Source organism: Acomys russatus, chromosome 13 (genome assembly GCF_903995435.1).
Source record: "Acomys russatus chromosome 13, mAcoRus1.1, whole genome shotgun sequence".
Lineage (NCBI taxonomy): Eukaryota > Metazoa > Chordata > Mammalia > Rodentia > Muridae > Acomys > Acomys russatus.
In genome coordinates, this window is record NC_067149.1 from 59,325,748 (window position 1) to 59,467,671 (window position 141,924).

Consider the following 141,924-nt stretch of genomic DNA (forward strand, 5'->3'; position numbering starts at 1 on the left):
TAAACTGTAATATACACAAGAAATGCTGTGTGTCACTTAGTGAAGGGACTACACTCTTAGAAACATTTGGAGACACTGGCTACTTCCTAGATAGAACAGGGCATAGTAAGATCTGCCAGCCTGCTTTGTAAGTCTCTGCCAGGACAGGTGTTGCACATTCACTTTGCTAAGTGGATAGGCCAAGGCTAACCCATGGCTTAAATCAACAGTCTCCCTGTGCACAGAGGGTGCTACCGACCCTCAAGAATCCTGTCCTGAGCAGCGACGTTACCCTTGCCTTATTTCCCTGTGGGACACTTAGTCTTTTGGCAAGCAGGAGGTGATGCCTGGTGGCCCCAGGAAGAGGATCTGGCAGTAGAAACATATACCAGACTCTAAAAACTTTTATTTTTTATTTTTTACCTAATATCCAGCATGGTTTCTGAAAACAAAATCACAAGTTAAGCACACTTTCATGGAGATAAGCTACTTAGCATAGAGTTGAGACAATTAAAAAAAAAATCCTCTCATGTGTACAGAAGAGCCAGCAAACAAAACAAAACCAGAAATGAAATGAAATAAAAACAAGCCCCCAAGTTCCATATAGCATATTGCTTCCTCCTCTTTGCCAGGTTGACAGTTCACATGACAACTGTGGGACACGGCTCCAGAACAGAGTCATCACAGTGCCAAGAACACTCATGAAGATCTTAGAAGTCCAAGGTCACCATCCACTGCTACACAGTGAGTTTGAGGCCAGTTTGGCATACGTGAGACTCTGTCTTAATTTAAAAAAACAAAACAAAACAAAGCAAGACAAACAAACAAAAACTAAGACCAGAACAAAACCAGAACAGGCATGTCATTTGTGGAGGGACTCTTCGTCCCAAGCAGGGCCGGGACACTTGTTGAGGAGTCTGGACAATGCACAGTCAGGACGTTGGAGGTTGCTACTGTCAGTTCTTAGAGCTCACCCAGGTCTAAAAATAGGTGCTGTCGTGGTCTGAGTTGTTCAGCTGCAGGTACTCCAAAGCTCCTCTCTTGTAGCTGGCCACCCGCGTGGGCCTCCGGCTCTTCATGCCCAAGGCCTTTCTCTTCTGTAAGGAGCTGGCAATCATGTCTGAAAACTCTGCTTGCAGGCGCTCTTGGCTCTCCCTGGAAAGTGGATGAGAGAGAAGGGCAGAACTCCAGCCTGCTGCATGCAATGCCCCTTAGCCCTGTCAGTTCAAGTGCACCACTACCCAGTGGGTGCCTATTCTGCACTACACACAGGAGTACAAAACCACCACTGCCTTCAATGAGTCCAAAGCATTGCCTTCCCTGCCATATGTGTTAAAAAAACAAAACAAAACAAAACAAAACAAAACAAAACAAAACAAAACAAAAAAAACCGGAGTACATCACAGACAGGAAATGGATCTTTCTCTTTCAAACTGAAACATGTTGCTATAACTGGGGAATATGGGAGAAGATCCATTGAGACCCAGGAAGAGACTGGGTACGGAGAGGAGGTCAGGAATCTACCACACAGCCCTGAAAATACACCAGTTCCCCCACACAGCTGTGCACTGAACATTGCTGGGAGAGAGCTCAGGATGGCTGGAGGTTCCCAAATCTCAGAACGGATCTAGGCCGTCCCGGTTTGAAGCCAGGCTTCCCCAAGTTGACTAAGCATCTTAGTAGTTTGTCTTCTGTCTGTCTGGCCTCTAGGCCTCTGAATGATAGTCTCTTCTCCAGCAAAAGCCACTGCAAGAGCCACAGGGCTGAGGCCAGGAGGCCTGCTAACGGAGCAGGACAATTTGAGTCACCTTCAGTACAGAAACCCTCTATGTCGATAGAAAAAGGAAACCTTCCTTCTATTGCAGAGAGGGCAGAGTCCATGCTCAGACCTGCAACTGTGCTTTTAGGCAAGGCGGGTGCCGGCCTCTCCCCAGCAGACAGAAAGAGGCAGGATCAGAAATGTCCAGAGCCTCTGCTTCCAGTATCTTCTATCCTTTTTGTTGTTTGTTTGTTTGTTGTATATGTATGCTTTGCCTGCATGTGTCTTGCACCGTACTTGTGCCTGGGGCTCAGGTAGCCAGAAAAGGGCATCAGATCTCCTGGAACTAGAGATTCAGGTGGTTGTGAACTGCTTTGTGGGTGCTGGGAATCAAACTCGGGTCCTTTGGGCTCAAATCCTCTGAAAGAGCAGCTAGTGCTCTTAACCTCTGAGCCATCTCTCGAGCTCCTTGCTCTATCTTTATAAGACCCCAAAAGGCACCACACTAGCTCCAAGCTGCCTTCTGCCCTGAAAAAGGCAGAAGCACAGCCTCAGCTGTCCTGTGCTTTGTGAGCAGCACCTAACCAGCCCTTCAGTCGATGCAGGATGACTGCTGGGGCATTCTAGGAAGATGGACAGAAGAGGGATTTTCATTATTTTTATATGATGCAGTACCCATTGTGTCCAGAAGAGGGTGGCATATCCCTTGGAACTAGAGTCACAGAACCGATAAAGTGATGGGAACTAAATTTAGGTCCTCTCATCACTGAGCCACCCCTCCAGGCCCTCCCCCTACCTTTGTTTTTGAGACAGTGTCTATGCAGATTAGGTTGGCCTCACACTCACAGAGATCTGCTTGCCTGAGTGCTGGGATCAAAAGTATGTGCCAGCATACCTGGTGAGTCAAGCATATTTAGTTTAAAATATAATTCGGAGAGGCAGGGTGGCATAACCTGGCATTTGGGAGACCAGCTGAGACAGGAAGGTTGTGAGGTGGAGGCCAGTCTGTATCTCTCCACAAGCAGTGTGTGTGTGTGTGTGTGTGTGTGTGTGTGTGTGTGTGTGTGTGTGTGTGTGTGTGTGTGTGTGTGTGTACATATTCATTTATGGGTGTACTCTATTTAACCAGTCTTTCACCTTGCAACTACATCATAGGGGAAATTTAAAAATAACCCCTGGGAGGGTAGAAGGAAAAGGAGCCAGTAGAACAAAATAAAGCCAACACTGATTAAATAAGAACAAAAGTCTCCTCTGGTTCTACAGGATTCCCTTTTCTCTTCCCCTAACGAGCCTCCTGGGACAACGGGACAAGAGCACCCAGTGTGACTTCACTGAGAACACAGGCCTGACTGAGCAAACACCCAGCGCTCTGGAGCAGCAGCGACTGCATGTTTTCTATATCACTGCATCTGAGGAAGACGCAGGCAGTCTGGACCCTCCAGCTCAGCAGCTGGACAAGGGAACATTCTACATGGTTTTCACATGTTTAGTTCTCACCTCATCCAAAGTGTCATTGCCACTCGCCGGGCACAGGTCGAGTTGAATGCCCTAAGTAACAGAGTGTGCCAGCCCACCCAGGACTTCCAGCTCCCCTCCCTCCCGGACACCCAGAAGCTTACATGGTCGGTGGGGTAGGCAGGCTGTACTCTTGGTCCTTCATCCCAGTCAGCCAGTATGTTGTCTCTGTTCCTCTTCCCTAGTGACACAAAAGAGGAAGGTCTCATGTGACGGCAGCGCTGTTCCAAGAGGCACACCACCTGCATTCCCCGTCATGCTTAAGCATTTAGACAAAAATTTAAGATGTGTCTCATCAGGCTGATTTCTTTGTGCTTTTTCTTCCCCCTCCAATTCTGCTTTTTAAATTTTACTATTAAGTTATGTATTTATTTGTTCTGAAGACAGGGTCCCACACTATGGTGCAGGAAGGTCTGGAGCTCACCATGGGACACACGGTACCTCAAACTCACAGCAGGTCTCCTGGTCCAGACACCGAATACCAGGATTTCTGGTATGAGCCACCATGCCCAGCCAGACTAGATGCTTTCAAAATAGAGCTTTCTTTTTCTCAGAAGATATTTCAGATTACAGTATAGCAACATTTTAGGAACCCTAACGTATAAAGAAAGAAATTCAGCCCTGATGAGATGGCTCATTTGGAAAGCACTGGTTTGTGAGCACATGGGGACCTGAATTCAGGTCACCAGCACCCCAGTACAAAGCTGGGTGCAAGAGCACATGACTGTAATCCCCATGCTGGGGGGCGCCAGGGACAGGTAGACCCCTAGAGCTCACAGCCCAACCAGTCCAGTCAAATCAGAGTTCCAGGTCTAGTGTTCCAGGTCTAGTGGGAGACCCCACCTCAAAAAATAAGATGAGGGCATCAAGACAGCTCACGGGTTAAAGGCACTGGCACGAAAGCCTGACGGGAGTTCAATCCCTAGGTACACACAGAGGTGGGAAGAGAGACAACAGACTCCACAAGGGTGTGAACACACACACACACACACACACACACACACACACACACACCAAATAAACTTAAAACAAAGTAAATAAGATTTACATAAACTGAAGAAAACAGCCAGTGTTAATGTCTGGTTTGTATACAAATTCAACACACACAAATGAGTAAGTTAATTTTAAAGAAACGATGAAGTCCACCTGCAGTTTTATCACACCAACAAGTTTCTTTTTTCTTTCTTTCTTTCTTTCTTTCTTTCTTTCTTTCTTTCTTTCTTTCTTTCTTTTGTGTGTGTGTGTGTATGCACGTGCACACGTGCGCGTTTCCAGACAGGGTTTCTCTTTGTAGCCTTGGCTGTCCTGGACTCTCTTTGTAGATCAGGCTGACGTGGAACTCACAGAGATCCACCTGGCTCTGCCTCCCCGCAGTGCTGGGATTACAGGTGGCACCCAGTTGTTGTTTTATTTTTTTAATTATTTTTAGATTTATTTATTTTACTTTATGTGTATGAGTGCTTTTTGCCTATATGTACATATGTACATATGTATGTATGCATGAATGTATGTGTGTGTGTGTGTGTGTGTGTGTGTGTGTGTGTGTGTATACCATGTGCATGCAGTGCCTGTGGAGACCAGGAGAGAGTGTCAGATCACTTAGAATTGGTGATATAGATGGCTGTGGCCCACCACGTGGGTGTTGGGAACTGGACCTGCGTCCTCTGCAAGAGCAAGTGCTTTTAACCTCTGAGCTGTCTCTCTAGCCTGCTAGCAGTGCTTTATAGTATACTGGCCACAGCACAGACTACAGAAGGGGCTTGTTGGAGCACAGACTGGTTCCAAGTTCACACACTCGGGCAGAGGTTCTTTCTCTAGGGATGGTGGAGGTCACTGAAGGGTGGACAGAAAACGGGTCTTCAGCTTCATCTTTTCTGACTTTCTTGGTGCAGGCTCACATGCGGCCCACATGCATCTGAGCGCTCGCTCACACATGTTTGCATAGCCTTCTTACCTTTAAGTATGTCTCTCCTCTCACTTCATACAGGAACTGGCAGTCCGTCCTCTTCAGGATGGCTATGGTGGAGCTGCTCATATGGATCCTCAAGGCTGGAAACACAAACCAGATCAATGGAGATCTCCCGTGTTGAGATCTAAGATGGCCACGCTTGTTTCTCTCTGATTCGACATGTCAACAGCACCCTAAGCTGCTATTCTCCGCCATGGAGAAGTACATACAGCTATTTTAGTGAGTAGCCCTTTAAAAACAGTGTCAGTAGGATGAGAAAAATATTACCCAAGCAGAGAAGAGGGTCTGGCACTGTTTGTTTTTTCTTTTGTGTGTATGTGTGTGGGGGGCAGAATGTTGGCACTCCCCAGGTCTTGTCCTTTGACCTGACTTTGGATGGAGCTTCTTGTTCTGAGCCTGGGCAGGGGCTTTGGCTCAGTGTCCCCAGAATAAAGTTCCAGGAAATAGCTAAGGTGCTGTGGGCAAGGTGAAGATCTGGGCGCTGAGTTTTCCCAGGCAGCACCAGGTCCTTCTGTAGCACTAGTTGCTTCTGAAAGCCAAGTGGTGAGGGATTCCCACCCAACGCTCACTGCTGGATGCCCAACAGCCACACCACAAGCCATAACAGTGGCCTAAAATAGTGGACACCCTCCATGGACCAGAGGACTGCTGAGTGCATAATAACTCTGCCGCATCCCAGTCCTGTCCAGAGACCCTCCCAAGAAGGTCGGTGTCTCGTCCTCAGCTTATGTATTCACCTTTCTGAGGCTGTGAAAGGTGAGTGACTTCCCCCCAACATATGCAGGTAATGGTTAATACAGTGTGTATTTTAATCTTTTTGTTTTACCCCTACTTTGTTCTTTTTGTGATGCTACTGTGTGCTTTGTGGTGCATAATTCTAAGGTCAGATTGTCAGCTTAACTATCAAATCTTGTCCTGGGTCCTGTGTTTTTGTCAGCTTTTTTTTTTTTTTGAGGGGAAGTGGTTTTTGGTTTTTGGAGACAGGGTTTCTCTGTGTAGCCTTGGCTGTTCTGGACTCACTTTGTAGACTAGGCTGGCTTCAAGCTCACAGAGATCCATCTGCCTTCGCCTCCCGAGCGCAGGATTACAGGGATGCGCCACTGCACCCAGCATTTTTGTCAGCATTTAAAACTTCATCTACCAATGCTTTTACTTACTATATATTTTTGATACCATCACTATCATCAATATTAATCTATCATCTACTGCATGTAGTACATGGTGCCCCAATTTTGCCAGGTACGTGCCTTTGTAAAACATCAAAGATCGAGTCAGTCTGAAGAGGGACATGAAACCTTTGTGCATGAACAAATTCCTAGATATGCTCTTTCTACTGAAATCACCTTCTAGGAAGCCCAAATAAATGGGAAAGATGAATCTGAGCCAGGGCGCCTGGTCTGTGTCTTTCCCACTGGATAACACACAGTTTACACAGATCTACGCTAAAGTTCATGCCTATTCCAGCCAGCACATGCCTGCACTCACTGCACAGGAACAGTCTGAAACTGAAGGAAAAAGACTAAAACAACTGGCAATACACACAACAACATTAACTGTGGCAACGGTAACACAGGCGCAGGCCTAGCCCACGGGAGGGGCCCTTCTTACGGAGGCCGGTGGATTCCATCCTAGAGGCGGTGTTGACAGTATCTCCAAACAGGCAGTAACGAGGCATCTTGATCCCCACGACACCAGCAGCACAGGGGCCTGGAGTGAAGGAAGGGAAAGGAGGCATCGTTGCGCACTGAGGATGGAGTTGAGACCCGTGAGCCTTTCTCATGGTCAAGACATGGCGACATGGCTGAAGAGGTGATGTCACCCCTTTAACAAATGAATACAAGCCCTTGGGGTTTTGCTATAACAAAGAACACTTACTTGAATTTTCACTGAACAAGTAGGCATTTAGTGGTCCACGTCACAAAAATGCCAACATTTAAAACCTAAAGACACTCAGGAAAGGTTCAGGTGACCCCACAGTTTGCCTGTTGCACCAAGGCACACCACCCTGAACTCTAGGTTGCCAGGAGAAACCACAGACACAACTGCCCGTGTTTGCTTTGTGTTTGTTTTATGGTGTGATTTCTAGGATTGGTGGCATCTAATGGAACACCCCAGAAGACAAGGACTTGGCAGAGTCTTCCCTAAGTATCACGGGCCACACAGATGCTTCTGGATTAAGTCGGTGGCACAAGGATGTTTTAACATGCAGAACAGAAACCAAGACAGAGTGCACATCACAGCCTCACGGGTAGGTGATGTGGACCTCTGTTCCTTAATCATGAACAGGCATCATCTTGATCAAAGCAGCTGCTGTCCCTTCATAGGGAGGTCATCAGAGCCCCCCTCGCCCCTGCCCCCAATGTGAGAGAGATTCCAGCCCCTCACTCCCTCCTGCATCCTCCTGAAAGCTGTGATTCTGACCCGGTTGCATGTGGTCTAGGGAGATGCTACAGTTCATGAGAAGAGAGACCAGCTGAAGCAGGGGGACACCATCTGTGCAGCTGTGAGGAGTCATCATCCTTGGGATTTTTGAGTCAGGTCATTATTTGGGGTCACCCAAACTCTTGTAAGTAAACCCAGCAAACTGCTCACTGGCCACTTAGCTAGATGTGGTGAAAGTGTTACTCTGGTCTCTCACTGGTGTCCTCTCTGGGAGGTGTCCCCAGAAGATGTTGATCACATCTCCCCAGGAAAAGTTAATGCACCCATTGGAAAGAACGGCCGTTGTACCAGGGTTTGCAGGGACAACTGCACACAGGGCTAATTATTAATACTGAAACTGAAGACTGGCTTCTGCCTGGAAGGAGCTACTAGGTTTCTGATTGGCATTGTTTCCATACATGGATTTCTACTTTTGGTTGTTTTTGAGACAAGCTCTCACTATGTGGCTCTGACTGTCTTGGAGCTCACTATATAGACCAGGGTGGCTCACACTTATGGAGATCTACTTTCCTCTGCTTCCTGAGTGCTGAGATTATGACTCAGTGTGCATTGCTTTCACAGCAGACCTGAGTGGGGTTCCAAGCCCCAAGTACAGCAGCTCATAACTGCCTGTGAGCCTAGCTCCAGGGGCTCTGACACCGGCTTCTAGCATCTACAGTTACTTGCACTTGTATGTATACACACACACACACACACACACACACACACACACACACACACACGTAATAATTAAAAAAAGAACCCAAAGCATGAGAGCTTCTTTATACCTTTATCCTACCAGTGAAGATCAAAATAAACCAAAACTAGCTCAAAATACTGAATTTTACCTGAGTCTTTGGCTCTTCATTATCAGATTTGATAGAAAATAAAACAAAAACAAACAGTCCCCTAACAAAATCACAGAAGAGATGAAATAGGGAAGACGTGTGTGTGTGTGATTGTGTGTTTGCGTGTGTGTGTGAAAGGTAAGACAATGTCTCATGCAAAGTATTAGGGATGATGACTTAACAGTTTCATCTTATGTATTCATTGTACATTATACTGTGTTACATAAACACGTTTTCCCACAGGTATCTGGTCATTGCTCATGTATATTTCCTCTCTTGTTCCCTAGCTTTCCTTTCTTCTTTTTTATCCTGCCAGTCCTCTTCCCCTACACAGTTTTCCGCCCTTCATTTTATATATATGTACACAGTTTTACATGTGTATGTAAAATCTAGGGACCACATACAAGGAAAAAAAATCCCATGATCTTTGGTTTTTGAGACTGGCTTAATTTGCTTAGTTAACATGATTATGTCCAGTTGTTTCCATTTTCCTGCAAACAACATAACTTCTTTTTCCTCTATGCTGATAAATGGTCCCTTGTGTTTATGCGCCAAAGTTTCTTTTTCTGTTCCTCTGTTGTTGGACACCTAGGTTGGTTATGAGTTTCCCTCCAGCTACATGCTTCTATAAGGCCTATAATTTATCTTCTCACGTCTCTATGATCAAGGCCGTTAACTAACCTGGCGGCCTGACAGTGCTCTCTGCCTCGCATCTCCACGTAACAAATGACACCCTAACTTGCTACCTAAATTAGCCGCCTCGTTTACAAATATACAGTCACAGCCCTCAGGCTCCTGTGAGTCACTGATCACGTCACGCAGCAGATTCGAACCTTAGCCAATCAGATGCTTGGATATTGGTGAGTTTTAGCCAATGAGCTGCTTTCTGTCTCTCACCCCCCCCTCTCTCTTTTCCACCTCATTCTTACAGATGGCCTCAAACTTGTGATACCTCTGACTTGCGGGTGTAGGAGTACAAGCAGGTACCCCACCCCCACCCCCACCAGCCTCGCGGCTGTTTCCTGTCTGCAGATGCCGCTGTCCGCACTTTGGTTCCGAGGCCACAATTTGTGAATTGTTCTTTCTTAGATAACTCTCATTGATTTTGATTGGAGTTTCCTTTCAACGGGGCTGTGAAACTCCCACAGTCTTCCATGTGACCCACGTACTTTTTCTAGCACTGCAGTGGACTGAGTATAACTATTAGAGGGGATTTGCCCAGTTGTTTTCCCTTTGAATCACATAATTTTAGATATTATTTTTCTTTTTAAGAAAGAGTGTAGTTTTCATTATGTGTACCCGTCCGTCTGTGTATGGGTAGGAGGATATGATGCTGGAGGAGGGAGGAAAAAGGTGTCATGTCGCCTGCAGCTGGAGTTACAGGTAGTTGTGAGCTCCAGTATGTATAATGGACTCCACGTTTGGCACACAGAATTTAATAAGTCTCACAGGAAAACCTGACCGCCGATGTGATGGCGCACGCCTTTAATCCCAGCACTCGGGAGGCAGAGGCAGGCAGATCACTGAGAGTTCGAGGCCAGCCTGGTGTACAAAGTGAGTCCAGGACAGCCAGGACTACACAGAGAAACCCTGTCTCGAAAAACCAAAAAAAAAAAAAAAAAAAAAAAAAGATGTTCTTGTGTGTTCAGCTTCGCGTGACCCCCCTCTCAGTAGGAAGCCCAACTCCTTACCAGAATGAACTCCAATGCGAATCCACACTGGGAGGCCAGGGAGATGCTCTAGCTCAAACGTCCCTATGAAGCTGAGGATGTCCAAAGCCATCTTGGAAATGTCTACTGCGTGTCGGTTGCCGTTTCGCATAGGCAAACCGCTGGCCACCACATAGGCATCACCGATGGTTTCTACCTGTGGAAACATGTTCTTATCAGCGACTGTACCCTGATGGGTCACCAGCATTGACCCGAACCCTTCACAGAATGCACAAATAAATAGGGCGGTTGGGAGCTCAGTATAAGCACAGTTCTGCCCCCCTCCTTCAGGGCCAACTCTATGCCGTCCAGGTTTGTTCATTTGTTTGTTTGTTTGTTTGTTTTTCGATAGTCTAGTTAACTGGATGACAAAATAGATATGGAAGCTTTTAACCATTAAAAATGTATTTCATAATCAGATTGTACAGATGTAATGTCTATAGATTGTAGGCAATTGTGTAAAATGTTCAAATAATCTGGTGGTGGGGCTGGGGCATGGCTTGGTGATTGAGAACACCTCTGTTCTTACAGAAAACCAGGTTGCACTCCCAGGCCCCATATGGTGGCTTGCAACTGCGGTTCCAGGGGATCAGATGTCTCTGTGGGCACATACATGTAAGCGGTACAGACAAGAAGGTATACACATGCTCATACGTTTAACAACTAAAATAAAAACTAATTAACTAAATACTCTGACAGATCCTGTATAATTTTAGTAATATACTAAATTGCCGGAGTAATCTTTAGTGACTATCGCTTTTCTACATAGTATTTTACCAACAGTAATTGTAGCTTTCTTCAAGATAAATTAAGCTTGCAGTCTTGTGCTGTGTTTACCATAACTCCACTGTCTCCACTTTGTTTACAGTCAGCTTAAATGCTGTCCATTGCTCGGGAGATGGTTTGAAGTGCTGACATTTCTTTTGTATTTGTCACCCCAAATTCATTTGTGCTCCTTCTGTTCTACTTCTAAAGGTAATTTGGACTTTAGTTCCCTCCCCCCATTTAATTCTTCCACATTGCTTCCATTTCAGCTTGGATTCAACCGGCACGTCAATGAGTATTAAGGATTTATTCTTTATTTTTATGTGCATGTTTGTATGGGCCTGTGTGTTGGTTTGTGTGCATAAATGCAGATGCCTGTGGGGGTAACTAGAAGAGGTGACAGATCCCTTGTACTAGAGGGGCAGGTGGTTCTGAGCCCCCTACCCAAACCCCAACCCCAACTTAGCTGCTGAAACTAAACGTAGGACCTCTAGAAGAACAAAGTATTCTTAACCAGTTGCTTATTATATGTTGACTAGGGGATGACAGGAGCTATAACAAGAGCAACTGTGTTGCCGGGTGTGGTGGCACACATCTTTAATCCCAGCACTTGGGAGGCAGAGGCAGGCAGATTGCTGTGAGTTCGAGGCCAGCCTGGTCTACAAAGCAAAAGAGCAACTGTGCCAGGCTCTGGTGGCCTTGGGCTGCCCCGCTGTCTCAGCCTGAGGGTAGAAGCAGTTACCTTGTAGACGTCATGATGATCCACAATCTGGTCAAAACTCCTGTAGATGTCATTTAGCATGTCCACCACCTCCATGGGCGTGCTGTACTTGCAGATGGTTGTGAAGCCGACAATGTCACTGAAGTAGATTGTGACTTCTTCGTATAGCTCTGGCTCCACAATCCCTTTCTCCTTCAGGGACTTCACCACCAGCCTAAGTGAGGGAGATGTGGGGAGGGGGCACTTTTAACCTCTGCAGAGCTTTCCTGCCTTACAGTTCAGATTTTAGCAACTGTCAACGGGATTGAAAAATTTGAGATTTCGGAAGAATTCCCATGTCCGGGAAGCAAAAGCAACATTATCTATCATACATTATGTGTCTGACTACATTGCTCCTATATGTGTGCATGTTTTTGAATTTGGGTGAATATAAGAACTTTCAACATTAACTTAGATTAGTAATAATATTCATAAACTCACAATGATAATTCTTATGTAACTATAATGCCGGTTGTGTCCACTCTTTGCCTTTCCATTGATAACCCACTCAAACAAGCATCGCACCATATTCAGAAGCCTAGTTGATGAGTGTGTCACTGATGTAAGAAACTGACCCCAAAGCTATGAGTGCTGCTTTTCTCACCAAATCCAGCAGTTTTATTCCTCTCACATACTTCATGGGATTAGTTAGTACATGCCAAAGGAGGAGTGCTTTCAACACTCACCTTAATATCTTTAAATCTGAGTTTATTGGACATTTTGGGTCCTTTAAAAAACAAAGACAAACACACCATATATAGGTAGCAATTCTGGCAAAACATGCCAAAGAGAAGTCGCTTAGAAAGGCCTCCCTGGGGGCCTGGAGAGATGGCTCAATAGTTAAGAGCACTATCTGCTCTTCCAGAGGTCCTGAGTTCAATTCCCAGCAACCATGTGGTGTCTCACAACCATCTATAAAGGGATCTGATGCCCTCTTCTGGTATGCAGGTGTGCATGCTGAAAGAGCACTCATATAGATAAAATAAATAAATAACAACAAACAAGAAAGCCTCATTGAAGAGATGGAAGGTGTAGTTTCTCAGAGCACGGATTGGACTTCCTTTAGGGGCCAAGTTGCCTTCCCCATCAAGGAAGGGACCTGGGGGCTGACTGGGGTTAAGCACTCTCTGCTGCTGTTGGGGTCATTTTGAAGAGAGCCCAAGTACCTGGGTAGAAATATGGAACCCTTAGAATCAGAACCTAGAAGCTGGGAGGCGCTACAGCAGTGTAGGAGAACAAATCCCTCATTTTACTTTATTTCGTACAAGTGTCTGCTTGCATGTGTGTATATGCACTACATGTGTACCTGCAGAGGCCAGACGAGGGCACAAGATCCCTCGAGACAGGAGTTACGGATGGTTGTGAGGCACCATGTGGGTGCTGGGAATCTGGGTTCTTTGTAAGAGCAGCAAATGCTCCTAACCATTGAGGAATGTCTCCAGTCCCTAAATCCTTCATTTTTATATAGATAAGACAACAAAGGGATGAAAGAGAAGTGGGGATTCTCTGTGACCTCATAGCTTGCTGTGGACAGAGCTGTTATTAGAACCGAGCAACACCTGTGCTGTGCGCCATGCGCCTTCTGCAATCCAGGCCTTGAGTGTTCAGAAGGCTTGGAGTCTAGACTAACAATCACAGAATGCCAAGGGATTGTCTAGGAACGCCATGGCCTCTCAGCCGTGGGGGTCTGGAGCCCACTAGACTGTCCTGTGCTTGAAGAAAAGTCTTTTCAGCTGGAGCAACTTAACTTAGGAACCTTTGCAAAATAACCACTGATATGGCTCAGCAGGTTGTGATGGCACATTGTGCATAAAGTGCGGAGTGTTGTGGGGGTGACAAATAATGATTACACTGAGATTCCTGCCATTTTGTGCTTTTTATACTGCAATGTATGTTTATATTGAAGAAGGCAAAGAAACTTGAAAACAGTGTACTCCTCAGAAAAACTAGTGTTTATAGAAAAGGAAAGTGAATTTTAGGTGGTCAGCAAGTTGCTGTTCTTACAGAATTTGAATACAAATTAGACATTGTTTATTGCTCAGAAGAAGAAAACCTATTTATGCTTTCCTAATCTCATGGGTATCATTCATATAAATGTTGACATGATGATAGTTCATAATATATATATATATACACACATATATATTCTTCAGTGTTGTAATAAATAATACTTTTTGATTTCTCTAGGAAGTATTCACTTAATGCTATTTTGCAAACAGGAAGTTTTCACAAGGATAAACATATTTTACCAGAATTATGGTGAAGTCTGGCTACAACCACCTAGCAAAATTATCTGCTACTGGGGCAGGAGAGATGGCTCAGCCATTAAGAGTGCCTGTTGCTTTTCCAGAGGACACAAATTTTGTTCCCAGATTCCATATCAGGTAGGTCACAACCACTTATAACTCTAGCTCCTGGAGATCTGACATTGTCCTCTAGCCTGCATGGGCAACCACATTTGAGCTTATATACACGTAGGCACAGCACACACACACACACTTTTTAAAAATTGCCATCTAGTGGTCAAAGTGGCATGTTGAACCAAGCCTGTGAAAACTGTTAAGGTATGGAGCCAACTGTTCCAACCCATTGGAATGATATTGTTGCCTAAAATATCTGACGGTCAAACCCTGGGAAGGTGGCCAGGTAATCAAGGTGTTATTTTTGTCAACAAGGTATTACTGTTCAGGCAAGGAATCCTGCAAGATTATAATGAGGTTATGTGGCTCAGGTAACATATGCCTCTTTGACACCGAGGTGGAGGGGTCTAGTGTATTTCCAGAATGCTCTTCCAGCTGTGTGTAGGGTCTCCTGGTTCCTCTTGATGGGCTTTTTCTCGTACCAGGGACTGAACGGGGCATATGTATCTCCCTACCTCTTTGCACAAGCTTATAGAGAAGAGACTTGCTTTTTTATTTGGGAAATAGTCATTAGTGTAGAAGGGGATGGATCTGGGAGGCGTTGAGGGGGCAGTAGCCTGGAAAAGCCCCAGTTACTGTGCATACTCTTGCATGACACCACAGGCAAGTTCTGGCTTCTTATCATCTACAGAAGATCCTGACGAGAGCTAGGCTGGACCATGGAGGCCTCTTGTCCCATCTGCTCATTGATAGTTGGTGGGAGCAAGCTTTGAAGTCAGAGCTCACTGACCTCAGTTGCCATAATTTTTGGTTTAGTTTTTTGTTTTTTGAGAAAAGATTTCTCTGCGTAGCTTTGGCTGTCCTTGACTAGCTTTGTAGGCCAGTCTGGCCTCCAACTCAACAATCTGCTTGCCTCTGCCTCTGCCTCTGCCTCTGCCTCTGCTGGGATTAAAGGTGTGTGCCACCATGACCAGCTAGTTTTCATGATTTTAATAGAGTTGGGGCACCTAGTAGTAACAGCTTGCCACATCTTAAAGGGAAGCCGGCGTTACTTCTTGCTTGTTCAAAGCCATGGGCCAAATCATCACATTGTAATTCCTTGTTTATCTTAACATTCCTCAGGAACTTATTCGAAGGACAGTGTTCAGGAACCATTAAGCTATTTTGGGATTTCAGTATAGATGTCCTTTCTCTTCTGTCTTGACTGTGTGTCACAAAGTTGGCTCATAGATGCCCAGGTGGCGAGGCCTACCTCCTCTCCCACCCACAGCTTCTAGTTTTTATGACTTAGCCTTTCCTTGTGTGGTCACTAATACCTAATGCCTCAAAGTCTCACAGCTTACACAGCACAGGCAGGCTTGAGATTCCTTTTTGAGACTGAGGACAGACAGACAGCGACTTGCCTGAAGGCTATAAGCTTAATGAGGTTAGAACTCTCACAATTTAGCCCTTGAGTCTCACAGTGTCATCTTTGTCTTTGGAATTCAGAGGGAAATCAAAAGAAGGCTTAGCAAGGCAGAAGAAGCATTTTAACCCCAGTAATATCTGCTGAAGGGCCAATAAAAAGAAACTATCCTATAGAATCCCAAAACAAACAAAATCCCAGATGAAATCCAGAAAAGAACCAGAAACGGCGAGAGGTAACGATGCCAAGGGCCTCAGCACGGAGCCAAGAAGCCTGGCTGTGGGATCATGGGAAGCCTCAACTGCAGGAGACTGCCTTACCGTGGGAGCAGCATAAAGTTGAGGTGGTCAGCCCTGTCCCTCTCTGCCTTGTACAGCTGGGTCCTTTCCTCCACCAGGTGCTCCAGGTTTCGAGAGTACAGCTGTAGACGTCGAATCAAGGTGTCCATGTAGGATTCATTTTTTTGGTCATGAAAAAGGCTGCAGGTGGTAACAGACAAAAAACTCTTATACATCACAGTGAAGGGGCACGTGGGCTCTCACGGTGCTGTGTGTACGAAAGACAACGCTTATAGCACGCAAAGCCACGGAGGACAGCTCTGCCATGCCACAGCCATTCTGTCATCGTGATCACAGTGACAAGTTCCCACTTGCTCTCAGGAGAGGGCTTGTGTGTGTGTGCCACTGTATGGGTTTGGATGAGGTCAGTGTGTGTGTGTGTGTGTGAGTGAATGCCACTGTATGGGTTTGGGTGAGGTCAGTGTGTATGTGTGTGTGTCTGTATGTGTGTGTGTGTGTGTGTGCCACTGTATGGGTTTGGATGAAGTCACTGTGTGTGTGTATGTGTGTGTGTGTGTGTGTGTGTGTGTGTGTGCCACTGTATGGGTTTGGATGAAGTCACTGTGTGTGTATGTGTGTGTGTGTGTGTGTGTGTGCCACTGTATGGGTTTGGATGAGGTCACTGTGTGTGTGTGTGTGTGTGTGTGTGTGTGTGTGTGTGTGTGTGTGTGTGCCACTGTATGGGTTTGGATGAAGTCACTGTGTGTGTATGTGTGTGTGTGTGCGCCACTGTATGGGTTTGGATGAGGTCACTGTGTGTGTGTGTGTGTGTGTGTGTGTGTGTGTGTGTGTGTGTGTGTGCCACTGTATGGGTTTGGATGAGGTCAGAGAACAATTTTGTTGTTCTGAGGATTGAACACACGGTGACTAGTCTTATGCGACAAGAGCCTCTCAATAGTCCCAAGAGACAGAAGTTTTATTTATTTATTTTTTAACAAGCTCCCGAGGGATTCTTACTTGACCCCACTAGTCGAGGTTGGCTGTGCAAAATGGGGTGAGGAGAAGGCACAGGGATGATGATAGATTGCTTTGTTCCAAATGAATGGATTAATTTAAAAGTCTCCTAGCCTTGACTTCGAATCCTCATCTCCTAGGGAACTATTAGGGTCTCCTGTGCCGAGTTACACCTCAGACCAGTTCATTTAAATGCTCTAGGGTGCGATTTAGGTGTCAGTGCTTCTTAAGGCTCCTCTGGGGATTTCAAATGTGCAGCCATGTTTGAAAACCTCAACAGTCAAGGCTAAAGACCAGGGCCCATGATCTCCATGAGGGTCCATGTCATTGATACCGCACAGTCCTCAGTGACAGGCCAGGAAAGGAGTGAAAGGGCACGAATTTAATCCATTGTTATTTCCCGCTCCATTCAAACACTGCACAGTTCTGCCAGTCAGACCACAGTCTCGTTAACCTCAGCTCCCATCTCAACCTTGGCTTTTCACCTCAGCAGGTATCTGAAGTTTTGGACCTAGTGACACCTCCAGAAAGTCAGGGATGGAAGGACTGCTAGAACCATCCAGCACATTTCAGCTTTATGAATGAGGAGGTTGGTGTGTTGCCCTCTGTCCTCCCGCAGGACATTTTCATGTTCTCTTGGGCACACTTGCTCTCCTAGATCTACTATCTACCCCCTCGCCCATCTGTAGTGTGCTAACTAAAAGCACACAGCATAGAGAATTAAGTATCGCTGTGTTGCTGTGGTTTTTCCTCCCGACCTTAACCTTCAGGAATAAAGACTCATGAGATATAAAATGTATGTACAAATACCTAGGTCATAGAGCTAGGCATGTTCCCTGACTTGGCTCAAAACTTATACACCATTTATTCTAATGTACATTCTGTCATGTGGCTGGTTACCTCTGCTTAGGTACCATGCATCTGTCCTCATGTCTTTCCTGGAAAATCTCCCACACCTGGCTCTATCGCAGAATCCATTCTGCCTGCCAGATTTCCCACCTTCTATTTCTTGCCCCGCTTATAGGCCATTAGCTTTTTATTGATAGCTGATGTTTCCATACAGACACAAGAGATTTCTTCTGCATCACTGGATAATGGGTGCAACCACCCACTTTGACTTTAAATGCTATTTTGATCCAGAAGACAAATCTAAAATGTCTAGAGCCACAGCTGGTGGCTTTGGAGATGGTTCATAAGAGCATGTTCTGCTTTTCCAGAGAACCGCATTTCCTATGTCATATGACTCACAGCCTCCTGCAAACTCGATTCAGTTCTATCTGGTGCCTCTGTTTTCCTTGGGCACCTGCACACGTGTACAAACCCACACAGACACAAATAATTAAAAATAAAAACTAGATACTGAAAAAATTAAGAACTTGTAAATCTTAAGGATTATTGGTACATCTGGGCCTGGAGGGATGGGTAAGTGGTTAAGAACATTGGCTGCTCTTCCAGAGGACCTGAGTTTGATTCCCAGCACCCTTGTGGCAGCTCACACCTGTCTGTTCTTCTATTCCAGGGTCAGATTCCTTTTCTGGCCTCTATGAGTGCTGCGTGCACATGGCACACAGACATACATGCAAGCAAAACACCAATACATATAAGATAAACACATTTTAAAAAGAATTACCCAGGAGTTTTATAGACTCTGAGGACCCAGGTCAGACTTTCAGAAGAGTCTGGGAATTATGTGTCAGTAAACTTTGTTTCATGCAATATATTTTGACTGTTTTTTCCCTCCACTAATTCTTCTGAAATCCTTCCCACCTCTTCATGCATGTCAACTTTTATGTTTTCTTAGAAACTGTGTTTTTTAAAGATTTATTTTTAACTTATGTATGTATATGTGGTGGAGGAGATGTGCTCCTGATAGAGCTGCCCAGGGAAGCCAGAAGCATCCTATCCCTTGGAGCTGCGGCTACAGGTGTGAGCCTCCTGATGCAGGCTATAGAAACCATACTTGGGTCCTCTGTAAGAGCAGCAAGTGTCTCAACTGCTGAACCACCTTCCTAGCTCCCAGAAACTAATTTTAAAATTTTTTTTGGCTTTTCAAGACAGGGTTTCTCTGTGTAGCCTTGACTATTGTGGACTCACTTTGTAAACCAAGCTGGCTTTGAGAGATCTGCCTGACACTGCCTCCCCAGTGCTGGAATTACAGGCATGTACGACCATGCCTGACTCTGGAAACCATTTTTAATAATAAAAAGGTATGATTGATTATGATGCATTTTGTCCTTTAGTGTTTAACTTTATAAATGAGTATGTCTCTGAGAAGTGGTCATTTTAACTCTGAATCATTTGAACTTTGTGTGACAGGTGTTGGTTGTAGCCTACGGATTTTATTGGCATAAGTGTTTTCATTCCTTGGTAGCACTAAATATCAACTATCATTAAGGAGTCCAAAATTGGGGAAGCAAAGAAAAAATGCCAGCAATACCCAAAAATCTTGGCTAGAGTGCTCTCGATTTTCTTGAAGTCTGGCCTCTTTTCTGGATCTTCCTCCCAACAGCTTTTGACGAGCAGATAGACCTGCAAGGAAGAAGCCCGTGGCTTAGCTCGAGGGGTGTTAAACTCCAGGACAGATTCCCACCTGTTCTCCCCTTGATAGGCATAATCAAGGCGGGGCATATTCACATGGTGAGACATCTCTGTTTACCCAGAGAACCAGCCTCCAGGTCTCTCTCTTTCAGGTGTGGACTCCGCCCCCTCCATTACCACAGCCAGCCAGTCTCTCAGGTGCAATTCATTACAGTGTGGGAACAGCTGGGATGAGGCTGGGCTCATGGGAGAGATTAAACGCTGTATAGGAACATGTGGTGTGTATGTGTCAGGGAAAAATAATGAGTCTCAGGCTGGTGAGATGCCTTAGCAGGTTAAGGTCACACACACACACACACACACACACACACACACACACACACACACGGAGTCATAAACAAAAACAAATGTGTCTCAATGGAAATGAGGCAAGTGTGTCTACATAAGAACAGAATTTGATGGGCTGTTAATCTCAACTTCAGCTAGAAATCACTTTCCTGAGGGTGACTCATGAAATGTCTTGCATTCAGACCGCACCCTAAGGCATTAGCTGAATACACATATATATGTGCTCTGAATTTCATATGAGTAAAAGGCAATTGTAATTATGTTTTAGGGTTCCCCTATGACAGCGGTGCACAGCTGTGGTGGAGACGTGGCACAGAGAAAAGGGAGGTGGAGAGGAAGAGGAGACAGAGGGCTATCCTCTTACTTGCCACCACATTTGCGACTTGATCCAAAAGAGAAGTTATAGCCATTTATTTAAATAAAGTTTGCTCTCCACTCTGGTTGACAACAGGCTGATAAATAGTTCAGTACATAATTTCCCTTTCTTGGGTTTTATTTGGATGATTCCCGGGAGGGAACTAAGGCCACCGCTATCTCTGTCTGTTTATCTAGCCGCTGGGTGATGTCCCTGCCTCAACAGGGCCATGCCCCTCTGAGGAGCAGAAGGCAGAGTGAGGGGGTGGCTGCTAAGGAATCAGTTTTGGGATTACTTCCTACTGGGATCAGTTACTGGACAGAGCTCTTTGCCTGGTTTCCAGTGGCAGAACCATTCAGCAACAGAGATGAACTGTGGATGTTGCTTTGGTGAAGGAGGCTTTAATCATCTGTAAGTCATCAGCCCTCTCCACTCCTGCATTTGAGACCGCACTAACTACAGGTTGAAAATATTCAGGGAAAAACTAAGTCCGTACTGGGCACATACAATATCATACAACATAACAGTGATTTTCCATGGGGTTGGTTTATTGCATGTTGTTTTAAGATCATATGTAATGCAGAGGTGATTTAAGGCATCCCAGGTTGCGTGTAGTTTATATGCAAATGCTCCAGGACCCAAGGATTTGGGAGATTGCAGGATCCTGGAGAATTTTTCTCTTCTTAATGGGGGTGACTGAAAGGATCTGCTGGTGTGTGTGTGTGTATGTGTGTGTGTGTGTGTGTGTGTGTGTGTGTATGTGTGTGAAATAGTGGTAGGGACACATTTCAGCTCAAATTCTGGGCTATAATGTCCTCTCCTCTTACTCCCCCTCTCATCTTTTTTTCTCTTCTCTTCTTTCTTTAATTGTGTAACGAGGCTCACTATATAACCCACACTAGCCTCAAAGTCCTTCTGCCCCTGCCTCCTCAGTGCTGGGATTATAGGTATGAGCCACCATGCCCATACTTTCAAAGGTCCTCCCCCCCCCCTTCGAGACAGAGTTTCTCTGTGTAACAGCTCTGACTGCTCTGGAACTCGCTTTGTAGGCCAGGCTGGCCTTGACCTCATGGCCATCTGCCTGCCTCTGCCTCTCAAGTGCTGGGATTAAAGGCAGGCGCCACCACCATCTGGCCAGCATACAACTTTCTTGTTTTTTGTCTGTTTGTTTGTTTTTTGAGACAAGGTCTCACGTGGCCCAGGCTGGCCTCTAACTTACTGTGTAGCTGAGGATGACCTTGAACTCCTCCTGGTTGTCCTGAATCTAACCCTTGAGTGTAAGGATTACAGGCATGTGCGAGCTCATCCAGCTTAGTAAATTTTGAAGTAGAATTTTAAAACAAAACATACTCAAATTCTTTTAGCTTATAAAATACTAGTCTCAGCTATTGAATCAGTTGTGTTGTAATATTACCTCTAGCTCCTTATCTACACAGGTGAGGCACTGTTGTTTTTATTTGACACAAAGTCTCATGTACCCCAGGCTGGACCCCAATACCTGATACTCCTCCCTCTACCTTCCAAATGCTGGGGGGCTATAGACATATACATCCATAGCTGGCTCATATTTCCTTTTAAATCCATAGAAGTATTTATAATTCTGACACGTACATCACATATACCTCGCTTTCAAAAAATGTACGCTGTGATGTACACTTTAACCTGAGGTATAAGCCACCATGCTCATACTTTCAAAGCTCTCTCTCTCTCTCTCTCTCTCTCTCTCTCTCTCTCTCTCTCTCTCTCTCTCTCTCTCTCGCTCTTTCTCTCGCTCTCTCTCCTTTGAGACAGAGTTTCTCTGTGTAACAGCTCTGGCTGTCCTGGAACTCGCTCTGTAGTCCAGGCTGGCCTCGAACTCACAGCGAACCTGAGCTCTTCCCTGAGCTAGGAGAGGCTTTGGGGAGGAGTAGGAACAAGGGGTCCCAGATCCCTGTGTCCTCATCCCTTTGTCCTATGGATGTCACCAAAGACCATTCCTTCCTTGTCTCAGAGAGATGATCCCAAGGTTCCCAGTAAATAGCTTCAAGTGAGGATCGTACAGTGCCCTACGCATGCTTAGCTGTAGGTGGACCCTGTAAGTTATAATAACAACTAATGATAAAGTAAAAAAACAATCACAATATGATCCTGAATTTGCCAGCATCCCTTTGTATGCACTGGAGGGTCATTGTTAAGTAACAGGGTTACCTGAACTCCTCATTCAATGCCCCAACAGTAAGTCTTCCAGCCTGGGTGCCTGCTGAGTGGCTGGTGGGCGGGGAGTGGACACGGCAGACAGAGGAACGGCTTCTGTCTCAATAGACTAGGGCAGCGTGGCATGAAGCTCTACCGTGAAGAACAGCTTAACGTTTATATAAATTGTTTATTCTGCTATTTCCCATTTAGCTATTTTGAACCTCAGTAGTTTCTGGTAACTGAAGCCAGAAATAGAAAAACTACCAATTAAAGGAGACTGTCGTATTTGGCCTTCGCAGATGTGACCAACTGTAAAATCTCGAGATGAGGCAATGGTGCTGTGTATCCTGGGTGAGTCCACACGGGGCCAGTCATGTTCCAACTAGAAGAAGGGATAAGAGCAAGCAAGACAGAAGAGGCAAAAGGATATGTCAAAGAGGCAGTGCTTAGATGTGTGGCTACAACCCAACGAAAGCTACCAGGAACTGGTGAGGGAGGAACTGGTCACCTCTGTAGAACATGGAGGCTGCGTACTTTCCAGAACTCTGTGTGAATACATTTTTGTTGTTTCACCCACTGAGTTTGCATGCTGGAACACTCCAGCAGACAGACCACTGAATGCTGGGACGGTCCACTCACCTCTAGCTCCCTTTCATCTGCAGTTTCCAGGAACAGATCTGGGCGGAACGGTTTCATCCCGTACGAATTTTCCACTCTGAAAATCTTCTCTAATTGTGTAAGGAAAAAGTACATTACAAGAAGAACCCAAGTGAGGACTGTTTAGTATAGTCTGAATCGGTTCACCCCTTGATGACCCTTCAGTCAAGTAAGAGTGGGACAGAGCCTCCCACAGCATGAACAAAGTGGGAGGGGTCGTCTCCCACTTAAGCCAGGTGTGGCCTCACAGGTAGACTCTTAACACTGGAACATCTCAGCTCTCTCTATTCCCGCACTCCATCCAGACTCCCAGATCCCCGAGTCTCACCTCCAAGACAGTCATGAGTTAGTAAACGCTCAGGAAGTGAAGACCGGGCGAACGGAACCAAGTATTTTCCTTCATGCTGAAAAACTAAGTTCTGTTTCTGATGAAAGCGAAAGGCCTGTGTGGTCTCGCTAGTGTGTGCTAGTTCAGATAGTAGGCAGATTCCATGGTAGGCTAGGAAGCTGAGGCTAGCCTTAAACTCCTGACCCTGCCTCCACCTCCCAAGTGTTAGGATCACAAGCACAAACCACCACAGCCAGTAAGTGAAGGGAGATCCTTTAACACGGATAATTATGACACCTGGCTGAGCTCGCTAACATTGAGCCTTTGCAATCCTCATAGAATGTGCAACTCAGTCCTTGCTTAAGCAGATGAGAGGCCTGGGATGTGGGTCCTGGTGAGTCCTGAATGCAGATCATCTGGCTCCGTGCTAGGCTGTGAAAGAGGCCTGACTCACCGTTCTGGTCCCGGCAGCTCAGCGTGTAGAAAGTTTCCTTACGAAGGATGATCTCCTGGGCGACAATCCCGAAGCTGTACACATCTCCTTTCTGAGAGATGCTGGCTTGGCGCAGGTGCTCGGGGGCGGTCCACAGATCTGTGTGGGAGACATCCAAAGTTGGAGGGAGGTGGCTCTACTTATGCTGAAAGTTCAGGTAACAGACACCTGTGATTGGTAGACCCAGCTGAGCAATGCTAAGGCAAGTGCGGTGTATGTCATCTGATCAAAAATCTTTGTTTCTTTGCTTTATGAACCAACTTGGCACCCAGCAGGTCTTCTGTAAGAACTCACTGGGGCATGGAAGGATGGCTCAGTGGGGAAAGCACTTGTGTATATGTGAGGTCTTGAGTTCAGGTACCCCAGAACCCACACAGTGAGTGGGCCCAGTGCCTGTCTGCCATTCCAGTACTTGGGGTGGAGGGAGACAGGGTTCCCCAGAGCAAGCTGGCTAGTCAGAATGGCCTTATCCACAAGCTCAGGGTTTAGTTATAAGATTCCCTCAATGGGGCTAGAGAGATGGCTCAGAGGTTAAGAGCACTGGATGTTTTTCCAGAGGTCCTGAGTTCAAGTCCCAGCAACCTCATGGTGGCTCACAACCATCTACAGTGAGATCTGGTGTCCTCTTCTGGCCTGCTGGCTCACATACAGGCCAAATACTATATAAATAATAAGTAAATCTTTTAAAAAAAAATTCTCTCAATGAATAAAGTGAAGTATGATTGAAGAAGGCTCCTGATATAGCCTCAGGCTACTACACAAATGAACACACACATGTATGTGTGCCCATACATGTGTAACTACTGCCCCCCCCACCATGCACACACACAAGCACACCGCATACACATATACATGCTAAAAAGAATACAAAAGAACTCTTTGTATTTAGTCCGATCTCATATTGAACTTCACAGAGTTGGGGAACAGAGGCAGAATTATGATTTTTCTTCTATTTAGGAGAATAAAGCCCTAAAGAATTGGGGATAAGATTTCTTTTTTTTTCTTTCTTTCTTTCTTTTTCTTTTTCTTTTTTTTTTTTTTTTGAGCTAGGAAGTATGTTAATACAACCTGAGTTCTAGATTTCTGATACCACTTAGCTGTGACTTATAATCAATAGTGGAGGAGAAGTGCATGCATGTCTGCCCTCCATATGACCTGCGTGGGTTTGTATTTCTTTTCTGGACCTTCCCCCCCAATCCTGAGGATGACCAATAGGGCTGCATTTCACAGAGTATATATCTGTGTATCTATCTTGTCACCACAGATTAGTGAGTGGTAATGTTTATATGGGAACTGGGTCTCCTGCTCTGTACTCCATCTTCTTGCACAGCCTGTGATCTCATGCTCATCCTCTACAAAGGAAAGAGTTCAATTAGACGCTTCTCCAGGCTCTTCCCGTCCCAGCTTCCATGGTCCGTAAGTTCCTTGAGCTTTTTTACTCATCTCAGGAGACAGAGCTGACCACTGAGGAAACCGTCCACGTAGGACATCTGTTTAACTCTAAAATCATTCACTGAGGGGCTGGAGAGAGAGCTCCGTGGTTAGAAGCATTTCCTGTTCTTGCAAGGAACCTGACTTCAATCCCCAGTGTCCACATGGCAGCTCACAGCCATCGATAACCCCAGGACCAGGGGGTCTGATGTCTTCTTCTGGCCTCAGTGGGCACTGTGTACGTGAAACACCCATACCCATAAAATAAAGTACATTTTTTAAAAAGCACTCACTGACTGACAGAGAGGGGGTCCTGGAGAAAGAGTCAGAATGTTGCCTGCCTCATCACTGTTTCCTGAACATTCTATGCGAGTTAGATAGAAAAATTTTAAAATGCAAGCAAAAGAGGTACAGACCTTTTTTGGGAGGTAGGATGGAATTGCACCCAAAATCTGTGATCTTTACCACCATGCGACTGTCCACCACGCAGTTGGTGGATTTCAGACGCCCGTGGACTTCAATCTTACTGGAGTGCAGATATGACATCCCCTGTAGTTTTTAGATGGTGGGAAAACAAAGAGACGTCACACGCTTTGGCTGAATGGCCATTTGAAAGAAAGAAGTGACATTTGAGTATATTTCTCCTTACCGTTGCTGTAGTAGCCAATTTTTAATTCGGTGCTGTGAGCCTAGTGCTTGCCTCTATGCTCTGAGGTGTAGTTCCACAGCGACAGAAGAGGATGAAGCTGAGTGCGAACTCTAGTTGAGCAGCTGTGTACTACCCAAGACATTGGGCTTTGTGATTTTGCACACGTGTGTGTGTGTGTGTGTGTGTGTGTGTGTGTGTGTGTTGGGGCATGGGAAGGATAAAGGTCACCCCTGTCTGTATTGTTACTCAGGTTCCATCCACCTTGTTTGTTTGTTTGTTTTCCATTAAATCTGTGCTTTATTATTGTTCTTGTGTGTGGATACATGCATGCCACAGCACACCTGAGGAGGCCAGAGGCCAGCTTTCGGGGGTTGGTTCTCTCTTTTCGCTGTGGGATCTGGGGATTGTCAGGCTGTGTGACAAGTGATTTCAGGCACTAAGCTGTCTGGAAAGCCTCGATCTTGTGCTTTGAGACAGGCGTCTTTCACTGGAACTAGAGCTTGCCAAATAGGCTGGACTGATTGGCCATTGAGCCTAGAGTATATGTCTGTTTTTCCCTCCACAGTTCTGGAATTATGTGTGCCACAACACCTGACATTTTTTATGTGGGTTGTAGGACTTGAACTTAGGCCTTTGTGTTTGAGTGGCAAGTACTTTACCTACGCCAGCCCTGCTTGTATGTTTACAAGTTTCATTTACTGCTTATTTGGACCATGAACACATGCATGTCTCCAGCTCTCTGCTGCCTTGATCTAAAACACTGATAATCCTACTTTACATTTATGAAGGAAATGTCTGGACTGAATTATTTCCTAAAACCTAGCAGATTTGGAAGTTATTTCGCATGGTATTTTCCTTCTAGCAACTCTATGAAAATGTGTGAATACACACATTATTTTCTCAAGGCTTCCATATGGCATAGCTACCATTGTTGTCATCTTACAGATGACCCCAGCACGGATGATGCCCAGTAGCTTGTTATGCTATTTCAGTTTTACAAATGTTTCTATGTTCACATGTCTCTTACCTTAGCAACATCATTTAAGACAGAGATCTTAAACTCCCAGTCCATGAATGTGCCGTCAGGGTAGGAAATCGTGTCATTTAAAACTTCCTGAACAGGAGAGAAAAAACACACACACGCACATAAGGAAAAAGATGAAACGCTGCAGGGAGATCACGAGCCAAACAATCCAGTCAACGAGGCCGTTGAACCAGGAAGCAAGTGAGATGCTGCCGCCCTCATTTTATGATCGCATCCCGTCATGGGTTGTCTGACAAAGCTACGGTCCAAGAAGTGTGTTAGGTGATTTTGTTGTGTGGTTATCATATGGTGATCTCACAAAAACCTAGTGCCTAGGACCTCAGAGTCTAGGCCACCGGGCAAAAAGCCTACAAACCACTGACACGCTTTAGTGCAGAATGGTATTCCCCCTCTCTACCACTCTGACATAGACACAGACACACACGCGTGCACACACACACCAACACAGACACACAACAGGTCTTGCTCCCAGGGCCATAAGATGAACCATGAAAAGCAGGAGGACAAATCAAGTGCAATCAAAATGATTCAAGGAGTCTTAAACGGGAGAATTTCTACCAGCTGGAGGCCAGCCTGGGCTATGTAGTGAGACTCTGAAGAAAGAAAAAAACAAAACAAAACAACAACAACAAAAACAAAAGGAAAGAGATGAAGGAAGGAACAGACAGGCGAGATGTGTTGTGCTGCTGGCTAACACAGCGTGCTGCTCTTCATGAACTTTTTGTCGTTGTTTTTAATAAATGGAAGTATGTTCTAAGATAACAGTACAGAATAGTAGCCCGAGTTAACCGCAAAGAATATCATACCATAAACACATAAAGCAGAAACATAACCATTGGTTGTCATTGTCACACAAGTGCTGTGCTTAGGAGGTGGAGACAGGAGGAGCAGAACTTCGAGGGCAGCCTGGGCTACGTGGTTAGTATGAGGTCAACCTGGGCTATGTGAGACCTTGTCTCAAAACCTCCAAACAAACACACCAGGATTCCACTACCAGGTAGGGGAGAAGGGCAGGCAGAGTCCGCCTGGAGACTGGCCTTGGGGAAGCCTGCTCCATCTCATGAATACTGGATGAAAGCGTTTGCTTTAAAACAACTTGGTTTTGAGGCAGCGTCTCCCTTGGTAGGCCACAAGACCTGAAGCTCCCGGTGTCACCTGTGCACCGCACATAGACAGAACTCCCTATGCTACCTTGGAGATGTGGCTCTCCTGCGTCTGCCTCCTGAGAGCTGGGGTTACGGGTGTGTGCCGCCACGCCCGTCTGGGTTTTAAGCATCTGGAGACTCCTTCATTAGGCTTATGTCTCCACCTCAATGTTAATAACCTCAGTTGGCTAAGTTGCTCTCTGTTTTCTAAGTCTGGTAAGATCTCTGCCCTTTAGAGAGCTCCTGACTTTCCTGGGAGCTGAAGGTGGTGTGCCTTGAACTAATGCAATCTCTGGGTGCTCTTATAAAGCAGACTTTAGTTAAAACAGTACCCAGCTGTTTTCAGTGTGACCCAGAGGGGAACATTAATTGATACAATATAACAATTCTTTCTTATTTTAGGGAAAAAAAAAACTAATTGGAGTCTTGTCTTAATTTGGGTGTGGCACCAATGATTTCTCAGGAGATTCTAGAGTTACAGCCATTTTAGACCAGGCTGCCTGGGTTTTGGGGTAAGGAGGGCGTTTGTGAGCAGGCTGTGTCTGCAGTAATACCTTTCTCTCTCTCCTAGGCTCCCCACCGGTCCATCCTAGCCAGCTCTCATCTGCCAGCAGGCACACCTCGGTGCACTTCTGTTTTGCATACAAACAAGCATTATAAAATGCGAACAAAATTGACAAAATACCAAAAATCAGAAAAGGGGACCCATGCTGGGTGCACCCCTTGACCTATTCTTATTTGGGTATTTCCTTTTTTACTCTTGAATGTATATTCATACGAAGCACATGGCCTTATCCTATAAAGTCATACTTGCAGGCTTATGTGCGATTTCCTGAGCTATTGTAATATTTCTAGCGTTCAAAGTCTGGGAACAGTTATTATTAGGGTCGTATGTTCATTTTATCAGTGTCAATTAAAGTGATCACTTTAAGGACCATTAACATGATCACATAGGGGATGGGGGATGGTAGAGTAGGTAACCACTTCCCTGTGAGCAGTTGGGGACCCAGAGGCCTGGCACCAACACAAATGTCAGGCAGCCACAGGGGCCTCTTGTAATCCCAGAGTAGTCTGGCTACCTAGCCTATTGAAACCTCCAAGCTCTGCTTCAAGTGAGAGACCCTCCCTCAAAATATAAGGTGGGAATGAGCAAAGAAGACGCCTGACATCATGCTCTGACCTCCATGTTTGTACACGTGTGCACACTTGTGCTCACGCACTGCCCCAAACACACCAATCATATGGTTGTCCTGTGGTCTTTGGTGTTATGCATTGTCATGTTTTTAATCCACCCAGAATTAACCAAATTCTATTGTTCGTGTCTTGGTTTGGTATACAACGAGTTTAACACTGCAGCATTTGATCGATATTCCCTGTGTACATTCATAATTGTAGGTTGTGGTCAGTTTTACTGTCAGTCTTATGTCAGCCTTGTTACGTGAGCCTGGAGGATGGTAGCTGTTTAACTTTCAAACACTGTTTATACGGACAACGGGAATTAGTCATTGGAGTTTAGAAGAACCAAGCTGGTAGTCTTTGTGTGGGAATTGCAACTTAGTCCCTTGCTGTTGGTGTGATGATGTAAGAAAACACGAAATATGTTTGGTCTTTGGGTCCCTTGTTCCTGGCACCCAGCTTCTAAAACATGTTATTTCCTGACACAGAAAAAGGGAGGAAGAAAGAAAGGAGGGCACTGTTGCTCCTTGTGGTGAGCCTCTTTTAACACAGCACAGCCTGCGCTAATAATTCTCCATGGACCTCTACAGCGCTTACATCCCGGCAGGCACCTGAGCCAGCCTCCTGAGTGCCGCCATCACCTGCAACCCCCCATTGCCCCCCCAGCCTCCTGAGTGCCGCCATCACCTGCAACCCTCCGTTGCCCCCCCAGCCTCCTGAGTGCCGCCATCACCTGCAACCCCCCGTTGCCCCCCCAGCCTCCTGAGTGCCGCCATCACCTGCAACCCCCCATTGCCCCCCAGCCTCCTGAGTGCCGCCATCACCTGCAACCCCCCATTGCCCCCCAGCCTCCTGAGTGCCACCATCACCTGCACCTCCTCGCTGCCCTCCTACTCAGCCCCCCAGCCCCCTGTGCGCTGCCATCACTTGCACCTCCTACTACCCCCCCCCAACTTCCTGGTGCTGCCATCACTTGCACCCCGCCCCCACTGCCCCCTACTCACCCCCAGCCTCCTGTATGCTGCCATCACCTGCAACCCCCCCTGCTGCCCACCCCCACCCTGCCTCCTGTGTGCTGCCATCACCTGCTGCCGCCACACCCTATCTGTGTGCTGAGAAGAAGGCTCAGTGGATAAAGCTGCTGCCTCCAAGCTGTTATGAGGCAGTGAGTTATTAAAAGGCACCGATTTATTTATTTTGTATATGTTTGGCGGGGGTGCATTGCTAAAGAGCTCTTATGGAACTCGGACAACATGCCTCGGACGATTCACCCCTTCTACCACAGGGCTCTAGGGATGGAACTCAGGTCCTCAGGCTTGGTGGCAGTTCATGTCTGGTAGCCATCAGTATAGTCCCCTTTGCTCCCAAAGCATTCTGATAAATTACATGGCTGCCTTGACGAAAGGCGTCAGAAGGCCCAGAGCCTCTGAGCATGTGGCCAGCCGCTCGGCAGAGTCAGGAGCAAGTACTTCAGCCCTCTTTGTAGCCCTTGTTCTGAATTCCAGCATGTTCTTGCCTTTTTCTAGTCCTGTTTCCGACACCTGCCCCATTGTCTGCATGTCAGTGCTCAGTGGCGTGAGAGGCCTGGTTTGATGCCTGGTTCTGCTGTGATCGTGACTCAGTCTGTCCGTGTTCAACTTTGGAGCTGCATATCCAGAATGCCTGAGGCCACCTGGCGCCTGCTGAGTCATCGTCTACTCATCCTTGGGTTGGGGGAGTGAGGGGATGGGGTGGGAGAGCGGGGATCAGATGGGGGCGTCAGATGGAGCAGGAGCAGGACAGGTCACCTGATGCTATCTAAACACTATCCCTTGTGTTTTCAACGCAAAAGCAAGTGAAGTAATCTAAAACAAGTCTCAAAGCACTTGCTCACCGCCCGCCCCCATTTTCCCTTCTACTTCTGTTCTACGTCTGTTCTGCCTTTCTGAATACTTCTGGCTTGCTTGTGATGTCATCATAGGACCGAGCGATGCAATCTGATGACTCTGATCACGTTTCCTGATGACTCTCTGATGTCATTTCTTCGAGAAAAGCTTTTAGTTGGCTTTATTCGCGGTGTATGAGCATCCTGCCTGTATGTGTCTATGTGTACCCCATGTGTGTGATGCGCAGAGAGACAGGACAGAGTATTAGATGCCCTGGAACTGGAGTTACAGGCGGTCCACTGAGCCATCTCTGGAGCACTTTTTTTTTTTCTTTTTCATGCTGTGACCACTTAGGCAACCAGAAATGACCCTGGCTCCTTACCCGGAGGGAACCCCTCTCACAGTACTCTATCACGCCGAAGATCCTGGTGTCCAGCTTCACGGTGCCATAAAACTTGGTCAGGTTGTAGTAGTCGGACTGCAGCAACTAGGGGAACAGGAGATCAGGCTGATTAAAGAGCAGTGAGCAGATTCAAGTACCAATGAAATGCACATTTTGGGGGGGGTCCCCGATTCGTCCCACCCAACCACATTGAATAAAAGTTCTAACTATTTTCAAATAAAACCAGGGCTGTTCCTAGGCCACATCAGGGCCTCACTGTCCAGCGTTTCTTGGTAGACTGTCAACAAGAAGCCAAGTGGCCCTTTCCTTCGCCAGGGGATTTTCTGTGGGCGGCGGCGCCACTGGGAACCTCAGGGTTAATGGATGGAGCTGCTCCTGAGGAGCTTGGCACACGGGGGCTCATACCTTGTTCAATTCTATCTTCTGCTTCTCTGTGAAGTTCCCATCACTGTGTTTGAGGTCTTTCAGAATCACTTTCTGCCAAGATCGGTTGAAAAAGGGGGGGGGGGGGGAAATTGCTGTAGCATGAGGAAAGCCGAGTGTGGTGCAGTTCATCACATGCACCTCGCAGAAGTCTGCTTTGTGGGGGTGCATTACATCGTAAACTTTTTGGAGCACTCACAGTGCATGGTGTCTAGTAACTGGGACGTAGTAGGCTGGAGGTTGAACATTTCTTGTAGAATGACCAGGGGGAGTGGAAGCACGGAAGAAAAGAGGGAGGAGTGGGAAGAGGGAGGGGAGGAGGGAGGAGATGAGGAAAAATGGGAAGGAAAAACAAGGAAGGAAGGGCTCCTCCCTGATATGACATTTTGGGGTATGGACTAAAGTCTAAGGAAGGGCAGCCCTGAACAATCTGAGTCTCATAGTTCCTTTTCCTTCCTGTTCTCTACGCCTCATAGGCATGTTGCTCTTCCATGTCCCCAGCCTGTGGCTTCTGTAAAGCTGAAGCAGAGTCTGCCTTCCGGGTATAACTCTGAGTGGTCTCTTGAGCACCTTTATTATTGTATTGCCAAGGTCAGGGGTCAGGACAACTGTGTGTCAGAACACCCAGTATACACTGGGACAGGGCTCAGGCCAGTGGGGGACTAAATTAACCAAGAGGTTGCATGGCACTGAGGGGACTATACCAACTGATAGAGTTCAGAGCATGGGGGTGGGGTGGGGGGTTGTGTGTGTGTGTGTGTGTGTGTGTGTGTGTGTGTGTGTGTGTGTGTGTAAGGCGGGGCTATACTAACACCTAGGAGGGCAAGGGCAGTGTCCAGGACAGTGTGGGGGAGGGCTCCACCAACCTTCTTGTCGTATTTGCACTGTCGCAGTCTCTGGATTGTATCTCGTCTTCTGTCATCGTCAATCTGGAGGAGAAAAAAACAATTGCTTCAGAGATTCAGATCTATGCCTTCCACTGCCAAAGGCTAAGAGGCTCTCCGTGGGAGTGTCTGATGAGTGCTCAACCACATGCTGGCCAGGCCCCTGATGCTCTCCATGGGTGTGGCCTTTGCTCCTCTGATCAGCTTCTCTTCTCTCCAGGCGTCCACCACCTCATGCTCTGGCTTGTCCTCCCTCCCTCTCATGGTCTTACTAGTATCAAGAGTTCTTTTTGCTTCCTGATCGGCTGACTCGCTTCCTGTTGGGAACCTTGACCTAGGCCATCTCCTGGCAGGTGCTCTTGGAGAAGGGTGCTACAAAAGCTCACTGCGTTTGTGTTGCAATTTTATGCTTAAGCAGACATGCAAATGAGATACCAGGACCACGTGCCCAGCAATCCTGGGTCTGGCTTAGAATTGCCAGAGCAGCTGATTTCTCAAAAGGAAGCCTGAAATGTGAATTTCTCTATGCCACTCCATGATTTTATATGCTAGCAATTGAGCTAAAAATGTCAACACAGAACAACACACAAATGTGTGTGCATACACACACGTGAGCACATGCACCCATACATGTACATTACTGCAGGCTATATATGGCTCCTGGCTTTCCTGCCACTGACTTCTGGTCTAAACACAGAAAAAGGTTAAGACTGGTATATCTTTCAACTTGCATCTCGTAGAACTTGGGGTGTTGTGCTGGCTAGTTTTATATCAGCTTGACACTGGAGAGGAGGAAACCCCAGTTGACAAAATGCCCCCATCAGGTCTGGCTGTAGGCAGGCCTGTAGTGCATTTTCTTGTTAGTGATTGATAGAGGAGAGCCCAACTCACTGTGGGTGAGGTCACCGCTAGGCTGTGGTCCTGGGTTCTATAAGAAAACCAGCCGAGTAAGCCATAACAAGCAAGCCAGTAAGCATCCTCTGCCGCCATGGCCTCTGCATCAGCTCCTGCCTCCAGGAGCTGGGAGTTGATCTCCTGCCTTGACTCCCTTCAATGATGAATAGTGTTGTAGAAGTGTATCCAACTAAATCCTTTTTTTCACCAAATTGCCTGTGGCCATGGTGTTTCATCACAGCAGTAGTAACCCTAACTAGGACAGGTGTGTTATTATCCTTGATAAATTTATGAGGCTAGCCTAAATGTAACAAAACAGCTTGACCAAGTCCCAAGAGTGATGGCTGGTACACTGCCCATTAATAAATGCTGAAATGGGCCAAGGTCTGCATAGAAAGCCCTCACTCAAATACGTTTTTAGGTTGACGTTTGAGAAAAGACTCCAGAATCCATGCAGGGACTTTGGAGTGAGCTTTTTAGCATGCATGCACAGAGAAAGAGGTAGCCTCTCCTGGAGGTGACTTTTAACCTCATGGGCTCAAACTGTCTTCACAGCATAAAACAGCTGCTCACCTCCAAAGGAAACATAGGGCCTGTAAAGAGGCCTGGTTTCCAGGACTCCTGCTCAGAAGAATCTGAAAGGTTGCTTTCTTATCATCCAACTAGCAAACAACCTCTTTCCTCTGTTTGTTCTCCTGATAAACCCACAGGCAGTCAGATTTAATTATGTCCTGGACTCCTTACCTGTCAGCTGGTATGTAATAAAGTCTTTCCTTTAAAAAAAAAAGCTTGGTGCTACAATGGTAACACTTGCTTATTATCAGCAGTTGTGGCCTCCTCCTCCTCCTCCTTCTCCTCCTCATCCTCCTCCTTCTCCTTCTCCTCCTCCTTCTCTTCCTCATCCTCCTCCTCCTTCTCCTCCTCATCCTCCTTCTCCTCCTCCTTTTCCTTCTCTTCCTCCTCCTTCTCCTCCTCCTCCTTCTCCTCCTTCTCTTCCCTCTCATCTCCTGCTCCCTGACTCTTTCTCTCCTCCACCCCCCCTTATTTCCCTCTTCTTTATCTTTTTCCTCCTTCTCTCTTCTACCTTTTTTTTTTCATTTTATATATGCATTATAGGAGGGGTAACTGATTGTAAATGTCACCTAAGAATTTAACATGTCCAAAGTTTTTCTTATGACACTGTGTAAATCATTTCAGTAATTTAAGCCAGCAAGTTTTGCCTTTGGAAACCCAGTTGTCTTATGGTCATTTACTCTCTACTGTGAAATACTGGTGACGGATTTCATTCTGACGCTTGTCTGAAATAGGCCAGTCTTCGTGAGTAGAATTTTTATGTGTGAAGTTCATAAAACTGAAGGAGGGCTCTGGAGCATGAAGCCAGTCTGGGACAAAGGAACATGTCACCCCTGTACCGCTGTGAGCTGGTCCAAAGCACCAGAAGGCAGCATATAGGATAAGGAGGTAGAAACCCATGAAACTTGGTACCACTTCCTGCTCGCTCTGTCTCTCTCTCTCTCTCTCTCTCTCTCTCTCTCTCTCTCTGCTTCCTGTGTGTGGCGAAATGTGATCACATTGCTGGCACAGAAGCTCCAAAGTGTAATTGATTCTACTTCTGCCTGAGAGCTCTTCCCTGACTTGAGAGAATTTATGGACTCCATTTCTGTGCTTTAGTGTAGAAATAGTGATAATGCTACACTATGTGTGAGGCAGTAAGATCTTCAAGTCAGCTGGGCGTGGTGGGGCACGCCTTTAATCCCATCACTCAGGAGGCAGAGGCAGGGAGATCTCTATGAGTTCAAGGCCAGCCTGGTCTATAAAGTGAGTCCAGGACAGCCAAAGCTACACAGAGAAACCTTGTCTCAAATTAAAAAAAAAAAAAAAATCTTAAAATCTACAGTTAATTTGGGTTCAAACTGTAGCCACATTTCTGGAATTCCAGACCTATTATCTGTGGGCTCAGCAGAAAATTAGCAGGGTAATAATTAATAATGCACATGACACATAAGTTCTCAATAAATGATAACTTATTATTTATTAAATCTATTTATCTATCATATATCTGTCTGTCTATTATCTATCTATCATCTATCTGTCTATCTATCTATCTGTCTGTCTGTCTACCATCGTGTGTTACTGTCTTTGTGTGTCCCTACACAGATTCTCAGTAATCCTTTGTTTTTGCATGTCATCAGCAAAGGCAGGATGATAAAGCTTAGTTAGATGGCTCTTTGTTGGAGAGTCGCACTCCTGGCTACAGAAAATGCAGGTGACTTGTTCACACTGCCTATTGATTGCATTTCCCAGGCAAGGGAACCTTCTAGACATCTCAGCAGAGGCCTCTGTAGCAATGGCCACACTACATGGCACTTAGTTAGCATGAGGAAATGAGTGTTGATGGTGAGAGGAGCCCATAGGACTTTCTCTTCCAGGTCAAAGGCAAAAGAATGACTGGCACACTGCTGTGGTTTGAAGGTACAATGCCTCCCATAGGCTCATGTGTTTGGATAGTTGGTGCCTAGCTGGTGGTACAGTTCCGGGATGTGTTAGAATGGTTAGGAGGTGAGACATAGCTGAAGGAAGTGGGTCACTGGGACGTGGAGGTGGAACAAATCTTAGGGATTAGACCTTGGGAGGGTTGTAGCTTGACTGCTGTCTCTTTCCTGATCCACTGAGTTATGAGTGGGCCATGCAGCAAATTGCTACTGTCACTGGTCCTGAAACAGTGAGCCCAAATAAACCCTTTCTCCTGTAAGGTGAAAACATCTATGTCTTGGATTCCAGGGTGAACTCAAGTGTCCCTGCTTATCACGTTTGCTACCGTGCTACCAATGGTTTGTCAGGTAGTCACCACCATTCCGAGTCAACCCGCCTCACCTTCAGGCTGATATGGTTGGTCTCATTGGTCTCCAGAGGGAAGATGTTTTCAGAGGGAATGTGGGACCATTTCTTCTGCCTCAGTTCATTATCTCTTTTGTATTTTCTGCACAGGAATAGAAGCATGAGGAGGTGCCTATAAGCATCTGTTCTATTTGGCTCCCCAACAACAACAAAAAAACAACCGTAGGGCCATGACCAGTTGTCCTCAGGCCAGCAGACACTGAGGTGTGGCTCCCTGGCCCCCAACTGCTAAGTAGATGATTGTGGCTCTTCTCTCTTTTTTTTTTTTTTTCTCTTCATTTCACTTTCCCATGCCCTTCAGTCAGACAGTAATTCATATAAGAAAGGATCGGAACTGATGGTGAAAAAAATGAAAGACAATAAAAGCAAAACCAGAAATGAACACATAGAACCCTGATGACCCTGAAAGGCAGAACATGTACAATTTGAAACCACCATTAAATTCCCTACATCTCTAAGTCACCCAGGTCCTTTGTCATGCCCTGCCCTTAAAACAAGAAGTTTAAGTCACGCCAAGAGGATCACGCCTGTAACCCAGCATTTGGGAGGTGGAGGCAGGAAGAGCAGGAGTTCAAGATCATCTTTGGCTTCATAGCAAGTTCAAGGCCAGCCACATTTTCAAACACTTATGATGTAAATAATATGGTGGCTCGTTGTTGCTTAATTTTCTATTTGTTTGATTTCTGTAGAGAGGCTCTTTTTCAATATTTGCTGGCTATTTTGTAGACTATATAGCATCAAAGAGTTACATGGAATTGTTTAATGATTTTCTCAGTTTTATTGTATCATTTTTTTAAAATCTTGCATGAATTTTAATCTGTGTATGTGAATGTGTTTATTGGTGTGTGTATGTGAGTGTATATACATGTATGAGTGTATGTATTGGTATGTGTGTGCATGTGTGCATGTGTGAGTGTATGGACTGGTATGTGTGTGTATGTATGTATATGTGAGTGTGTGTGTGAGTATGTGTATTGGTATATGAGTGTGTGTGGATTGGTCTATGTGCATGAGTGTGTGCTGGTGTGTGTGTGAGTCTGTGGATTGGTGTGTGTGGGTACACATGTGTGTCTGTGTGCTTGTGATTGTGTGCTGAGTCTCATGTGTGCATGTGTTCAACAGAGAGTGATTCTGGAGATCAGAGGAGCATTCTGGCTCCTGACCCTCTACTTGTTTGAGGCAGGAGCTTGCTCTACTGTGCACTCCGTGAGTATCTGGCGTTTTCCTTGTCTCCCCTTCCCATCTCTCTGTAAAAGTGCTGGGATCCCAGATACTCACACCATCCTAGGTTTCACATGGGTTCTGGGGATTTGAACTCAGCTCCTCATACTTACACAGTTGCATTTGCCCACTGAGCCATCTTCCTACCCCCTTACATGAATTTATTTATGGAGTATGAAAAAAAAAACCCAAATCCTATCTCCTTTAGTTAGCAAATACTTCCTTCTATGCTAGTGCTTCTTTGCTTTTGTTGTATAAAAGTTTTCCTTTTATCACGGCACAGTTACTCCTTTTTCTTCTATGACTTTTCTTAACTCAAAACTAGTCTTGTAAGGTCATCTTCTATTCATTTCTCCTAAACTTGGAAGTTTGGGTTTCACATGTAGATCCTTAGCACTAAAGCCCCTCATAAAGGAGGCTGCATTATTGCATATTGTATTACGTAGTTTTCATTTTATTTTGGATGGAACGTCAACTGTCCCAACATCATTTCCTGGCTGGCCTGTAATTCCTTCCCTCTCACATGCCAAGACTTTTTGTTGACCTACTTGTCTGTCTCTGAATTTCCCTTTACTGTTTTGTCATTAGAGTTTTTTGACATGTCCTCAAGGCCATTTGCCATTCACTTCTCAATGTTCCCTAAACAGAATGCTTAACTTTCCTGCTCTACTTCCATTGACTCTGAGTTTTCCCTTATTAAACACATGTCAAATAGCATACCTTAGACCAGCCACTGTGACCCTAAGCAAAGGCAGGCCAGATGAATGTCAAGGCATTGGAGGCTGCCAGGTTGGTATGTCTGGCCCAGGAGACCCCACAGAACTGTCATTCATAGGGATCGCTGCTTCTGCCTTCAGGTTTAGTGATAACCAGAGCTATCTCCTATTTTATCTCAGGACTTTCCCCTGGGAAAGTCAATCAACTGATTTGGGCTTAGTTCCTGGGAGGGTTTTTTTCCCCCCACTTAATGAAATGGTCACATTGTAGACAGTCTCCTGTATTCTGAGGAACACAGCTTTAGGATATGAACTCTGCCTTCAGAGCTAAGATCAGTCTACCCCCTTCCCAGAGAAAACAATCTGAGAAAGAATATTCTGTGTTAAGTGTTCACAGGCAGAAGCTAAAATGCTTATAGAATCAACAAGTGTTTAACAAGTCCTACGTCTCTAGTTAGGTGCACACTCTGCCGGAGTCATGCAGGAAAGCCATGGCTCTGACCCTCAGCATGCCAGGGTCTCAGCTGCTCCTACTCACCACCTGGCAGGCTGAGTCTGTTTCTCTTTCCTTGTGCTCTGGACATTTGCAACAGATGACATCTTTATTGTTTTTATTGTTTTCGTTCTTCAGACAGTCTTACTATGTAGTGCAAGCTGGCCTCAGACTTAAACGCTCTTGCCTCTGCCTGGGATTACAGGCATGGGTCACCACACCTGGTGGCATGGACGGTTTCCAAGCTCCTTCTAGCCTCCCACACTATACTGTATAACGGCTCTGCAAGCTCTCATAGTACACCAAAAGATCTCCGAAGATAGCTAGTTACACACTGCTTATAATGTGGATGTCTGGACACATGGCACATTTGCGGTCTTCCCGTACTCACCGGAAGTAGCTGGAGCACACGTGTAACTCAACAGCCCAGAACTGTGGTTTAAATTCTGTGCCAGTGACTCTAGCATTCTAATCTACACATGGGGGCGCCGGCGGGGTTGGGGGTGGGGATGGGGTAGGGGGTGGGAGAGGGAGGGTTCTGTCTTTGACAACCGCTTTTGAAGTAGAATGCTTTCAAAATCCCAAGTCTGCCTTTTGCATGAAGCATTGCCGACGGGTACCAGAGTTGTCCATGTCTCTCCTCCCTATCTGGAAGGGAAGCCTGTGGGAAGGAGGTACCTCAGGACTAGGAGGGCGATCAGCAGCAGCAGGACCACAATTCCGGTGAGCGTGAAGACGGCAATCATCAGGATCTGAGGGCCTGGGACAAGGAAGGCAACGGTCAATGCATTAGCGGGGCCACAGAGGAGCCAGAACACACCCCAAAGAATCTCCTGGTGGGATATAATTTGAGGCGAGGAGAAGGAAGAGACCCTTAAAAAAAATCCCAATCTTTTGTTAATCGTTTCATCGGTAATATTCATCCAGTGTCCACAGGCTCTGAAGAAAGCTGCTATGTGTGCTGAGGAAAAGTGGATTCCTTTCAGCAATGCTTGCAATTTCTTTTTTTCTTGCTAGGTAGCTCAGTGTGGCCTAAAGCTCACGATGGACACCCCCCCCCCCCCATGTGCCAGGATTATAGGTACATGCCAACAGGCGCAGCTATCAGCTCTTTATTTCTAACCAAAAGCATTATTGTCATTAGAACGTTAAGCAGGTTTTCAGCACACAGTCTGGAGGGAGATAAGCCTACCTCAGATCCTCCGGACTGAGTGTCTAAGGAGGTTCTCTGCCAGGAAGAAAGAGATTGCTATCTTTAACTGCAGGACACACATTCTTAGAAAGCCAGTTAGCATATTAAGCCACAGTGCTGCGTGCTAATCCTTTACAAGCTTTCTAGGTTATTGAGGGAAGACAGTAATGTGATTTTGTTAAAATGTGTGTGTGTGTGTGTGTGTGTGTGTGTGTGTGTGTGTGTTGTGGCATGTGTGCAGTGTGTGTGTGTGTGTTGTGGCATGTGTGCATTGTGTGTGTGTGTGTATGTGTGTGTGTGTGTGTGTGTGTGTGTGTGTATTGAGTAGATGCACTAAATTCACAGATTCTCAGAAAAGTATGTGGAATCCAGGGCAATGGGACTATAACCCGAGGGAGCCTGTAGGGACATGCAAGGATGCAAAGGACAGGTTCCGAGTGAGAAGGCCTCAGCAATGGAAACTCACAGGACAGTCTTGGCTGCAGAGGTCCCCACCTGGAGCAAGTAGGTGGGCTCAGCGAAAGGATTCAAAGAGAGGGATGAAATGTGTAAGAACCTGCAAGAAAATGGGTATATGATTTTTTTATAGCAAGGAGGGAGGGGAAAGGGAAGGAGGAGGAGGAGGAGGAGGAGGAGGAGGGACCGACATCACTCCTAAGTAATTAATGAAGTTACTCCAGGAAAAGGGAGGAACAGATTTCCCATTAAAATAGCGCTCCATTCCACCCCACACAAGTCCCTCACACGACACCGGGACACAACGAGTACTTGAGAGCACAGCACAGCTGTCTACCAGCTTGCCTGCACCTATCATGGGTGAATTACTAATTTTAAATGGCTAAAATTTTGTAATAAAAGCTTGGCCTTCCTTATTTTACTGGGAGAAGAAAGCTGTGCCCAAACATTCAAAAATATTAAGAAACTCCTTTATTATAAACTTATGTCACGTGTCTTTAATGGTTTTGTTTCATTGTACTATGCCCTAAAATTCCCCCCACTCTCTCTCTCCAGAGCCTGCCCCCTGCTAAGCAGATGCTTAGCACTTAGTAAAACTGGAACACTTTTCCATGAAGGCTGCTTTGCAAGCATGACTTTGCCCCAGGGTTACTGATGTTTTTCTTTCCTCCCACCTCAGGGCTCATGCCTTCATGGCCATATTTCTTGTGATGGATTCAGTATGTTGCTGTGATTGGCACTTCCATCCTGCCCACCACCACCACACACCCCTACCACGACACACCCCTAGTCCCAGACAAAGAACACACCTGTAGAAACCAAACCACACCCTACAGTGTGGAATCATACACCCTACACACACCCTACAAATACCCTACACACAGCCTACACACACACACACACACACACACACACACACACACACACACCCATGCCAGACCAAGAGTTGGAAAGACTCAGGTCATTTCAGTCCCTTCCTGCCCACATAATGACATAATTACAATAATTAGATATTTAAGCATACTAGTTAAATGAAATACTCTCATATTGTTGAGACAGGGTCACATTGTGTAGTCCAGGCTGGCCTCAAACTCACTTTGTAGCCTAGGATTGCCTCAACCTCATGGTAATCTTTCTGCTTCAGTATTCAAAATGCTGTGATTACAGGTGTGAGCCTCCACCACACCTGGCTAAAAGCAGTTATTTTAAAATTCAACCCGAGTTTCCATTTTGCTTTTCGGTGAAGTCAGATTAACGCTATTTCTAAGGCAAGCCTTCTGCTACCCTCTGGTGGCTAATCTGGTTATTACAGTCTTCTGTCTTCACAATGAATGTAAATGCAACATAACTTCTAAGCCTTGTGACAGCACAGCAGAAGGGAAACTCATTAATATGCTACTTTGCCAGAGAAAAAAGCTTTTAGTTATAGAATAAATATAAATGGACTTGTGTTAACCCAATAGCCTTTGACTATGAGTCAACTATATATAACTAGTGCTGTGTCCAGAATAGAAATATATTTGCAGTTATATTATAGTTATTTATTTATGTATTTAAGTATTCCAGCACACTGTGTTTTAGCAGAGGATATGAGTGAATCCCACATGTGTGTAGTATGTGATATGGAAGACATGTGAGCAAGCAAGCGTGACATGAGTGCTATGCCAGGGGTCACAGACACAGAGGGCAAGAGCCCCACTGATCATTTCTTGAGATGCTGAGAAAAGCTCAGGAGAGGTGAGAGTCCATGAAGGTTTGAGAGCCTGTCTGGAGGCTGAAGGGTTCCAACAGGCTGGAGCACGGCAAACATGGCAGCAGCAGCTCTTGTTGCCCACGCCATCCCCCACTGACCCCTTTACTCTCCCTTGCTAAGCAGTTAGGTTACAATCCTAAAGCTTGCCACCAAGATCTGGTCCCTTATCTGCCCACTTCCTTATGCATGACTCATTCCTGAGGCTGATCACCAAGGCCCATCTATGAAGACATCAGGGGCCAGCCATCAAAACTCCCCACTTGGCCAACCTGATTAACATGCGCAGTCAGTGCTCACCTGCTTATCCTAGCTCATCATAACATAGATCTCCCCCTTTCCCCTCTTAAAATTAACACCTGCAAAGCTATCTGCTGCTGCTTCCGCCTGGTTCAGATTCAGCCACCTTAGCTCTTTGCTTTGCTTAATAACAGATCATTTTGATTGGAAATTAGTATCTGGTTGTGGTCTGTGCCTAATCCAGGGTCCAGAGGGGAGTGCCTCATAGTGTTGCTGTCCCTTCAAAGGCAGTGCCTTTTCTGGGGGAAGGCTGTGCTTGTCAGCAGAGAGGCATCTTTAGAACAAACTCAAGCTGAGACATCAGACAGAAGTGGACACTTGTGTGGCTAGTCAGATAGGCTGAGCCCACACAGGGGATCAAAGGGATGACAGGCCTGGCCTGGAGACCCCTGGAGAGTGTCCTGTCTCTCTCTGGTTCACATCTTTCCATATAAGCAGTGGGATTACATCTCATACTCATTATCACGGCTGGGGTCCTGAGGACCCAACTCAGATCCTTTCATTTACCTACGAAACAAGTTTTCTCAGCTAAACCTTGATGTTTGCCACTTTCAAGTGGTCAGAAGGCATAACACAGAGGATGACAAAGTGGCATAAGGTTGTGGGGCAGAGGTCAACACTGGGTGTCTTCCTTTATGACACGTAGTTTTTGAGACAAAGTCTCTCACTGAACTGGAGCTGGATTGTCCCCTGATCCACTAACCTGCCTGCTTCCACCTGTCCCAGCCAGATGCATACCTTTTTTTTTTGAGGTGCCGTGTGTGTGTGTGTGTGTGTGTGTGTGTGTGTGTGTGTGTGTCTGTCTGTCTGTCTGTCTGCCTGCCTCTCTGTCTGTCTGTCTAAACTCAGGTCCTGAGGAAGCCCTTAGTCCATTGAGTAATCTCCCTTGCAGCCCTGCAGAGGGAGAGAGAGGGGAAAGAGAGAGATGAGAGAGAGGGGTGCAGGAAGGGAGGGGAGAGAGAGAGAGAGAGAGAGAAAGAGAGAGAGAGAAAGAGAGAGAGAGAGAGAGAGAGAGGAAAGAAGAGTGGAGGAAGCAGAAGGGCGAGAGGGAGAGAGAAATAGAACCAGACAGAAACAGAGAGTCACACGGACAGAGACAGAGATGGCTGAAATGGTGGTTTAAGCTTGGAAGCATAAAGACAGCTCTGGGAATAATATACAGAAAGTTTAAAAATAGCCATGAACCTGGAGTTATCTCTGGGTCATCTTTTGTTTGGTAGGATGTACTCTTACACTTCCTTACTGCTTTAAATTGATCATTTTCCATCTAGTTGAATTCACAGACCAAAAGAATCTTAGAACCAGTTACAGTTTTAATACAAGCTAGCTCATTGGACCAGGGATATGCCTCAAAAAATGGTCAAACTTCCAGTTCCTGGCCACAGAATCCTGCTAGCTCAGAGTTTTTAGTACTTTAAGAAGTCATAAATGAATACAGACACGGTGAAAAAGACTTCAAAGTTCAGAAAGATATAACAGGGGCAACAACTCTTCCGCACTCTCATCACTCAACAGTAATTGGCATTGAAACTTTGTGTATTTCTTTTCAGTTTTATATCTACAAATTTGGGGTCTTATTAGATAGAGTTGTATTTTTCTTTTCAGTATTACTACTTTCCTACCATTTAATTCCTTGCAAAGAATACATTTCAGTTGGTCGTGTGTTGTTCAGTTAAGAATATCATAAATTTTAGAGCCCTGTTAATGGTATTTTCACATTTTTGAGTATAACTCTTTGTCAAAATTTAAGGTCTTTGTCTTAAAGATGATGGAATAGATACGGAACTACTGTTCGTTACACTACGCACTGGCCAGGCCAGGCACAGCCAGAATGTGCTGTGAATTTTATGGTTCATGGAGGCCCCCTGACCTCCCTGCTGAAGGACAGGGTCCAAGTCTTTCTGCTTCTTGCACACATGAAGGCCAAGCCACGCTCAGGCTTTTAGAACCTCACCTTATGTGAGTCGCCGTCATCGTAACCAAATGTTTGTCTTGTGAAGGAGGAGGCTTTCCAGGACACGTTCACTGAATCTGTCAACCTGACGTGGTAAATAGTCCTTGCTAAAATATAGGAAATATTCCTTGCGTCTGTTGCAGTAAAATGTGTACAGAGTAAAGCACACACTTCTAGGATTATTGAATTTCGCCCATCTTCTGACCTTGTTTTCTAGGGGACCCACTTGTCCAACCCCGTTCTAAATGGGGTTAGAACGTGGCTGTGTCTAATGAGAACAACCGTATAGCTCACTGGGCTTATAAAACCCACGTTCACAAGCCCAGAAAGTCTAGGTGAGAAGAGAAGAAAAGAAAACCAAGAAAACTCCATACAGCTCCCAGGGACGCCATGTTGGGGAAAGAAAACTCAGTAAGTGTATCTTACCCAGTCCAGGAACATCATTAGGGAGTCTGTGGTTCTTCCAGATGAAGTTGGGGTTCTCAGCCACTGGGATCGTTTGGTTTTTATGGGTATCATATGCCATAAGAACCTCGTACTGGGTTGGGGGTATTAAAAAAAAAAAAAAAAGAAAAGAAGACATGTTAGAGCAGTTGTGATGAGGTTGACTGTGTGTGGGAGGGTTGAGGAAAGGATCTCAATATTATAGGTCAGTCTGACCTTGAATTCTTAATCCTCCTGCCTCAGCTTCCCAAATTCTGCAATTAGAAATGAGAGCCATCATTCCCAGTTACTAATTAGGCCTCTGTGATTAAAGTCTTCATTTGAAATCACCTGCTAATGGAAACATTACTACAGGACTCCTTGAGTCACTGTTGCAGGTGTTGACAATGCTGTGTGAGATGTATTTGAAGTGTGGCCATCTCTCTGGAACCGTACTAGGGAGAACTGAACCTATAATTGCATTTATGGAAATTTAGAATTTGATGTTTGGTGAGGCCAAGAATTCTGGGGGCACCGCTTGACAAACTTCCAGTGCCTGGATGCCCTGGATTGATCCTTCACTGCAGAAATTCCTGTTAGAGGCTTCTCTCCAAAGGCTAGAATTGAAAGTTAGTGAAAGCTGATACTAATAAAAACTAATAAAGTCACTGGTGATTCCCTGGGAAAATACAGCTATGCAGAAAATTGAGTCTTTTATAAAAACTTATTCAGATTTATTGTTAGATTATTAATAAATGAGTTTGGGTAAATTATTTAGTAGATTTTAGAAGAATTAATAAAGGAGAAAATTTTAGGGAAACTTTGAAAGATGACAAACTGTAATTAAAATCACTAGGTCTTTATGCTCAGCTTCAGAAACAAGGAAGTAGTTTAGAAAGAAAGGAAATCCTGAGCATGCCATTATCAACACACCGTGGTGCCTACCTAGAAACAAAAGAAAACAGTTTTAAAATTTTAGTGTTCCTTCACTGGATTATAATAAAGATAGAAATTGCATTGAAGTAAAAGTTCATGATGAGGTTAAAGAAAGACATTGGAAACAGTCCTAAAGTTCTAATAGTTTTCTATCCTTTACGAAACTACAGTAAAGGTAGAAATTGTATTGATCCAGGAGTTCAAGACAAAGTCACAGAGACAGGCATGTTGTCTCAGTCAACTGCCTGTCCTTCTGAGGAAACCTGACAGGCCAGGACTTTCCTGACGTTACTGCTTCCAAGTAAAAAGGCTACCTAATAATTTAAAATGATAGCTTTATCTTAAATATAAAATAGGAAAAGAAAGGATTAACTAAGGGTCAGGAAGACAAGTTTGGAGTATCAGGCGGAGGGATTGATTTTTGATCTATTAACTATATGCCAACTTAAAAAAAATCAAATAGAGTCGCTTTGTTTAATACCTTTTGTAACCACAAGGTTTTATAATACCAATCATAAGGAAGAAAGTTTTAAGTTAAAGCTGATTTTATCCTGAAGTTAATTTTTAGTTCTCAGGAAATTTGCTGTTTGCTGCTTTGTTCCCCTTGTTCCTATACACTTATGTACCCCAAAAGATTTCAAGCTGTGTCATCAATGATTAAAGATTTTTAAGGAAATGATTGTGTGTATAAATGAAGTTTACAAGAGACACAAGTTGTCAGAGTAGGTAAAGCCCCTAAGACTTCCTCTCTGTCCTGTCTCTCATCAAAAGAATTGAATGGTGTCCCTTGTCTGATTCTTTCTTCCCTCATCACTCTTACATACACCCTTCTTCAGGGCCCGACCCTCATCTGGAGCTGGACTCCAGCAGATGTCTATGCTAGGATGTATGTGCTATGTTGACTCTTTCCTGACACTCTACCCTGGATAGCATCTCGCTAGCTCTCATGTTTTGAGAGTTAATCCCTAGGTTCCCCAACTATACACACTACGTAATGCGATTGGAAGCAGTCAACTGCTGAAAATTTTGGCCAAATTTACTCTGGGAGAGCTGTGTAGGGAACAGTATGTGTGTGTGAAGACCAGTGGGGAGGGTGAGAAAAACATCTCACACACATCCTTGCCTTGCTCCATGGGCAGCAATGGCTTTGTCCCATTGGATGAGAACATGGGTCTCTTGGTGTGCTTCCTGTTAGTAACTGAAGCATTTCCCATGGCTTGTATGCCAAATATGTGTGTGTGTGTGTGTGTGTGTGTGTGTGTGTGTGTGTGTGTGTGTGTATGTGTGTATACACATTCCTTTTTACATTTATTTATTTGTTTGGAGGTAGGTATGTATAACATGCATGTGGAGGTCAGGGGGCAATTTTCAGGAGTCAAATCTTTCCTTCCACCCTGTAGGACCCAGGAATAAAACTCAGGTTGTCCTATTTACAGTGAAGCACCCTTACCCGTTGAGTCATCTCACTGACCCCCAAATAAAGTATTTCATTAAAGGCCTAATATAGCAGCAAAAGCTATGGCTTCTCTGAAATGCTGCCTCAAATTTCTGGTGTCATGCATGACTTGTCACAATGACCACTCTGGAACATTTACAAACGGATACTATTTTCTTTTAGATTTCTGGTTTTGTCAGGGTCTGACCTCTTGGAGGGAAAAAAAAAGTGTTTACTAACCACTTGGTTGGCTGCAACAGTGGCTTTCATGGTTTATATGGACACAGATCTGGAAGGCATAAAGGCAGCTAGCTGTTCCATTTTTAAATTCAGAGCTGATCAGGCATGAACCCTGTACCAGATAGGAGATATGGTGGGAGGAGCAGACCGGCCCCTTCCTTAGCGGCTCTGTCCCAGTCAGGGTTACTGTTGCTGCGATGAAATGCCATGACCAAAGCGACTTGGGGAGGGAAGGGTGTATTTGACTTGTGTTTCCTCGTTGCTGTTCATCATCAAAGGGACTCAGGGCAGGAACTCAGACTGGCCAGGAACCTGGAGGCAGGAGCTGATGCAGAGGCTGTGGACGGGTGCTGCTTACTGCCTTACTCCCCTTGGCTTGCTCAGCCTGCTTTCTTAGGGAACCCAGGACCAAAATATCCTGGGGTGGTCCCATCCATAATGGGTCAGGCTCCCCATCAATCCCTAATTAAGAAAATGCTCTCCGGGTTTGTCTATAGCCGGATTTTATAGAGGCATTTTCTTAATTTCTGTTTCCTCCTCTCAGATGACTATAGCTTGTGTCAAGTGGACATAGAAGGAGCCAGCATGGGCTCTAACACAGAAGTGAAGGAAATAGGTGTATAATACAAGTGAATGTGTGGTGTCACCCCATTCTCATGTGTGTGCCTGAGGAACTGCATGGTTCCCAAGTTTCATGGACGTGATGCTGGAGAGAGCTGTTTTGCTGAAATCTTTAGTTTGTGAAAATGATTTGCAAACTTTAGGAAAGGCTTGTCCTCGGCTCATTAGCTTTTCATTGACTACATTAGTCTAAGGTCTATATGAATTCACACATACATATATATATGTGTACACACACGCGCGCGCGTGTGTGTGTGTGTGTGTGTGTGTGTGTGTGTGTGTGTGTGTGTGTGTTGGTTTCTGATTAGAAGTTCTATGGGCTGACATGCTTAGGGGACACTACTCCAAGGAGAGTGTAAGTATGGATTCTGAAATGATCTACCTTTGGATTCTGACCATAATCAGTCATTCACTGTTGCCCTGTTCCTGGTTAACTATCCTTTCCCACCCAGTTTCGCTACCCCCTCTATTTTCTAATAAGGGGTCAGACATACCTTTCTGGTTTCTATAGACACATACAGAAGACATAAAATGTTGTCAATGTCTCCACTGTCATCCAGAGTCACAGGCCCCGAAATGCCTAAGGGAGAGAGCGTGTTGGAGAGCATCAGTGGCTTTAGGCATGACACCAGCAGGACCCTGACCAAGACTGTAAAATAGATTCGCATCACTGTATTGTATTCTGTTTGGGGTTTCAAGACAGGGTTTCTCTGTGTTGCTCTGGCTCTCCTAGACTCACTCTGTAGACCAGGCTGGCCTCCAAGTCACAGAGATGTGCCTGCCTCTGCCTCCAGTGCTGGGATTAAAGATGTGCATCACCACACCCTGCCTACTCTATTATATTCTTATCAGATGGCCCTTAGTTGCTTCTTGTCCTTACTAATTATGGTCTGTCAAGGGTGTTTTATGGGAGCTGTTCATTTAGAAGGAAAGGCTTCTGCCTTTCATTTGGGATGTGGCGGGTTAATAAGTCACTCAGTTGTCCAGGCTACCTAATGACTAAGAAGGGTAGCTAACCCAGTAGCAGTTTGTACAAAGAACAAAATTGCCTCATTATCTCTCATTAGTTAAAACATTGGAAAAAAAAGTTACTGAAATTGTTTTGATTTCAACTTTCCAACCACACACACAAAAAAAGCAGCAGTGTAGCCCAGCCATGTATGCTTAGGTTGAGAGGCCTACATGTCCACCACAACCACTAACTTCTGGGTTGGTTTAGCTGTGAAGGGTGCTTCCCGAGGACCTGACTCCAGTCCTCAGAACCCACGTGGTAGAAGAGAGAACCAACTCCCAAAGTTGTCCTCTGACCTCTGCACGCTGTGGCATGCACACATGAATGTTCACTTGCATGTACAGGCCCAAATAAATAAACGTCAATTTTAAAAATTCATGTTTACCAGACCCCAGCTCTGTGCTAAAGGAATCATGCACATTTGCCATGTTCCTCTCTCCAGACGTCATGACAGAGCCTGCCCTTTCTAGTTTATTGATAAGAAATAATTTTAAGCAGACTCAGAGGTATTAAGAAACTTTCTCAGGGTTGTAGAGACAAATACATGTCTCCTGGCTCTGAGCCTGTGACAGCGATCACAGGAGCACTTGACTGTGGCCGTGGTTATGGCTCCATAAGTGCCTGGCAGAACTCAGATCACATGGGGGATCAATACTTGTCTTTCCTTACAGGAGTCCTCTCCTCCTCAATCCACAGCCACGGGCACAGCTCCCAGACCACATCACTGTCTGCCTGCCGGAGCTGGCAGAGGCTCACTTTGGCTCAGACAAAGGTTTCTCAGGGCAAGACTTTAGGTAAAGTCTTAAAAGGAAATTTCTTCACAACCTCTGCCTGAGATCTGGGACACAAAAGAGACATCTCAGGAGGAGTTTGCAGGATGGGGCGTTCAATTCAGCAGTTGGGGTGCGTTATTGTTTTAGGTAGTTTTATCATGACGGATATGGAAAATAGAGGGAGGGAGATGTATTAAAATATAAAGAGAGAGAAATAAAACTACAAAAATGAACCTGTGGCATGGGAGCAGAAAGGAGACTGGTACAGTTTTACAAGGTGGGGTTAGGGGACCAGGAGACGAGGAGGCAACGAGAGAGAAGAGACCCTATAGAAGGCAATTACATCTAGTATATAACTTAAAATAGAATTTAAAGCCAACTAATATAAAAAGTAAAAGTAAATTTCTAGTATTTCTCTTGTTGCTAATCTCTGAATGCAGGCAGCAGCCACTACTTGTACCGATGCTGTGTGGAAGCCTCAGCCCCAAGCTACTTGTTCATTTGGCAATACTATGAACATGCAAGTCTGAAGCATAGACTGTGGTCTAGCTATGCATCACAACGTCCCCCAAAGTTTGTGTGATGACATGTTCTCCAATTGAATGCCAGTGTCTGTAGCAATTGAAGCATCAACTGCTGAAGCCTCTCCTGGTGGTCCTCACAGTGCCCCCTCCCTGGCGTGGTGGCCGTGCCAGCCCACAGAGGAAGAGGATACAGGCAGTCCTGATGAGACTTGATAGGCTGAGGTCAGATGGTGGGGGAGGAAGGCTCACCCTTTCTGAGGACTAAGTGAAGGGGAGAGGGAGGGAGAGGGAGGTGGGACTGGGAGGAGATGAGGGAGGGGGCTACAATCGGATGTAAAGTGAATAAATTAAAAAATAAACTAAAAAAAAAAAAAAAAAAAAAAAAAGGCACCAGTACCTTGGAAAGTGATATTCCTAAACGCATGAGCAAACTCGGAACTGGGGATAGATTCTCCCTTTTCAAGAAACGTCTGCACCATGTGCCCAAACAGCAAGGTCCCCTCCAAGTAAGCGAGAGAAAAGTCATTTTTTCCCTGCATGAGAAGGAAAAGAATATTTTAATGCGGAAAAATGGGGTGGGAGTTGGGGGGTGGTTTCTGGAACCTGGAGCAAAATGTTCTTGGGATCAGTGAGTAACTGGAAAGATAAAATGACACCAGGGACACTGGGAGTGTGATGTTAAGGAGGGCTGTGGGGGAAACACCTGCTCAGGCCAGGGCTCCTGCTTCCGTGATTTTGCTTTCTCGTGGGATCAATAAGCAAGAATCCTGCCTTTAGAGAAGGATCTAGAAGCTGTGTGCTTCCTTCTTATGATGGTACAATACAGGATGCAGCCAAGGAAGGCAACATCCACCATCCTTGTAGGACGACACGCAGAAACAGTATTTGCTTTAGGTTAATGCTTTCATTAGAGTGTAAAAGAGAAAACCAGAGCCCAGAAAACAGCCCTGCCTCTGGGACCCAGAGTGGGATGCGAGGAGTTTTGATTAGTTGACGCCACTAAATGTGCCTTGAAGATTGTTCCAAGTGTCACTTTCGGACCCTAACATCTGTCCTAGTCAAATAGTAAGGCTAGCACTCCTCTGCCTCCGCATGCACCACATGGTGCTTGTCTCCGGGTTATGGACCGGAAGCTCTTGCTGGACTGAACCACATAGATTCTGGTTCCTCATGCACTTTGGACCTCCCTGCTGCCTGAGCCAAGGAACAATTCAATTTCTATGCACTTGGAATGCATCTTGCAGAAAATAAATGGGAAAAATAAGCCCCTGGGGTTTTTGTTTGTTTGTTTGTTTTGTTTTGCTGAAATCATCATTTCATTAGACTTATTCATTGGGTAGGGGCAGGGGTCAAAGGACGACTTCCGGGACTCCTGTCTCTCCCTCCACTTTGTGGAAACCTGGGATTGAACCCAAGTGATCAGTTTTGGTAGGTGTCTGTACCCACTGAGCTGCGTGGCCTGCCCATAAAAATCATCATCGCATGGGATGAAGAGAGCTAAAATCTTGCATCAAAGGCTCTTACAACCCCTAATTTTGGTATGGCCATAGCCTGGGAGTGCGTTAAACAGACGTCTAGGACAAAGGGTGATGTGCACCCTCCCATACAGCACTTATGTCCTTGTCCTTCGCTTGCCATTGCAGAAGTTGTCTGAAAGGGGGGTTCTTTCGATTGCCCCTTCATCCTCTTCCACAACTCTCTGTCAACTGAGAGCAGAAGGCAGAGGACACACTGCATCTCATTAAAGCGCAGCGATTGACAGGGATGAATGTATCTTAGGATCTCTGCAGCATAATGAGGTGACCATGATGTAATGGACAAGTGAAGGCTCTTGTTCTGGGACAAGTGCCAAACCAGATAGGATACTGGAGCAACAGGAATACATTAAGCATGCCTTTGGGCAGTGGCGAACTTCATTATGATGGACGACGCTGTCATGTCTCCACCTAGAAGTGCCTATTTGAGTACCAGCAACAGGAGAGAACCACTTTAGAATACAAAGAACTCCCCGGTACTTCTTAGCTGTTTCATGCTATTGAATTTCTGCTTCTTCTAAGTGTGAGAAGTGTGAGGCTGACTCTCAGCATCAAGGAGTCCCTTTTTTTGTATTCCCATGTGCTGACGTTCACTCCGATGTACAAATGTCTATCACTGTCACGGTTTAGGTTCTAGCGCAATGACCTGCAGGAGGAGGTTTGACTGGGTTGCTGTGTTTGCAAATGCTCCACACGTAGCAGGTGTCAGTGGTACATCTTGGGTGAAGTTGAATTAGTAAAAAGGACTTGAAGGGCATGAGATGGCTTGTTCTGCGAAGTGCTTGCTGTGCAAGCCTACGGACCTGAGTTCAGATCCCCAGCTCCCTTGTACGAGGCTAGATGTAGCACATCTGGAAGGCCCACGCTTGGTGGGTGGAGCTTAGGGCCAGTGCAAGGAGAGAGACAGGTACATCCTTGGAGATCTTTGGCCAGCGAGTTCAGCTGTGTCACTGATCTTTAGGTCCACTGAGAGAGCCTGTCTCAAAAATTAAGTACAGAGGGCTAGAGGGATGGCTCTGTGGTTAAGAACACTTGCTGCTCTTACAGAGGACCTAAGTTCAGTTCCCATCCCAAAAGCAACTTACAACTGCCTATAACTCCAGCTCCAAGGAATCCAATGCCTTCTTCTGGCCTCGGCAAGCACGCTCACACATGTGGCATTCTTTCTCCCTCTCCCTCTCCCCCTCTCTCTTTCCCTCTCACATATACGCACAAGTAAGTAAACAGGTAAGTAAATAAGCAAGTGCATACATGAAAATGGCACTCACTAGAGGAAGGCACTATCCACTTTTGGCTTCCACATACATGTACGTACACACACCTGCACAACGGACACACACATACACATACACACATGCCAAGAAAAATGACTTGCAAATATACAAATCAGGGTTTAAATAAGAGACGAATTACCTTGCTATCGGTAATGAATACTTACATAAATATACACGTGCTCAACTTACCGATAAAAACTCCATGGAGAAAGAGTTGTTTGAGGTGACATTTTCAGGAGGCAGCGTCAGAACAAGGACGTTGTTCATGTATTCAGGAGCTTTGGTGTCCTCGTCAAAGTAATGGTGACTAAAGTAACAACACAGGTGTTTTGTAAAAATTAGCACGCCCGGTAGTGGATAACAGAACTCAGGCCACTCCTCTTGCTGACTGAGGGTGGAAAGGAACTCAGTTTACCAGCACCCTGAGAGAAGGTTTGCATTGCCGTGAAGGCCTAATGCCCCTGGATTTCTGCGGGAAAACGTTCCTTCTCTTATGTATGCAAAACAAGCTGGAAATATTGGGATATGGGAGGTGGAATTACTCTCCACCTTGCAGAGTGACGTAGTATCCTACCATTCTATGCTCAGGGCTACACTTATAACTTTTCTCTGACATGACAATTCTCTCTCTCTCTCTCTCTCTCTCTCTCTCTCTCTCTCTCTCTCTCGTCCTCTCTCTCTCTCCGCTCCGGTCTCCCTCTCGATGCCTCCCTCTCCTCTCTCTCTCTCTCTCTCTCTCTCTCTCTCTCTGTGTGTGTGTGTCGGTACCATGACACACCTGTGGACATCTGAGGACAACCCCAGGTGTCAGTCCTTGCCTTCCAACTTGTTTGTGACCAGACTCTTTTGTTGTGGCTGCAAGCTTCTGGACGTGGGACTCATCAGCTCTCAGAACGTGTGTTATCGACAGCACTGGGCACACTGCACACTGGGTCACTCTGAAAATCCTAGGGTTTCTGTACTTCCTAGTCACATGGGTGCTTCAGTATGCCAACAGTGCAACATGACTGAACTGCTATAATTAGGACGACCATACTTTAACAAGCAATCTGTTCTGTACTCTTATGTTAACAGAGCTCTTATGTTAACATTGTTGATCTTACCCTAAAAGCAGGCGCCCTAGTGGTCATTTTGCAAGGCAACTTAAACCGCACAATGCGAGCAAATACCCACAGGACCCCAAGTGTCAGAAGCTGAACATATTGCTTTACTTTAGAATCTCACACTGTTCTTGAAACTTAGCCACGTGTCCCTTGAACGGGAGTTACAAGGGACAGCCAGCACAGTTGACTGAGAATGACATCTTACCAAATTGGCCACATTGGTTTTTTGAGCCAGCTTTTGAAATCAATGTGAGGCGGGAGCGAAATGCTGATCATGTTGCCCCCCTCCCTACACTTCTACAGCTACAGAGCTAGATAGACGGATCGCTTATCTTCACGAACATGTAACTGTTGACGAGGTCTGCACTTCCAGCACTCCCCTTCCTTTCATGCTGGGAGAAGTATGTTTAGTATAGGGGATGACTAGGCAAATACAGAAGAGTCACAGCAGCAGATGAAGGCACACAGGTAATGATTAACGATCTAGGTAAATAATTGAGTTGTATGATATGCTTATGGGACAAGGGGCACAGATGTAACAGTGGCACCTCCTCCAAGCATGTCTAACTCAAGCATTACTTTGGTAGTTACTAATGTGGTGTTCTCTCTCTCTCTCTCTCTTCTCTCTCTCTCTCTCTCTCTCTCTCTCTCTCTCTCCCTCTCCTCTCCTCCTCTCTCTCTCTCCTCTCTCTCTCTCTCTCTCTCTCTCTCTCTCTCTCTCCCCCTCCCCCTCCCCCTCCCCCTCCCTCTCCCTCTCATGGTTTTCTCTGCTCAGTGTCAGAGAAGCACAGAGGAAACAGTCATCACCAAGTAACTGTCCCATGGAGGACAAAGAATAACTGTATACATCAGATCCAGTTGACTGTACCTTTAGTCTTTCCAAAGGTGGCTGGTGAAAAAAATAATCTGAGGCCAAAGACCATTGGCAACTAAGGCAAAGAAGTGAGACCTATAGCCCCAGGGAACCATTGCTGAGTTCTTAGTTGCTTAATCATTTCCTGAACAAAGCACTTTACATCAGCCTGGAAATTAGGCTACTGCGTGCATTTAGACCTCATAGATGAGAGGACTGCATACTTAGATGCGTGCTATGAGTCAAGGAACACATTTCTGCTTAAGATCACAGGTGATTAAGTAAACAGGAAAATGCGATGAGAAGCAACAAGACTTCAGTTCAGACGTGGTCATCTTGGAGGCTGCCCGACACAAGAGAGAGGAGGATGTTCTGGCAACCATTGGCGTGACTCCCTACTGAAGGGAGGAGGCTTCACTAAGCGTTATACCAACCTGAACACATCTATCAGGATAACAACAGTGTTGTCAGCCACGTTGAGGTCAGCTTTCACATCATAGAAGCTTTCTGGCGTGCCACACATAACAATCACTGGAAGCAAGAAAGCAGACAAAGAGTGATAGAAGACTGTGTTCACATCCAGCTGGTTTCTTAATTTGAACCCAACATATTCATGTTATTTTTTTCTTTTCTCTTCTTTTCTTTTCCTTTCCTTTCCTTTCTCTCTCTTCCTTCCCTCCTTCCTTCCTTCCTCCCTTTCTTCCTTTCTTTTTTTGAGACAGGGTTTTACTCTCTATTCTAGACTGACCTTGAGCTCACTGCCTAGGCCAGGCTGGCTTCTAATTCATGGAAATCCTCCTGCCTCAGCTTCTGAGTGCTAGGACTACAGGCATACCACACCATATCTGTTTCTCCCATTACCTGTTTAAAGATTAACCTCAATTCTCCCAAATCTCTTCTGCATTTACTTACAGAGTCAGACAAGAACTATGTGGGATCTTTAAAATAGAAGGTGGCACCAAAGGATGATACAGTTCATGAGTGGGACTCAAGGTTAGGAGGCCTGTTTCAGTGTGTATCTTGTTGCGTGGGGTGAAAATTATTTCAAATGCTATTTTCTTCCACAAGTGGCCCACATCTTAGGAGGTTTAGGATAACCTCCTAAGCAGACATCTTTGTTCTATGCTTGTAGATTTTTTAACTCAGAGGCCAGTCTTAGAAGTTTGAGTGACAGAACCACTCTGAGCCTCGACCCCTAATCCAGCTGCTGCCTGACCACATGGTTCTGGAGAGGGGGGCGCTAGGAGAGACATCTCCTTGGATGTTTTTGTTGTTGTTTAGAGTTAAGTCTCACTATGGAGCCATGGCTGTCCTGCAGTTTGCAAATAGACCAGGCTGGCCTCACACTGTCTCCCAAATGCTGGGATTTTAACAAGGCATGCACTACCACACAGGCTTCTGTTAGATCTTTTCATATGCTGTGCTACCCAGGTGAACTGCAAACTCTTTAGAATTGTGAATCATGAATGGTTTTATGTGACCTGCCCCCCAACGTCTTGGTTGACACAGCAAATGATTATTTTAATGATCTCAGGTAACCTGCCAAGTGAGGGTTTTCCCTTATAGGAAATTACCCCAATTCGTTCTTTACTTCTGATGTGCTCTTGCTTGGGAAGGGAATTCCCTGAAAAGTATAGCAGATCACTTAACAGTTTGGTGATAATGCTTTTATCCTTAGATTTTCACACCTAGACTTTAGCTCACTGGACATGTGAGAACTGTATCAGAAAAATGAGGAAGTAAGATCATCCTTGCTTGCCTAATGATTCTGTCCAACTATTATAACAATAGTTTTGGTCACCAGATCATGGTTGAAAACATTTGAGTTCTAGTCATAAGTCCAGTAATACATTGAATTTGCAATGAGGTAAAGACTTAACAATCACTCAATATGAACTGAGAGTCTATATTAAGCTGGTGGGGCACTGCCTGGGGAAGAAACACTTCTCACAGAGCAGCTTCAGTACACATCACAGGGAGTCTTAAAGACAAGGGACACAGAAAGCTACATCCGGGTTGTTGGCAGTTGCAGGGGAAGCAAGCAAGCTGTTTAACAAGAGCCAGGAACATGTAGTTAGCTGGGGCATTTCTACCTGTGTTTCTAGGACAGGGTTGGGTGCTTTCCCAAGCAAGAGCACATCAGAAGTAAAGAATGGGCTGTGGTAATTTCCTATAAGGGAAAGTCAATAATTATTTGCGGCCATTACCAAGTACCTATTTTAAGAACTTGCCAGCCAGCCAAGGTCTGGGGATCCAGGGTTGTAGGGGGCATAAAACCATTCATGACTCTAAAGATCATGGGCAGGGGGTTAGAAACCAAAGATGGCTTCAGGTGAGACAAGAAGGTGAAAGCTTTGCCCTGCTACAGATGGACCTGAGTTTAAAAAGTGGTTTACCTATGGTGGGTCATTGGTCGTAAAGACTGGCTCTTGGGTTATCTATTCTCATTATACCAGTGTTGGTTTTATGTCAGTGTTCTCTCAGAGACTTAAGTTTTAGTCAACAGAAATAACAATGCAATGAAGCTGTTCACAAACATGCAACTTGTAGGCCGGCAGTGAGGGCAGCTCTACAGGACAGATTAGCCTCGAGGACTCTGAAGGAGGTAGCAGCCAGAGGAAGGCTCTGCTGTTGTCTCACCATTGCTCTTCCTGTTGTGGCCAACTAAGACTTCCTGGAACTGTTCACTGCGTCTCAATACATCTTTGAAGTTGAGCACCTCAGAAAAATAGGACACGCTAGCCTCCAGAGCATTGAGGTACCTGGAACAGGAAGAAGAGAAGATTTGCATCAGCTTTGTCCTCACGGCTGCCCCACTGTTAACCTCATTTATTTCTGTGCTGGAATCTTTAACACCCAGTCCCTCTATTAACAGACGGTGCCCACTAGGGTACTATTGCTTTGTGTGTGGCTACCTATTCTAGGCAGAGTAGGGGCAGGGGGCAGTTTGAGGGACTCCTCGTGTGTGTGTGTGTGTGTGTGTGTGTGTGTGTGTGTGTGTGTGTGTGCACGTGCACGTGCGCATTGGTGATCACACATGCATGTAGCACATGGCACATGTGTGGCAGTCAGATGACAACTTGCAGGAATCTGTTCTCTTCTTCCACCATGTGAGTGGCATTTTTTCATATCAGTACACTGATTAACAGCCTTCCTCACCAGAAACAGTGTTCAGGCTCCGAGCCATTCTTGTAAACATATGAAGAGTTCCAGGAGAAGGTTTTGAACGATGCATTATTGACTTGCCAGAAGTCAACCAAGAAGTACATCAGCTTCCTGGCTGGAACCAGCACCCTGCTTAGGGTTTCCTTATAGTCACAGGACAATCCAAAACTTCCGGCTGAAATCATGGGATAATTCAATTCCGTGTCAAGGCTGTGCCAAAGATGAGAGAGGAACCAACAGGGTTAACTCAACTAGCACAGAGAAGCACCCTCCCTCCTTTTCCCGCATGCATGCATAAATGACAAGAATGAAATAGGGTCAGTAAAACAAGTGTATAGGTAACCCTCTCATCCAGGTGACTTTAAAAATAACATTGATTGGCCGTATTCTGTGTTTAGAGCAAAATGACTACATAACCTGGTCACTTTGATTTATTTCCAAATCACTTCTCTTGCTCTCTGAGGTGGGAACTGTGAACTTTGAAGGAGGAGTGGAAACTACATGTTAAACAGCCATAGCCAACATGGTGGTGAAGTTCTTTGATTTGTCAGATTGACACAAGCTGGAGTCATCCGGGAAATCATCAGGGAACAACTGAGGAATTGCCTCCATCGTATTGGACTATACAACAAGTCTGTGAGGCAGTTTCTTCATTGATTACTTATGTGGGAGGGCCCAGACCAATGTGGGCACTATCACCCCTGGGCTGGTGGTCCTGGGCTGTATGAAAAAGCAGGCTGAGCAAGTCATGGGGAGCAAGACAGTAAGCAGCACCCCTCCATGGCAGTAGTTCTGAAGTAGCTCCTGCCTCCAGGTTCCTGCCTTGAGTCCCTTGTCCTGGCTTTTCTCTATTATGTACTGTGAGCTGAAATAAACACTTCCCTTCCCAAGTCGCTTTTTTGTCATGGAGTTTGTCACAACAATGAAGGCAAACCAGAAGAGCCATCATAATGTGATCAAACCAGAAGTGTACCTATGCCTATTCATTCTAGCCGTGCCTGCTTTTCAGCACCGCCTCTGAGAAGGGCATCGGCTGTGGAGATTAGTTCCAGCCTTTCTGGCCTTGCTTAGCAGTGACCTTCTTATTTATAGTTTTAAAAAACATACCAAGTACCTTTCTCAGGCAGTAAAACAACCAGGACAGGCCCTAACCTGGAATCTGGCTGACTCTTACTGCATCTGTCTTCATCACAGAAAACTGTCCTTAGGGCCAGACACTTATTTTGGATAAGTAGCTGTTGGTGTCACTTTCCCTCAAGCCACTGCAAGTTCCTTCAAGTGGGGTTATCTTATCTGGCTGGGTCACCTCCATCCACCCAGCTCACGTGGGTGCTCAAGACTTGTGTAATGGAAGAAGGGAAGTGCTGCCTCATCCCGCCTCCCCACTAGTATCCTGGATTCATCTCAAGTTTATCTTCTAGTCTATTTTATTCTTTCTTCTTGTCCCCCAAAACTGGAGCTTGATTTTGTTCCTATCTCTTTCAGCGTTTTGACTCCCAAAATCTTTTCTGATTACATTTCGGCTTTCACCTCCACATCCAATGCTTTCGAATATCACTGATTCTATAGTTTTAGTTGGCTTTCCTTACTTTTGGCTAAGTCTGGCCCCTCTTGTTTCCTGCAATCTTTTCTAGTGTCAGTCTTTGCTGTATTTTTCCTATATAGGTGGCAGATTTTATTAATTGTAAACAGTTAATAATAAATGTAAAATGAAAGAATGATTTGACAAACTACCGTGTTGTCAAGGCAACAAACGAGCTATTCATAGGCCCCTCATGCTGAAAATCTTAGTAATGTCTATTGCCAGTTTCATTAAGTACAACCTAATGATCCTCTCACATAAGCTACCGAACATGATCTACGGAATTTTCTAGTCCTTATCATTCTTCTGTACATTTCCCAGATGCAGTAGCTATAAACACTTGCAAATTGTTTTCCACTCTCCTATTTCTTCTTTTACATCCACTTCTTCCTCTGCCTGCCTGGAAAGCTGCTGTCTCAGTCTATCCATTGAAATCTTACCAATGTTGGCTTATGTCAACTTGACAAATGCTACAGTCACCAAGAGGACAAAGCCTCAATTGAGAAAATGCCTCCATAAGATCCAGGTGGAGGAGAGCCTGTAGGGCATTTTCTTAATTAGTAATTGGTGGGGGAAGGGCCTAGCCCTGAGTGAAGCCATGACTGGGCTGATGGTCCTGTTTTCTGTAAGAAAGCAGGCTGAGCAAGTCATAAGGAGCAAGTCAGTAAGCAGCACCCCTCGATGGCCTCCTGCCTGCAGGTTCCCGCTTGTTTTAAATTTCGACCTTGACTCCCCTCGACCAACAGTGACTCAAGATAAGTAAGTCTAACAAACCCATTTTTCCTTGAGTTGCTTTTGGTCATGATGTTTCATCACAGTGATAGTAACCCTGACTAATAGACACTGTCCATCTCCACACAAGATTCAGACTTTTTTTCATGACGTTTCCCCCACTTGAAACTCAGCCCCAAGCAGAGGTAACTGCTGCTTTTCACACATTCTGAATTCTTGTATTTGTTCCACTTTGATGGACGCTCTCTCTCCCTTTACCTTGTATTGGCCAGTGTCCTTGTCACCATCGCTATTTGGAGTGGCTTGTTTTACTCAGTGTTTTTGTTGTTGTTGTTTGTTTTTTTCTGTTTGACAAAACTAATATGTTTGTGGTGAGAAAGTTCTCATAGTAGTGAATCAATTTCCCAGATCCTGCTTTCCTTTTGAGCAATATCAGCATATGATCCATGAGATGAGGAAGAGCAAGATTCCACATGTGTCTGTGGTTGGGTGTGGAAGATGGGTTTGAAAATACTTCCGTGGTGTGTCCGATGTGGTGGGCTGAACATCTGGGGCTTCTGTGTTGCTGGGCTTGAGGCTACATAGTGACTTTCAATAGAAATCTCAGCCCTGTGAAACCTACACTAGTGTGGTTTCCTCTGGATCAGCAAACAGCATTTTTTTTTTTTTTTAATTCAGAAGATTGAGCAAGAGAGAGAAAGGCATGTAAGAGGAGTTCTGACTCAGGAAAGTATGATTTGGCAGAACAGAAACAGTTACTCTGGCTGAAATAAATTGAAAGGATGGGACCAAGACTTCCAAACCCAAGGAAAGATTTTCCATTCTAGGATAGGTCAAAGGCTTTTCTCTAAGCCACTAAGGATGTCACACAGAGAACTTCAACATGTTATTTCTATTCATCTCATATAAGCATGGAAAATAAGCACCTGGTTGTTTCCCCACATTTCCAAACTAATGACACAACAGAATTCTACAAAGACTCTCGCTCTCTTCTGTGTCCTACTCTCTACCCATACTTTTGGGGAAGTTCCTTTGTTAAACTCAAGTGTTCAAGGCTGCTAACTTTCTCTTTTCCCTGCCAGGATTCTCACTCATAGCTTGTGAGTGACTGTACCTGAGGAGCTACTGGGCTCATTACACACTGATCAAAGGAGATGTCTGAGGGAACGGAAACAGCAATGATAGAGAGATGGCAAAAGACAAAGGGCCCAGCATGCCTCTATGCATAGCCTTGACAACACTGGTGTTTGTCTAATCATTTAACACTTAACCAAAGTACTTACTACATCTGGAAGGTGGAATATGTGCATGAGGGTCCCATGAGGGCACAGCCCATCTGATGATCCCTCTGTAGGAAAAAAAAAAAAAAAGGAAAATATTGAGGTTCAAGACAAATCCAATCAACTAATAGACAGAAAAGAGGTGGGACTCCTAAGAGTCTGTATGTAGAGCAGGGAGGAGCTTCTCAAATAGTGGAAGATGCTTGCCTACTTCCTCCTCCCCATTGCAAACTCTGACCTTAAACTGGTTTTAAGGCACTCACTCAAGAGAATTACAAGCTCTCTGAAACCATGTGGGTGTTTAACACAACCTTTACTCCAGGCATCTTGTAAAAGGCTCCCAACGATTACTGACTGCGGGACTGTGATGCTAGAAATTTCACATTGATCTGATGGGTCATATCATAGGCGTCAGGATGGGTAAACCACAACCACTACATGGACTCTATAAGTCTTGGGAGTTTGGCACATTCTAACACATGGATATTGAAGTGCAAGAGAGAAGTGAGTGTTTTTATTGACTGTATTCCATCTTTTGAGGCTTGTCTGTTCATCTCATTAGACCATTAATTGATAGGGTTGGAGCTTTTTTTTTTTTTATCTTGCTATTTAGTATTTTTAGTTCTGTGTATCTGGGAGCTGTTGATTCTCTGTCAAATGCTTAGCAATGATTTTCTCTGATTCTGAAGATTGCCTTTTCACCCAGTTAACTGTTCCCTTTACTGTAAAAATGCTTTTAATTTCATGTTTCCATTTGTTGATTGTTAGTCTTAGTTCTTGAACAAGAACCCTACTCAAGAAGTCTTTGCCTGTGTCATTATTTTGAAGTGTTTTCTCTACTTTTCCCACTAACAGTTTGAGTTTCCAGCTTTACATACAGGAGTTGATTTTATGTCAAGTGAGAGATATGGATCTAGTTTCATTTATCCACATGCTCATATCTAATTTTCCCAGCACCGTCTGTTGAAGACTTCTGTCTTTTCTCCAATGTGTATCTCCACACCTTCATCTAAAGTCAGGAAATTACAGCTGTGTGGCTTTATATCTGGGTCTTCTATGTCATTCCATTGATCCATGTATCTGCTTTTGTTCCAGTACGATGCTGTTTTTGTAAGTGTGGCTCTGTAGAATAACTTAAGTCAGATATAATGATACCTCCAGCATTAGTCTTTTTGGTCACTTTGATTATCTGGGGTCTTTGTGCTTCCATATAAAACTTAAGGGTTTTGTGTGTGTGTGTGTGTGTGTGTGTGTGTTGTTTTTCTTATTTCTGTGAAGAATGGCATTGTCATTTTGACATGGCTTGCATTGCATCAGTGAACTGTTTTTGACAAAAGAGACATTTTTACAAAATGAATTCTTCTCATCCTCTAGCACTTGAAATCTTTCTGTTTTCCAGTTTCCTATTCAACTTCTTTCTCTAGTACCTGAAGTTTAACATGGCCGAGGCTTTTCACTTCCTATTTAGGCTTATTGGGTATACGTTCTAGGACATTGTGAATGGGATTATTTTCCCGATGTCTCGTATACATGTCGATTCCTAGCACATAAGAAGACGACTGTTTCTGTGCTAACGTTGGATCCTGACACTTTACTGAAGGTGTTCAGCAGCTTCAAGAGTTTTCTAGTAGAGTCTTTAGGAGCAGTCATTTTGGATCCCTCCCGTTTGCAAACAGAATACTTTCCTTTTTGTATTGTATTTATTTCCCTCTTGTCTTATTGCTGTTAGCTAATACTCTCAATCTTTTAGCAATGAGAGTGGAAAAAGTGGACACCTTTGCCTATTGTTTCTCGTCTTTGTAAAAATGCTCTAAGTTTTCTTCATCATTTGCTATGATGTCAACTGTATGTTTGTCATATATATCTTTGGTTGTGTTGAGATACAGTCCCTCCATTCCTAGTATCTTCAGAGCCTTTATCATGAAAGAGTGTTGGATTTTGTCAGATGCATCTATTAAGATGGTAATGAGATCCATTTGTGTGATGTATTGTTTATTGATTTTTATTATGATTTATTGATTTATTATACAATTATTCATGTGCCTCCAGAACAGCAGTTCTCAGTCCTTTGGGGCTGCATATCAGATATTTACATTATGATTTTCCTAACAGCAGCAAAATTATAGTTATGAAGTGGCAGTGAAATAATGTTACACTCGGGGCTCACAGCAACATGGGGAACTGTATTAAAGCATCAGGAAGGTTGAGAATGATGTCCCTAGAATGAATCTAGCTTGATAACTGTGAATGATTTTTCTGATAGATCTCTGCATGTGTGTGCACGTGCGTGTGCATGTGTGCCTGTCTTGGGTGCCAGCCATGCCTATCTGTTTATGGAAGTTCTATGGGACCAAACTCAGGTCTCCTCATGCTTATAGACAAGCAATTTACCACCTGAACCATCTCCTTAGATCTCTGGTGTCTTCTTGAATTTAGTTCACAGGAGTTTTTGCTGTTGTTGTTGATGTTGTTTGTAGAATCCTTCTGTTTATGTTTATTGGGGAGATGGGGCTGTGATTTTCTTTTGTTATTGTTGTATCTTTGTCTGGTTTGGGTATCAGAACTGGCTTCATAAAAAGAGTTTGGAAGTGTTTGCTCCCTTTCTGCTTTATGGAATACTTTCATAGCGGCTGATACTAGTTCTTCAATAGTTTGGCAGAATCCTGCATTGACTCCATCTGGGGCTGAACTCCAAAAGTTAGGTTTTTTTGCCTTAATTATCACTTCAATCCCATTGCTTGTTACAGATCTGTTGAAATTGTTTATCTCATCTTTGTCTTGCTTTGTAGGTCATATACACCTAGAAATTTACCTAAATTTCTTAGATGCTTCCAACAGGTGAAACTAGTTTTTGAGGTGCACCCTTCAGTTCCCTGAATGCTGTCGGTACTGTGGTGGTGTCTCCATTTCCACCTCTAGTTTCATTGATTTACTTCTGCTCTCTTTCAGCTAGTCTGACTAAAACTTTGGTCATCTTGTTTGTCTCTTTGAACAACTAACTTTCTGTTTTGCTGATTCTTGTGTTTTCTCCATTTCTATTTCATGCCTGTGAGTTGTTATCTTAATTTCTCCTGTCCACTGCTTGTTTCTGTTTGTCAAGGGCTCTGAGATACATCGTGAACTTATTTTTCCATGTGATCTCTTGGATTTTTTTAATGTAAGTACTCACAGTTGCGAATTTCTCTCTTATGAATGTGTTCATTGTATCTCACAGATTTTGCTGTGTTGTGTTTTAATTTTCATTTGATTATAGGAATTTTAAAAAATCTTCCTTAATGTCTTCAATAACCCATCATTACATAATAGTGTATTATTTATCTCCATGACTCTGTCTATTTTCTGTAATTTATTTTGCTGTAGACTTCTAGCTTTATTCTACTTGTGTTCAAATAGAATACAAGATGCTATGGCAAGTTTCTTCTATTTGTTGAGGCTCGCTTTGTGTCCTAACATATTATCTATTTTGTAGAAGATTCTATTGGATACTGAGAAGAATACAGTATACAGTGTTAGCATGATGGAATGCTCTTTATGTCTCTTATGTCCGTTTAATCTATTAACTCATTTAACTGCAATGCTTTTCTCATTTTGGTTTTTTATGGGGGGGAGGGCGGGGAGTCAGGATGATTTGTCTCTTGGTAAGAGTAGGATATACAATGATAACAAATAAAAATTTAAACACATATCCAAAATCATAAGTCTCTAAAAAGACACCGGGTGTGGTGGTACATGCCTGTAATTCTAGCACTTTGGGAGACATAGGCAGGTGGATCACTGTAAGTGTGAGGCCAGCCTGGTCTACAAAGCACATCCAGGACAGCCAAGGCTACACAGAGAAACGCTGTCTCGAAAAACCAAAAATAAATAAATAAGTTAATTAATTAAATAAAAATCCCCCTTATACCACGGCATAAGCATAGTGTGTTTCAGGAGAATACTCCCTCCCTCTCCCCTTGGGAAATTTGTGATACAAAGTCAGGGTGCCCTGCCTTCAGATCATATGGCAACATGACTGTAGATGATGCTTTGAGGAAAACATTTTTTTCACACTGTGATCATCCCACACTTAGACTATGTGACCTACACACACACACACACACACACACACACACACACACACACACAGCCCGACACACATGCATGGTACTTACTATAATTTTCCTGAGTAGGTCAAGGCCTTCACAGGTGCTGCTCCTGCAGTCACCTGAGTTATGAATCAGACCATCAGAGTAGATGAAAGTTGCATTCACAGTCACATTCAGGCCTGTTACCCAGAAATTAGGAAAAATTGGAAACCAGTGTTAACTTTCACCATTTCCCCAGCTGAGAGACAGCCCTTGCTAATGGATTCCATGGGGGCGGGGAAAGGAATCTGTGATGACAAAATCTCAGTGGTCAACTTGACTACACGTCGAAGACCAAAACCAAGCAGCCGGGCAGACCTGTGAGAGACTTCTGTTGGTTGGATTACTCAAGGTGGGATACCTGCCCTACATCCACATCACTCGAAGTCAGAAGATCAGCTCTAAATCTGGCCCAGTCCAGCTGGCAGCCCACAGAGAGGAAGCAAATGTGTGCCTTTCTTGTCCTCACTCTCACTGGCAAGTTCATCTCTCCTCAGCCATCCTTTGTTGGTGTCAGAACTTACTTCTTCAGGATGGAATGTAGACTGACAACCGGCAGCTCTCTAGGACCTCCCTAGGACTCTAGCACCAGACCGGGATTGCTGCGACATCCAGCCTCGAGGACAGAATGGTGCTGCATTCACAGCCTTTGTTGGGCTGCTCAGAGCACAGCCTGTGAGCCACACCAGGAAATCTATTACTAATATATAGATGTGTGCTAGCCCATTCTATCGGCTCTGCTCCTTAGACAACCCTGACTGACACATGTTCAAGTTCAGGTCTGAACATATTCTAATTCTGAGTTCCTCTTTTCCTCTCTTTCTCCTCTCTCTCTCCCCCCTCTCCCACCTTCCCTGCATTTTTCTTTCTCTTATTTTATAGAGGTTATAATTTACCCATCATAAAGATCATCCATTAAGAAAATGAGGATGGAAGTATGATTTGATACTTTTCAGTAAATTCATAGATTGGAGTACTAATGATCATGGTCCAGCTTAAGAGTGTTTCCATCATGTTTGTGTAAGACTCAGACCTTCAGAGAGATCTCTAGTCTCTACCTGGAGTCCCCAGAGAGAAACGGAGTCCGATGTCGATGCAATACACACAGGGATTTTATTGAGTCGATGCGCATCGAGGTCTGACAAGCTCTTTCAGGCTGCAGACCTCGAAAAGCAGGCACAAGTGCTTTTTATATCTTTTGAAAAAGCAGAATTTAGCAGGCTAGCTAGGAGGAGTGAGTACATTCCAGGGGTAGGGGTAGTGGAATATTTTTAGATACAGCTGGACCCTCAGCACAGGCTGGCTGGCCTTCAGTCAAGTTGGACTCTTCAAGGTTTTTCCTGTCTCTGCCACACACACACACACACACACACACAAACACACACACACACACACAGTGATCTGATATCTGTCTGTCCTTGGTTCAAGCTGGGCCCTCTAGAAATTTACATGCTTTGGCCTTAATGGGGGTCCTTAAGGGAGGACTGGGTAGGACAACTTTTTCTAGACTTTGGCCTTAATGGGGGTCCTTAAGGGAAGACCGAGTAGGCCAACTTTTTCTAGACTTTGGCCTTAATGGGGGTCCTTAAGGAGTGGGAGGGAGTGGTTCCTATATTTGCAGCTCTCCTCATCTTTTCATAACCCTTGATTAAGCACATTTCCAACATGGACTGGGAACTGTTAGGAAAGCAGATACAGATGGTGCCTTGTCCTTTTATGTTCCCAGGTTGCTCCCGCTGTAAGTGAGGTGCAGTCCTTCTGGGTGTTTGATTATTATCCACCCAACAGTCAGCACATGGTTACTCCGGAGATGTGTTCCCGGCACTCTTCTATGGGCTCACGATACGGCACTGAGTGAACCAGTCCCTGGCTGCCTGAGGTCTACACATTCTCTGCAAGGTCACACAGAACAGTGCTATGGCTGGTGATGGCGATGGGAATCCCTCTGGAGTACCAGGACCTGAGAGATGCAACAATTATGAGCAATACGGATGTACAGCTTCTGAGTAGGAAAAAGCAAAGAGCAAATGCCAGGTAAGGATTGACCTTTGACCTTGACATGTCTCAGATTCTCCGAGGAGGCTCAGGCACTTGTTGCTTAGCAATGGAGGTGGGGCTAGAATAGACTCAGATGGTACTGGAAGAAGGTCATCTCAGGCACGAAGGATGTGCATTTCATTTAGAATGAGATGGGATGGTTCTGGAGTACTGAGACTATAGAAATTATAGTGTCTCACTGTCCTTGCTAAAGGATTTATCTAGATTCTGGTGGGAGAATAGATTATGGAGAATGAGAAAGAGAAAGAAACAAGAGGACTAGTTAGGGGCTGTTGATAACTTCTACTGGCTTGAAATAAACAAGGGGCAGCAAATTGGTGTGGATGAACGGTTGCATTTTGAATGTACTTCGAAGGCGGGGCCAGCAAGACATTGTGGTACCTTCAATACTTCTGTCCCAACAAAGTGGATAATGGGAAGTGAATAAGAAAGGGGCAAGACTGTGAGTGTGGAGTGGGGATCAAGGGCGTTGGTGGGAAGGCAGATTTCATAAATCTAGCACTTGGGAAGTGGAGGCAGGAGGATCTGGAGTTCACAGTCCACCTGGGCTACCCAAACACCTTTTTCTAACAATACAAAAAAATAGAAAACAAATAAAATCACCAGGTGTACACACTGAGTGTGAGGAGCCTATTAGATTTCTCAGTGGTTGTGACAAGCAGTTAAATATGCAAATCAGGCATAGCAGCCAGTACGGGCACACTTAGTGCGTTTATACTGTCAAGAAAACACAGCTTCGCCCACAAGCTGCATCAGGAGCATCATGCCATCGGCTCACGTGTACCAAGGACTGGGCTGAAACCATGATTATATAGACTTGTACCTCGAGAGGCCAGAAGAAAACACAGGGTGCTCTGGAACTGGAGATTGAGATAGCTGTGAGCTGCTGTGGGTGTTGGGAACTGAACTTGGATCCCCTGAAAGAACAGTAAGTGCTCTCTGAACAGCTGAGCCATCTCATCAGCCTAGGGCACCACTCTTTATATTACATATTTCCCAACGCCCACGTGACCTGTGTTCATCCCTGCCTGGGGTGTTTAGATAACAATGTGTTCCTGTATTTAAGTGGAGGCGAAGGGAAGATGGTAAAACTCCTGGGAGTTGCTAGGCACCACATGTTAAAGATAATAAAGTGCTGGCAGAACCATTTGAGCAAGCTCTGTCCCTTAAATGGTGATCTCCTCCCAGCCACAGGAAGACTGGGGACAAACGTCTCATACCTGAGCAAAAATGTCTTTCCGGAAGTCAGGAAACCCCAGTCATTTGGTGTAGCATCATGAGGGACCCTTTGAGTGTTCTTGTACAAACCACTTGACTCTCTCTGACTTCGGTTTCTTTAAATGTTGAGGTGAAGTCAAAACCAGGTCGTCTAACACAACACATTTTTAATAATATCTTTAAAAGAGCAAATTCTACCAAAACCAGAAGAAATTCCTTGGCGTTTAAAAGTGTGTATTCCTAAAAGTCAAGGCCCCTTACTTCTGAGAACAGAAACATCTCTCCCTCTCCACTTGCTTGCTGCAGAGATGTGTCGTCTCCCAGAGCTACTATAGAGAACGCTTCCTTCCTTTCTGGTCCCTGTTTAACTCAGGAACATTTACACTGGTGTTCAGCAGGAGACCCAGCTAAGCGATGTGACTCTTTGGTAGAACTAGCTGAATTAGAAGCTGATGTGATTAAACCAGTCAGAGAAAATCAGCGAAGAAGTACGGTGTGAGATGAACTGAACAGCAGTTAAAACTTGCGTGTAGCCATAAACCAGCCATAGTACCCAACAACCGCTGGCTACCGAGCACTCAGATGCCTCACTACCTCAAGTGCTTCCGTGGGTTTTCTAATTGAAGCCACACTCTACCCACATGCCTGCCGTTGCTGCCATTTATCCTGGTCTTGTAGATAAGAAAACCGAGCTGCAGGAACGTGAGGTAACTTGCTTCAGGTTGTACAGACGGAAAATAGTTGGTCAGAAATGGGACCAAAATTCTATCAGAACCCAAATGTTTTCTGCAGATAGTATTCCGTTGCTTAGTCTTAATGACAAATGTAGTTAACGGTGGGTCATTTACAGTGGCAATGTGATGCACTCACAGGACTCAGTCAGAAATGGATCTACATCTCACTTACATAGACCTGATGAAAAGTGAATGACATCTGCTGTGAGACCAGGGTCCACCATGCCAACCCCTCAGAGCTGTGGAGACTACAGGGATGCAGCACTCTGTAGAACTCGTCCAGCACATGACAGATACTCAGGGAACAAATGGAGTCTCCGAGAGATGGGCCCAGGATAGCTTATCACCCAGGGTAGTAGGGAGAATCTTAACCCAGGCTCTATGATTCCAAATCCAATGTCCTTCCTTCAGTAAATATGTGTGTGTTATTTCATGACCTCAGCAAAGAAGTAGAAGGCTATTTCATAGCCTCCTACTTCTACTGTAGGTCTAGACCAGACTGCTTCATATGTATCTGAATCTAGTTTGTGCATTACATATATGCACAGAAGTAAATATATATATATATATACAGATATATATCTGTATATATCTGTTGCTCTCATTGCCACAAGATTTTAAAAAGAAAAGTAAGATATGCCATCTTTAAGACAAAAATTAATCAGTAAGATTTATCAAATACTCATTGGCTCAGTAATTCTGTTTGTGGTAATGTAGTCTCGGGATGGAGAAAAACTATATATATAAAAGGAGCCAGACATTGGTGGCACATACTTTTAATCCCAACACTCTGAGAGGCAAAAACAGGTGGATCTCTGTGAGTCTGAGCCCAGCCTGGTCTACAAAACAAGTCCAGGATAGCCAGGGCTACACAGAAAAACCCTGTCTCTAAACAACAACAACAAAAAAGTTTGTAGCCTTGTAAAAATAATCCCCCAAAATTAAAAACAATGAGCTATATTTTAAAAAGAGAATTTTTAGATGGTTAAGTGGTTTCTAGTCTAAGGGACACCTTGTAGACATTTACATGATGACTGTGGTGGCAATGCAGGCCTAAGAAAGCCATTCGTGAGACAACATTATGTGACACAAAGGAGGCAAAATGGTCTCTATGCCACACTGAGCACCATATTCTCCAAGACAAAACACCAAGAAAGAGTATACAGATGGTGTAAAAGTATTGTAGGCACTTGTTTTTTCTTTTCATGTTAAGTTGTAAAATTGACTTTTATGAATAAAACATAAGGCCAAGAAAGGCAACAACTAATTCGACTGTAAACTTATAACCTCGGCTATCTCTGATAGTGAGACCCACCGGAGATAGGAGGAAGCCGCATGGCCAGAGAAAAGTCTTTGTACGGACAAAAGGTCCAGAGAAAGTGTCAATACTTTCAAAAGTTTCAATGAGTTTCTACCTTGTTGACCAGAAACCCTATGAGATCTCAGGTCCAGCCAAAATCTGGCACTTGAACAGCTACAGCAGGAAGCAGAATGCCTGCCTCAAGCTGGGCAGGAAACCCAGTTTTGAGCGGGACATGTCTCTGCGGGGTAGGGCTTTACCTTTTCTTCCAGCAGGGTGGGGCGGACCATAGCTCACTCCAACCCCTCTCCCCAGGAAGGAAAGAGAATGGGATTTTGAGACAAACTTAGAGGAGTTTGGGTGATCAGGCAAAAGCCCGCGAGGTCTCTGGCAGGAAGCCTAACAGAAAAGGAAGGAGTCCTCCGCCTAACAGAAAAGGAAGGAGTCCTCCGCCATCGTCTTACCCGCTTCGCTGAGGCGCATTCGCACTATGTCCAGTCCTTCGTTCACAGCTTCCCTCAGATTTTCCAAGGGTTCGTCGTAGGCTGAGTTGTCCATCATGAGGACACTGATCTCGTAGTTGCCATCGTAGCAGTTCTGGCTCACTTGGAAGTCCCAGAACGTCAGCGCGGCCCGGAAGAGCAGTAACAGCCCAGCCAAGCCCAGCAGTGATGTCATGACCTTGCTCACCACAGCACCATAACCCCCGAGGGTTGGGGGGGTTGCTTGCTTGTGGAGACACAGAGAACCCCTCTGGATAGCCGCTAGCAAAGTCCCTTGGTCCTCTGTTTCCCACACACCTTTCTGGTCTTGCCACACTGGTCACAGGGGCCGTGAAACTCAGCCTGGCTGCCAGTAATTAGCAGGTACATTATGGTAGGTGGTAAAGCAAAGTTCACTTTGTGTGTTTGCACACAGAAAGGTCAGAGCTATAAACGGCAGGGTTACCAGGGCCTCATCCAATAAAAAGACACCAGGCCGTGACACATCACTAAGAAGAGGGAAGAAAAGAAGGAAGCAGTGTATTTTACATAACAGGCTTTATGAAATGGAAAATAGAGGGCGAAGGGCTTATGGAAAGCACAGGAGTGACAGCCCATTAGTACTTCAGCTTCAGCTACACATCAAAATGGAGATGTCGGCTAGGAAGAGCTGTGCATCCATAATACAGTCAGCCTCCGTTTATCACCACTTCATTATATGTTGGACAGCGGCAAGGCCCTAGGGGACATAATCATGAACAATGCGGATGCACGAGTGACCTTGTGGATCACGCATTCTAATGCGGTAGGCAAACATTAGACTGGCGAATAGCTGAAGCCAACAGTGAAGAACAGCATGAAATGCTGTGGCAACACATGGAAAATTAACATAGCCAACCCTAGAAAGTCAAGGAAGCTTCCCTGAGGCCCTAAGTGTCCCAGAGCTGAGCTCCGAAGGATAAACCCGCATTGGCTGATGGGAAGGAGGAGATCGAGTGCCAGGCAAGGGGGTGGGGTGTGCAAAGACACAGAAGTGGGAGGGGAGGTGAGTGAGGTGTGTTTGAGGAACTGAGAGATGACTGACATGCAGCGAACCAGGAGTCAGGCAGCAATAGAAGGCACCAGAAGAATGGGTGGAGAATGGCATGGACTGTATCCTAAAAGTCAGAACGGGGACTTTGTGTGATGATTTTTTTTTTTTTTTAAGTTTGTCATACTGAAGATTTAACTTAGTGTCCTACAAATCAAATAACTTAAAAGTGTGCATGTGTGCGTGCATGCGTCTGTCTGTCTGCCTACAGCATGGTGTACACATAAAGGTCAAAGGGCAGCCTGGAGTGTTGGTACTTACTAGTGTGGCATTTTGAGACAGTCTTGTTCTTTGCAGCTGCTTATGGCAGACCAGATGGCCTAGGAATTACCAAGGATTCTCCTGTCGCCCCATGTGGCACTGCGGGGATTACATATGTACTCTTCTATATATCTGACAGTCCGTGGGTTCTGGGGGATCCAAACTCAAGTTCTCACACTTGTGTGGTGAGCTCTCGGCTGAACAAGTGACTTCTGAAAAGACCACTCATACTACCAAGGAAGAAATGTCTTAGAGAGAGGCAAACATAGAATCAGAGACTTCATAAAGCACCTGTTTCTATGGTACCTTCCCCGCCAGACTCCCCTTGTTTCTTTTGCATACTTTGTAACCTTTGCATACTTGGCGGGAAAAGTGCAGGCCTCTGCTGAGGAGCTCCAGCAGCCAGGCTGGGAAGCTTCAAGTTTTGCCTCTGGGCTCCCCTTACATCTTTCCCTGGGTACCCTCTTTTCAGCTCTTCAGTTCCCCTGGGTCCCTGAAAGAGGTGCTGTGCTGCTGGCCTCTCTACACCTCCTGACAGCAACCCCTCAAGACTCCAGAGCGGCTGAGGCTAAATCTCCACAGCCCTGGGACCTGAGATCAGATGCCTGGAGAAGCTGAGAAGCTGGGGCCAGAGAGAAAGCAGCAGCTCCTGAGGCCGCAGTTAAGGCTGCTGCTGACAGGGAATTTAGGGAGAGGAAGGCGTGTTTAACTGGAGCTAGTCTGTTGAGCTCCAGCTGAGGCATCTTTGTGGCAACAGTGTATAAACTTAGCCATTCCTCCGAAGCAGGGAGTTTAACAAGATCTGACACTGCCAGCCAAAGGACCAGAACTAGAAATCTGATACCTTAGAATAAAAGCCATAGTTTAGTTTTTAAAAAGTTGTTTTGTTTAGTTTAAGAATTCAAGTCTGTAAACCCCTTAGGGCGTGAGTTAACAGGCCCTTCCCCCACACCTCTTTAACTATCAGATTGGCAGTTCCAGCCTCTGTCACAATGCCTATCCCCCATCCCTCAGTGGGACCCCTCCCAGATTTATGCTAATTTAGGTGAAAAGGATGGCCAAAAACTTCACCAATTCCGAAGCTTCCCTCAAAGTCCAGGACTTGAAATCCCACCAATCTTCATTCTGGAACTCTCTGCCCTAGAAAACTCTGCCCTCTAAAAAGCCCTATATAAAGGCTGTGTTTGCCCAGTTATCCGCTGTCTTCTCCTGAGAGCAGAAGCCTCCACTCCTGGATTTGTCCCTCCAATAAATCTCTTTTAAGAGATTTACTGCCTGGTGTGACTTTCTTATTGGAAAGAAGGGAAGGAAGAAAGAAGAAACACGAAGGAGTAGAGCTCAGGCTCCTAAGCTCCTCAGCTCCTCAGGAGTTGGGGACCCCTCCCCCACCTCATCACTCTGGGAGCTGCAAGGTCTCTGTGGAGGAGGCCTCCCTGGCAGAGCTATGTGGTTCGTTCCTGGGCTCCCGCATCTCAGGATACCCTTCCCTTTCCTGGAGTCCTTCCCGCTGGATCAGGAAGGCTAACAGTACACACGAATTAATGGGGGTCTGGGAAAAGGTGAATGCAGTGGTGATGGGTTCAATGCATCTGAATGCGAAATGGATGGGACTTGACATTTTATTGGATTTGAGATCTCAGGGAGAAGTGGGAATCAAGGGTGATACCCAAAAGCTGTTTGCTCAGCTCTAGAATACTGAAAGGGCAGCAGGGCTAAAAGAGTTAGTTCATGACCTCTGTCTTGGGACGGATTGATTTTCTACCCATCTATGCAGATGTGAGAAAAGAACCTGTGTTTAAATGGAGGTTGGGAAATAAAAACAGGCATTGTCCGGTGGGTCAAACTCATTGTTTCCAACAGTGCCTTCAGGTTGGGGGAAAAATGTGTTAACTAGCATTGTGCGTCTTTCACAGAAATAACCTAAACTGCATTTTCAATTTTCCCAAGCCAAGTATGTGAGCCACTGGTAAACCCACAATCTAAATGGAAGTAAGCTCCTCACCCCAAAGAAATCTGTACAGTCTATATTGCAACCCTCACAAGGTTACTTGCAACCATCCACAAGGTCACCTGCATGGCCTTTCTGGATGTCTATTTCCTCACTGGTGGCATCCCTTTTTGCAGGACCCTCAAGGAGATGGTCTTCTTCCAAACATAGCCTGGAACAAACCCTCTGGGTGATTCTCTGTAGGAATTCTGCCTCCTGGCCCAGGATTGGCTACAAGCCAATAAAGCCTTCCTTCCTGAAACTGCTTTTCTTCAGTATTTTGTCACAGCAATGAGATGGTAAGCAGCACAGAAACTTGGCACTACAAGGAGGGTCGTGGTTGTGGTAAACCTGGCCAGGTGGTTCTTAGGCTCTTAGAACTGATCTGTGGTAGGAATCGGGGAAGAGTTTGCACGTGTGGGCTACAAACCCAAGAATGCTCCTAATAGAACTTACAGGCCATTTTGGTGGGATTCCAGAAGGCCAGAATGCTGAGGTAAGTGCAGACAGTGGAAGCTTGGCTTGTGAGGGCTCAAGGGTTAAAAAAAAAAAAAAAAAAAAAAGGCCTCCATTGAGAACTAGACTAGAGGCCATTTATGCTATATTATGAAGAAGAAAATGGCCTTATTTTGTCAGTGTCTTGAAGTAAGCCTTGAGTATGGCTAAATTCAAGCAAGGGACCAAGTTGCTTGGTGGAGGAGATTTCAAGACAATATAACATCAGGTTGTGGCGTGATTGTTACTCAGCAAGACAGTGCAGACAAGTCTGACACATGTGGTGTTGAAGGAAGAGTGGGCTTAAAGTTGCAGACAACAGGGGAGCAAATAAAGCAGCTGTAATTTTTAAAGGGATCAGAACCAATAAAGGGAGAGCTCCTGCTCCACATTGGGAAAATAGATAAGGTGGCCTGAGTCCAAGATTCCACCTATGGATGGTTCTGGATCCTACTTAAGTTCATTTGAAAGAAGAAAGAGTCAACTGAGACCTGCTGCCACAGAGGTTGGCTGCTCCAAAATGGCCAGCGAGGGAAATGTTTTCCCAGGGTCAGCCTTGAAGAAACATAGACGATGCTTCAGCTGCCATCCAATGCAGCCTAGCTACATCTCAAGCTGGCAGCATTGCTCACTTGGCATTGGTTTTACAGGCATGAAAGATGTACGATCAAGGAGGTCGTGGAGACGTCCAGCAAGGCTCCAAAACACCTCTGAGGACAAGCGACGTGTAGTTCAGTCAGATTCTCAGCAAGAAGGCTCCAAAAAGACACTGCATAGAACTGAGATGTGACTCATGAGTTGCAGTGGAGACTCCCAGGGTGTTGGAGGTGTTAGCACTGTGTGTTATCTGCTGAGGTAAGCTGCTGATATGTTGGAGAGGTCACATGGCTACCCAAGGCTTTTGGAGCTCAGGTGAGTCCATCACAAGCTCTTGATGGTAGACCTGGAGACAGAGGACCTGGAGACGGAGGACCTAGAGACGGAGGACCTGGAGACAGAGGGCCTGGAGATGGAGGGCCTGGAGACGGAGGATTTGTTTATTATGCTTTCGCATGATGTTTCTTTGCTGTGCTTCCAATTCTTTCTTTCGGTTTTTTGTTTTGATTTGTTTTTGTTTTTCAAGACAGTGTGTATCCTTGGCTGTCCTGGACTTGCTTTGTAGATCAGGCTAGCCTCAAACTCACAAAGATCTATCTGCCTGCCTCTGTCTCCTTGAATGCTGGGCTTACAGGCTTGTGCCTTCACATGCACTCAATCTTTCTTTTTGTAATGGGAATATTTAATTTGTCTTATTGTATATTGGAAGATGTAGCTTATTGCCTGATTTTACATGGGATATAGTTAAGAGATCGATTGCCACAAGTCTCAAAAGAGACTTTGGGGCTTTTGGACAAGTTTGGAATTATTAAGGCCTTTAGAGAGAAATTCTCTCATTTTGCATGGTAAGATCTTGGGACCTTAGGAATGGGAGCAGTGTTATGGTTTAAAATGACAGGTTGACAAGGCCTGGACTTGTGATGGGTGATCTTCATTGTTAACTTGCTGGGGAGGGGGATTTAGAGTCACCATGGAGACAAACATCTGGTTGTGTCTGTGAGGATGTGTCCAGAGAGGACTCACGGAGCTGGGAACAGCTGCCTTCAAAGTGAGTGGTACCTTGCCATGGCCCGGAGTCCCGGATAGAATAAAAATGAGTAAGAAGGTGGAGAAATAGGAATCTGCTCCTGGTTCCTGAATGCTGACACAATGTGGCCAGCTTCTGTGTTCCCGCCTGGAGCTCCTCTTGGTGGTACACTTCCCCACAATGATGGGCTACACCCTCGAACAACAAGGCAAATAACAGCCACACAAACCACACATCTTCCCCACGCCCAACCCACTCTCCACCCTCACTCCCCACACCTACTTTAAACTGCAACTGCCAATCACTGTCATAGCAGCAAAATGAAAGTTTAGGTGAGTGTCTGGAAAGTGAACACAGGCTGTAGAGAGCATGGGGGTCACCTGAGGCAAGGTGGTCACCTGACACATGCAGGCACCTTTGCTGTGGGTGACAGTTCACGTCACTGGTTTTGTCCTTATTCGTCCATTTGCTCTTCTCACTTCTTGAAGTAGGAGAAGAAGTGGAAGTCGTAAATTGATTTTTTTATTTTTATTTTTTAATTTCTTCCGGAAGTTACAAGTGTGAAGAGAAGCCATGTCAGGGGCTGAGGAGGCAATCAAATACAAAGAGCGATGGGAAGTGAAAAGAAACACCAACACTAGCAAGTAAAGGCAGTTCTGGAGTCATCTGGTGCTACTGTGTTACCAGGGAAAGAATTTCAAACGTGAAAGACCGAGATAACAATTGCTCACGAACCCATTAAGATGAAATGTGTCATTAAGATGAAATGTGTCATTAAGATGAAATGTCTCTGTGTTGTAAAACTATTAACACATCGGCTGTATAATTAAGGGAGTCAGGCTGTGTTAAGAGAGTTGCTTATCTCACGTGGGAACTCTTACTGCCTTCTGCTACCATGCCCCCCTCCTGTCTTTGCACCTGGAAGGCACACACGTGTTCCGTCTAGAATTCTCACTTCCTGTGTCCTTATCTCAGCATGGGTACAACCATGAGATTGGAAAAAGGAATTTTATCAAAGAATAATGAAACAAAAACTTGAAAGCTAAGTCTATGTGGCCGAAGGCTTCTGGCCTTTTCTTGGCTTTTGTTGTTGAGGGAGAAAGGCAGAAAGCTGAGAGATGCCAGGTTAAGTTACCAACAATGGAAAGGGAAGAAGGAACCAAACTCTTTTCCACAGAGTTGGTAGCAGCAGAAATTCAGAACCTGTTAGCTGCAAGGTATTTATCAGCTCTCTGGAGAGGGTCTACCTATGCGAATTAGCAATAATTAATTCAAAAGAATAGTGGACAGGGCTTCACTTACTGAAGCCTAAATTGGTGCAGCTGACCCAATATTTAGAATTTTTTCGATAACTCTTGAATGTTACGTAAATTTTTTTTTATATTTTTGACTGGAATTGAGATGAAATATTTGCGCAGGGTGGTGGTGGCACACACCCTTAATCTTAACACAATGAGGAAAAAGACAGGTGGATCTCTGTGAGTTCTGGACCAGTCTGGTCTCCACAGGGTGTGATCCCCACTGCTGATAAGTTACTTGCAAAACAGCCTAGGATTTAAACTGACATGCAAACTGCATGCCTCCCACATCGAAAAGCCGTTGTTTGCCGAGTTAAAGTGTCACTGCTCTGGCAGCTGTTTTCACGAGGGACAGGTGGCAGTCACACCAGATGCAAAAAGACACCGAGGACTTACAGGTGACAAAGTACACGTCAGCCTAGTTAGATCCCAAAAACTCAAAGGCTAAAATTAATATACTTAAAAGGGCAACCTTAATGCCTTCTCTTCTTTTGCTCAGGCAACCGGCTTGTCTCTAAAATGGGGTGCATTTCCTCGGGGGACAGGTAGCAGCCCAAGCTATCCATCAGGTGCCACAGAGCCTAGAGAAGGACATTAAGAACTGTACAATCTTGTTTTGATTTCAATTAAATAGTGATTGTATGTTCTTTGGTAATGGCAATATTATGCTTCCTTCTTGAATGAGGTGAAAATAAAACAGACCTGGATGGAAAGGAGACTGCTGACTTAAGTCAGTCTATACGTACATGAATTCAAACTACAGTACTAGCCTTGATTGTATAATGCTTGTGCATCATGTGTTTATACACCTTATGTATTTATAGTTTTGGAATTGTATAATGCTTGTGAGAAATTTTATAATTTCAGAATTAAAGTACCCGACACAGATGCTGGATCAGACCTGACAGGATTCATCCTCCAGCACGCTGATATGCTGACATCCTGCGTTCCTCATGTTCCATCCACAAGTGCTTTGGTTGCTGTTGTCATCAGAACAGAACATCTCCCAAGACAGCTTTGGAGAAAGCTCTTGATTCCAATTGGTCCGGCATTTCAGACAGTCCCACACAGGACTTTTACTAAGCCTGAGTTTCTCAACATTTAGAGACTGGACCACAAATGCTACCTCAGCTTGGTTTAACCATTTTCCTAGTTTTATCTGGGCCCCTGTATAGGTATTATTCACCCCAAATCAGCCTGAAGAAACCTTAAAAAGAGAACGCTGTCCCATTTCCCTTAAAGGGGGGTGGATAAGGTTTTGGGCTATGGATGTTTATCTTCATTGGGAATTGGTTGTGTTATTATTGGTTTTATTCAGAAAAGAATGAGGTTGGACTCAGGGATTTTTCTCTGAGAATAAAGAAGTATACAGTAATGAGAGGACAAAAGGTAGATTATTGAATCTATTCATCAACTTAAGGCTTTAATTGTTACTCACAGGCTATTTTTAATTCACTGGTATAGAATATTAGATAGTGATGTAAAATAAGTTTATTTTTAATTCATTGTACTATTCAATTTTATCACTAGACTATATATCCTAGGTTTAATAGATAGGTAAGGTAAAATATTTAGATTAAGACCTCAGAGACCTACAGAATATAGCATTGAAAGCAATTTTATTTGTTTTGAGGATTCTTTGAAAATGAGACAGGTTGACTCCTGGTAACACCCAGCCTGCCTCAAAGAAGGTAGTGAGCATCAAGGAACCTCCATATGGAGATGGCTTCAGATGTGGCAAACCAGCCACTGGGCAAAAATGTCCTTGTTTTCTGCCACAGACAGAATTCTGTCTGAAATGGGCAAGCATGGCTACAGTTGGAGTTGACAGCCTAGCTCTGCCAAGACAGGGTAAGCAAGTCCTCAACAGTCCCTGCTTCACAAACATGTCTGTCAGATAAATTGGTCAAGAAGGCTGAAGACGATGCTCCAACGCGTAAAAGAGTTTCGGGTGACTCTTCAGGTAGCAAAGTGTCTCTGTCTTTTTTTTTTTTTTTTTTCATTTTGGAAGCTGCTAACCTGCGCTTCCTGTTCACTCAGCTAATTAATTTTATTCCTTCTCAAGTCTCTGATGGGGTTGAAGACAGCGAAACATTATGAGTATAGCATAAATAATAACGGTTGTTCTGCGGTTCATGTGTGTATTTTGTACATTGGTGTAATGATATAAATGTATGGGTAAAGGGTTTTTTTTTTTTTTTTTTTTATTAGACTAAAAAAGGGAATTGCGAAGGAATGCTGAGTGGCTGTATCAACCATCAATAAAGCGCTGTTTAGCCAATCAGCTGGGCAGAAGGACAGGAAGTGGAAGGCAGGGCTTGCTGGGGGAGGAAGAGCAAGTTTGGCTGTTGGGGAGAGATGGTTAATTGAGGAGGTGGTCGAAGGGGAGTTAATGGCCTATTGATCATTATAGTGATAAGTGCTCCAGGCAGAAACTATACTAATACAAATCTATTCCTAAACTATGGAAAACAAACTACTCTAAACTGATATATAATACTTAGGCCCTAAACACTTATCACAGGATCTCTTTCTGTCAACCTTGGCTGTCTCGAACTCGCTTTGTAGACCAGGCTGGCCTTGAACTCCCAGCAATCCACCTGCCTCTGCCTCTCAAGTGCTGGGATTAAAGTCGGGTGCCACCACGTGGTGCTCGTAATGAACGCGTCGTGTGGCGTGGGCTTGAGCCTGGTTTGGCTGTTGGCTCAGTACACGAGCTGCAGCAGGTGCCTGAGGTTGCCAGTACTCCGTTGTTCTGCTTCCCAAAGTGAACTTACTCTCTATTCCAGCACATTCGACAGCTAAGCCACTACTGCTGCTGGACTTTGGACCTGGGCAGGTGTGACAAGCAGTTGATAGGATTTACTCACGGAGATGGCACTTAGGTGAGGCTGAGGTGCCACCTTGGGGGTAATTCCCTGTTTCCCAGGGAAACAGGCAAACACTGAACTATAGCCCTCTATTGCCACAGATTTTCCCAGTCTATCTCTAGTCCCAACCCTTTAGCTGTGCACCTCGGTCCAGGGAGAGACAAAGCCTGGGACAACGACGATGACAACAACAACAACAGAAACCAAACCTGAAGGAAATGACCCAACAGAACACTTGATGGATATTAAACCATAGACATCTTTCCATCTGACAAGGGCTTCACCACACGTAGGAGGAGATGATCCACACTTGACCAAAGACCTTGCTTTGTCATTTTGAGGGTCCATGGTGTCAGGAACTGGACAAGCTGTGGCATCACGCAAGAGGGACTACAGTCTAGCATCAACTGGCTTCTGCTTGTGGCAGAGTCATCCTCTCTAGATCCTTCGGCTCAGCGGGCCATAGCAGAACACAGAATCCTCAAGACAAGCCTAGTAGCTTCTAGAACTACCAGAGCAGCCAGTGGCAATGAGGTTAATGCTGCAGCAAATGTCACCTCTCAGAGTCAGAAGTTTGTGTTAACTCATTTAAAACACAGTATTAGGAAGTACTTGACGCCCAGTAGGTGTCCGACACGTCGTCTCCCCTTTGCAGACAGGTCTCATGTGGCTCAGGCTGGCCAAGGATGATCTGGAACTTCTGTTCCTGCACTTCCATTGCAGAGTGCTGGAATCCAGGCTTGTCACACCTCAGGGTGCGGGGGATGGAACCTAGGCTTCATGCCCAGTGGGGATGCCCAGGTGCTCTGTCATGCCCAGTTTAACCCACTGAGCCACACCCCAGTCCCTTCTTTTTTTTTTTTTTTAAGATTTATTTATGTATGTATATAAGCACTCTGTTATATGCATGCCTGCACGACAGAAGAGAACATCAGAGAGAAGAGGGCATCATATTACATTATAGATGGTCGTGAGCCACCATGTGGTTGCTGGGAATTGAACTCAGGACCTTTGGATGAGCAACCAGTGCTCTTAACCGCTGAGCCATCTCTCCAGCCCCTCCTCTCCCCCAGTCCCTTCTTATTCTTCTTTAAGCTCTTTTCAAGCAGCAGAATTAATTTCTCCTTCCTGTGTGCACAGTAGTTATTCTTCTGGAATTTTAGGTCAAAGTGTGTCCAGCTGAAACTGACCTAACTGGAAGGTGTAAGGAAATGCCAACCCCAGTGTAGCAAGGTGACAGTGCAAAGAAGCTTGGGTGTCATTCAAGAAATGATGACGGGGTTGAAGAAAGATGGCTCAGTGGTTAGGAACACATTCAGTTCTTGCAAAGGATCTGAGTTCGGATTCCAGCACCGATGTCAAGGCAGCTCCCAGGCACTCGTACATCCAGGTCTAGAGGGATTTGACATCTCTGGCCTCCACAGACACCTGCACACTTGGGCATGTACCCACATATTTTTTTTTAAAAATCAAATGTATCTCTAAAGAGAAGAAGAAATGAGGGTGTGAGTTAAAAACTATCCTAGAGCTGGCGAGAAAGCTCAGCCAGCAAAGGCTCTTAACACTAAGCCCAATGTGGTGGAAAGAGAAAACAAACTGTCAAGCTGTCCTCTGACCTGCACACACACAGAGTGATTCTGTATATTCGTATTCTCTCTCTCTGAGTAAACAAAATGTAATAAAAGTTTTATTTTTAGTTATCAAGAAATCTGCAGAGGCAGCTTGAAACATTAGTATAAAAATGGTAAGCGTGACGGCCATAATGCTGATTTGTTTGTTTTTTCCAAAGTCAGTGCATTTTTATTATCATTCATATGTTTTATAGGAAACAAGATGCATAAAGAGTTCAGCGCCTCCCAGAAACAAACCTGTGTTGGTACAACATCATTCTCTGTACACACAGTGGCACTGATGTCCTCAAGTCAGGAGCAGGAGTTGTCAGTGGCCCGAGAGCATCTGGGGTCCATCTGAGGGCTGGTGCGGCTTGGGGTCCATCTGGGGGCTGGTATGGCTTGGGGTCCATGTGAGGGCTGGTGCGGCTTGGGGTCCACGTGAGGGCTGGTGCGGCTTGGGGTCCATCTGGGGGCTGGTGCGGCTTGGGGTCCACCTGAGGGCTGGTGCGGCTTGGGGTCCATCTGGGGGCTGGTGCGGCTTGGGGTCCACCTGAGGGCTGGTGCGGCTTGGGGTCCATCTGGGGGCTGGTGCGGCTTGGGGTCCATCTGGGGGCTGGTGTGGCTTGGGGTCCACCTGAGGGCTGGTGCGGCTTGGGGTCCATCTGGGGGCTGGTGCGGCTTGGGGTCCACCTGAGGGCTGGTGCGGCTTGGGGTCCACCTGAGGGCTGGTGCGGCTTGGGGTCCATCTGGGGGCTGGTGCGGCTTGGGGTCCACGTGAGGGCTGGTGCGGCTTGGGGTCCACCTGAGGGCTGGTGCGGCTTGGGGTCCACCTGAGGGCTGGTGCGGCTTGGGGTCCATCTGGGGGCTGGTGCGGCTTGGGGTCCATCTGGGGGCTGGTGCGGCTTGGGGTCCACCTGAGGGCTGGTGCGGCTTGGGGTCCACCTGAGGGCTGGTGCAGCTTGGGGTCCACCTGAGGGCTGGTGCGGCTTGGGGTCCACCTGAGGGCTGGTGCGGCTTGGGGTCCACCTGGGGGCTGGTGCGGCTTGGGGTCCACCTGAGGGCTGGTGCGGCTTGGGGTCCACCTGAGGGCTGGTGCGGCTTGGGGTCCACCTGAGGGCTGGTGCGGCTTGGGGTCCACCTGGGGGCTGGTGCGGCTGGGGATGCAGAGTGAGTGGCAAGCAGGTTGGTGGGCTGTGGGAAGGCCTGGTCTGTTCTTTTACTATGAAGAAATGGAGGAACTTGGGTCATAAAGAAACAGTTCAGCTTCAGAACTAGGAAACGTTGAGCGATGAAAGGCAAAGAAAACATAAATTAGGTCAAATGAAACTTCAAACACTACATGGTCAACAAGTGTAGGCTCCAACTTTTCCAAGCCTGCCTTATTTGGGGTTCTTTAAATGCTTACACCTCCCTTCCAACCCACTTATCCTAGAGAGGAGAGAAAGGAGGTTTATGGGAACAGGAGGAGTAGGCCTTGTTGAATTCAGTTCCTGGGAGCGATTCCCCTGTAGTCAGCAGGATTTCAGCAGACCACCAATTCCACCAAAGTTGCTGCTGGAACCTGGAACAGCAGCCAGAGCACGGAGCCTCGAAGCCTTCACTGGAGTGGTTCTCTCTAGGAGCGTCTAGAAGTGCAGCGATGGACAGCCAAACAGTACCAAGACCCAAAAAGCCCCAGCCTCCTGGTGTGGGATCATATATCTAAATCTATATCTGTCTGTCTGTCTGTCTGTCTGTCTGTCTGTCTGTCTGTCTATTTCCTCTCAGAGTACACTAGGATGTGTTTCAGCTGGCAAAAACCAAGCTCCCCCACGAAGTGGTTCGACTTCCAAGTGGATAAACCTCACCTGCTCTCTCACAAGTCTGTCCCCCATCCCATACTTGGGATAAAAAAGACCCAAAAACTACAAACAAGCCTGAAGGTGTAGAGAGGGGGTGTAGTGAGGGGGAATGAGAAAAAAGAGTTGGTATAAACACTATATATTTAAATAGACTTTTAAGATACTTAGCATCTGGTTTGAAACAATAGTAGGGTCCTAGAAAAGTCACTAAGGTGCAACATTTATCTCATGAAAACAGTAGACCTCACACCCCAAGGTGTAGATGTAACCTCAGAAGGAGACAGGACCAGCAGAAGCAGGATGTGTGCAAAGGCACAGGCTCGGCTGGCACTCTGCCTCTACGTGCAAAGATGCTGGGAGACTGGGACCTACACACACACACACACACACACACACACACACACACAGACAGACAGACAGACACACACACACACAGACACACACAGACAGACAGACAGACAGACACACACACAGACACACACACACAGACACACACACACACAGACAGACAGACAGACACAGACACAGACAGACAGACACACACACACACAGACACACACACACAGACACACACACACACAGACAGACAGACACACACACACACAGACAGACACACACACACAGAGACAGACAGACAGACACACACACACACAGACACACACACACACACACAGAGACAGACAGACAGACAGACAGACACACACACACACACACACAGACCCTACTACATTGAAGAAAAGATGGCTTTGAGATGGAGAGATGGCTCAGAGGTTAAGAGCACTGGTTACTTTTCCAGAAGTCCTGAGTTCAATTCCCAGCAACCACATGGTGGCTCACAACCATCTATAATGGGATCTGATGCACTCTTCTGGCGGGCAGGTGTACATGCAGATAGAGCACTCACATTAAATAAATAAGTAAATCTAAAAAAATAGAAAAAGCATGGCTTTTATCTTTCAGAGTCTGATTTTGCTTAACATAGTGATTTTTCTGTTCCACTCATTCTGTCAACATCAAGATTTCATTTTTCCTTACTACTAAGTAAAATCCCACCTGGTGTACATACCGTAACTTTTTTTCCATTCATTTGGTGATGGAAAGACACATAACCATTTCCTGGTTATGGTGAACAGAGCAGCAATGAACAAGGATGCCCACGCATGACTGAGATGTGGTGACTAAGATTCTTTTATGCACAAACCCAAGAGTGGGACAGCAGGGATACACGGAAGTTTTAATTTATGCTTTTTGAGAAACAACTACACTGATTTCCACAGAGGCTATTGTTATTTGTGCAACAATAAGTGATGCTTAAATTTCATTTCTATTTGATAGTAATATATATTTGATAGTAAATTTGATATCTGATAGTAAATATTTGGGAGTGATAAACATTTTTATTACATTTTGTTTGTGTTTAATATTTTGATAAAACGTGTGACCTTACAAGAAAATTAAAACCAAGTAACTGTAACTGAAAATATCTCAAGCTAAAAAGTAAGTAACTAATTTTTCACTTGCTTTTGAGAAATGAGTTATAGTCTGGGCCTGGGAGCGCTTGTCTTTAATCCCAGCACTCTGGAGGCAGAGTCAGGTAGGTGGATCTCTGAGTTTGACTGGTCTACAGAGCAAGTTCCAAGACAGCCAGGGCTAGATAGAGAAACCCTGTCTCAAAAAACCAAAAGGAAAGAAAAGATAAAGAGTTCGTTAGACTAACCTCCTCTAGAAATGTACACCAGTGTCACGCATGCTCAGAATGCTGGAAGTAAAATGCCAGCAAACCAGCAGTGGAGCCTGTCTGCAAAAACAGTTGCACATAAAACGAAGTGAAAAATCTCACAAGGCTGAATTCAAATGCAAGCTCCATTAAAAAAAAAAAAAAAATCTTTCGTTGTAGGGCCCACAGCTATTAAAGTGGTCATTAACAATACTTAAAATAAATCTGCTGAAAGACTGCACCAACTGCCTGACAGACAGAAAGCATTTAACACGAGATAACCATACCTAATGAGCTGTCAGGTTCTTGCTGAGGGACTCCAACAATGTCTCCTATACTCTCAGCCAGTGAGAAGCCTAGTGAACATCAGATGCCAAAAAATACCGGGGCACTGGAAAAGAAATTACTGTTTAGTTATGTGTATGGAAAATCGGTATGGAGACCCTAGTCCAGGGGCCTAAGGAAGCCAAAGGCATCTAATTTCCTGGGGATGGAGTTACAAGAGATTGTGAGGTAACCCATTTGGGTGCCGAGGCTCGAACTCAGGTCCGTTGTAAGAGCAGCACCGGCTCTTTAACCTCCCCACTTGGGAGACCCTAGGGCATTAAAAAAAAAAACAAAAAAACAAAAAAAAACCAGACTCAGTCGGTCTGTGGACTCAGCATTCGAAACGGGCAGGATCACTGAGGTTTACACCAGCCCGAGCTGCCCTTGCCCCCCAAAACACATCGTTAAGGCAGGGAAACAGCTGCAGGCTAGAAAAGACCATTTTTATGCTGCAGGGTCACTTTATTGTGGGGTTCCAAGCCTCTGTCCTAGTTCTCACTCAGTTCCCCATGCCCTCACTGGAACGTGGGTGACAGGCCGCAACGCGGGATCTCCAGCCGAGCACCCCCGGGCTCCTTCAACAATTCGCCACCTTTCGGCGGGACACTCAAGAAACAAGCAAAGAAAAACCATTCACGCAGACCTACAGCACTTAGCAAGCCTTCCCCACGCTACCCAGCCAGTGGGCGGAGCCACCAGGCTCACTCTCCCAATGAGAGTGTGCGCTCACGCAGCTTAATTTGCATAGGAAACAATGCAGGCCTGCAAAGCTTCCCATGCTCCCGAAAAATATGGATCTGCTAGAGCAAGCGTCCACAACTCCTTCCGGATGCTTTGGTGGCCCTGAAAAGGGCCTTTAGGGGTGGGTGGAAGAGAAAGGCCTAGGGAGAGCAGGTGGACCCGCTTAGCCGCCAAAGCCGTAGAGAGTGCGGCCCTGGCGCTTGAGCGCGTAGACCACGTCCATGGCCGTGACCGTCTTGCGCTTGGCGTGCTCGGTGTAGGTGACGGCGTCACGGATCACATTTTCCAGGAACACCTTGAGGACACCGCGAGTTTCCTCATAGATGAGCCCGGAGATGCGCTTGACGCCGCCGCGCCGAGCCAATCGCCGGATAGCGGGCTTGGTTATGCCCTGGATGTTGTCCCGCAGAACCTTGCGGTGTCGCTTGGCGCCACCTTTTCCCAGGCCTTTGCCGCCTTTGCCACGTCCAGACATCTCGAAGATGCTACTAGAGAACCGAGAGAAACCTAAGGTTTGCAGCCGCCCAGAAAGAGCTTTTATTTCCTGGGAGCGGACCTGTTTGAAAACAGCAAGGAGTGGGTGGAGCTCCACCCTCTGGCTCTTTCCGCCGAGCTGCTGTTTCTGCAACCAAGACACGAGGCTTTTTGTTCCTCCTCCCCAAATCTGAAGGACCCTAGTATATTTGAAAGTTTACAGTATATAAGGTAACAATTTCTTTCTCTCTTTTTTTTAAGCACAGATAAAAAAGGCCTTATCATGCTTGCTATCTTCAGTACGATCTGATTCGTTATTTTCTTTTTTAAGCAGAATGCTTATTTTTGCACAACTTCAAATATTGTGAAAATGAATAGAAGCTAGCAATATAAATTCACCTTACTAGATCTTATGCCAAAGCAATTTACATTTTCACCCGAGGGTCTTCTGAGGGGACGGAGAAGTGTTTTAGTGCCTCCCCCCCCCCCCCTTTTGGTGTATGTGGCCACACTTAAGAAAATTATTTTTCTCTCCACTTCACTTCCTGTGTGTTTTCAACTGTTTCTGCAGTGTATGGATTTTTCTGCTTTTCCTGCCTTGCAAACACATTATTAGTATTTGCTTTTCAACGAACTGTTTCTACAGTTAGTTGCTGAACTACTGTAACCTGTCACTTAGTTTCAGGTTCTCACAGCTGGCATTTAAAGCAGATGACACATCAGTAATCACTGTTCCTTGGAAACAGAAGGTCGCACCGAGCTGGAGGTCAGCTTGGCCTAGACAGACTCAGCCACATTTCTCCTCCTCCACATTCAAAGGCCTTGTAAAGCACCCGACATCAGAAGCGCGTCTTTGAATAGATCTTTATTGCAAATCCCCAAACCAGAGAGAGGCTCTTTTAGCTTCTTTCTCAGGAGAATCCCCGAATAACAACAACAAAAAAATGTTTTGGTGGTGGTTCCTGTTTTTCAGACAGGACTGTCCTGAAGTTTATGGCCTTTTAAAGCAGTGTTCAAGGGAGGGTTCATAATACTTCCTGGGGGTACTTAATGAGCATGTTGAGGATCGGGCAGCTTAATAAATTGTTGTTGGTCTGTAGTTTTGAAGATAAGCCTTCCCAGCAGGGACCTGTTTCCTAAATTGTTATATTTATAAATGCTTTTAATTTATAATACTTTTCAATCTTCGCCAAGTCTATAACTCAAACAGCATTTTGTTTGTGCCTCCCCTCTGTTACTTGAGCTCTAGGATAGCTGGGGGTGGCTGTGGGTGGGGAACTGAATCATTAAATTTTACCTCGTGATTTTAAATCCTTTGCTCTTTAGAATTCTTACAAAAATGAGAGGCCCAAAGGTGCATCCAGAATACTTTTTCAAACTGAAATCCTGTCTCTAAAAAAAGAGAGAGAGAGAGAGAGAGAGAGAGAGAGAGAAAAGAAAAGAAAGAAGGAAAACAACCTTTCCACAAACTTAAGCTGGCTTACAGAAGTCGTTCTTGCCAAAAACTGCACCAGAGGTTTCCATATGCATCGACTCAGCACATAGAACCTATTGCATGCTTAGGAACTTTAAATACTGTGTCAAAGTCAGCTATTAGGAGGTAGAGGCAGGATATTGCAGAACTTGTCTGGCTCCAGGATGGCCACCGTGATGGTGGCACTATATTGCTCAGAGTTAAAGGAGTGTATTTGAGACTCTGCCTACTGTTTTTTTCATCATTATATTAAGCAACAGAGACATATATAGCACTCAGGAGGCAGAGGCAGGCGGATCGCTGTGAGTTCGAGGCCAGCCTGGTCTACAAAGCAAGTCTAGGACAGCCAAGGCTACACAGAGAAACCGTGTCTCCAAAAACCAAACCAAAAAAAACCCAAAAAAACAAAAAAAGGACATACATAAATACAAGTAAACACTGCTGTTTTTTTCAGTGTGTGTGTGTGTGTGTACGTTTATTTTGTGTTTTGCAGAGTCCTATGTTGCTCAGGCTGGGTGGGAAATCTCTCTGCAGCTAACGATGACCTTAGCTTCATCCTCCTGTCCACACCTCAATATTAAGACCACAGGCAGGCCCCTCCACCCTTGGCTCTTGTGAGCGTATTTTCTTTTTCATTGAAATCAAATTGTAATTAGACTAGGGAGAGGGTAAATTTGTGATGTGTGAATTAAATGATACTAAAAAAAATCTACATGATATTTTAATCAGCGTTTGACATTACATCACTTAGGTGTGTAATTTCAGGAAACGTGGTAAAGTGGAGTACCTGAGTGAATCAGTAGAAAGCAATTGCCAATTAAAGAAGAAGTTGAGGCATTCTTCCACCAGCGTCTGGGCCCATCAATCTAAAGTGGTGATGGAGCACCGAGTCACAACTTCCAGCAGGCAAGCAAAGGCAAAGGATCCTCATCTATGGAATCCCGCAGCTCTCCAGCTCCTACATAGGACAGGACCAAGTGCGAGTTTGTCCATGCAGTCTGTACAGACAGCATTCCTGCCTAGTCAGTCCCTGTAGCTCTGAGAAGAAAGGCAACTGTGCCGACAGTGTCGGAAGACCAGCTTCACGTGGGGTCAGTAGGATAGGCCAAAATACAGGGCAGCTGTGGGAAGCCATGCCCAATTCTGTCATGTCAGAAATCCTGGGCTTAGGCTGCATGCTGTGACTTTCGAGTTGCTGACCTTTGCCTCACGAGGTCTTGTGTTCCAGGCTATCCTTGGACTATTTACCTTTGAAAGAAGTAGGGAAGTCCCAACTTGGAACCACCTAGAGGATCAAGGAAGTTCTTACAGGGAGCAATTCAGACTATTGTATTCTTGCGTGGGGGCTAGGGTGAGTGCCATTAGAATAGATCCTATTGACCTTGCTCTCTCTATATTCTTACTAGGCGGCATTAAAGTGAATCTTGATCAGAAATTTCCTGACTTGATTTGTTATTTCTCATGTCTCTGTACCCTACTTTCAATCCCCACTCTCTCTTTCAAGTGAACCCTGATTTGGTTTTTCCAGGGTGCCGGGACCCGACAGACAGCTCTTTAACAACCTCTTTTGGAGCTGCGTGGCGGCTGTACACACCAAGCACTAGTCAGGCAGAGGCAGGCAGATCTCCGAGATCAAGGCCAGCGCGGTCTACAGAATGAGCTCAGCACAGCTAGGGCTACGCAATGAGACCCTGTCTCAAAAACAAAGACAAACAAACAAAGAAACCCCACAAAGCCTCTTTTGCAGCCTGCTCTCCAGGTGGGTGTGTAAAGGATCAGGTGATATGCCCTGTACTCCGCGGGTGGGGGTGGAATTCAACCCAAAGGGGCTGTGGCTGAACTGCAAGAGCTGTGGCGCTCACAAGCACAGACCCTGGAGTCAGAAGTCACCGACTCAGATGTAGGAGAAAAGCCATACACAGATCTTGCCTACCTCCGACACAACTGGAGACCCTAATTTGCACTAACACTTCTTACCAGGGCACAGAAGCCCGCCTCTCCAGGATTTTGGTTTATTGTTTCAATTCTCCATCCTCCTGCATCAACTGGGATTATAAGCACTGAACACTATGCCATGCTTACCATAAATTTAAAATTATTTTATTTTATCGAGAGAAGGTCTCACTTCCTAGCTTGTTCTAGAACTTACAGTGCGGCCCAGCCGGTCTTTGTATTTGTAACCCTCCGAGAGAGGTGGGATTATATTTGCATCACCAGGGATGGCTTTCCTTAACTCCCTTCTTTTATCGCCCTCCCTCCGAATCCTTCCTCCCCGTCAGGGTAGTCTGGATCTCAGAATAGCTAAAAACGACTTCAGGCTTCTGGCAATCCTTCTGCCTCGCCTACTCTAGTGCTGGGATTACGAAACAACCATTTTCCTCCCTTTTCCTGGCTGCTAATTCCAGCAGTATTGAGAGTGCCTGCGCAGTATGTAAATTAGGATTAGAAATTTGCGCTTTTGATTGGGGCGAATCTGGGAAGGCGGGCGCTCTGCTCGCGCAAGCTGATTGGGAGCGGCGGCTGATGTTTGGAGAGGCAGTTCCGGGGTGGCTTGCGGGATCCCGGAACTGAGCAGCCGGGTGTTGGAGCTCTAGGCGAGCGGTCGAGCATGTCCGGGCGAGGCAAGCAGGGCGGCAAGGTGCGCGCCAAGGCCAAATCGCGTTCGTCGCGCGCGGGCCTGCAGTTCCCCGTGGGCCGCGTTCACCGGCTGCTGCGCAAGGGCAACTACGCGGAGCGCGTGGGCGCAGGGGCGCCCGTGTACCTGGCGGCGGTGTTGGAGTACCTGACGGCGGAGATCCTGGAGCTGGCGGGCAACGCGGCGCGCGACAACAAGAAGACGCGCATCATCCCGCGCCACCTGCAGCTGGCCATCCGCAACGACGAGGAGCTCAACAAGCTGCTGGGCCGCGTGACCATCGCGCAGGGTGGCGTCCTGCCCAACATCCAGGCGGTGCTGCTGCCCAAGAAGACGGAGAGCCAGAAAGTGAAGAGCAAGTGAACCCGACGGGTGCAGAGCCCGCCACAGTCTGCAGCCAATAAAATCGGTGAAAAGCGAGTAATGCGGAGAGCTGTGTAGTCACGGGACCCACGGGGTGCTGGGTGGGGACGCGTCCCGAGTGGGACGCGGGCCACCCCTGAGGCCATGTGGGAGCCGGAGGGGCCCAGCAGCTGGGTTGGGAGTTCTCCCCTTCCATCACGGTGGGCAGGAGAAGCTGAGCCAGTGCGGGGAGGCTACCCTGGAGGAGTGGTAGGAGAGGTGTTTTGAGCTGTGGACAACAAGTTGCTGGCCATACTCAGAAAGGTTGAGCTACTTGGAAAGGACAAGAACTTCGGTTCTTTGAGTGCTAGTAAATTTAAAATAGTCTTTTAGGTTAATAGATGTTGTGTAATCATGATCAGACTATGTGCTGTCTTCACCTCGCACCCTTGTGTTCACTTTACAAAAATGAAGTCACTTGTACAATACGGAAGTGATTCATGAACTTTGCGCTCTGAACGGTGTTGCATAACATCTGGGCTCTCGATCTTAAGTAGAGTATTTGTTAAGCAGCTTTTAAAATGATTTTCTCTTCCTGCTCATGGTGGCGCACACCTGTCGTTCCTGCACTTGGGAGGTAGAGCCATTCGTGGCTACATAGTGAGTTCGAGGCCATTCCTGAGCTACATTAGACCCTGTCTCAAAATATATGCATATTTCTTCTCAAGTTTTTAGCTTCCTAACAGCCTCTTCCCCGGCATTGTTTCTGGAAGGTGGCTTGATTTTACTTAAAACCAAACGCGACTTTTAGGGATAACGTTAGTAACTTTCCTGGAATCTAGGGTCCTGTTTTCCTATTAGCTGTAGTGTTGTGTGATGGCACACACAAAGGAAAGGTCACTTGAGTTAACAGGGAATAACACACACGGTCTCTGGAAATGCTATTCTTCCCTTCTTGGCTGTTCCATTATATCCCCAGTAACCACCGTTACCACTACAGGATCCAGAAAAAACATCCCAGAGTGGTTTCACTCCGGGTTCCTTTTTTTTTTCTGGGAGTGAGAGTTGAAGTATTTCTCTTCATTTGCAGTAGCTGGGCCGTTTTCCTTCAGGATTTCATACCCAGTGTTGATTTGGTATCTATGCCATACTTAGTGTCTGGGAGGGGTACGGCTGTGAGTGAGGCCAGTGAGGTTGCCGCTATCCTGAAACCCACTTCTTTTTTTCATAGTTCCCGAAGACAGGAAAAAGGACAAATAAATAATATATTACAAACCAGTATCTGCTTGTATTTTGTTCTCTGCTGTTTGTTGGATACGCGAATTAGTTCCTCGTGATCTTCTTGAAAGATGTACAAAGGTATTTCACACACACACACACACACCTCTGATAAAGAGGTGGGTTGCTCCCTCTGCCACCCAAGGAGAACAGATTACTCCAGTGGCATTATGGGCAGCTAGCTTCAGGAGGTAAACTTTATAATAGCTGCTTGGAGGACCATGTGTTAGTATTCGCTACTTACACTGAAAAATGCCATCTCCTACAAGGGCCAAGGGTTTGCCCTTGTGACTTCAAGTATAGGGAAGCGCGAGCAAGTAACATGTGGACCAAAACTCATCCTGTTGGGCACTGATGACAGGAACACATGTGACCACCCTGGGAGGCTTGGTGAACCAGTAAGTTTAACTGCGGTTCCTTATAAGGGCATAAGGCAATACTGGTGGCCTTGCCATTGAAGGAAAAAAATAGCAGCTGTTTGTAGATCCTAGGGAGGGACCTAGTGAGCCCCTCCCTCAGTGACCATAATCTTGGAGTGAACTGTGGGGCCTTTAGCCCACCCAGGCTGAAATGAGGAGGTCCTGACTTGTGCCCCGTACCTGAAGGTTATCGCAGGTGCTGAGTTGACAAGGGGGTCCTTTGTTGGGCCTGGAGGACCCCTCTCAGCAGCCAAGTGTGGTTTACAACCTGAATTCCAGTGCTTGCCCACGGAGACTGACTCAGAACAGTAAAACTCACTTTTTAGAAGCGAACAGAGTGATAGCACTTGGAGTCAACATGTATGCAGTCACCCCTTTGTACCCATGAGTCCCACACTTAGAGACTCAAACATACCCAGTCTTCAAGTGCTGGTTTTGACAACTGAGTCTAATTTATTAAAGATATGAGGAATCTGAGATTACCAATATCACAAAGATATGAGGACAAATGTGACAAGGCTTAGCCCATCTGACATTTTCTCATGATTCTTAACAGTCTATGTAGGCCTGGTACGGGAAGAGCAAGATAAGCGAGATGCATGAAAGCAGCCTCCATTTCCACCCAACGTTCGGTATCATTGCCTCAGAAATACTTAGGATCCTTTCAAATGCTTCTGCCCTTCACCATGTCTGATGAAACAACTCTGCAGAATCAGTTCAGCCTGTGGTCCTATCAAGTTCCTGAGGTTAACTTAAAGGACCAGTTTTCAAGCATGAGACCATACACGGACAGTCTAGGCATTTTGGGTATGGCCTGAAGTCAGCCTTTGATACATCTACAGTGCTTGGTTCTATTTGTAGACACACTTTCCTACAGAGAAAAAGCTGTTTAGTGGGGGGAAGGGTGCAGTAGGTTGGGATTTGTTTCCCCACAGAGCCAGTTTTGACTTCGGATCCCAGAGAACTGGTCTGTTCAGTTTTGCGTTTCTGGAATGAAAGGGTTTGGCCTATGCCATACTTGGCACTGACTGGCATGCCAAATGTGAACTCCACAAAGTCAGTAGTGGCAAGGCCAAATGCTTTGATGGATAAATACTTAAGCTTGATAGAATCGGACTTAGGTTCTGTCCTAATTCTCTATTACTGAAACACCGTGACCAAGGCAACTTAAGAAAAAAAAAAAGCATATAACTGAGGCCTCGCTTACAGCTTCAGAGGGTGAGTCCATGGCCTCATAGGCAGGCATGGTGATGGTTCAGGAGCTGAGCGCTTCTATCTGATCCACAAACAAGGCAGAAAGGCTGGGCCTGGCATGGGCTTTTGAGGTTTCAAACTGCACAGTGACACACTTAATCCTTCCTAGAAATATTCTTTGCCAACCAGAGACCAAGCATTTAAATACTTGAGCCTAAGGGGGCCATTGGCACTCAAACCACCAAAGGTTCAGAATGTTCCATAGTCACCTGGGTTGGAAATACTATTTCAAGCTCATTTCAAAACTATTAAGTGGGTTTTTGTTTTCTGTGGCTTGAAGGGAGGCAGGAAGGATGGAAGGAAGCGCAAGAGACCAAGGAAGCTGAGGGAACTGAGAAGACTTACAAGGCCCCTGTACATAATTGGGGTAGATGGGGAAGCTTGGTGAGGTAGCCTCCTGCGCTTTTAATGGCTTGCAAACTTAACACAAGCTGGTGCCATCTGGGAAGAGGAACCTCAATTGAGAAAAATGTCTTCATCAGATTGGCCTGTAGGGGGTGTTATCTTGATTAATGGTTGATATGGAAGGGCCCAACCCATTGTGAACAGTGATAACCCCTATCAGGTCCTGGGAGGTATATGGAAAGTAGCTGAAAGCCACTAAGCAGCACTCTTCCATGGCGTCTGCTTCGGTTTCTGTCCCATTTCCTGCTTTGAGTTCCTGTTCTACCCGTCTCTTTACCATGGACTATGAGCTGCTTTTGGCCACAGTGTTTACCACAGCAACAGAAAGCAACCTAGAACACCCTCATCATGCTTGTGAGGAACCTCGATACACTCACTGGGTCACCAGGCTCAAGTGGGTAGAGCCCTTCCTTTGGTCTGCTGTTTCTCTCTGGGTTGAGGAGAAATTTCACATCTCAGAGGCAAGGTGAATGAGGGCTCTACATGTCCCATGTAGAAAGATGTTCAAAGACCCGATGTGGTGGTGTGAGCCTGTATCTCCATCTAGTCCACATGCCCAAGGGAAAGTCTGGATCTGCAGTGGTGACGTAAGCAGGGTTGTGAAACCACAATACTCATTACGATTGGGACAAGACACCAAATCAGAATCGCTGGCCTTCCCCCTCCTTTCCTGTAGATGGAATTGACATATGCCGTGTTAGGCTTTATGACGATTTTCAAATAAAACTAGCAATGCATTTGGAAATGTCACTAGTGAAAAGCTTCCTAGGCAGTAGCAGAAATCTCTCCCAGAAAGAACATAAACTCAATCATGAATAATAATCAGACTCAGACCAAATTCTGGAAAGCAATTCTGTTTATGCAGAAGTGTACCCACCATGCCAACTGGATAATGTAATTGTTTCCTTTGTATTGAAATGATTGAATTCCCTTTTCTTAATCACACTAAAACCCCAAAGCAGTAAATGGACTAGTGCTTTGTCAGGCTTTGAGCCCCGACACACAGACCCTCAGTTGCCTTTGTTACCGTGGTACAAACCGATGACCGGGGCAACTTATGGAACAGTGTATTTGGGCTAACGGTTACAGGAGAGTCCATGGTGGTTGGAAACATGTGGCAGCAGGGCAGCAAGCTGAGAGCTCACAGCTCTAAACCAAGCACAAAACGAAGAGCAAGTGGAAAAGGGGAGTCTTTTTAAACTCTCAAACCCTTCCTCCAACAAAGCCAGACCCCAGCCTGCTCATACAGCGCCAACTGTGGGGGGGGGGGTGGGGGGGGAAACGGGACAACATGTTCAAGTACATAGACCTCAGGCGTTCCCACTCACAAGTACAAGCCGGGCTCTGAGCGAGCATTTTTTGGAGCTTCATCCAAGCAGTCAGGACACAATGCTCATACCTCTCAATTTCTGGGAAGCCAATATAATCCAGAAGGAATTCTTTCTCTTTATCCCTTTACATGTCAAAGTTGCCTCTTACATTTCTAATAAAACCTATTCTCATCCTGCATGAGAAATGGCAGTTCCTGAGAACCAACGCTATGAATGTGCTTCTGCCCATAAGCCAGGAAATATTCACACATTACCACAAACACAGAAGGTATCGTGGTATGGAACATTTTATTTCTCCATGAAACACCCAAAGAGTTCAGCTCGTGGGAAATAACTTTAATCTGAGAAGTGTATATTTTCTTCCCACCTATCTTGCTTTGAATTAGGAAATGACATTGTAATCCATTTCACTACAAGTAAAATATTACAAAAATATTTACAGGAAAATATTAAAAATAACTCAAACACAAAAATCAAGATGAAATATGAACCTTTCCCCCCGCAGAAATCTCGACTCCAGTGCCCACAGCACCCGAGTCAAAACAAGTAACTAAGACTTCTCTGATACAGTTTCCAAAACGCAGAGAGGAAGAAAGGGGACAAGATGGCGGCGGCAGAGGGAGCGGGTGTCAGCAGCAGTGCTTCACATGGCGGTCTATTGTACACAAACACCCGCAGCAGGGAATCTCAGCAAGGCAAACGTTAGGAGGGTCCTGGAACTGGACTCAGAAAACATCTGACAGTGGATGTTGCTCTTCCTAAGTTTAAACAGAGCCTCTTGTTCCACACACCAGTGCTCTGAACAGAAGCCTGTCCCGGCACGAGACCGTCACAGTAGCCCTTCCATCTCTTTCATAAACGCTTCATAAACATCGTCCTTAGTTTGTACTGAGACAGGAACAGAAGGACCAGATCTGGGGGCTGCTTTGGCAACAGGCACAGCAGAGTCATCCTCTGACCTTCTTTGGGGAACAGCGGTAGCCCCCTTATTCTCCCGGCGCACTCTCAATGCAGTGGGCACAAACCGTGTGACCTCGGCCTTGGGATTGGTGATCTGGGGCTTGGCACTGATGGTTGCTGTGGCTTTCTTCTCGATGGTAGCTGCACTTGCATCATCCGCCTTCGGTCGCTGAATGAGGCTGGGTGGGGCACTTAACACCCCTGGGTTGGGCAAGGGAGCTGGTGGGAACAGGCCAGGTGGGGCAGGTCCCAGAGGAGGCACCAAGGGTGGGCGCATCATGCCAGGACGAGGAGGAGGGATACCTAAATGAAGAGGCAGAAAAATGAGTTACAGTAACTTATGACATTTAACTACCACGAAGGCTCTTTAAACATAGGCTGATACTGCTCTTTAAGCAAAGTTATTTACAGGAATTAAAATGAACTCATACAACCTGCTATGTGAAAGTCAGGAATATGTTCTGATAGAAACATGATACTGCAAGTAACATTCACCTTTAGGCTGTATTACTGTACTCACAACAAGTTTCCTTCCTTCAAATACTGTCCTACTTGAAACACAGAACATTAAGCTGACAAGAGCAACTGGTTTCAGACGTGATTTTCAACCTGGCCGCTCCAGGATGCTACTCTGGCCACCTAGTGTGGCAGTGTGAAGGCCAAGGGTGGGGACGGCCCCCAAGCACTAGTTATTTAGCTTCTAAGACTCTTACACAGTGGACAGGGAAGTCTTAGTTCTGCTCATTCACTAGAAATGGACCCAGAGACTATGATCTGTCCTAGTAGAGTTTACAAACTTCTGACAGCTGTGACATATACATACTCCACATCAGATTTTTAGTTTCCCCAAAAGCCACTTCAGAATGATTGCTGATTACCTTAAACTCAGTTATTCTACATACCACCAAAACAAAGAAAAAGCCTCAGGTGTCGTTTTAGAAAGAAATCTTCAGGTTAAAACAGAACATTCAGTGTGGTAAACCAAAACCTGGCCACCCAAAAGCCACGATGAAATCTGCAGGTCTAACTTGGAACCTCTCTTGTGGTCTAAACTTGAAGTCAGTAATTTTGTAGACTCCAGGGCACAACTGTACCTACACCCAGCAAAACTCTCAGACAGAGAATCTTCCCAGTGTTCACTGGCTTGCTGAAGCCCCAAGTAACGACTGGAAAAAAAAATGTAAATGTCCACTGAAGAACACACTTCCATGGAGACCCACTGAGATTCCCTCAGCTGACAGCGCACCTTAGAGCACAACCGCCAGGCCTAGCTTCTGCTAAGGAACTGAAAGCTTTACCTGGAGGTGCAGGAGGAGGTAGCCTTGGTGGGGGTCCTCGAGGAGGGGGACCTGGGGGCAGACCTGGAGGTGGACCTGGGGGAGGGCCAGGAGGTCGGCCTGGTGGTGGTCCTGGAGGCAAAAGTCGTGGTAAAGGCCCTCGGATTCCTGGCATTCCAGGTGGTCTCAGGAATGGAGGAGCCCCTGAAAGGAGAAAAAAATGTCAAACAAACAATTATAGTATAAAAGAAACTCACATAATCATTTTATTCAGAAGTTAGGTCACTTTAAAAATACAATGAAAAGCACAGAAATAAAGTTCATTCAACAATATTTGAGCACTACAGAAAGTGCATCTGATTTGCTATAGATCATTCTATCACGGCCCAGCTCTAATGCATGAGATGGTATTAACTGATATCAGTGCAGAGCTGGGCAACTCTGTCACACAATTATGTTCAAGCAATCCAGCTTACATAATGAGAAATAAAGACAAAACGAGGCGACTGTCAGAACACTGAGCTACCACAGTGCTCACAGAACAGAACCTTTCCTTCACCCTGGAAGAATCGTTGATGCTTAGAAATAACATCAGGAGGCACCAGGATTCATCAGTGCTGATGCCACACGCTAGTCTGGGGAATGTTCACTGTGGCTTCACTGCAACAAAACGCTTACTTCCCACTCTAGGTGGCATACCTGGAGGTGGCCCTGGAGGAAGGCCTGTAGGCGGTCCAGGAGGCCGTAAGGGTGGGGCAGGCGGTGGCCCAAGAGGCGGCGGTCCTGGCATGGGAGGTGCTTGTATCTGAGAAGGAGGAACAGACTGTGGAGGAGCCTGCTGCTGTGAAGAGGCAGCAGATGCGCCATCGGGGTGAGAATCCTCTTTATGCTGCTTTTGCGACTGCTTCTCTGCTTCAGAGTCATCAGAGTCATCTTCCTCCTCCTCCTCTGAAAATTCCTCCACTTCTCGTCCTTCCTCAGGGATTTCCTGACCTGAAAAAGAATTGTGAAGTAGGTGACTTGCGTTTTACAGCTTGGAGAACAGAGAATACACTGTAGTGTGGAGGTGCACGCTTTTAATCCCAGCATTGGGAACGCAGGAGCAGGCTGCTCTCTGACTTCAGGCCTACACAGTGAGCTCCAGGATGGCCAGGGCTACAGACAGATCCTGTCTCCCCAAACCAAATAAATACATGAAAATAAGAAAATGTATTCTTAAAAGCCAACAATCTGTTGGTTGTTGAAAAAAGACTAAGAAGTCTTTTTCCTAACTAAATACACAACAATCAAGTAGTTCTCTGTTCGCCTGTAACTAGTACACCGTGTAATGAGCCCGGGCTGTGAGAACAACAGACCTGGAATTAAATGATGTTCAGGGCAGGCAAGATGGGTTGGCAAAGAGCCTGACAACCAGAGCTCAACTCACAGGACCCATCGGTAGCAGCAGAAAACTAGACTCCTAACAAGCTGTCCTCCACACACCCGCCCCGCACTAGTCGTTTCAACAGCTTACTACTAGCTGTGAAACTCTGGCTACCAAATAGCTCCGCATCTTAAGTGTTGTAGACTACAGATTCCTGGCGTCCTGGAGCTGCTGACTAGGAATGGAAGAATGTGTGCTAAGCAAGTGGCACAGGGAAATGCTAGAATCATTCCACCTGGATTCTCACCTGCCATTCGAAGCATCATGGCTTGAAGAGGCGTCAGCTCCTTCATGTTCTTCTTCTTCTTCCTCGATTTTCCAGGCATATCAGCGAATCGGACACTCAGACCTACACAGTTGAGGAAGGAAAGAAATGGGCAGAGTCATCAAAATTCTGTAAAAATGTTCACTAAAAGCAGATGCTATAAATACCATATATGACCATAATTCATTACATGACAGACAAGTACAGAGAGACATACTAAAGCTAACCAATGTTGTGCTAATTGGTGACTATATAGTACTGTGATTTAAGACTCACAAATTTTGAAAATGTTAAAATACTTAAAAACATATAAATTGAATTAGATAATACAATTTTAAGCCCAAGACATAAAAGATGAAAGAGTAAAGATGTCTTAAAGCAATGGTTTTCCTTAGCAATCCAGCCAAATATTATGTCATAGGAAAGACTAAACCTGTTCATGAAGTCAGTGTTACCACTAAACCATGTCTAACCTATTAACCAACAAAACTATAAAAAAAAAAACTGAGTCCAACAGCGCTGTGAAAGGGAAATGCATCATAAGCATGCACAGTGTACCAAAAGTATAAGACAGAGTAGCACCAGAAATTAGTAATGTAATTATGACAGAAGGATACCTAAAAGATGGGGAAAATCTTAGTAATATCCAACAGGTGCTTAGAGATTATGACCATACCCCAACACCACTACCTCCACCACAAACATCTCTTAGTAACCTAGAAATCAAATTACCCTGACAGAGATGTCCAATTGAACACTGTCGGACACTATACTTCTTCTGACTTGGTGTCAGAGGTCCTAGGAAACACTTAAGGGACTATGTGGGCCAAGCTTTAGCTTATCTTGCAGTTTTAGGGCCCAGAAAAGTGGCTCGAATATGGTAAAAACAGTTAAGTATTAGGTGAAGAAAGACTATGTAGTCTTACAGGGAAACAGCCCGTGGAACGAATCCTCTCCTTTCTAAGACCAGCTCCTCCTTAAGAGCTCTTCTATAATTTCACATTGTCAGGCTTGCTCTATCACTAATTTGTGATACATTTTTGAAAGCCCTATCAATTGTAATCATGATTAAGAAACACTAGGAAAGGACTAGAGATGGCTCAATGGTTAAGAGCACTTGTGCAATCCCAGGGGGCCTGGAAAATCCAGCTCCCAGAGATCTGATGTCATTTTCTGGCCTCCCGGAGCACTCTGATATGCTTACCTGCACACCCACGTACAGACAGACTGACAGACACACAATTTTAAAAAAACAACAAAAACTCCCCACTAGGATAAGCATTTGGTAATTTTATAAATACAACATAGCATGTAGATAGCACATCGGAGATCACAGCAACAGTCCCCGAAAGAGCTACTGGGGTTTGACAGGTCAGCATGCGCTTGCACTGCTTAGTACCTAAAACACAAGGCTTAACATTTTCTTGACAAAACAGAACACTCTGTTTGCATTATACTGGGGACACAGTGCATAGGATGTATTTAGCCTCCACCAAGTCTTAGGTTTTCTCCTTAGTACCACACACACACATACACAATCTTTCTGAAAGGTGCTTCATAGCTGATACACGAATGGCTTGCTTACACGCAGTCTAAGTTTGCTCAACAGCACCAAGGCTAGCAAGCATTTTTTAAAAGGAAAAAAAAAAAGGTGCATGATTCTAAACTACAAATATACCTGAATTACAATTATGACTGGCTGGTATGATACCATGAACATAGAGAATCCCAAAGGCTGCCAGTGTAGACCTTGAAACACGCTTACTTAAGAACATGCTATTGACCTGCCTTCCCGCTGCATGTTCATGGCAGTAGATGCTCGCAACTGCACGGTGCTAAATACTATTTTTGCTTCAAATTGGAACTTCTTGTATATACTTAAAAAAAAAAAAAAATTTACATGTACTATTTCCCCACAAACATCTGGAAAAATAATGTGTAAAAACCTTTCAAATGATTGAGACAAAATAGTCAGTAGGTGACTTACATTTGTAACTCCAGAACTTGGGTGAAACAGGTGGAGGTTTGTCACAAGTTGGAGACCACCCTAAATAACAGTGACATCTGCCTCAAAAGCAAACGCAAACAAACTGGGACTAAAAGCTGTTTCAGGAGGTAACGGCACTTGCCACCAAACCTCACTACCCAGGCTGAATTCCCAGGACACACAGTAGATTCAGAGAATCAACCGTGACCTGCACATATATGCTCTAGCATGCATGTCCACGCACACTCATACACGCACAAAATAAATGTAGTAATAATGATGATGATAAAACCATGTAATGCCAACTCATGAAAAAGGAGCTTGCCATGACTGCATTCGGGCTTAGCTGTGGGCTCATCTGCACCATGACACACTAACCCGCACACACCTGACTTCTTCTCCTCAGGGTTGTCTCGCTCACTGTCGTCACGGTGCCCAAACTCATCCCCCTCACTGTCTGCATCAGATCTGTCAGTGTCACTCTCCTCAGTGCTGTCTTCATGCTTCTCCTGGTCCATGTCCTCAGGATAGCCATCGTCTTCACTGGTGCTGGACACGTCATCGTCATGACCCCGCTGAGCTGATGACAGAAAGAGAACAAGGATGGCTGGTCCTTCCAGTACCCAAAAATACAAGCACAGGCTATTTCTAACTCAATATAACTTATAAAAGTATTCTGTGGGCGATGCTGGCTGTATGTACTAGGATGATAATTTCATTGGGTGGCAGCTTTAAACACTTTTGTTTTCTTGTAAGAAGTCCAAACATTGTGTCAGACAATTACATGTAAAGACAAGTGCACAAGCAGTGATTCTAGTCAGCTGATGATAAACCTGGAAGAGCTAGTTATGTCTTAGGGGAGTCGTAGTGACAGCTCTCTATGAGCAAGGTGCTTTCCTCAGGCCGATCTGATGCACTATCGATGGGGACACTCAAGAGGAAGTACACTTATCTCTTATGCTCTTGGTGTGGTGAACATGTTAAATATGACCAACACAGAGACAACACTGAGGAGGACATGAGTGAAAATCCTTGCCCCTTCATACCAAGTTCTGGACTATACAACATGTCTTCATCTCGCCTCCGAGGGGGAAGATCTAGAGCAAAGCCCACTTTTCGGCCATACATCTGCAGAACTTGAGGAGGTGGTGGGCCAGGTGGAGGGCCAGGTGGTTTTCTGCCAGGGGGCAAACGTGGAACACCATGTCCGAGGAGAGGAAGGATAGAAACTGCTCGAGTTGGAGGCCTGTAAAGGGAACCTGATGCTGTTATGTGTCCTACAGCGGCAGTAAGAACACTTAATTCCCCTTACACCACTGTCGCTGCAGCTCTCAGGATGCTACATGTAATCACACCACAGTACTTGATGCTTCTCACTGTACTAGCAGTGCCCTTCAGCCCAGCGCCGCCGTCATAAATCATCCTTACCCATATGCCGAGGTTTTCTTAAGGATGGAGGGTGGCTGGGCACCAGGAAGTGGAATGTCCTGGATCAAGATGTTGGAAGGAGCGTGCGGCATGTCTGGCAAGGGGATGCTCTCTACTTCTACATGCTGAGCGTTCTGAAACACAGAAACCCAGCTATATGGCACTGATTCAAACTCAACCCCAAGAACTGTAATCCTCTGAACTTGTTTTTTAACTGACACTAAGATCATGAAAAGTGGCTGAAAACCTCAAGCCAACATTTCCAAATTAAAAGAAATCTATCTTTTTCTTCTTAAAGAACACAAATACGCTGGGCGTGGTGGCGCACGCCTTTAATCCCAGCACTCGGGAGGCAGAGGCAGGCGGATCGCTGTGAGTTCAAGGCCAGCCTGGTCTACAAAGTGAGTCCAGGATGGCCAGGGCTACACAGAGAAACCCTGTCTCGAAAAAACAAAACAAACAAACAAAAAAAAAAAGAACACAAATACAGTTTATCCTATAATCAGCTGATTCTTTCTATGATTCGAAACAGTTGCAATTTTAAAGAAATCCAACTGTTCTCAGGAGTAGGAGGGCTATTCTAAGATCCTGGATGGTAATACACAAACTACATATTCTCTAAAATGCATCCTCCTTTCCTGGAATTCTGTCCTGTGTCGTTGGAAACACACCATCTACTTTACAACAACCGTTCTATTTGAGTTTTTTACTTTCTGCCACGGTAAAGGGAAACTGACTATAAAAGCTCATCCAAGTGGACATACCCACGCCTTCCTTCTCAATCAACTCCTCACACCTTGCAAGGCAGTCAGTGTTAACAGATCAGGTTTTGCCTGTTTTGGAAGTGTATAGCCATGGAACAGTAACCATGAAAGACACAACACTGGTCCAAGCCTCATGCATGCTCTTTAACAGACAGTCTCCAATGCCAGGCAAGAGTTAAAGGCATGCACCAGCATGCCTGGCTCACACGCTTCCTAATTTTTATCATGTGCTGTTTCTGTTGTCAAAACATTATTCTAAAAACAAAAAAAATTCTGAGTAGTATTTTCTCATAAAGATACATTAATCTAATTATCTGTGGTCCTGGTAAGGGATACCTGGGCTGTTTTACTCCAAGTACCAAGGACTAAATCTGCTAGAGTATGTGGTGCACACTTAATTTTAAAAGCAACTGCAAAGAAGAGGTTTAGAATACTCAATCCCCACTAACTTTAAGAGCGAACTGTACTACACTACATCCTGGCGCCCCCAGAGCAGCTTTACCTTGACGGCATCAAAGTACTGGCTCAGTTGAGCGCGCTTCTGCTCATACTCTACTTCCAGCTTTCGCAATTCTTTGTAAATATCTGGATTTTCTTTTTCATAAAGTCGTAGAATTCGTTCAAAAGTTTCCCGCAGCTTTTTACGCTTGTCTTTTAGTACTTTCTCATTTAACTGTGGCTGTTGCACTGGGTTAAACTCTGGGAAAAAAGCAGATTATAGACCTGTAAGTGAAGAGCTACCTCATCAACAAAAACTTCCCTCATAAGTAGACCCAAATACACCATTTCATTTTTGAGTCTTAAGGTGGCTGGACTCCCAACCCTGCCCAATTGTAGCCCCCAGAGCCTTTGCAGAACCAACCCACAAACTAGTGCTCCATCCCCTGAGAGCTGCACCCAAGTCCCACTGTCATGCTGACCTATTATGGCTGTATCTCCCAGCCTCCACTAACTGCACATACCCCTTTCACTCTCCACCATAGGCTATTCACAGATAGTTCTCAGATTTCTGGGTTTTCTTCTGGAGCCAGCTTTATTTTAGAGGCATCTTGATTATGAAAGCCAGGATATACTTTTCTATTTTAATTAGTTTGGAACTAGGGCCCTGGTGATTAGGGTTCTTTCTCCTTTTTCTTGAAGCACTAGCTGAAATAAATTCTTCCCCAATCTTCCTATTAACTTGATTTATTCAAATCTAGAAGATATATATTGATATAGTATTCCTAGTAACTAAGAATTCTTGAATGCCTGCCTTTTCTCATTCCACTTATAACTGTAAAGGGGAAAAATATAGTTAAATCTGAGCAGTTAATAAGTGTGCTGACCAGACTAGGTTTTTGTTATCTAATAACAGTAATTAGCTCCAACTACATGATGGTGCCCCTCTGCTAGAATATGGGATCTCCAGCCTGCAATAGATCTATCTCTTGACTTCGTTTCCATAGCATTAAAACAAAACACAGGGGCTCTAATGGTAGCAGCTGTGGTGTTTTCTTAAGCCTGTGCTGCTTGCTTTTGTGCACAACAGACGATTACAGCTGTCAAGTCCTTCCACATGCTCTTACCCATTTCATCCAGTTTCTCCATGTCCCGGATAATCTGTTTGGGATCTTTCATCTTTAGCACCGCAGCTCGTACCATCATGCGCTGTTTTTTGTTCTTAGAAAGCAAAAGAGAAGACTACTGAGAAGCTGGGCGCTCAGGACATTTTTACTTCAATTTGCCTCAAGAGTCTAAGAATAATTTCAAATTTTCCCTTTGTTTCAGAAACAGCTATGAGATTTCTAATTCTCAACAATGTTTAGACTTTAGTAAAAAATGATGTGCTTTTTTAAGAGATGTATTTTTTCAACCCAGTTAGATTGTTAGCAACTATTCAAAAGAAAAACTTGCTTAAAAACAAAACAGAAAATTCCAAGGGCTGCACTTAAATTTAAAAATACTATGCTGGATATGGAAAAAATTTGAAAGGTTTAAAACTAAACAATAAAACAAAAACATACCAACAGATTACCAAAAGCCTCTCTAAAGAATGATGCCAAATGCTCACTCCTTTAAGTACTCTGCCAAAACTCACACAAAGATACCTGGCAACACATTTATTGGCATTCACTCAGTAGCTTTTAACAAAGCAGTTACATTTTGATAAGTAGTAAAAACAATTACTTTCTCAAGATAAGGATGCTCTTGACTCCAATCTCTACATCCCAATTACAGGCATGTGTACCACATTCAGCATTAGAATTATTTCCAAAAGCCATTTTTAAAACATAGTTTTATTTATGAGTGTGTGTGGCTGTGTGACTGTATGGGCATGTGTAGATGGGTTCTCGTGTAGATCAGAAGAGGGTGCTGGATTCCTGGGAGAAAGTGAGTTACAGATGGTTGTGAGTCACCCAACTTGGATGCAAACCCTGATCCTCTGCAAGAGCAGTATGTGCTGCTAACCGCAGGAGCACCACTTCAGCGCCCAAAGCACTTCTTAGCTTCCGAGGAAAGAGAATCAAATAAACCAATGTCATACAAGACATCATGAACCAAATCTCCACGTAATGTCAGTTTTTAAGCATGTCAATTTGCTGGCTTTCTTTAGCTGCATAATGCATCTTTCCTAGCATATAATTTGAAATGTTATTTTGAAATCCACAAAGTTCACACAGAATGCTTCTCAAGTCATACCTTTTTCAATTCTCTTTTCCGGGCTTCCTTTCCTAAGGAGAGACGAAGAGATGATCTAACTTAAATCTTTAATATTAACATTACTATAAGACAATATACATGATTCTTTCTTCTGCAGCATTTCTATGCAGCGCATGGCTATGTAACAGCATTGGTAGCTCTGACCCACTCTACACTGTACATTTCTAACCCTCACAATCCAAAATGTCAAAATGTTCTGCTTTCACAGAAATAACTGAATCATAAGGAGAAAAAGATGTTCTCAAATACCATTCAAACACTTAGAAGCTCATTTTTAAAAAAAGACTTAAGCCAATTAAGTTTGAGAAAAGAAACATGTTTTTAATTGATTTATATTCTCAACATTTTAACTATGTGAATTAATTTTAATAATAGAATTCTACATGACTTTACACAACTCAGTCCTACCACTGCTGAACTTGCTTAAGGCACGATGAAATACTCTTTGCAGTTCTTAACTCTTCTCCCTCACCACCCCACACTGGTGGCACTTACGCGCTTGGTCTGTGGGGTTCATAAACTTCCCACTCTTGGTGGACGATGTTGATCTCCGTCCCATGTTGACAGCTGATGTGATTTACTTCATCAAATTAAAAAAACAAAAGAAGCTGGAATAAAAAAAAAAACAAAAAACAAAAAAACCCCTCAGTTTTTCTGTATGTGTAAATGTCTTAAGAATTTCCAATAATTTCTGGAAAGAAATCTCTCTTTGGCTATAAATTTTATAAGAACTTGCTTTTTATTTTTGAATGAGTCACCCAAGAAATATGTCATTACCTTTCTTGACCACAAAAAAGTCAGCATCTCTATTAGTCAAGGCAATGAGAGTATCAGTAAATACTCATCAATTTAACACTTTCCTAAGGATTATATAGCATTGTCAACTGAAAAAAATCAACTAGTAGTTTGCACTTACAATGCCATCCTTTGGGATATGGACTGAGCCTTATGAGACTATCAAAACAAAACAAAACCCATTTAGAGAATGTGCTAAAAACGATACAAATCAAGTCATTAGTCCTCCCTTTACACATGAGGTGAAATAAAACAGGAGTGGGGATAATGGATCTGGGTTCAAAGACAACTATATGCTCTTTACTTTTCTCCTTGGCATGTGTTCTGTTCATTCAACACCCCAGAGATGGCTAAAAGTAATTACTTCAAACATAATTAACTTAGATTTAATATCAAGTCAAATATGATTCATGACTCTCAAGTAAAATAAAAAAAAAAAATGAAGTATTAGGAGAACTCCCAAACTAATATTAAGATACATATTTTTCTTACTAGTAATATGACTCGTGGTTTATAGATTTTAAGGCAAGGCTTTTATTAGCACCACTTCTTTCGTTTCTATTTCAAATGAATGAAAATTAACTTTGAAAATTTAACCTTTCCAATAATAAATACGTAACAAATGTTCACTGTGAAAGTGTGTGACATTTGGTTCAAGGTTACCTCTCTTATTGCTCCCCTTTCTGCATTAAATAAATCTTTAAAGGTTGGCAGAGGGAAGATCACGAGGTCAACTTAATAAACCCTTTGTAGGTTATTTTAGTTAACGATTCTTTCATCAAGTGTTCAACTGCTGGGCTACTTGCTATTTCCCAGCTGGTTCTTAACTGTTCAGTGGCGACTGTTTCATTATCAGAAAACAGAAGGGACAGCAGTTTGGGAGGATTATATATACACACACATACAGAAACTAGAAAAAGGCATGGATACAAGCTTTTATATGTTTAATTGTATCTTTAGGTTTTTTCCCTTTCTAAGTAGCCTTAGGCTCACGTTTGGACCGAGCCCCCTCCCCGCGCCCTTTCCACAACTAAAAACACATCAGCTACGTGCCACTGAGTTTTTTGTTTTGTTTTTTTTTAACGTGACCATACTGCCTTCGTCTACAAATGCGACTCTCCTAAAAACCAGAAGCAGTCGGGAGGGAACAGGTCGAAATCCGTGGGAACCCAGACAGCACAAGCGCAACCCGATCGGTCCCAGTCCACCGAAGGAGGCCCAACCGCAACCGCCGAAACCATAGCGACGGTTGATACCGACTCGAGCTGCATAGACCTCGACCTATGGCCTCCGGCCACCGCGCTCAGGAAGCGGGCCTACCCCACCGGGCGGACTCTGCTGAGGACCCTTCGGACGCTGCGCCACGCCGGGCCCCGGAGTCCTCAGACCCGCGGCTCCCGCGACCCCGGCCCAGCGGAGGAAGCGCGGCCCCTGGGCCCGGTGTTTGAGGCACCTGCGCAGGCCCCGGGGAAGATCGCGGGAAACGGAGCACTTAGACCGCGCACACTCACGTGACTGCGGGTCTCCCAGGACGGCGAGGACGGCGAGCAGGCGGTCCCAGCGTACTTTCTACCAAGAGGCCTTCACCTCTGCCTCTCGGTCAACCACTCAGCCACCGCCATCTTGAAACCTCGCGCCCCTCCGCCATCCTGACGTCACTTCCTGTACCCGCGGCCGGTGCGCTCACCGCGTTGCCGGGTCCAGGGAAGCATAGAGAGGCAGCAACAACGTCAGGGCCAGAGTTGCTTCCGCTCTATTCCAATATCCGATTGGATAATTGTCCGGCTAAGAGCCCGCCTCATTCCGAAGCATTGTAGATTGACACTGATATAGCCCAATAAGAACAAAAATCAGGAAGCTGCTATTTGATTGGTTAATTTCTTTACCTCGGAATTCTGACGTATTTCCAGAAGCTCCTTCTGTTTAGACGTCAGCTAGAGGTACATCCACACGCCTGACTCGTCTGTTGGTTCGGCCCTGTGTGGATGGTTTAGTTTAGGATGTAAATGGATGCTGCCCTTCTGGTGTGTTTCCATTTGAAAGCAAGTTCTCGAATAACACTGGGCACCAAGTTTAAAGTGCTCACAAACGTCAACCCTTTGGATGCCTGGTGCACCTGGAAATTCCGTAGTGGCTCCTAAACACATAACATGTGGAGAGCTGAACAAGTCTGTGCCTGGGACAGACTTACAAATCTACACGAAAAAGTGCATTTTAAAAGACCCAACAGGATACATCTTTTAGATTTTCCAGAGAAGTTGCTACATAGCTAACTCTCCGTTCCGACTGATCTTTTCAACAGCCCACAACTCCTTTATGATGTCATTACACAGATTCTCAGACTTTGTTCTTCCCTTTCCTTCCCTTCTACACCCCCGTTCCTCAAGATTCCTCCCTGACCCTTTCCCCTTAAAGGTAAGCATTTTAAATGAAATCTTCAAATAGCTCATGCTTGGTTGTTTTTGAACTTAATCTCAGCATCCTTTACAGAAAAAAAGTCTTAAGGGACTTTTTGAGGTATTTCAAAAGTATTGATGGAGGTGTATATAAATGTTTAGAATGTATATACATATTTTCGGTGTGTCTCAAACTGTGTAACGTCAGTCAACAACAGCTTTCTTGTAGTAGAAAAAAAATTACATTTTGAGATAGGATCCCAATAAAGCCCCGACTTGCCTTTTCAATCAGTAGACCAGGCTGGCCTCCATCGCGCCATCCTTCTGCGTCATTGTTTTAATTGATGGGAATACAGCCTTGTGCCATGATGCTTCTCTTATTAAATTCTTGTTTTGAATACTCTTGTGTCAGCAATAGCAAGATATAGTAGTGGAAAACATACAGAGCAGGCAATAAATTTTGAAGGTGCCTGAAATCGTGATATTTTGAAACTAATTTATAAAAGCAGTGATAAAATAGAAAATAATATTTGAGAAAGACATATGGCTAGTTAAAATTTTTCATCTACTTTTAAGAGATTTTTGAGGTATATGGAGTATTTTGTTTCAATGAATTTTTTTTGTGTGTGTGCTTAAAAATAAAACAACTATAAGAAGGGCATTCCCGGCATCGCCACAGTATAATAATCTTCAAAGTAGACTCTTAGAATGGCTCAGTGGGAATTGTTAGACGAAGGATTTTTTTTTTGAAAGCGCTTTATCTACAGAAATTAAGTTGCATCAGTAGGCCTCTGTAGCCTCTGGCTCTTTCTGATTTTGGGTGGTAAATAACACGGGTCTACTAATGCTATGTGTGGCAGAGGGAGCTGCTTCTTGCTGATGGTATTGGAAATAAACACTCCCCCAAACTTTTGATGAATTACTTTACTTTAATCAACAAATTCCTAAAGAACAGTGATTCTTCTCTCCCTCCCCCCCCACTCCCCCCTCTCTCTCTTTTTCCCTCCCTCTTTGAGACAGTGTTTCTCTATGTAACCTTGCCTATCCTGGACTTGATTGATAGACCAGTCTGGCCTCAAACTGACAGAGATCCACCTACTTCTGACCACTCCCTAATTCCCCCCCCCCCCCCCCCCCCCAGTGCTGGGATTACAGGCATGCACCGCTGCTCCCAGGCACTCTAATGTATTCTATGCATGGTTAACTGGGGCTTGTTTCTTGTTTGTTTTAAAAAAATGTTCCAAAGTAATCCACCGTTGAAGTGATGACAGTTGGTCAATATTAATTGCATTATAGAAAGAAGTTTTATGATTTCATCTTTTTCCAAATCCATCCAGACACACTTTAATTAGTAGAAGCTCACAGATCCAGTGCCTCCTTTCATTCTTAAAGAAAGTGATGGTGTTGTCGTGCAGTATTGCCCAGTTTATAGACAATGGTATTTAATCTAGTGGTGATAATAGCGGAACTATTTCTATTTCACTTGAAGGCCACAGGTATGCATCTAGTCAGAAGCTATTAAGTATGTCTCATTAGACCTAAGTGATGTTTGAAACAGGTGATAGGACTGGTCTCTGCATTTAGTGGGAATGTTTGAGGGCACTGACTAGGAACAAGGAAACAGTAGCCTGTACCTGCTGTTCTATGATGCATTTACACCTCAGTGGTTTTGACCGTAGCGTAAGAAAACTCCTAGATAGAGCTTTATCCCTTGAGGGCTAGTACAACTGATTTGGGCAAATTGTTTATCTATGCCCACCTCCGAGGCATATGGAAAAAGGAAAGAAATAAGCATCGCAGTGGAGAGGGAAGCACAGAGTGGTCCCAGTGGTAGACACACGACCGTTCATCTTAACTGTTGCTTCACGGCACTGGTGACCTCGGTGATGGCATGATGGTACTTTTCAGAGGCAGCCTTGAACTCCACCAGATGCTTCTCATAACTTTTGATGGCTGCCTGAAGCTGCGTTCTCTCCACGGCTCCCAAGATGGCGCGGATGATCACATCTATGCCGAGGCTGAGCACGGCAACACCAATGCTACCAAGGAGAGATGTCCCAATGTGAGCTAGTGCTGTGACCAGCTTGTTAATTATGCCGGTTGTGACATTTGAGCCCACGAGTTTAACAGCCACTGCGCTGGCTGCAGATGTGGCCTCTCCCAGAATGACAGATATGACCTTTTGGACAATTGCGATCTTCTCTGTCTCCCGTTCCTTAATATCCTGAAGTTTCTTATAAAGGGTGGGCTCGAGTTTGTCCTTCAGTGCCTCGTCAACCTTTTGCAGTTCCTTTTGGATTTTTACCACTGCTTGGATAATGATGTCACAGTTTTCTTTGATGGTTCCATCTCTCTCCATTTCGATGAAGGCCAGCCTACACCCCAAGTGGGTATTTAGAACCCCTGTCAGCTTGTTGGTGACCTGGAAGCTGTCAGACAAGCAGTCTAGGAGCTGCTGGTGAAGGCGGTTCACTTCCTGCCGCCGCCTTGGGTTTTCTGGGTAAAGGAAGTCACTCTGAGCCATACTTGAGCTATAGTCTCTGCAAAATTAAACAGAAATCATTACAGAGTACCCGTACACCTCTAGTTAGGCAGCCATCAAAGGAGCCATAGCTACTCAGCAGGTTTGATTTATTTGCTGGTTTGAGTCAGGCTTTCATGTAGCTCATGGTATGGATGAGTTTCTGATCCTCCAGCCTCTACCGCCCGTGAGCTGGGATTACAGGCCTGCACCCTCTGCCTGGGTTTTGCAGTGCTGGGTATCAAACCCAGAGCTTCACGGATGCCAGACAGGCATCCGCATCACGGGAGCCAGACAGGCATCTGCATCTCGGAGGCTGGACAGACATCTACAGACTGAGCCGACTCCTCAGCCCTTCAGAGGTTAGCCCTTGACAACATTCCTTATCTCCTCAATCCCTACTCACCACACTAAATCTGTGTCTATCAGATTTATTTCTCAAGTATCTGGAGTTAAATCAACAGTATAAAGATCTCTGGGTTTGCAGCCACACTGATATTCAGTTAGTGCTTATGAATCTGAGAATTTAGAATATTCACACCAGGGCTGGCAGGAGGCTTGGTTGGTAACAGTGCTTGTGTTACAAACCTGAAAACCTGAGTTTGGTCCCTGGGACTCTTGCAAGGTGATCTCTGAGCTCTACACACCCAAACTTGAACACTCCCCCACACCCACCTCACCCCTCTTCAGTAAATAATTTTAAAAAGGAAATAAACTTTTTAATGTCATTTTATACCTCTATGGATGAATTGTTTTTTTAAAACCTAGGGGCTCTCCTAAAACAACATCCATGTAATACTAGAATCTTTAAAACTATTCCTCATGATGCTGGACATGCATCTGTCTCACGGATGCTAGCTGAGCCAGGCATGGTGGTCTATGCCTGTGATCCCAGCATTCTGGAGGCAGAGGCAGGCAAATCTCTTTGAGCTCAAGGGCAGCCTGCACTACATGGCAAATCCATGCTAGCCAAGGCAACCATAGTGAGACCCTGTCTCAAAAAAACCAAAAATTTCTCAGAATAAGAGTATGCATTCAAGACTGCAGACGGAAATTCCATTTAAGGAGAAGGTGGACACCATACAAGTACAGGGCAGTTATGATCATGTCTGTTACTCTTATTGTGAAGTGTACACATTAAATAACTGCGTATACTCTATATTGTATGTGGCCACTGTTTTTTGGTTTGTTTGTTTGTTTGTTTGTTTTTTTTTTTTAGTTTGAAAGAGGGTCTCACTGTAGCCCAGGATCACATGAACTCACTACGTAGTCCAGTACAGCCCCAAACTCACAGTGATTCTCCTGCCTCAGCCTCCTGAGTGCTGGGAGCAGCCACCATACTCTGTCAGCAGGCATTACTAAGACAGGCTAGAGTGGGTATCAGCAAGAAGGTGATGGGGGCTGGTGGTGATGGTGCAAGCCTTTAGTTTTATAGCACTTGGGAGGCAAAGGCAGGCGGACCTTTGTGAGTTTGAGGCCAGCTAGATCTACAAAGCAAGTTCCAGGACAGCTAGGACCACAGAGAAACAACAAAACAAAACAAAAAGACTGGTGGGGGGGGGCGGTGAGGGGGATGACATTCACTTTTTCTGTTTAAAGAACCAATTATCTTGTGCTCAGTGTATCCAGATACTTTTAAAAGACTGTGATGTTGTTTACCCTAGCATTGAAACTACAGCCAGTTAACACCTCTGACCTACTTTTGTTGTTTATAGTTTGTGTTTGGCACAATTTACAGGAGTGTTTTTCTTTGACTATGTGACACACAAAGAGAAAACAGTTGGTGATGCCCAAATTCCTTGACATTTCTGATCAGTTAGGAGGCTAAGACATTTATAATCACCATGTCAAATTTTTTAAAATACGTGGTTATAGAAGATTGGTGTTTGACTTGTGCAAATTAATCTTTTAAACAATTCACTTCTTGTTACTATGTATTGATACTGCCACCAGGTGGAGACACTGGTCGCCCACAAGGTTAACAACATGTAGCCGTTTGAATTGATACCTTTAATTATGTACTTGATGTTAATAACAAGCTCAATGGTGCGTGGAGAACCTAGAGTTGGTAAGGTGTGGGGCTTCCGTTCTGGCTTTCAGTGGTTTGCTCAAGGAATCTCAATCTGGTCACCCCACTCTGTGCAAGAGGAGCCCCACAGTTAGTCAGCTCTTTTAAGATCACGGATCCTGCCAACGACACAACACTATGCCCAGGATGTGTTCTGGGCTTATACTTAGTCCTACTTTATTACGTTTTTGATAGTCACCTGCCTGGAGACTGTTAAAGAGTGTGGCATTGCCAGGGGCCTCTGAGGCGAGTTGAACACAGCTGTGATTAACTACTCCTATGAATGGCAGACTCGGGCTTTCATAAAATTTGAAATCACTTAGCCAGTGCTTCCTGTCAGTGAAAAAGTTCTGTTTGGTGAGTTCCTGTTCACTTCCCAGCATCTGTGCTGTCACCTCAGTAAGCAAGGTTCTGAAGATCCCTGCAGCAGCCTGCTGAGGGGTTGCTAGCCAGCAGGGGGAGCTCTTGGCTCCAGGGTTACCCACCTCACCCTAGCCTCTATTGAAACAATCCGGCTTTTCCTGCTTGGTCTACCTCAGGGCTCTAGGGGGTAAACTTTTGTTTGACATGAGTATTTGCTCGAAAACAGGATTTTGAGTCCAAGAGTAGTCTTAGACAGCTAGCTACAGTCCTAGAATTTGAGAGGTAGAGGCAGGAGGATCAGAAGTGCAAGGCCAGCTTCAACTACACACCGAGTTCAAGGCCAACCTGGGCTACCTGAGACTCTGTCTCACGAAAAAGAAAGAAAAAAGAAAGGTGGGAAGAAATATAAAAGAAAGGAAAGGATGGTTACTTTTGAAAGTTACCGCTAATTTCATGCTACTATGCAGGTGATTTAGTTTTTCTGGAAGGGAACCACATTATAAGAGAAAGTACTGATTGTAAGGATTTTTTTTTTTTTTTTTTTTTTTTTAAATAGCCCTGGCTGGCATGGAATTCTTGATGTAAGCCAGGCTGGCCTTGAATAGAAATCCTCTTGCCTCTGCCTCCCAAGTGCTAGGATTAAAGGCGTGTGCTACCAAAGCAGGTCATGTTTATCATACTTTAAAATGACTATTTGAACTAAAATTTAAAGCTAGCATGACAAGTAATGAGCTTCACTTTGGCTGTTTAAGTGCTGCTCTGCCTCTTTTGCTGGTCACCTCTTCAAATAAAACTTTTAGGGGGTTTACGGACAACCAGAGCACTGTCTGCCAAGAGCTACAGGAACTTAAAGAGAGAAACTAGGATTGAGGGGACCACAGGAAACTTCACCTAGAAAGTGACACATGATTAGTGTTCTGGGAGATGCTCGAATTATAACATTAAGAAATTAAAAACAGTAACTGATAAAACATCTGAAATACAACACTGTTACACTAATGTATAAACTTTTAAACAGAGGAAGAAAGACATCTGCAATCCTATTATCTTAGGGGTTTTTTTTTTGGGTTGTTATTTCTAAAATTTATCTGTGTACATAAGAATCTTTACAACATTGTAATAACAGTAAATTGTAGTAATAATGACATTCTTATTTTAGTTAATTTACGTCCCTATATTTCTAATTTTATAAGCGCTTTATTAGTTACATGGACTATTCCAAATCTTCATCACAATCAATAAATATCAAATTATGTCACTGTTGTGATGTTTATATGCATCACTTATTTTTCCATTCAACATCTGTATTATTTCTTTGGAGCAAATAGAGAAACAACATTATAGTAATTGTCTTCACGTGGCAGTAAAATCACACCTGTGGGGGTCACTTCTTTCCTTCTACCTTGTGATGTCTGGAGAGCGAAGTGAGGGTGTCAGGCTTGGCAGCACACACTTTCACTTACTCACTGAGCCACCTTGCTGTACATTTTTATTGTCCTTGACACATTCAAATTGCATTTCAAAGACTTTTCTGTAAATTTTATGCTAGATACTGGCCTCTTTCCAAGATGTAGTGTTGACTTGGGGAACATAGATACAGTTCAGAAAGAGTTATTCTTTTAGGACTACATACTGAAGGCATTTAAGATGAAAGAAAAAGCCCCTGGGATTTATTTCTCACTAAGCTGGAAGAAATAGTGCAATAATAAGGCGAGCCTTGTTCCAGTCCTTTCTAAAGCTGGGTTGAAGGAAAGAAAGCACACACAAGCTTGCTATGCTGTGCTTTCATTGCTGTGTGGATGTAGGCTTTTTCCATAGTCAGTACATGTTACATTACACACACATGCATACACACACACACACACACACACACACACGAGGCAGGGCCAAGGTGCCAATGTTGTCACTGCTGTTCTCAGTGTATGCACTGCTGTCTCTGCTCCTCACTGTCCACTTGTGAGTGGACACAGTATGAAAATAAGGACAGAAGCCTTGCAGGAGAAACGAGCAGCTGCTGTCCAGTCCTGAGCCTCACTTAATTCAAATCAAAGCCGGAGAGGTCCGTTTTTAAGTTAATCGTGATGCGATGAGACATTTTTCTGCTACAGATTCCTCTGAGAAAGATCGTGAGCAGATGGCACTAATAATTCTGAGCAGAAGACTGTAAAGGGTATCTGTTAGCACTTGATGAAATATTTCCCTTGTGCATTTGAGACAGTTCTGACAAAAACAGTGCTCTTCCCCCTCAGAGGCTCTTCAGAGGCGCATAGTGTATTTGAGTATCATAGACTTGATGGAGTACCAGCAAGTGCTGTGATGCTAAAGTAAGAGGCCACCTCCATTCTTTCACGGCCCGGTTCTGAGTCCCTTACGATGTCCACGACATAGAAAGTACTTATCACCATCCATACAAGCAACACCCTTTCACGCCTGCATCACCAGCTTCCTAAGATAATGCCTCTGTTGCTTCTCTCCCTCAGTGACTTAGGCTACATCATCCGATAAAATCTTTCCATCCCCAGTGTCTTCAAGAAGGGAGTCCCCAAAGGATGCCCCGAAATCCCCTCAAAATAAAGCTGACACTCTCTATGGGTGCTCACAACGGGCATGACTCCATAGCCCTCAAGTCTTGCCATTCAGAGTATCGTAACGCTCATAGGAGTTTCCACGTTTCTTACCTTGTTGGAATCCCAAGTGTGTGTCCCCTCGGTTGTTTAGGAGTACTGTTGAAGCGCTCCCTTTCATGTGGGTTCATCTAGAAACTTCTGGTGGAATGTGATGACCTACAGGCTTTGCTGGTCTCCCCTGGGTCCCTCTGCCTGTCTGGTTTATAGCCACTTCTGCCTGGCTTAGCTTTTAGAGTACTCCATTTTCCCATAACGCATTCTGCTGATGTCATAAGCAGTGTAGCGTGAGCAGTTGAGAAAAATAAACCTGGTAAAACGTGTTTTTGCACTTTTCGTTATTTAATGTGTTTTTCTTTTATTAAAATGCTGTAAAATCCAGCTCCGTGATGGCTCTGGCAGTGGCTCTGAGAGGCTGTCCTATCAACCCTTCCACACACTTTCTCCAGCTTCTGCTGCATTCGGACCTTTGTGTATTGCTGGTGGCTTTGTTCAGGTTCCTGGGAGATACAAAACTAGATACAGCCAGAAATGTATGCAGACCCCCCTCCCCCAGCTAGAAGTTCTGCTTTTTGTCACTTGTTATCTAACAGGGGTGCACTGGTCCCGAGGACTCAGATACCCCTTCTTGTCTCCATTCCTTCCCCTACACTCCCCCCTTGCTCCTTTTTCAAATCATGCGTCTCTCTCTCTCTCTCTCTCTCTCTCTCTCTCTCTCTCTCTCTCTCTCTCACACACACACACACACACACACACACCTAAATATATAAGTGTAACCTGCCCACTCCATTTACTGTGTGTATATGGTTTCTGGGCTGACCAGTTGATATTGGATAATCATATGGGCTGCTCATCACTAGGGAGGACTATCATTCCCCCTCTCAGCTCCCTGCATCCCTTAGCTGTCTGCTGATGGATGAGACCCTTAAAATTTCCTCTTCCACGTGAGCATGCCTATCTTAAAAAAATACATTTTTGACATTTTATTTTATGTGTGTATGTGTATGTGTCTGTGTAAACCGGAGTGTTTGTGAGGACAGCATGTACAGGAGCCTGCAGGGGTCAGAAGAGGTCACTGGATGCCCTGCCAGGGACTTTCCGGCAGTTGTGAACGGCTCCCGGAGGTGCTTGCAACGGAACCCCGGTCATCTGGAGGAGCATGCAGTGCGGTCTCCCTAGCCCAGCATGTCTGTTGCTGTTGTGTTTGTAAGATAAAACTGAAGGAGGGCATTAGTCTCCGTACTCCTTTGGACCTCAAGCCTAAGGAAAAGTCTCATCACTCAAGGCACCACATCAGTAGAGGACTGCATGTCTCTGGGAGGCTTTGAGAGCACTAGGGTGTGAGGATGCAGAGGTAAGCAAAGCATTGAGCTAGTGTGACCGGGAGACCTGAGAGGGAGTGACACCCCTACCCCCCCCCCCCCCCCCACCAGGCAGATTTTCCTTCTTCCCTAGCCAAGTCTCAGGCATCTAGACCCTGGACAGTACTCAGTTCGAATCCTGTCCCCAGCGCACCCCTTCTGTTACATCTTGCTTTTTGTCATCTGGGCCCCATATGTCAAACCCCCATTCACAGAAGAGACAGGAGAGATAAGCATTCGGGTGTGGGGACCCTGGGAGTGACAGAATCAGCTTTCTCAGGGTGTCCATTCCTGCAACCCCAGGACAAAATTTGGTCTTTGGAGAGACTGGCTTGGCAGTGAAGACAGCACAGGAAATAGCTGCCATCACTGCTATGGCTGTTCCTGTGTCCAAGCCTGTGACATCTGGGTCTGCTGCTTCCACTGTCCCAGTGGGACCCCAGGAAGGCGAGAGAAGAGGGGAGGAAATGAGGGAGGAAAGAGAGGTGGGATGGGGAAGCCGGTATCGGGGCAGGGAAGAACGGAGTACAGTGATCTTGGAGGAGTCAGTGGCTGGAAGAAGTGTAGATCTGAGGCAGCCACGGAGGCATCATCATCTTTCTTAGCACCACCATGGCCAATGCCCATGTGAGTGCCGTCATCTAGGTCACCTATATGGTTGCCCTCAGCGGGTGGTGGTTAGGCAGCTCCACATATGCGTGGGAGCCTGATTATCACAGAGGCATAAGTTCCCTGCAAGAGCACAAATTCATGCCTCTCCTAGGCTTGTCATGGGGTTGGCCCATGTAGATCAGCTCACTTTAAAGGCAGCCACCTCCACCCTAAAGCACAGGGCTGATCCGGGGGCTATCTCCCAGCTAATCGTAGGACTTGTGTGGCGCACACTGGTGCATGACCAGCTTTGTCCTGGCACGAGCACAGCCCTGCTGTCCTAGGGTGCAGGGGAGGGGGGCTCTAAGGCACACTATTGAGCCCCAGCCACCAAGCACCATAAGGTAGAGAGGAGCGAAGAGGAGAGGGGTGGCTTAAACTGTTAGTTTCTCTACTTGTTAGGGCTCCGGAAGGGTCCTGCCTGCCATCTCCAAGAGAATGTATCTGGAACAGCACACAATATTTGATTATGTATGTTACCAAGGAGCATGGTGGGACCCTTTTGTGGCTTCTTAGCCTCAGAGATTAAAAAAAAAAAAAAATTAAATAATGAACCCAGAAGGAAATTGAAATTAAAAAAAAAAAAAAATGGAGAGGCGGGGCAGGTAAGTTGTAAATCTTGACAGGAAGGGGATGCAATGTTTTTTATTGTCAGCCTGGCAGAATCTAAAATCACCTGTGAGATAGGCCCCTGGACATATCTGGGGGTGTATTAGTTGCGGTGGGAGGAAGTACCCACTGTGGGCGGCACCATTCCCTAGGGAGGACACCTTGGACTGTAACAGTGGAGAAGAGGGAGCTGACTCCAAGCATGCATGCACTCCTGCTTCTGTAATATCTCCATGCTGAACTGTGAACTAAGAAGTGTTTTCTCCCTTAAATTGCACCACATCAACAGGAAAGAACCAAGCTAAAGGAGATGATGGATAGGAGAAAAAGAGAGAGAATCCTGAATTTGAGTTAGAAATAAGTTTATGAGCATCTGTATGGGGAGGGAGGGAAGAGAGGGAGGGAGGGGTGGAAAGAAGTGAGGAGGGAGGGGGAAAGAGAGGGAGGAGAGAGAATGAGAGAGAATATACCTACAGTGTCTGTCAAGGTAAACAGGGTTAGGGTTTGAGTCAGTATACAAAACAGGAGAAGAGAAAGCAGGGAAAGAAAAGGAACATATTCTGAGCTGCAACTCCCATTTGACAATAAAGGTCTGTAAAGCACCTCACAGATTTTTGTCTTTAGAATATCTTATCAATAAATACCAAATATTATTCTTATTTTTCTATTTATAAAACATTTTTTTTATTATTATTATTAGTGTGGGGCATGCATTTGCTCGTGTGTGTGTCAGAAGACAGCTTCCTGGAGTCTGTCTCTTCTTCTTCCCCGGGGTTCTGGGGGATCAAACTGAAGTTACCAGTCTCATGTGTGGCAAATGGTTTTACTCCCTGAGCCATCTCCCCAGTACCCAGACATCGCTGTGGCAGGACTTTCAACATATGTTATTTCTTGAGGTTGCAACTTTGAGAGGTCCTATCTAAGTGACTGATAAGCCCGATTAGATTAACTTTTTAGGAAAGGACAGTGCATCTTTATAAGTTACACTCTTATGTACAGTCTAGAATGTCACTGTGGCCCAGTGCCAGAGGCCATTCTTTTGCCCCAAAGTCACATAACAAAGCAGATCTTAATAATCCAAGAAAAGTTTAAAAAAAAAAAAAGATGTATAAACTACCATACCTGGAAAAAAATCACCCCCTCCCCATGATTCTTTGTGTGAGTCATAGTCTCTTTACATAGGCCTGGTTCTCCTGGAACTCACTAGGCTGGCTGGTAGATCAGGCTGGCCTCAAATTCAGAGATCCCCCTGCCTCTCCTGGGATTAAAGACATGCACCATTACGCCCAGCTTGAAATAGCCTTCTCTTGGTGCCAACGAAGCCCTGCTACTCTACCCTTCTTTCATACAGTATTTGGAATCTTAAGGTATAATCATGATGTTTCCTTCCTCTTCTGTGGAATTCCTTAGTCTAAGGGCAATTGTGATATTTTTTTCTTTCTTAAAATTAGTGTATACGAGGGAGACTACAGCTGGGGTCCAAAGCTGATTATGAGGGGGTCAGTTCATCTTCATTGGCCTCCGAGCTAGCTAATGCCCAGCTAGCTACCTAACATGTATTGATGTAACCTTAGTAAGGCCTTTCTATTCCACCCTCCTAGTTATTCCTGTCACTATTTCTACTGAGGCCTCAAATCGTGTCTGCTTCAACTTTGGACAGCTTTCCCGCTTATAGCATCTCTTCATGGTGGCCGATTCAATGTTAGTTTTCATTTGGATTCTGCTTTGCTTAACAGGGCTGACATTTCTTTGTTGGAGAAATGTCTTCTGAGTCAGAAAAGGATAAAGAGAGACTGATTCAAGCTGCCAAAAGATTATTCTTCCACATACAAGATCTGGTTTCCCTCATAAACCGGTTCGCTGACATGTTTAACCTCACCATGAAGACGCAGATCCTCCCCATGGAGCTGAGAGAAGAGAGTTGCCTTAAAGATTTCTTTGAGCAAATGATCAGAACTTTTAAAGAGATGCAATCAATGGTGGATGAAAAGCACAAAGAAATTCAAAAGGAGCCTTTGTGTTCCCAGGTGGTGACTGCTGTGACCTCAGCTGTGGAGAAGTGTGCCAGCATGGGTCCATACCACACAGCTAAAGAAGTGTTCAAAAACATCCAGACACCAGCTGTGGCCTCTGTGCTGAGCAGTGGTCACATTCTTGGGAGCCTGGAGTCTTCCCTTTCACTCCTGATGCAGTTCCCCATCATGGGTCTTCGATTAAGTGACTTCTATCGAGAGGACACCAAAGAGCAATCGGAGGCCACCACATCCAAGAAAAACACAAGCCCAGAACGTCCCAAAGCCATTGCAGAGGATGCCTTGAGACAACTGCAAGATGCTTTCAGAACGGAGAAAGGCCACAAGTCGGTTGGAGCAGCTGCAGATGAGCTGGAACAGTGTGTCACAACCATGGGGCCGATCTTACAGGTCCTCCAGAAAGCCATGAAGACCATGGAGGGGGACATCTCCACATTTAGGGAAGGCAAAGGCAAGTAGAGGCACGATGCACAATGTGTCCCTTTCTGAAAATCAACTTGAATTCTCTAGTTTTTGTGGTACTTAGTACATCCTGTTGACGCCATAGATCCAGTACATTAAGTCATTGCTTGGCAAACCCGTTACCTGTAGTTCTGGCTTTGTTAAAATAAAAACAATAACCAAAGAAAGCCTGCTTGAAATCACAATGACTGAGTAGACTGTCTTGTATGGGTCCAGGCAGTATCGTACATACTGTGGGGATAGTTCTAAATATGTTGTTGCTCTTAAAGCATCATTAAAGCAACTGACATCTCCTTTTCACAAGTCTATCTCCAGTTGCAACTGTGTGGAGTCCTGGTTAAGTATTGGCATTACTATATGGTAATTTATTCATTATCATATGATAATCTAGAAGGTATGACTGTTCATGCCTGGGGAACATAGAACCCATGTACTGTCATTCACACTGATATAAGCTGATACTGGTGTCTGGGGGTCACCTTGCTGAGATTTCCGGGTTCCTGAATTCCGGAACAGCAACAACAACAGCAAAAATTGGACAGAAAAGTCTGTACTGTAGCAAAGGCATAGTTTATTAAGAAAGGGTGTGCTTTTAGGAGAGGAAGTAGGCCAGAGCTGGGAGGGAAGGTTAGATGCTACCTGGTGTCATGCTGGGAGAGTTGTGACCCTTGATAGGTCACTTGCATAGTGCCAGCTTTGTCATGGGATTTTCTGCCCACTGCCCACCCTGTCCCATCTATAATGGGTCCACGTTAGCCAAAGTCTTCCCTTATGTCAAATGTTTGGGTCGTAAGGCAATCTCACAGCCTCTGTGTCGGGTTTTCTGGCCCCTCTCTCAGTCCCATTCTCCTTTCTCAATACAGTGTCTACAATGTCCAGCATTTTGATGGTCACAATCCACTAAATATTCCTGATATGATTTGCATAGGACTAAACAACACATAGCAGGAATGTAATTTTCTTGCTTATGTGAATAAGATCAGAACACTCACTTTGTTCTCATCTATGGTCTCTGAGGCCGTAAGATAACGGGGTAGTAGTAGTTAAATAGTAGATCCTGTTGCCGGGTGGACAGAGCACACAGAGGTCCGTTCACTCACTCACAGCTGACCGAAGAGTTCCTCTAAGAGTATTTTAGGGGCCTTACCACAGGCTAAACCAGGATCTGTGCCTTCAGTGCAGTAAATGATTCTAGGAGTAGCAAGTGTGTCACAGAGTTGGGGCTTAGTAAGGATTGAGGGGTGAAACAAAGAGAGGGTCTCAGAAGGAGAGTAAAACACAGCCCAGAGCATGTGTGGGCTTCTCCAAGAAGAGGCACAGTTTATTAAAAAAGTACATTCAAAACATGCAGGGGATCTCCAACTGTGTGTGTGTTTGTGTGTATGCGTGTGCTTGTGTGTGTGTATTTGTATATGTGTGTGTATATATATGTGTGTGTTTCTGTGTATATATGTGTATTTATGTGCATATGTATTTGTGTGTATGTGTGTGTACGTGTGTTTGTATGGGTTGTGTGTGTGTCTGGTGCATATGTAGAGGTCAGAAAACAGCTCTCAGAAGTCTCCTTCCGCCATGTAGGTCCTGGGGATCAAATGCCTGTCGTGATGCTTAGCAGGAAGTGCCTTTACCACTGAGCCATCTTGCCAGCCCCACACTGTGTGGCTTTAAATCTCACCTTCAACCACCTTACTCTTTACTCTTTCCTGGCTCTGTAAATTCTACGATCATCCCTGCTTTGCTTTTTCTTACCACTAGGCTCTTTCCTACACACATGAGGCCCCATCTCACCCAAACAAACCCTTGCCTCTGCTAGAGGCACTGCTGCAGGGCATCTCCCCAGTTTTCTCCCCAGTTCCAAGCATTTATGGTTAGTACTTGTTTTGGCCACAAAGCTCTCCCACACACAATGTCCTATTGTCCTTCCTACCCCGTCTTGCCCGTTCCTCCCACTGCACATTCTACAGCCCGCCCCATCCAAAGCTTCCCGTGCCCTTCTTTTGCTTGGACTCTCACAAACATAAGACTTGCTTTTCCTTTCCTTTGATATGCCTGTTGCGGCTTGTTTTACTTTTAAAATTTCTTGTTAGTGGTTACAAATTTATGAGAGATATAGTCAAGTGTATTCAACCCTTAAAATAAGTTTGTCACTGCCACTGGATATGTGTGACTGTGGTCATGCACATGGTGCTCAGAAGGTCACCTTTGGAAGTTGTTTTCCCCTCCTGCCTTGTGTTGAGAGCAGGGTTTTTTGTTTTGTTTTGTTTTATTTTTTTATTTTTTATTTTTTTGATGTTTCTGTTTGGCTGGCTTCCCATGAGCTTCAAAGCAGTTCTCCTATCTCTGTTTCTCATCTTGCTGTGGAAGTACTGGGATTACAGATGCACACAGCCACGTCTGGTTCTTCCCATGAGCTCCAGAGATCACATTCGGGTTGTTAAGCTCATGCAGCAAGCACCTTTATCTGCAGAACCATGTTGCCCACCCTATTCTCAAACTCTAACCCCCAAGGTGCTTTACATATCACACAGCTCAATAAATAGATTTATATGGTACAAACAAAGTAACTATATACCAGATGTTGGGTATATAGTTGGCTTTTCCTCTTGTGTCATGTCACTGTTGCCTCTCCAGGGCTCACTGCAAAGACCCTGTACAAAGTTGACAGGAATTGTTTGTGGAAATTCTTGTTCTTTGTGATGGATAGACCTATTTCAATTTGACACAAGCTATATTCATCTGAGAGGAGGGAACCTCGATTGAAAAAGCATGTTTTCATAAGATTGGGCTGTAGGCAAGCCTGTAGAGCATTTTCTAATTAAGTGATTAATGGGGAAGAGCACAGACCATTTGAGTCATGCTATCCCTGGGTTGGTGGTCCTGGGTCCTATAAGAACACAGACTGTTGTAGCCAGGTGAGGTGGCACACATCTGTAATCCCAGCACTGGGGTTGGCAGAGGCAGGCGGATTGATGTGAGTTTGAGGCCAGCCTGGTCTACAAAGTGAGTCCAGGACAGCCAGGGCTACACAGAGAAACTCTGTCTTGAAAAAACCAAAAAAAAAAAAAAAAAAAAAGAAAAAAAAGAAAAAGAAAAGAAAAGAAAGCAGACTGTCATAACAAACCAGTAAGCAGCATCCCTCCATGGCCTCTGCATCAGCTCCTGCCTCCAGGTTCCTGCCCTGCTTGAGTTCCTGTCCTGACTTCCTTCAATGATGAGCAGTGCTGTGGAAGTGTAAGACAAACAACCCCCTTTCTGACCAAGTTGCTCTGGTCATGGTGTTTTGTCACAGCAGTAAAAACCCCGAACCAGTCATGTGAGTCTGCGGCTGCCTATTTGTAGAACAGTGTGTTGAAGGCTGGACCTCACACAGGTGGCTTGCATAGCTGTCCATTCTGTCTCTTGGATTATAGTGCAGCCCCTCCCACACTCCTCTCCGGGGCACATGAGTTGATTTCCACGTCCACTGTTTCTTTCTTTCTTTCTTTCTTTCTTTTTAAATCTCAGTCTTCTTCAAGGGTCCAAGCACTGCACACATGTAGATACAATTCAGACTTACCCCCAAACTCCTCACTCCGTTTACCCCAATAGCAGGCCCTTTGGAGATCAGGCCTGAATTTAAGCTGTATAGTTCCTGAAAGAAAGGTTGGAAAATGTTTCCAGTTCTGAATTTTGGTAAGTCATATTCTGCATCTCATGGTACATAATGGAGCTCAAATATTTTGGTAGTTATTTGATAATCAGATTTTCCACAGTCTCACTTTGACTTCCATACACGTCCTCTGCGGAGAACAAATACTCTTCTATAAAGTAATCTATAAAGTAACATGCTTAAATTCCAGTTTTTAATAATGTTTTAGTAACACGCATATAGGTGTTTGTTACAGGCATGCTGAGATTTTACTACTAACTGCCTTGGTCTCAAGACAGGATCCTTACAAATGACCTTGCTGGGTCAGCCTGTCACAGAGAGGAGGGAAAGAATTCAGAGCTGGAACTGCTGGTGCTCCGTGGCTGCATACTGGGCAGTAGTCCAGCACCGGGCACCACCCTGCTGTCCCGTGGTTGCATCCTAAGCCCAGGCAAAGAGAGACTTTGGAACTGCCCCAGCCCCTCCTGGGTGTGAGCCATACCCTCACTACACCCCCAGGAAGAGTCGCCACCATCCTTTCCCGACACAGGGACCCCTTCCCCACAGAAGTGTCTGTCCTTCTGTGGTTTGGAACAAACACTCTGGTCTGTTGATAGCAGGCTCCAGTCTCTTTTTCTGCCTTCTGTCTCTCTCCACTTATAAGAATGCTTACACTAACATATTCCGTCTTTCTCTCTCAGCTTTCTGCTCGTCTTCCCATTGGAGAGCACACTTGATCTCGGATGCTGATAAAAAAAAAAATCGCTGCAGAAAATTCCTTAGCTTTCCTACTCATGCTTTTTTGATTTGTTACCGTTTAAGATCACACAGTTAAAAAAAAAAAAAAAAGGAATGAGAGCCTGTACTCACCACAACCTCTCAATCGCTTGTGATAGACAAGGTAATTCACCGTTACATTAGCACAGACCTTGTTTATTGATCTACATAGCAATGAAGCTGAATTATGCTTCGGGCACAATTTGGCTCTGGAGGCTCATCACATACACATCCCTCTGCCTCCATGGAATTACTTTCTCAGAGAATCAAATTCCTCTCCTGCTAGCAACTCCAAGTGCACATGCACTCTGCTTTTGTAACCACTCACAAAAGAGATCCTGCTCTGCTTCTGAACCTACTTTTGAAAACGCACCCTGACTCTGCCAGGCTGTCATTAGATTGTCCTTTCTCTCATCATGGATCTCTGGCCAACTCACAGGCAAGTGGTGTCCTCGGGTGTCCTGACTGGATAAGACCAAGGCATCGAGGGAAGGCCAAATGCGCCTGGCAAAGAGGACCACATGCCTAGCTTTCGGTAATTGTGTGATAAAGGTCTCTTCCAATTCTGGCTAAGCAGCTGCAGGAGAGTGGTCTGTTGTGAGGTTCCTGCCAGGACAGAGCAAAGAAGACACCTCTGCGTCTGCCCCTTGTCTGGCCAGATTCCCATCCTGTCCCGCTTCCGCTTCTGTCATGCCTGGTGCTTCTGGTACCAACCATTTTGGCTATGATGTTCAGCACAAAAGTGTAGAAGTCGAGTGAAGCTTTCCTCCTGAACTTTGAGCTCCTGTGTTTGGTTTTTTTGGTGCTAGCAACAAACAGGAAAAGTAACCAATTCAGTCCCCCTCCCTCCTGGTAGGGAGTTGAGATAGCCTTCTGCCTTATTTAGGGCTGGTTTTGAAAAAACATTTTTTCCCCATCAACTTCTGTCTCCCTTGTCTTCTGTGGTTTGGTGGGAAGGGTGGGCCTCAGATTCTGGTAACAAAAAGACGAGTAAAAGGTATAATAGTTTCCTTAAAAAAGAGCCAGTAGACTCCGTTGTTGCTCGCTGTTTTTGGAAGAGGTAACAACGCCGACCAAGAAGAGGGAAACAATAACCACAGGAGCAGGGGCGCATTTCTTGCTGGAAGCTGCAGAAAACAAAAAAGACACAACTTAGAGATGAGCTAGGTGGCTGAAATTTTTAAAAGTTTATTTTTTTAAAAGCAAGTTGTGGTGGTGAATTTGTGTGCCAGAAGCAAGTGGTTTCCCACGAGTTCAAGCCCAGACTCTCTAGCAAGTTCCAGGCCAGCCAGGGCAACATAGTAAGGCACTGCCTCAAAATATCTATCTATCTATCTATCTATCTATCTATCTATCTATCTATCAATCATCTATATGTTTGAGATGGGTCTTATTACGTAGTTCTGGCTGGTCTGGAACTTGCTATGTAGACAGGTTACCTCTAACTCACAGAGATCTTTGTCTCCAGTGCAACATTTGGTTTTATTTTGATGTGTGTGTGTGTGTGTGTGTGTCTGTGTGGAAGTATGCACACATGAGTGTCAGTGCCCGTATAGGTGGCTGGGAACCACCAGTTATATGTGCTGAGGACTGAGCAGCATTCCTGTGTGCAAGCGCTGCCAACGTTCTTATCCAAGGAGCTACCTCACCAGCCCCTGCAGCAGAGAATTTTCTTTGGGAAGTAGCTCATTCTTTCCTTGATTCATCAATTTAACACAACAACTTTCTTTTTCTTTCTTTCTTTTTTTTTTTTTAAACTTTATTTCTACAATATTCTGCCACATGTGTGCCTGTACGCCAGAAGAAGACACCAGATCTCATTATAGATAGTTGTGGGCCACCATGTGGTTGCTGGGAATTGAACTCAGGACCTTTGGAAGAGCAGACAGTTCTCTTAACCTCTGAGCCATCTCTTCAGCCCCCAAAACAATGACTTTCTAATGGAAACGTTTTTGTAGTTTCATATACTATCTATTTATTAAGTTATTAACATGGACAGTATTGTGCAACAGTCACCGTCACCCGCCTCCTTCAACGTCTTTTAACTTATTTAATCCTCACAACAAACTTATGAGGTATTTATTTTCCTTGTCTTCATTTTGTGGTTGATAGATTTGTAGCAGAGAGATGCGACTAAAGCAGGCAGCGGGATGTGAATGTTACACATGTGGTGCAGGCAGCCTCACTTAGGCTGATTCCTTTGGGAGGCTCTTTCCTCCTCCTGCTCCCTTTTACTCAGTGTCACCTTCTCTGTGGTACTTTCCTTAATCTCCCATCTTAGCACCACAACTCTCCCATACAGTACCCGCCAGCCCCTGGTCCTGCTCAGCTGTGGTCCATGGTACCTACCACCTACTAGCGTATGGTTTATTTTCTTGTCTGCCTGTCGCAGTGGAATGGAAATTCCACGAGGGTGGGCGGAGGTGTCCACCTAGCCATTCCCTACAGATAGAAGAGTTTCAGCACAAAGGAAGCGCTCTGTGAAGAGTTACCGGATGCAGGGCTGCTAGCTGCTGTTTATTGTGACGATGCTACAGCCACAAAAGTGACATGAGCAGCCTCCCATCCTCTTCATATTAATTAGGGTAACATTTGTTAAGGATTTTAAACTGTGGCTCCTGGGTATGTACAGATGAGTCCAGGTGTCCAAGGAAGCCAGAAGCATCAGAGCCCCTGAAAGTGGAGTTACAGGTGGTTATGAGCTGGCTCATAGGAGCTCTGGAAACCAATCTCGGGCCCTTTGCCAGATACCAGTACATGTCCTTAACCGCCAAGCCATCTCCCCAGTCCCCAATTATCTATTTTTTTTTTTATGCTATCCTCTCAGGTTACATTAACTTTCCCTTCCTGTCAATCTTTAGAACATTCCCTAACAGGAAGTGGGCCCTTAAATGTAGCAGACATCCTCTTTCTGTGTCTGTCTGTCCATACTGTCAATCTCACTAAAACACTTGTCTATACCATTAAGCCATTATTCCTCTTCTATGTGCAGAGGGCTTTCAGTTTCTTGCTTCTGTTCTAGTGGGTAGCGGACACCTACGTCCTCTCATGCCATTGCCACAAGCAGGCACCGTTTCCATTTCATAGGCAGAGTAACTGGCTTGGAGGTTCAGGCACCATGACACGGCCTAATAGCTATTGATGCTCTCTGACCCCAATGTCTAATCACTTTTTACCCAGACAGATCAGATTTAATGACTTGTTCTTTCAGACCCAGTCTCAGCCGAGAGCTCACTACATAGTCCAGGTTGGCCTTGAACTTGCAGCACACCTCCTGCCTCAGCCTCTCCTAGTGCCAAGATTACAGTCACAAGACATTTATAAACAGCTCTAAATGATTTGTTCTTTCACGCATTCCCCTGAGACAGTCACTCCACTTCAGGGTCACTGGTACACCACAGGTAGGAGGAAACCATTGCCAGGGAACTGACGTCCAGACTAGAATGAAACAGGGAAGGACCGTATGGAGTGAGGATTTTGAGTCCTCCTGCGTGTCAGAAGGCCCGCTAAGAGCATTTCTGCACACTAAGCCATCTTCGTCTCCCTAGAGTCTTACAGGGTAAGTTTAAACAATAACTTTCCTTTTATATGCTCGGCAGCAGGTGCAAGGACTAAGCCCCTCCCCACCACAAGACCACAATCCTATTGCTTGTCACTGGCAAAGGTCCCAGGTGAAACCAAGCTGCTACAAACAGTTGGCTGTGTTTTTCTAGAAGCGTGCCAAGAATTTTGAAATTTTGATGATTTGAAACATTTTGACATAAATCCTTCTTTGTAAATCCAGCAATAAAGAGAAGATTGTGTATTTGTGTGTGTGTGTGTGTGTGTGTGTGTGTGTGTGTGTGTGTGTGTGTGTGTTTGCTACATTGTTTTGCTGAAAGAAACCACTTAAGGGAGAAAAGTAAATTAACATTCTGTTGGCATACTTTGAATCTTTTAATAAACATGAAAACCTGTTACTATGGTAACCAGTATAGATTATGTGAGGGGTAACAAAATAATTCAGGGGAGACAGAGTAGTTTAGAATAATTTAAATTTTCTTTTTTTATATTTCCTCCCTTGAATCTGCTTGGCTATCAGTTGGCTTACTTTTGATGGTCTAGTTCCTTAGTACTTTGAATTTGGGTTGCAAGTTCACAAGACCAACTTTGAGATAAACCAAAGGACTGAGCAAGTTATGTTTTTAATATATTGTTTCTCATTGAAAAAAGACAGTTAACTAACTGGTTAATTTTAACAGTCTGTTTTTCTTTTCTTCTTCTCCTCCTCCTCCTCCTTCTCCTCCTCCTCCTCCTCCTTCTTCTTCTTCTTCTCTCTCTCTCTCTCTCTCTCTCTCTCTCTCTCTCTCTCTCTCTCTCTCTCTCTCTCTCTCTTCCTGCAGGGTCTCATGTAGCCCAGGCTGGCCTCAAACTCCCTATATAAACTAAGAATAAACTTGAACGTTCAGCCCAGTCTGTCTCTTCTTGCTACGTGCTGGAGCTACAGACATATGCCACCATGTCTGGCTCTATGTAGTCTTTGAAAGAATTCATCTTGAGTTATATAGGAAGAAGAGGGGAAGCATACTCACCAGGCTCATAGGGACTTTGGGGACATACAATAGAGTGCGACTATTGCTGATGGGAAGATAGTGAGAAAATGAGAAATAGTTTTAGGGGAGGATTCAAGTGTCCTGAGGAATTAGTGCTCCAGCACCACAACCATGAGCTCCCTAGAACCGACTTCTGACTTTACTGGAGAAGTGAGAGCCACAGTGTATATCTAGAAAAATCAGGTATGGTAAGGGTGCACTGACCCTACTTCGAAAAGAGACTACAATGAAAAAAATACCTATACCATCAATCTAGGTGTGGTGGCACACACCTGTAATCCCAGTACTTGGGAAGTGAAGGCAGGAGAATCAGGAACTGGAATAGATAGAAAGTTTTCAAATATCCTGAAACATAGTCTGAAAAGAAAGAAAGTGAGTGGTAGCAGCCCTCTCCTCCAGGGTTCATGTGGATCAATCTGATACAGGTCCCGGAAGTTGGGATAGTTAGGACACTGTGAATGAACACAATGGTTCAGGGGAAGTTTCTTAAGAGACCATGAGCATCCCCTAGCATACTGGTGGAAGAAGAATTAAAAGAAAACGCTGCAGTGACCAACTGAGAACATTCTGAAGCCAATTAAATTATTTCTCATCAATCAAGATAAGTAGGTGCTAACTATGTCCAACACAAGGCTGTACAGTCATCGTGTCCTCAGCTGAAGCGAAGGTTAGCATCAAGACTGTGGCGATGAGACTTAAGGGAGGTCTCCCAGAGCCACCAGGCGGGCCAGTCTTCTCTTCACCTTCCTTCAGAGTCCATGCCCAAAGGAAGAAAGATGCCCTCCCTGCAGCCAGGGCTTATATCTCTCCTCTCATCCTTCCAGATACTTCCATAGTTGGAGCAGGTGGAAGGACACCAGACGCTAGTGCCAGCTCCTGGCTGACATGTCTCTTCTCTTTTCAGTTTCTAGAAAACAATGTCACCTAGCATGCAGTGGTAGCCCCCGTCACCCCATTTATAAGTCAACTTCTGGCTTCACAAGCTTGGAATGAACACATTTCTGGGGGAAAATTGGTTCCATCTTGCTGGTGAGCACATTGTAGACATTCATACTTGACTGAGCTCCTTTCTCTTGACATGGGGTTGGATCTTCTATCATAATCATCTTCGTTATGTCTTCAGATAGCGGAACTGCTTCTAGCCTAGGGACTTAAGAGGTGGCTGGGAGATCCAGAAGAAACTTCATCCCTTTGCCATTATCCCTGCACTAACCCCCAAGAGGAGGCTGAGCATCTCTGTAATGGAGGCCTAAAGTTAACATAATGGGGATTTACCATTGATTATCTGCCAAGGAACGTCAAAGCAACTTAGCATCTTATTCTACTTGATCTTCATAGAAGCCTTATGAGGCTGTGTCATTGTGCTCATCGTGTAGAGTTTTGTTTTTGTTTTTAACTTGAGAGATGGGGGGTTGGGCTCAGGGCCTGAAGCATGCTATGCAGTCACTCCAGCCTTGGTGCTCATCCTGTAAAAGAGAAACTTAACGAGTTTAAGCAACTTGGCCAAGAACATGGAGCTAACGAGTTGTACAGATGGCTATAGCACCAAGCGGCGGACCTGCCCGATTCCCTGCCTTGCGCTTGAATTCCTGCCACACAGAGCATGTAGGGCAACACAAGGTCATTGGTTTCCAATGTATATTATTTCCAAAGTATATTATGGTTTCAGTAGTCACTGAAGACTAACCGAGCATCCAATGTCTGATAACATATATGGCTATTTCCCAGCTGAGTGTCAACTCAAGGCTGAGTTAAAGCTGTGTTAAGCAATTTCATTATAGGAGAGCAGTTTGTGTGCATGTGTGTGCATGCTGCATGTGTGTGTTTTATGGTGTGTATGGTAGAAGGAGATAGTCCAAGAATCTTTTTTCTCTCTCTCTCTTTCTCTGTCTCATTTATTTTTTGCAGCACTGGGTCCCAGACATAGGGTCTTGTGCATGCTGAGCAAGTGTCTCCCACTGGGGGCATCCTCATCTTTGCTCTGGAATATTTGTCTTTGAAGTCAACAGAATGGCAATATATATTCCCTTTGTCTCCTATTTGTGTTTTAAGTTGTTGTTGTTTTCTTTTGTTCCTCCTCCTCTTCCTCTTCTTTCTCTTCCTCTTCCTCCTCCTCCTCCTCTTCCTCTTCCTCTTCTTCTTCTTCTTCTTCTTCTTCTTCTTCTTCTTCTTCTTCTTCTTCTTTTTCTTCTTTTTTCTTCTAGACAAGGTCTCATGCATCACAGGCTAGCCTTGAACCTGATGACCTTGACCTTCTGATCCTCTTGCCTCTACTCCTAGGCAGATGGATTTTAAGAGTCATGGAACCTGGCTAGGTGTGTTCTTATTCATTATCAAAGTATCATTCTTTTCTTTACAATTTACTGCAGGTTTTTAATCCTCTGACAAACACTACTGTTTTGAAACTATGGGGCTAATATTCATATCATTTTTTGCCACCAGGATGAAGAGGGAAAAGAGGAAACTATTGACAGGCCACCTCTCCCTGGTCTGTATGTACAGATAGAGTAAGCAGACTAGACCTCAGTTTGAAGAATCCCTATACAACAAAATGGGGCACGGGAACAGAGAAGTGCTGAGTCTGAGGTACAAACAATAGTGTTCAGGGTGGGGTAGAGAGACTAGGAAATAATTTCAAGGTAGAGGCCGCAGCTGGCTTGCAGCTGATTGTGTGCTTGCACTCATATGTGCAGGAGGACCATTGTCCTGAATTGGAGGGCACAGAACTTGCTCCAGAACTACCCCTTAGCAGAGCAACTGGGTGGCAACAGGAAAGGGTGACATGGAACCAGTGACTTTTTCTAAAGAGAGTGTTGTTTTGTCTATTGTGAAATCTCAAATATCTATTTTTTTAAAAGATTATTTTCCACAATATCCCCAGAGCTGTTTTAAAAACACTGATCAATTAAATGATCCATTTCTTCTCTGTTTTTAAACTATGTATTCTGGTTAGTGTTTATTCAGCTTGACAAAAGCTAGAGTGATTTTGGAGGAGGGACTCTCAAGTGAGAAAATGCCTTTGTAAAATTGGCCTGGAGGTGAATTTGTAGTGCCTTTTCTCAATTATTGATTGACTTGGGAGGGCCCAGCCCATTGTTGGTGTCATCCCTGGGCCGGTGGTCCTGGGTTCTTTAAGAAAGCAGGCTAAGCAAACTGTGAAGGAGCAAGTCTGAAAGTAGCACTCCCTGGCTTCTGAGTCAGCTCCAGCATCCAGGCTTCTGTTCTGACCTCCCTGGATGATGGACTGACTCCAAGCAGGAAGCTGGAATAAACCCTTTCTTTTCCAAGTCGCTTTTGGTCATGATATTTATCACAGCAATAGAAATCTGACTAAGATTACTTATTTTATGTTGTGTGTATGAGTGTTTTGCCTGAGGATATGTCTACGCACCACATGAGTGCCTGGTGCTCACAGAGGCCAGAAAAGACATCGGAACTGGAGCTGGACTGAGTCACCATGTGGGTACTAGGACAGACCCTGAGACTTCTGGAAGAACAGTTTACACTCTTAGCCCCTGAGCTGTCTTTCCAGTCCCCTTTAAAGAGAAGGTCTCACACACAAACATCCTAGCCTCTCCTTGATCTTGCTATGTAACAGAAAGAGGGTGACTTCGAACTTCTGTTCCTCCTTCCTGCACCACCATGTCTGGCTTTATTCCATGGTGCGATTCTAGCCCAGGTCTTTGTGCTCGCCAGCCTTTGCCCAGCTGAGCTAGAAGACCAGCCGTGGATCTCTGGACCTCCTACATCTTTTTGTTGTTACTGTTGTTTGTTTTGTGCCTGTTTCCGAGATAGGGTCTTACAATACAGCCGTGGCTGGCTCGGAACTCTCTGGAGACCAGGTTGGTCTTGAATTGACAGTGGTCCATCTGCCTCTGCCTCCCAAGTTCTGGGATTAAAGTTGTGTGCCACTGTGCCTGGCTGATGTCCTTCATATTTCTGATGACTTCTTGTAGAAACAAGGCCTTGGACAGTCGGGTCTACCAGAATCCTCCTGCCTGGAAAAGGCCCATATTCCTTTCTCATGTACCCCCCGATTCCTACATCCTGCTCTCCAGACACCCCAGGCTTTCAAGACCCCCTGTGACATCACTGTATGTTCTCTTTCTTTCACTGAAAACCTCCATGCTCATCGCAAGTCCCACGTGGTCCTCTGTCAGGAAGCCCCACCTCACTTTCCCCAGAAACAGAGTATCCCCCCCTGCAAGGACCAGCCATAACCCATGGCTCCAACATCCGTTGTATCATTGTGGACTTTCAAATGCATACATTCATTTCTTTATTGTTTCTTAGGTTTTTTTTTCTTCTTTATTGTTGATCAGACCAAAATTCTCCCAGGATAATGTTTTTTTTTCCCTTTGATTCATTCTCTGTTGCCAAGCTGTCTAGTCATAGCAGAATAGGTTAATAAATAAAAAATTAGTAGGTGAAATTTTTATTTTTTTGTATTGAGAATTTCTTATTTATATAATGACCTTGATCTCTTTCCTGAAGAAAACCGTTTGATGGAGAAGGTGAAATATATATATATATATATATATATATATATATATATATATATATATATATATATATATATTTGCTTCCAATCAAGGCTTATTAAGTGCCTGTATTTTCCATGTAATACAGAAGGCAAAATCATCAATTTTACTTTTTACGGCTTGATTTCTAGACAACTGTGCTCTGAAAAATTTACATGAAGAATTTCAGAAATGCCACAACTCATAAACTTTAGGTTGGGTACCATTCTGAGTAATATGATGAAGTCTTGTATACTTTGGCTCCATCCCAATTCGGATGGCAACCATACTCTTGTCTAGTGTTTCCATAGTGTATCTGCTACCCTCCTGGGCCATTCCTTTCATTTCACCTCATCACAAATGCATTGTGTTGTGTCCCATTACAACAAGAAGGATGAATGAAGTATAATCAGATATCTTGGGGGTGGGGAGCATGAACATTTGAAAAGCTTTTGGCCTATTATAAATTAATTTTATCATAGGTATATGTATATATAGGGAACAGCTTACTGTATATGTAGGGTTTGGTTAGTACCTGAGGTTTGCAACCATCCTCTGCAGCTGTTGGAACACCGCCACCCCCGCCAGTGGGTAAGGACTTAGTGTGGCACCATTGCAGAGACCCCCCCCCTTTTTTTTAAAGGTAGAAGAGAGTGGATGGGAAATGAAGCAGAAAGTAAACTTAATCTATCAGTTCCTTCAGCACTGGGGGCCAGCTTCCCTGTTTTCAGCTAGCTCCTCTACTCCAAGCCCACTCAGGAGGGGGAGAAAAAAGCTTCTATAAACAAAGAGTGACCTAAGATTCTGATTTGTACAGATACAATTTAGAGCAAGCTTACCGTTCAGCAGCTGGCAGTTATAAGCGCTCACGTTCCCAGCAGACCGCAAGCTTATCAAGTCTCCTTTGGTGCTGTAGTTCTTACTTACGACTTCAAAGAACTCATAGGGGGGGATTAAGACTTCCTTCCTGAGAGAGAAGTCTTGCACAGAGACACCGAGGCAAGTAAAAATAGTGAACAGCATTTGGTTTCTAGACACCGGCATCTCTTCCTTTAGCAGGGAGGCGGAAAGGAACTGGCCAAATCGAATGGTGGAACCAATGTTGGCTTCCAAGTTCACATCCTTCATCCTCCAGTACACCTCGTAGCACAGACTGCCGTTCTTTGTGGGGCTTTCTTTTCTCAGCAGCTGGATGGCTGAGGTGAGGTAGTAGTGCAGATACTTGAAGTGGAACGACTGTCTGTACTGCCCGGGAGACCCCGTATCCCTGCTCATGGCCTTAGCAAAGTCTGAGCTCACATTGTGATTCAAAGTGTAGACCAAGATGGCCACAGGATGCACAGAGGTCATGCTCTTGGGGACAGTCTTCGCCTGGCTCAGCCAGGTTAAGTGGGCTTTATGCCATGCTCTGGAGTAATACTTATGAGTGTCTATTTCCTTCATAAAATAGTCTCCTTGTCTTAGCTCCTCCATGACCTGTTTGCTACAGCCTTGGTACTGATCATCAAAGGAACCTGGTGTCAAGTCAAGGTCGACCTTAGGAGCAGCCTATGAGAAAAAGAAATCTTGATTTGCATTATTCAAATCAGATGGAAATGAGGGTGCAGATTTTTTGTGCCCTACCAATGCTTGCTGAAGTATTTCACCCAGATCTGTCAAGCTGTGTCCATTTTGTAGACTCCATGCCATTCCTATGTGGGCTGAGATGATTATTATTCATAAACAGCACGGAAAGCTCCAAGGCTCATCTCCCCAGGGAGGAAGTGTTCTATACCATAGAACTCCCAGTAGTTCTGCATTTGAATTTGAAGAAATAAAATACCAGCCTTATGGCTTAATTATACTTTCCACTTCCTTCAGATTCTTCTGCCTCATATTCGCTCATGGAATGTTAAGAGCCGGGTGTGGTGGCTCGTTCTCATAATCCTAGAGTTGCTGTGAGTTTGAGGCATGCCTGGTTACAGTGTGGGAGCCTATCTCAACTCAACCAACCCAGTAAAACCAAAACACACACACACACACACTTTTAACTTTATATTTTGCTGTGCACGTGCACGTACATGGAGGTCAGAGGTCAAGGTCCTGGGTCTTCCTCTATTGCTCTTCACTTTATTTTTTGAGACAAGGTCTCACACTGAGCCAGGAGCTCAGCAGTTTAGCTGAGTGTTTGGCCGGTGATCTCTGGTGCTTCAAGGACCTGCCTCTCCAAACCCACTTCCTGCTACCAGAGCTAGCACTCCAGATGTGCATTCTGTCACCTGGATTTTATGTGCATTCTGGGGACTCGAACTTAGCTCCTCGCGCTTGTGCATCAAGCACTTTAACCACTGAGCCATCTTAAGCACTTGAACCACTGAGCCATCTTCCCAGCCACCCTATATACTAAATCTTTTAACTCTATTGAAGAAAATCCTTGAGTGATAAGTAGTGTTAGGTACTCTAAGGAGACTTTGGTAAATAATATTGCCTCTTGCTTACACAGACTTTGAAAAAAAAAGAAGAAAAAGTAAAGCAAATACGGAAGCTGAAATATTACTCTTCTTCCTCAAGAAGGCCACATGGGTGCACAGATCTTTGGGTCTGGTGGCAAGTTGGCCTACGAGTAAATTCCAGAGCTGGTCAGACTTGTGTCCTCAGTTGCTGGAAGTGCAAGACTGAGGCCTCTCAGGTAACATCCTGTCATGGGGGCAAAACACTTATGCTGTAGACATTAGATAATCAAGTCCCAGGGTGCAGTGCAGAGCCGAACTCCAGGAACTTCCAAATCTTACCAAGAAAGCACTGTTTGCAGGAGCAGAGTGGGCGAAGGGTGGGGCAGTGCCCAGCAAAGGCCCTCCCCTTTGGTAGTGGGGGGACTGGAAAGCACACCCTCCGTGGTGGGGAAACAGTTGAATATTGTCTAGAGAGTGTGGCCATGGAGCTAGAGACCTGACAAGAGGCTCACTGCGCTTCCTCGGCTCATTATTGAGAACCTGATTTCAATTACCTATATTAAAAACATGTTTATTTCTTGGCGCAGCAATGATGCCTTTCTCATGAAAAGGCAAGATTGCATCCAAGGTCAGTGTCATTGGGAGTGGAACTAGAAAACACACGATTGGGTATTTTAACTGAGTGATTTATGATGACACGCTGTTTAGTTGCATGCAATCTAGATCCAACTTTTTAAGACTGATTGAGTGATATTAACCAGGACATCAGATTTTTAAAACAAGCTTTCATTAATCCAGGCCAAGCCAAGAGTCACATTCTGTCAAGTAGCACAACGAGCTCCAACATATTTTTTTTTACATGTCACCAGATCGCAAATATTTGCTGTATCAGCTGTTATCATTCTCATTAGCTTATTTCTAGTATACATATATTTAAATTAGAATTCTCAAAACTTATGCCGTCTGTATGAAGTGGTTTCAAGTCAAATAGACTTATTTCACATTATTTATCTCATGGAAACAGTATTTTCATACTTAAAAGAATCAGGAATATAACTATGGCATTCACATCCATCATGTCAGGTTCATGAAATATAGAATTATAGCAGTTTCCATCACTGTTTACTAACATTTTTACTCTTAGATTGCCAGTGGCCAATTTTATAACTTAGGTGGCCACCAGGTGAACGTCCTATGGGTGTGTTGATCACAGAGAGATCAACGTCTTCATAGCCCCTACCTCAGCTCTCCCCACAGGTGTCTGACCAGCACAGAGCAGCAACAGCAGCAGCGGCAGCAGTAGGGTGAGCCGCGCTCCTGGAAGCCATGGCTTCATCCTGCGATCTGCAGTCCATGGTAGACACGTCCTCTTGGATCTACCGGTCAGTCGGCAGCTCTGGTGGTTTGTATCCTCAGCACTGAGTGGCCCTGAAAGCCTCATGCCGTAGCACACCCTAGAGCCCTTCTTTGACAGGTTCTGTTCAGGCCGTGTCTGCCGTTCTGCTCCTGCTGCAGCCGTGACTTCTGTGGAGCATCAACAACCGACAGACAGACAGCTTCCTCCAACGTAGAAACCCAGCTCCTTTGTAAAGTTGAAGTCTCCGCGAAAGAGCCAGATGTGAGCTGCAGATAAAGATTTCCGTCCGAGTCAGTTTCAAGTTTTAAAAAGGCACCCCCGCCCCCTCCCCTATCTAGTCAGCATTCAGGGAAATGCCACGGGTCTGTTCCAGGGTCAGGCTGTGCGGCTCAGCCTCAACTTTTCCCGGAATGGCAGAAAAGGCATACTCCGTTAGTGTTTGGGGCCAAGTCCCATTATCTGGAGTCCCAGGCTTTCGTT

General features: G+C 45.0%; 8 protein-coding genes across 11 annotated transcripts in view; 2 read left to right on the forward strand and 6 right to left on the reverse strand.

Annotated features, from left to right (window-relative positions):
- Positions 1-914: 914 nt before the first annotated feature.
- Gucy2c (guanylate cyclase 2C) lies at positions 915-72,176 on the reverse strand. 2 transcript variants are annotated; one of them, XM_051155493.1, is made up of 27 exons: positions 71,958-72,176; positions 66,211-66,323; positions 62,063-62,127; positions 58,460-58,675; positions 57,941-58,062; positions 55,735-55,831; positions 53,534-53,651; positions 50,933-51,068; positions 48,721-48,806; positions 44,998-45,109; positions 39,598-39,679; positions 36,466-36,571; positions 32,680-32,742; positions 31,796-31,867; positions 31,370-31,474; positions 26,784-26,870; positions 25,524-25,656; positions 23,638-23,775; positions 22,838-22,926; positions 19,220-19,311; positions 15,811-15,969; positions 11,708-11,900; positions 10,183-10,357; positions 6,831-6,929; positions 5,208-5,302; positions 3,358-3,434; positions 915-1,134 (listed from the first exon to the last, which is right to left on the reverse strand). In XM_051155493.1, the coding sequence occupies exons 1-27, from the start codon at positions 72,169-72,171 to the stop codon at positions 960-962; spliced, it is 3,219 nt and encodes a 1,072-aa protein (XP_051011450.1). In that variant the 5' UTR covers positions 72,172-72,176; the 3' UTR covers positions 915-959. The 2 variants fall into 2 exon arrangements, with proteins under 2 accessions (XP_051011450.1, XP_051011451.1); XM_051155494.1 differs by lacking the exon at positions 31,796-31,867.
- Positions 72,177-83,538: 11,362 nt separating this feature from the next.
- Positions 83,539-86,118, reverse strand: LOC127197731 (proline-rich protein 2-like). The gene is made up of 2 exons (XM_051155685.1): positions 86,108-86,118; positions 83,539-84,367 (listed from the first exon to the last, which is right to left on the reverse strand). Exons 1-2 carry the CDS (start codon positions 86,116-86,118, stop codon positions 83,539-83,541), a joined length of 840 nt encoding a protein of 279 aa, XP_051011642.1.
- Positions 86,119-87,974: 1,856 nt separating this feature from the next.
- On the reverse strand, positions 87,975-88,344 carry LOC127197564 (histone H4). The gene has a single exon (XM_051155505.1). It carries the CDS (start codon positions 88,312-88,314, stop codon positions 88,003-88,005), a length of 312 nt encoding a protein of 103 aa, XP_051011462.1. The 5' UTR covers positions 88,315-88,344; the 3' UTR covers positions 87,975-88,002.
- A 3,975-nt stretch (positions 88,345-92,319) lies between these two features.
- LOC127197562 (histone H2A.J) lies at positions 92,320-92,842 on the forward strand. Its single transcript, XM_051155503.1, has one exon. It carries the CDS (start codon positions 92,396-92,398, stop codon positions 92,783-92,785), a length of 390 nt encoding a protein of 129 aa, XP_051011460.1. The 5' UTR covers positions 92,320-92,395; the 3' UTR covers positions 92,786-92,842.
- Positions 92,843-98,207: 5,365 nt separating this feature from the next.
- On the reverse strand, positions 98,208-108,846 carry Wbp11 (WW domain binding protein 11). 2 transcript variants are annotated; one of them, XM_051155496.1, is made up of 11 exons: positions 108,751-108,846; positions 108,235-108,266; positions 107,121-107,214; positions 106,058-106,254; positions 104,792-104,925; positions 104,410-104,609; positions 103,752-103,943; positions 101,359-101,460; positions 100,388-100,681; positions 99,710-99,892; positions 98,208-98,714 (listed from the first exon to the last, which is right to left on the reverse strand). In XM_051155496.1, the coding sequence occupies exons 1-11, from the start codon at positions 108,812-108,814 to the stop codon at positions 98,281-98,283; spliced, it is 1,926 nt and encodes a 641-aa protein (XP_051011453.1). In that variant the 5' UTR covers positions 108,815-108,846; the 3' UTR covers positions 98,208-98,280. The 2 variants fall into 2 exon arrangements, with proteins under 2 accessions (XP_051011453.1, XP_051011452.1); XM_051155495.1 differs by having other exon boundaries at positions 103,752-103,946.
- A 4,407-nt stretch (positions 108,847-113,253) lies between these two features.
- Smco3 (single-pass membrane protein with coiled-coil domains 3) lies at positions 113,254-138,615 on the reverse strand. Of its 2 annotated transcripts, none has more exons than XM_051155499.1 (2): positions 138,495-138,615; positions 113,254-113,986 (listed from the first exon to the last, which is right to left on the reverse strand). In XM_051155499.1, exon 2 carries the CDS (start codon positions 113,968-113,970, stop codon positions 113,293-113,295), a length of 678 nt encoding a protein of 225 aa, XP_051011456.1. In that variant the 5' UTR covers positions 113,971-113,986; positions 138,495-138,615; the 3' UTR covers positions 113,254-113,292. The 2 variants fall into 2 exon arrangements, with proteins under 2 accessions (XP_051011456.1, XP_051011455.1); XM_051155498.1 differs by lacking the exon at positions 138,495-138,615 and adding an exon at positions 119,077-119,241.
- C13H12orf60 (chromosome 13 C12orf60 homolog) lies at positions 123,384-124,135 on the forward strand. The gene has a single exon (XM_051155500.1). It carries the CDS (start codon positions 123,404-123,406, stop codon positions 124,133-124,135), a length of 732 nt encoding a protein of 243 aa, XP_051011457.1. The 5' UTR covers positions 123,384-123,403.
- The window catches only part of Art4 (ADP-ribosyltransferase 4 (inactive) (Dombrock blood group)), a 12,805-nt gene continuing 187 nt past the window's right edge, over positions 129,307-141,924 (reverse strand). The window contains exons 1-3 of the mRNA XM_051155497.1: positions 141,328-141,924; positions 138,495-139,203; positions 129,307-129,670 (exon numbers count right to left, since the gene is read on the reverse strand). The exon at positions 141,328-141,924 is cut by the window's right edge and continues 187 nt beyond it. Coding sequence (XP_051011454.1) covers positions 129,555-129,670; positions 138,495-139,203; positions 141,328-141,528 — 1,026 coding nt within the window. The 5' untranslated portion in view covers positions 141,529-141,924 and the 3' untranslated portion in view covers positions 129,307-129,554. The remainder of the gene's footprint in view (positions 129,671-138,494; positions 139,204-141,327) is intronic.

Excerpts from the sequence above, each read along its gene's own strand:
- Gucy2c (XM_051155493.1), bottom strand. The coding sequence starts at position 72,171 with ATGACATCACTGCTGGGCTTGGCTGGGCTGTTACTGCTCTTCCGGGCC. Across the intron at positions 48,807-50,932 it reads TAGGAATATCACTTTCCAAG|GCATTTCGGGGCCTGTGACT; the intron begins GTACTGGTGCCT and ends TCTCTCCCTTAG. Across the intron at positions 25,657-26,783 it reads TCTTAAATGATGTTGCTAAG|GGGATGTCATATCTGCACTC; the intron begins GTAAGAGACATG and ends TAAAAACTACAG.
- LOC127197564 (XM_051155505.1), bottom strand. The coding sequence starts at position 88,314 with ATGTCTGGACGTGGCAAAGGCGGCAAAGGCCTGGGAAAAGGTGGCGCC.
- LOC127197562 (XM_051155503.1), top strand. The coding sequence starts at position 92,396 with ATGTCCGGGCGAGGCAAGCAGGGCGGCAAGGTGCGCGCCAAGGCCAAA.
- Wbp11 (XM_051155495.1), bottom strand. The coding sequence starts at position 108,814 with ATGGGACGGAGATCAACATCGTCCACCAAGAGTGGGAAGTTTATGAAC. Across the intron at positions 108,267-108,750 it reads GAACCCCACAGACCAAGCGC|GAAAGGAAGCCCGGAAAAGA; the intron begins GTAAGTGCCACC and ends GTCTCTCCTTAG. Across the intron at positions 104,610-104,791 it reads AAGAAAACCTCGGCATATGG|GCCTCCAACTCGAGCAGTTT; the intron begins GTAAGGATGATT and ends TTCCCTTTACAG.
- Smco3 (XM_051155498.1), bottom strand. The coding sequence starts at position 119,153 with ATGAACCCACATGAAAGGGAGCGCTTCAACAGTACTCCTAAACAACCG. Across the intron at positions 113,987-119,076 it reads ACACTTGGGATTCCAACAAG|AGACTATAGCTCAAGTATGG; the intron begins GTAAGAAACGTG and ends TTAATTTTGCAG.
- C13H12orf60 (XM_051155500.1), top strand. The coding sequence starts at position 123,404 with ATGTCTTCTGAGTCAGAAAAGGATAAAGAGAGACTGATTCAAGCTGCC.